The following is a 118,148-nucleotide window of genomic DNA, read 5'->3' on the forward strand; positions in this document are numbered from 1 at the left end:
GGGAAAGAAAAAGACACAAGTGGCAGTCCCTTTCACTCGTGTGTGACGTCACGGCAGCCCAGTCACAGGTCTCCCCTGGGCCCCTGGGCACAGCACGCAGTGTTGGGGCAAGAACAAGCCGAAGTGAGGGAAGGAGGACAGGAGCCTGGGGTGAGGGGAGGGGAGGTCAGCGGCCTCTTGGTCAATGGGGCTGAGAGATGTCTCCCTCTTCACCCTACTTGATGACCCCAAATCATGCCCCTTCTACCACCTTTGCTGGGTTAGGGGCGTGCTGCTCAGCAGGCCCTGAGCACTGTGTGGAGGTGAGGGTGACATCTGAATGGAAGCTCGTCTCTGGAGCAGGTGACACATCGCACACTGCAAAACCATGATGGTCCAAGCAGGGAACAGAGAACAGTAAAGCCCCCAGCCCCCTTCCTCTTGCTGCCAGCTCCCTACCCGCCAGAGATGCTGTACGCTCTTATATCAGACAAGGGTAGCAGCGTGTCATTCACACTACAGTAAACCTCACTCGTTTTTTCCCACCTCGTCCTCTCTCCCCCAGATTTAGGACCCGGAATGTAATAGGCAAGAAGAGGGGGACTGGTGGAGGGAGTGGCAGGTGGATGAGCCACGTCCACCCAGGTTCAGGCTCTGTGGACTGGTGACTCAGGTCTCCTCCCTGACCCTGGGGGTGCCCTCTGCCCCAGCATGGCAATGTAGGTGGCAAACCCTGCTCTTCCTGATCGTGGCACAGAGCCATTAATGGGGCACTAAATGAACCAGGCAGCTGAACGGCGTAATTGTCATTCCCCCGGCACCCGGTTACCAGGGAGACCCAGACGGTTGGGGCTGGGAGGGGCTACAGCCGCATGGAGGCAGCATTGGGATCTCAGACTGGGGGGCAGAGGGCCTCTTGCAAGTTCTTTAGGACTTTAATTCCATTTCAGCAGTAATCGCAAGCAATTAGACATTGTGGTTGTGGATCATCCAGGTGTCTGCCTGACAACCCGTGACTTCTGCGCCTTGCTGGTGTCTGGGGTTATGATGACAGTGGCATTGGGGTGATCAGTGACTTCCCAGCACCCTGAATCAACCAAGCTTTTACTCTCAGGCAAATGGAGCAGGTTTCTTAAATTTGCACCTGCTGAGCCCTAAGGTCCCTGGATGTGTTCTTAGGGCCAGTGAGAATCGGGTGAGGGTACCTCTACATTGCTGAAATATGAGCAACCCCAGTGAGGACACAAGGGCCTGAGGTGAGCATCAGGAGCCTGGGTTCAGTGCCTGTCTCGGCCTCTTCTCAGTGACATCACTTGGACTCGGCTGTCCTCGGCTTTAATTTCCCCATCAATAAAATAGGGATCAACATGCCTGCCTCACAGGATATTACGGGCACAAAATGAGATGGCAAATGTGAAAATTTTGTCTTTAAAAGTGAGCGCAGCGCTTCCACGGTCTAAAGGAGGGAAGGGAGGCTTGTGGAGGTCACACGGTGGTCACTGGCAGAGGCGGCCATGCCCCGCACCAGGCCCTGCGTGCCGCCGGCCGCATGCTGCTGTGGTTCTAATTCGGGAAAGTGTAATAATCCCGCCTCAGGTGGGGGCCTGTCACCACTTGGGAAAACATCCTATCTTTACTTTCGTTTGCGAGAATTAAGGAAAGCAAACAAACGAATACAGGCATTGCCTTTCCCACAGCTGCACCGCTCTGCTGGAAGCGCAAACAGACTCTTCCTGCAGCCAGAGGTCAGACAGGAGCCACGCGCGGGCACATGGCGCTCAGGTGCCTCTGTGCCAGGCAGCTGCCTTCACCGTTGTGCTGGGTCGGGGAGGCTGCTGAACCAGGTGTGCGGGCTTCATTCCAGCACCTGGCTGCTCAGGGAACACAGCTTCGGGGTGAGGGTCACCTAGGGAGGCTGGGAGCTCCAGAAAGCAGGGGACATGGTTGGGCACTGCTGTTTCTCCCAAGCTCAGCTCAGTGCCTTGCACAGATGGGTGTGCAATCAATATTTGTTTTTTTTTTTCTTATGGGATTTAAAATTTTTATTATTTTTATTTATTTGCAAGGTGGAGAAAGAGAGACTGAGGGAGAGCAATCTTCCATTCTTATCTGCTGGTTCACTTCCCAAATGCTTGCAACAGTGGGGAATGGGGCAAGCTGAAGCCAGGAGTTTGGGACTTCATCTGAATCTCCCACATGGGTGTCAAAGAGCCATGTCTGGCGCACTGTGGCTCAATAGGCTAATCCTCTGCCTTGCGGCACCGGTACACCATCCTGGTTGCCCCTCTTCCAGTCCAGCTCTCTGCTGTGGCCTGGGAGTGCAGTGGAGGATGGCCCAAGTCCTTGGGCCCTGCACCTGCATGGGAGACCAGGAGAAGCACCTGGCTCCTGGCTTCGGATCAGTGCGGTGCTCTGGCCGCGGTGGCCATTGAAGGGTGAACCAACGGTAAAGGAAGACCTTTCTCTCTGTCTCTCTCTCTCTCACTGTCCACTCTGCCTGTCAAAAAAAAAAAAAAAAAAAAAAAAAAAAGCCATGTCTGCCCCCTCCCAGGGAATGTATTATGAAGAAGGTAGAATTGGGCTGGCACCGCGGCTCAATAGGCTAATCCTCCCCCTGTGTCTCCAGCACACGGTGTTCTAGTCCCGGTAGGAGTGCCAGATTCTGTCCCAGCTGCCCCTCTTCCAGGCCAGCTCTCTGCTGTGGCCCGGGAGTGCAGTGGAGGATGGCCCAGGTCATTGGGCCCTGCACCCGCATGGGAGACCAGTAGAAGCACCTGGCTCCTGCCTTTTGATCAGTGCAGTGTGCCAGCCGCAGTGCGCCGGCCGCGGTGGCCATCGGAGGGTGAAGCAACGGCAAAAGGAAGACCTTTCTCTCTGTCTCTCTCTCACTGTCCACTCTGTCAAAAAAAAAAAAAAAAATGAAGAAGGTAGAATCACAAACAGAGCCAGGACTGGGACCCAATGACTCTGATGGTGGCTTAATCACTATGCTAAAGGCCTGCTCCTCTTACTGATCTTTTTTTAAATTTATTTACTTGAGAGGCATAGTTACAGAGAGACAGATAGAGACCTTCCTTCCGCTGGTTCACCCTCTACATGGCTGCAATGGTTGGAACTGAACCAACGCAAAGTCAGGAGCCAGAAGCTTCTTCCAGATCTCCCATGCAGCTGCGGGGACCCAAGCACTTGAGCCATCTTCTACTGCTTTCCCAGGCCATCACAGGGAGCTGGATTGGAAGTGGAGCAGCTAGGATTTAAACCAGCACCCATATGGGATTCTGGCGTCTCAGGTGGAGGCCATGGCACCAGCCCTATCATACTGGTCTTAATAAGTTTGGACATCTTTTCCTTTACGTATGGGTCTAGATCTGTTCAAAAGACCTAGGCTGGGGCGAGCGAGTAAAGTCACTGCTGTAGTGCCGGCATCCCAATGTGCGCCGGTTTGAGTCCTGGCTTCACTTCCGATCCAGCTCTCTGCTATGACCTGGGAAAGCAGTAGAAGATGGCCCAAGTCCTTGGGTCTCTGCACCCATGTGGGAGACCCGGTAGATGCTCCAGGCTCCCGGCTTCAGATCGGTGCAGCTCCGGCCATTTCAGCAGCTGGGGAGTAAACCAGCAGATGGAAGACCTCTCTCTCTCTCTCTGCCTCTCCTTCTCAATGTGTAACTCTGACTTTCAAATAAATAAATAAATCTTTTTTTTTTTTTTAAAGACCTGGGTCTGGGGGCCAGCACTATGGCACAGCAGGTTAAGTGGTGCCTGTGACACTGGCATCCCAAATGAGTGCCAATCCGAATCCCAAGTCCCAACTGCTCCACTTCTGATCCAGCTCCCTGCTGGTGTGCCTGGGAAACAGTGGAGGATGGCCCAAGCTCTTGTTCCCCTGCCACCCGTGTGGGAGTCTCAGGTGCCTGGCTTCAGCCTGGCTCAGCTCCGACCATTGCAGCCATCTGGGGAGTGAATCAGTGGATGGAAGACCTCTTTGTGTCTCTCCCCATCTCTAACTCTTTAAAATAAAAAGGAAATCTTCTTTTAATAAAAGAAGTTGGTGCTATATATATATATATATAAATCATGTGGCTTTTTGTATGTTACTTACACATCAATAATATTGCTTTTAAAAATTCACACACACACAAAACCCCAAAACAAATGCCTGACATTTTATCCTTATTCAATGGCTAGCATTTAGAAGGTGCTCAATAATATTGAATTGGATATGGGGGAAGGCAGGCCTGCTTCCTTCACATCACATTCTGATCCATGCCTTGGACAGTAGCCGAGTCGTGTGGTAAGAATCAGGGGTCTGGTTCTGGCCTCAGCACAGCCCCACCCTCACTCTGTGGCCTCAGGCAAGGCATTTACCTTTGCTGAGCCTCAGTGGGGAGAGCCCGAGTCTGCTCAGCTAAGGGGTCAAGGGAGCTCTTGGAAGTCAATGTGCTTCAGGGACTGAAAAGTCCTGTGCCAGGCAAGGGAGTTAGTGTCCCTTCTTTGCAGACAACTTCAGAAAGCTTTGGAGCCCAGAGAGCAGGTGCAGCCAGCCAGCCCACCGGATGCAGAGGCCTGCAGGTGCATCTCCTTCTCTGACCTGCCCCAGCCTCTAGGCACTTCTCTACCCCATCAGGGAGAAAAGGAGCAAACTCCGCCAACACCTGGCACAAACATGTCCTGAGCCAGGCAGAACTGAGACTCCAGCCCAGGTGCTTTAAGGTAACGGTGGTGGGTCCCCTGGCCATGATGCAGGGTGTGGCCAGGCATGTGCTCCACACCTGGGTCCCCAGCTCGTCCCTCCATCCTTCTGGCCTCATTCCTCATGTGTTCAACAGCAAGAGGGAGAGCATCTCTCTGAGCTTGTGCTGCTGGTGGTTAAATTGTGGTCTGCTGTGGTCAGAGTAAATAAGGCGTTCAACTCCCTATGCAGGTCACATATGCTGAGTGGGGTAGACACTGGCTCGGCATTTTACAAGCATTGTCAGTTGACATCTTACAACAACTTTATGAGGCAGGTACTATGGCTCCATTGTACAGGGGAGGAAACCAAGACTTTACAAGATTAATTGACTTACCCAAGGTCCCTCAACTGCTGAGTGACAGAGCCATGATTCAAACCCAGGCAGCTTGTTCCAGAGCTCCTGTTTTTGTTTTTAAAACATTTATTTATTTGAAAGCTAAAGCAACAGAGGAGGGGGGTGTCTTCCATCCACTGGTTCACTTTCCAAATGGCTGCAATGGCCAGAACTGGCTAGGACAAAGCCAGGAGCCCGGAGCTCCGTCCAGGTCTTCGACATGGATGGCAGGAATGCAAGCACTTGGGTCATCTGCTGCTGCCTTCCCAGGTGCATTAGCAGAGAGCTGGGGCAGAAGTGGAACAGCTGGGGCTCAAGTCAGCGCTCTGATATGGGATGCCAATGTCACAGGTGGTAGCTTACCCTGTTGTGCCACATGCTGGCCGTAGGAACTTCTGTTTCTTTTTTTTCTTTTTCTTTTTTGACAGGCAGAGTGGATAGTGAGAGAGAGAGACAGAGAGAAAGGTCTTCCTTTTTGCCGTTGGTTCACCCTCCAATGGCCACCGCGGCCGGCGCACCATGCCGATCCGAAGCCAGGAGCCAGGTGCTTCTCCTGCTCTCCCATGCGGGTGCAGGGCCCAAGGACTTGGGCCATCCTCCACTGCACTCCCGGGCCATAGCAGAGAGCTGGCCTGGAAGAGGGGCAACTGGGATAGAATCCGGCGCCCCAACCGGGACTAGAACCCGGTGTGCCGGCACCGCAAGGCAGAGGATTAGCCTGTTAAGCCATGGCGCTGGCCGAACTTCTGTTTCTAACCAGGCTAAATGAGCAGGATTAGGTGACAGATCAGACTGTGTGGGCCTGGGAAACAGAAGGAAGCATTTACATTTGCTCTCTTTTGAGTCTGCTCCGAGTCAGACAGTGTCCTGGAGCCAGGTGGAGGGATAAGAGTAGGGAAGAAAAAGGCCATGTCCTACCCTCCCAGGAAGAGCTTGGGGGTACACTGAGGTGGGGTTGGGGGGAGAGCAGGCTTCCTAGGGTGGTCTCTTCCAAGCTAGGACCGAAGGACATTGACCACACAGAGAGCTGGAGAAAGGGGGGCACCAGGCAGAGGAACAGCATGTGCAAAGGCCAGGGGCAGAGGGCGAGCCTGCAAAGTCACACACATAGTTAACCGAAGGTGCGGGGAGTAGGGCATGGGAGGAGGCCAGATGTCAGCAGGGACAGTCACCCACGACCTTGACTTTGAGGCTTCTAAATTGCAGCAAATGAGAGAAGAGTGGGGCTGTTGGCGGAAGCTGGGAACAAGGGAGGAGGAGCCAGTGAGGGGTGACAGGGGTGGTGACAATGAGGTTGTCTTTGACCTCCCGGGTTGTAAGCGGGTCTCCGCTGAGGTCTCCCCCAATGCTGACCCGCTCGGCTCCCTAGAAGGAAGAAACATCTTGCTGCAGTCCGCAAATGTTCCAGGCAGGAAGAAGCGGGATCTGTTTTGTCAACGCAGCTTGCAATAAAGAGTCTCATTCAGGGAAGCAAACAGCTGCTTGACTATTAATAGGCAGGGGCCTCGGCCGCAGCCTGCTGGGAGGGCCTCCGCATGCCGCTCGGCAAAGGGGAATCGCTTCCTTCTGCCTGTCTGGGCTTCGCACCCCGTGCCGGGGACAAGCAGCCAGGTGCTTAATCCCCTCAGGGTCAGTGGCCCCCAAGTGCTGGCCCCGAGGAGCTCGGGAGCCATGTGGTCCTGCTCTCCTGGCTCCCGACTCTCCCGCCTCGTGCTGCAGGCAGCCAAAGGGGGCTGGAGCACAGCCTGCTGGGGTGGGGGTACGGGGTGTCTGCTTGGGGTCTCACAGCTGCTTCTAGGGAACATCAGGCGTCTGCCAGGAGGGGGCAGCCGGCAGGGCAGTGGGGTCGGGCTATAAACAGGATACTGAGGACAGGACTGGGAGAACCATGGGGCGTCCCTGCCCACGAACCAGATCAGGGGTCGGGGCGGAACCTGAGAGTCCCAACCTGAGAGGGTGAGGCCGAGGGAAGGTTGCAGACTCCTGTTGCTGCTGCCATTGGACGCCTGACCTCACCGTGGCCAGCCAGATGGCCCCTGGGAATGAGCCTGGAAGAAGGCAGCTGGGAACAAGCTCTTGGAAACCCAACAGGCACCCTGGGCCCTGCCAAGGCCAAGTCCAGGGCTCTGCCCGAGCGGGTACCGGGAACACAACTTCGCGTTGTTACCGGCCCGGACCTCGCGTGGCGGCCACTTCAAAGCAGTCCCGTTAAAGCAGGGCCCCACCTCCAAGTTCCTAAGGGCCCTGTTCGGGCTAATGAGATCGTTAAGAGGCTCCTTGTTAAATGGGTTTAAATGGAGTTTGCCTGTGAGGCCTTTGGCTGAGCCCACACCCGGCCTGGGAGCTGTGTACTCACCTAGCAGCCTGCTAGAGAGCACCTCCCAGGCCGTCCTAAGGTGAGTTCCTTGACCGCTCCTCAGTGCCTCAGTTTCCCTACATGGGAAGGCGAGCCGTAACTAGACCGCTGACCTGGAAAGCCCCTTGGTGGCTCCCTGCTGTCCCCTGGACAGAGTCCAGTCCCTTTGAGCAGTTGCACTTGTGTTGGCCTGCCCTTGGCCTTTCTCACACTTGTCTCTGCAGCCAGCCGGCCCAGCCTCTTGAGCCAGCTGTGCGCGGGCTGCTTATTTACCTTGGATGCCCCCTCCCTTCATCTTGCCCTGCCCAACTTCCTTCTTCTGAAGGTCTCACCTGGGGTACCTCTTCCTGGGAACCCTGTGAGGGTCATAGCAGTTTTAGTCTGAACCCCGTGACTGTGTCCCCCACGCTTACCGTACTGCTCCGCCAGCTGGTTGGCCCTGGGTGCTAGATCATCGACTCCTTGAAGGCAGGGACTGTGCCCTAGTCCTTGTAAGATCGTCACAAAGCACACCAAACACCCGAGTAAGGGAAAGGGTTTATTGGGGAACACCCAGCAGGCCGGAGGGAAGGGGTGAGGAAGGAAAAGGGAGAAGGAGAGTGTAACAGAGAGAAGGGGAGAGGGGGAGGGGGAGGGGGAGGGGGAGAGGAAGAGGAGCTAGCAAGGAGAGAGGAGAGAGAGCAGAGAGGAGCCAAGAGAAGCACGTGTTCAGGAACAGGTCTTTTTAAAATTTTGCTGGAGGGCGGGCAGGGAAGCAGGAGCAGCAAATCCCATTAGGATGGGGGTGGAGCTTGACTCCGGTGGTTGGGCTGTGTGGCCACCTGGCTTCCAGCAATGGCGGCGGGGCCTAGAGCCTAGGATGGTGTCAGGGTGTAGATCGTGCCATAGATAGAGCTGTGCCATTTTCCTAACACTCCACACTGCAGCCCCAGTTCCTGGCACTGCTCGGGATTGTTCCGTACTACGTCTCGTGGCTGATTTCCAGTTATGTTGATGGGTAAGGCTGCCGCTGCGTCTCTTGCCTTCCATTTGCTGTTCCTTCTCACCTTCTCACCTTCTCACTGGCCTTGATTGAAAACCCTGCTGCAGCCAAGACTACCTGGAGAGGGGCATGGGAGACCCCAACCCAGTCGTCTGAGCCAGCCCGCCTGGAGTTTCCTTGTCATTCCCTCAGCAACACCATGATCCCCCACCCTGAGCCTGTCGCAGCTCAGCCAGGCCTTTGCCTGAGGACAAAACACAGCTTCGCGGAGTATTCCAAGGCTTAGCCATCTTTGCCAGGGCCTCATGGGTGCAGTGTCTGCCTATTGCCTTGACGGATCGATCTGTGCAGTGGGCGGGAGGATGGAGGGCGCCCAGGAGCTGGAACGTGGCTCCCCATGGGAGGCCTGCAGGCTGTCTGGCCCACAATCACTGAGTAGGGGACAGCACTTTTAAAGTCAAAGGGTGGGGAAAGGGTGGAAATGAGGGGCAGATAAGAAAACTAAAGCTGGGGGGCAGGGCAGCTAAGAGAACCAGGCCAGCTTGGAGAACTGAGTGGTTCAGTATTAAGAGTGTGAGCGGTGTGAACTCAGCATTGAACTGGTGCTATCGGGGAGAGGCTGGTGGCTTAGAGCAGCCACTTGGGCTCAGTATGAATCTCCCCACTCTAGCAGGAGCTCCTCGCGGGGAAGCACCCAGTAGCCTTCGCAGGGGCATCCCTTGTATTGCAGAATCAATCCCCCAGCCTTTCAGCAGCCAGCACTTAACAACAGAGTTCTCTCATCTGGGCACTTGAGATTGATGAGACCACAGGACTACTAATAAAAATAGGTATCATCTGTGGGGCTCTTACCGGGTCTCAGGCACTGTGCTAAATAGTTCACATCCATCACCTCAAGGGCCATCAGCTCCACGAGAGCAGGAACCAGGTCTGCTTTGTTTCACCATCGTATGCCCAGGGCTCAGCACAAGCCTGACACACAGTTGATGCCTAATACGTGTTTATGGCATAAACAACGGATCCTGCCTATTATCCGTGTTTTATAGATAAGGAGCTGAGCTTATTGAGCTAGTGCAAGGGGGAAGCCAGGCCTTTCTTGACTCTGAAGTTCACGGTTTAGCTGTGCTCTGCTGTTACTGCCGTCATCTCAGACCTTGCTATCAAAGTGTGGCCTGTGAACCGGCATCATCTGTGTCACTTGCAAGCCTGTTGGGAACACAGAATCTCAGCTGCGTCCCAGGTTGCTTGATTGAGAATCGCCATCAAAACAAGATAAACTTAATAGTGTGGGAAGCCTGGACACGCAGGTGTCCCACCCCACAGGGACTCGGGTGTCCTACCTACATGTTTGGGTGGCAAGCAGCCTCAGCCAAACTGCACCTGGCCACTGGGTCCTTCATCCGCATGATTGCTGAGTGTGAATTTCGTGCCGGAGCATTCGGCCAGGACCTTTAGAATAGTTATATCGCTTAAGGATCAAGCATATTTTACCTTTCACATCTTGCAGGTCCATCAGGTTGGTAGCACGGCCAGGAACATACTCAAGAGAGTGGAGGCAGGCTGGTGGCTGGAGGCCTTGCCTCTGAACAGGACCATGGCGGAGCGGGGGGTCTCCTCTCCACAGGGGCCCTCCTGAATCTCTGTTCTGCATCCTGGAGGGTGTGGGCTGTCAGCCCTGGCCTCTGCTTATTATGAACGGATGATTTAATCCAATAATATTCATGAACAATTCTCCAGTGATTTAAGAGGATCTGTTCGCTTCTGCTTTGAAACGTACGGGCTTGGTCTTTCAAGGCGGTGTGAGTTGTTTTGTCTAGCAGAAGCTAGGGAGCATGCTCAGGGTTTGTTTCACGCAAGCTTTCCCTGCCTCCTTCCCCTCTGATCAAGCCCTACCATCACCACCAGGTCCTTGGCCATTGGCCCAGTGATGCTGCTGTGGCCGCTGTGTCTTGAACCTCTCCTAAGAACTTAGGGTGCTCTCGTTCAACAACTCAAGTTAGGGGTTTGCTACACACTTGCTAGACTTCTGTTAAATCAACAGGTCTCAGCTGTGATCACTCAGAACTTGTACGTAGGGTTTGTGCATTGTGTGTGTGCAAGGGCCAGTAATTTTCCCAGACTCTTGATGGAATCTCTGACCCTTCAGGTCACTGGTCTCTCCGGCCTCTGAACTTTTGGGATCCACTTCTGTTTTTATCGTTGTATTCAAGGTGCTTGGATCACCCCTTCTCTGCTGGACTACGAGCTCTGTGCAAGTCGGCACAGTGGCCAGTGCTGTTCCCATGAGAGATCATGTCTCTGAAAGCGGGAGTCCCTTTTACAGGGTGCCCTGCCCAGCTTGCACAAAAGGTGTCAAAATTTTATGCAATATTTAGACAGTGCTGGCGTGTGGGCCATTTCCTGGACCTCTTAAAAGAACTCTGTCCTCCCAACCTCTGCTCTGGAAATCTGCAGCTCAGACTTGCAGATAACGAGCTATTAAGATCATAGGTGACAAGAAAGGAAACACCCATGGAGACAATCAAGTCCAAGCCCTGGGCCTGCAGCTACGGAACTGAGGCCCAGGGAGGTGACTTGTCCAGAGTCACACTGAGAGCTCCTTTTGGAGCTGGGGCCAGAAGCCAAGTGTCTGACCCCACCCCCCACCCCGAGAAAGTCCATGCCTTCCCCTACACCCGCTCTGCAGCCCCAGCGACACAGACATTCCCAAGAAGCATTTGCAGAGTCAGCGAATGTGTAGTGGGCAGGGTAAAGAGCTATCACCAAGCTCAAGGATGCCTGCAGATTTAAAGTTTTCTCTAGTGGTCAAAAATAAGTGAATAAACTCTTGTTCCCCCAGCCCCTGACACACACACACACACGACCTGGATTGGGTTGATGCTGCTGAGAGTGGCTCTCCTTGGGTTTAAGGCTGAGGAGCGCTGACTTGAATGCATCTGACTCCCAGCTCCTAGCAGGCAGGCGCTCCGGGCTGCTGCTGATGGAGCAAGTTTTCTGTGTCAAGCACTGTGCTGGGTTGAGGCTGTGGGTGAGGGAACAAGGCATGGCCGTTGCCCTCTGTTGCCTGCCGGCTAAGAGGTGAAGCCTTCGCCTCTGGCCCTGGAGCTGACAGAGAGTCCCCCTCTCTGCTGCCTGGGAGTCCCAAGGGGTCTTTATGCGCTAGGGGAGTCTCAGCAGCCAGGGTCACCTCTTTCTCACAGTGGGCATGACTGCACCTGCCATTCCCAAGGCCAGCACTGGAAGGAACTTGCAGGTTCAATCCCTTTTATTTTGTACAGGAGAGCTGAAGCCCAAGGACTGACCCAAAGTCAGGGGAGAATCAGGGGCCCGGGGTGGGGGCGTCACCTGGCTCTCTGAGGTGGGTGCTGAGGGCTGGCTCTCATGGGTGGGAGGTGGTGATGGGAGGGAGGGGAAGGGCAAGGGCAAAGGCCTAGTGGGGGATGGGTGAGGGAGGAAGGCGGCCACACTCTCCCTGTATCGCTCTGGAGTCAAAGAGAGGTAGCCCTGGGTGGGAGACTGAGGTCGCTGTCCTGGAGAAACACAGTGAGAACAGCCCCCGGGCACCGGGACCCTGCTGGAAGGAAACAGAAGCGTGTTGTGGGATCTGGGAGCGCTTCTGCCGATCAGGGCATGGCTATGTACAGCCCCTGTCAAGGAGCAGATTGCTGCCTATCTCGGCCTTCCTCTTGGGTGTGACAATCATCTCGCAGTCACCATTGTTCTGATGAAATGCAGCGGCCTTTTGTTGGAGTGCATACGCTCCAGCAGGCGACCAGACACTCCTCACAGAGCCAGGGCCAGAGTGCGCCTCTGATTGTACAGTGTGGACAGTGTACTGCAGAGAAGGACTGGCTCGGGGTCACCCGGGGGCCAGCCCTGGTGGGGTTAGAACTTGAGTCCTCCTGCCCACAGGCCAGGCCCTGTGATGCTGCCACCCCGAGTCTGCAGTCCACCCCAGAGAGAGAGAATATGGTCTTGAGCCCCCAGGAGTGTGCTAGGGGCAGACAAGCTCTTCCCACAGCACCCACCCTCTCTCTTTGCCCCTGAAAGGACCAGTACCTCGGGCAGCACCTGCTCCCTGTGTCTTACAGCAAAGGCTGGTGCCAGGCCCAGCTAACCTAAGCACCCAGGGCCAGCAATGCTGGCAGTCCATATGGGTGCCGGTTCGAGTCCAGGCTATTGCACTTCTGATCTAGCTCCCTGCTAATGTGCCTGGAAAAACAGCAGAAGATGGCCTAGGTTCTTGGGCTCTTGAGCCCATGGATGGAGTTCCTGACTCCTGGTTCTGGCCTGACCCAGCTCCTGCCATTATGGCTATTTGGGCAGTGAATCAGCAGATGGAAGATCTCCCTCTCCCTCTTGCTATACCTCTGCCTTTCAAATAAATAATATTAGGGAAAAGAAGAAAAAGCAAGTGCCTGTCTTCCTGCCTGCTTTTTTTGTTTGTTTGTTTGTTTTTAAATGTGAAAGGCAGAGAAATGGAGAGACAGAGATCGTTCTCCCACTGGCCACCTCCCCAGTGTCCACAACAGCCAAGACTGGGCCAGGCTGAAGCAAGAGGCTGGAACTCAATTTGGTCTCCCGTGTAGGTGGCAGGGATCTAACCATTTGGGCCACCTCCTTCTGCTTCCAGGGTGTGCATTAGCAGGAAAGTAGAATTGGAAGTGTGAGAACACTAACTCAGGCACCCCGATGTGGGATCTGGGCATCCCAAGTAGTATCTTAACTGCTGTACCAAATACCAGCCCCAGCAAGTGCACCGCCACCTGGCTGAATCCTGCCTGTGGCTCTGGGACTGCTGGTGTCTCCAACATCCCCCAGGTTCTGGGCTTTGAGGGTTCCCAGTGTCCTTGTCTCATGTAGACGAGGACAGCCTCTTTGTGAGGGATGGGCTTTGCAATAACACAAAGCTCAGGGGAGAAGAAACCCATTGGACTGGACAATGTGTGTGTGGCCTTGGGAAGCAGAGAGCTTTGCCCAGTGAAGGCATGCACCCTATGGGGACCGTGCGTGCCGTCCAGGTATAGCACTGATCAACGGTCACTTAATGAGAATGAAGTGGAATTTCAGTAATATTTCCAGTGCTTATTGTAGAGTTTTAATTTGATGCTAACTGGTCTTGAAAACCTCTTGATGCCTTGCTCGTGTGTGTGCACTAAAATCATTTTTCTTTAAACAGCAAGCCTTGGGCTTGGAGCTTTTGGCAAGCAACAGTATCTAGTTAGAATTTAATAGCATTGCTTTTATTGTATTTATTTTTACTTTTAGCTCCTATTTATGGCAGGTGAGACTAGTTTTCCATTTGCAATAATGATAGAAAGTTTCCATTTTAAAGACATTTATTTAAGTTAAAAAGAGCCTATTTAAAGAAAATCCTAATGAATAATAGTACAGGTGGTATACAGACATAGTCTACGTGGGAGAGGTGGCGCAGGAACAAATGAAACTTGGAAAACACTGACGCATGGGGTCGTGGGACAAAAAAGCCAGGTCCTCTGAGAACCAGCAACCATTGAATTCTAGAAGCCCAGGCCACAAAATCTTAGCACCACATATCCTAAAGTGAGCAATCTAATGTATGAGATGCTGTAAAAGAAAATACTCTCACAGAATATTATTAGCACATGGGACTGAAAACCTGGCAGCCCTCTGTCAGCTCAACCCTTCATTGTGTTGTGGGGAAACTGAGGCCTCAGGCTGAGAATAGGATGAACTGGCACACTGTGGTCTTCACACTCGGGGCCGCTTATAAAGAGCCCCCACTGTCCCGAGGCTTCCCCTGCAGAGACCCTGGCTGAGGTCCGCTCACTCCCATCTCTGCTGTGTCTGGCGCCTTTGCCCTTGTGGGTGCCCTGGCTGTGAGGAAGTGCTGGAGACTCTTCTGGGCTCTCTTTGGTCTGCTGGAAGCTGGGACAGACAGACAGGTCTGCCGAGGGCCAGCCCGCTGGGGCAGGGAAGGCCAGTCAAGGTTCTGGGCAGAGGGCGTGGTGTGATGGCTGGGAGGGGCCTGGGGCACATCTAGCTCCTGTTCATAACACCCATCTGCTACCTGATGGCCTGTAAGGAGCAATCCATGCATGATTAGAACTCGGGTTTTTTTTTTTTTTTTTTTTTTTTTTTTTCCTTCTGGAGCCTCAGTTTCTCCTTTTGCCCAAGAGGCACCTAAGCAACGCTTTTCCCGTGTCCCGGGACTATGAGCCAGTTCCTGGGGTCTAACCAGTAAAGAGAGCTGAATTCCATCCCATGGGCGCCAGAGGGGCTCCATGGGGATCAGGACATCAGGAGTTGCCTCCCTCCGCCGTAAGGAGCCTTCTCCCCTAGCCTGGGCTGCGTCTACCAGCTTTCTCCGTGTTCTCGCGATATCTGCGGGCCAACAGTCCAGCGAACCGGGGCTCCAGGTGGGCTATCAGGCTGCACCGTGAGGTTGGGTCGGAGAAGCTGTTCTGACTGGTGCTTCTGGGACCCCCTGACACACAGGCATGAAGTGTGGCCACATCCAGGGCGCACCGCGGGGAGGAAGGAGCCCCTGGCAGGGGCAGCTGGGGCAACCGGTTCCTCCAGCCCCACAGCCTGCAGGCTCCCAAGGAGCCCCCAGAGGGAACTCCTTCTGAGCAAGTCTCCAGGAGGCCCCTGGGGCCCTGGAGAGGCCCCCTTTTCCCAGGCGGCACCTCGTCTGCCAGGCCCAAATTTTCACACCCACTTTTGCCATGTGTTCTCTCTCGCTTGCCCCCGAAACCTGTTTCATGTGGTTCATGGGAGGGGAAATCCCAGAGGTACTGGCTTCTTTGTAGCTACCCGGCTGGGACCGCAACAGCCCTCCCCCCATCTCACCGAGGTCACCCGCAGCCCACCTCCCGGGTGCCAGGGGCCCTAGGTGGCCAGTGATGTGGATTCCTGTGAAGGTTCCAAGGGGCCCCACGGGCGCCCTGGCCAACACGGCTGACCCTTCCCTGCCCACCGTCCTCCAGACAGGCGCCTGGGGAGGAGGAAAGAAAGGACCACTTCTCCTCACCGCCGGGCCTCGCAAGCGTCTCAGCCATTCTCTCCACATTAATCATGGAAAAGACAGCGCGCCCCAGCCTGGGAGGGAGAAAGCGCCTTTTTCATCCGTCTGGCTACGGAGGTTCCACACGACAGCTCAACCCTGGCTAAGCTCCACTCTCGACAGCTACCCCGTCGCCTGGGGTCCACCCACACGGAGGGGGAGTAGGGTTGAGTGGATTTCGCTTCTCCTAGCAGAGGGTTGGTGGCCTGTCTCGTGCGCTGTGCCTGGCGGAGGCCAGCGCACAGCCCCTTGGCATGATCCGTGGGCTCCTCGCCCTCCCTGGCCGTTCCCTGGGGCTGGGTGTGTCCAGCATTCCCTCATTAAGGCACTGGCAGCTCCGCTCAGGTTCGCAAGCCAACGCCAATAGTCAGAGCCGCCTCAGAATGTTTGGACAGATTTCTGCAGTTAACGAGGCTGTGGAGTTGAAAGGTTTTATGGAGGGGGAACCATTTCTCCAGGGGCCTGAGTCTGCCGTCCTCACATCCGAGTGGCAGGAAGACCGGAGGCCAACCAAGGAGCAGGAGTAACAGAGCCAGGCCTGGCCAAAGGGCCTGCTGAGTCAGGGGCTGGAGTGCAGGGGCCGGCCACCTAGGGCTGTTTCTGGCTCCAAACGGGGAAATAGCGACGCTCCCAATAGCGTGCACCAAATCCTGATCATCTTGCACGATCAAGGCCCCAGCATTTCATCTTCATGCTTTCTATTTGTAAGCTGGCTCTTTAAAAAAATATTTATTTGAGAGAGAGAGAGAGAGAGAATGAGAGCTCCCATCCACTGGTTCATTCCCCAAAGGCTGTAACACTGGGCCAGGCTGAAGCTGGGAGTCTGGAACTCAGTCTGGCTCTTCCACATGGGTGGCAGGAACCCAAGTCCCTGAGCCATCACCGCTGCCTCCCAGGGTGCGTGTAACAGGAAGCTGGATTCAGGAGCTGGGCTGCAACTTGAACCCAGGTCCTCCCATATGGGATGTAGGTACCCCAAGCGGCAGCTTAACTGCTCTGGCAAAAGCCCATCCCTGATCTTCATTGTTTTGTGTTACCAAATCTGAAAATCTCAAATCAGGATCAGGCAGTGACTCTCTAAACCGAACTGGGTGTGGAGCGTTGTGTGTTTTCTTGGGCAGCAGATCCCTAAACTGCATTGTATATTAAAAGACATCTGTAACCAGAACTACCGAATTCTGCTTACCCTTACTCTGTATTGATAGGCAAATTGAAGCCCATTCTTTCAGTCATCTACTCCTTCATGAATTATCAATTGGATATTTAAGCCTGGAGGACACAGTGGGGAACCAGCAAGCAGGTGCTGGCTGGGGTGGAAGGGGCGGCCGCGCCCAGACAGTGTGTGAGCAAGTCACTGGGAAGTGCTGCAGACTCTGACATGATGCACAGAGCCAGGCTAACTGGGGAAACCTCTCCTTCGACTGAGACTCAAACTTCAAGGAGGCAGTTTTGTGGCAGTCTGGGAAAGAGCATTCTGGACATAGGAGTAGCTGGTGCAAAGGCCCTGAGGGGTGTGAGGTTGGAGGGCAGGCAGGGAGGCCGTGCGGCAGGTGCACATGAGCTGGACATAAGGATGGAAGCAGATGTGGCCAGCAGGTGGGTCTCATAGGGCTAGTGTAAGCAGGGGGAGGCTTGTTTTGGGGCAGCTGGGAGCCGTGGAGAGTCCAGAGCAGAAAGGACAGAGGCCCGAGAGGGGCCGATGGGGCGTGCGGGTGTATCTCTGACCTAGAATGCCTTTCCCTTCGTGCCACATGGCCTCTCTCCTCTCCCCTGCTCCTCTCACTCTGCTCTTTGTGGGAAAGGAGTCACCTCCTTGACTGATGCAGTGATGGAGCTGTAGGCCATGTTGTGTGAAAGGACCCTGCTACAACTCAGGCCCAGAGAGGGGAGGCACCGTGCCCAAGGCTGCACAGCACATTCACGGTGGAGCAGGGGCTGGATTGACTCAGTTTCCTTCCCTGGCCTTTGCTCTCTCCACCGGACCACGTGCTCTGGTGGATCACAACACACTGTGGTCCTGGCCGGGGTGGGCAGGGGACCAGAGTCCATAGGAGAACAGGCAAAGAGGCAGCAAGGGACTCTGGGATGGAAGATGGGAGAATGGCAGGAAACCCCGTAATTCTCCGAGCCCACAGGTAAAACTGCTAAAATACAATGAACACCCACTTCTTTCTTTTTAAAATTTTTCATTTCTTTACCTGAAAGGCAGAGATAGAGAGATCTATCTATCTGCTAGTTCACTCCCCAAAGGGCCCTAATAGCTGGGGTTGGGCTGGGCTGAAGCCAGGAGCCAGAGCTTCCTCCAGGTCTCCCACGTGGGTGCAGAGACCTAAGCACTTGGGCCATCCTCCACTGCCTTCCCGGGTGCATCAGCAGGACGCTGGGTTGGAAGTGAAGCTGCTGGGACTTGAACTGACATCCATATGGGATGCAGGCATCTCAGGCAATAGTTTAGCCCATTACACCACAGTGTCACCCTCACCTCCGCTCTATTGTAAGGTAATTCTTTTTTTTTTTTTTTTTTTTGTGACAGGCAGAGTTAGAGACAGAGAAAGATCTTCCTTTTCCGTTGGTTCACCCCCCAAATGGCCGCTACGGCTGGCGCGCTGCACCAATCCGAAGCCAGGAGCCAAGTGCTTCCTCCTGGTCTCCCATGCTGGTGCAGGGCCCAAGCACTTGGGCCTTCCTCTACTGCCTTCCCGGGCCACAGCAGAGAGCTGGTCTGGAAGAGGAGCAACTGGGACAGGACCAGCGCCCCAACCAGGACTAGAACCCCGGGGTTCCGGCGCCGCAGGCGGAGGATTAGCCAAGTGAGCCGCGGCGCAGGCCATCTTTTTTTTTTTTTTTTTTTAAAGATTTATTTACTTATTTGCAAGTCAGAGTTACACAGAGAGAGGACCAGGGGTGGGCAGGGGGTTGGGTCTTCCATCCGATGGTTCACTCTCCAATTGGCCACAATGGCCGGAACTACGCTGATCCGAAGCCAGGAGCCAGGAGCTTCTTCTGGGTCTCCCATGTGGGTGCAGGGGCCCAAGGACTTGGGCCATCTTCTACTGATTTCTCAGGCCATAGCAGAGAGCTGGATTGGAAGTGGAGCAGCCGGAACTAGAACCGGCGCTCATATGGGATGCCGGCGCTTCAGGTCAGGGCATTAACCCGCTGTGCTACAGTGCCGGCCCCTATAAGGAAATTTTTATTTATGCTTAAGTTATACAAAGAAGTAGGAAAAAGAAAGTCATCTATTGTCTCACCCCTAAACAGTCATTGGTGAAGACTATGGCATATGGTGCATTGCACCAGATTGAACAGGCGGATTATATATCCTGCTGAGTAGATAATCTTAGGTTTTGCTTCCTCTGTTTAACTTAATCTCACCATCTCAGGGGAAGCAGAGGGGTATGAAGGAAAGATCTGGATGCTCAGGCCCACCATGGGGCTAGCGTTATGGGCATGTGACCTGGGCAGCTGCCTGTGTGTGTCTGAATATGCTGCTGTCGCCACATTAAAGTTCTTAATGATCCATGAGCAGGGGCTTTGTGTTTGCATTTTGCACTGGGCTTGTAAATTCAGTGGCCGGGGGAACCCCAGCTGTGCTGCAGCACCCTTTAACTTTGCTGTGCCTCAGTGTCTGTGGGTGTCACATGGGCCTAACTGGAGGATGTTCCCTGTAGGGTTGTTGGGGGAGAAACTGAGAGGGGCTCCTGGGAGGAGGTGTCCTGTTAGGCCAGGTCTGCTGCTGCTTCCACAGCTTGCGCACTTCTTCCCTCTCCTGGAGATCCCCAGAAGCTCTGCCCTTCCTGGCCTGGGGCAATGTCTTCCTCCAAGAAGCCTCTCCCAGGATCCCATTCCTATCGGGAGCTAGCTCCCTGGAACCCTCCTCTGCCCCTTCTTTCTTTAAAAAAGAAAACGAAACTTTAAAATTTTTATTTTATTTTAAAGGCTGAGACACACACACACAAATACAGGTATGTTCCACCCCCTGGTTCACTCACCACGTGTCTACAACATCCCATGCTGGGGAAGTCAGGAACCCTACCCAGATCGCCCATGTGGGTGACAGAGACCCAAGTACCTCAGCCACCACCTGCTGCCTCCAAAGTGTGCATTAGCAGGAAGCTAGAATAGGAAGTGGAGCTGCGGCTCAAACCCAGGTTCTCGGATCTGGGGTGTGGGCATCCCAAGCAATGTCTTTTAACCATAGCCTTCGCCTTCACCTTCACCTTCACCTTCATTTTCACCGCTGTGCCAGATGCCTGCCGTCCTCCCCTGCGCTTTCTTGGTGTCTTCCCCAGGCCGCAGCTTCTACTTAAGGTTCTGGTAACTTCTCTCCATCTCTTCCTGCCTCCTCAGATCTGAGATGTCACAGATCTCACAAATTCCAAAAAATCAGAAAATGTAAGAACTGGGAGATGGGACTGGCAAGTATTTTCTTTTGCTAAGGACAGCTTTTATAGAATACCTGTTGCTTAATATAGTGATCATTTCCTTAAAGAGGAGACTTTGATAGCAAACAAAGCAGGAAGGGCGTAATCCCTGAGCAAAGACAGTGCCCTCCGCCGAGTGAGCGAGCGGTGCCTCCAGAGACCAGGCCTCCTTCCTCCGGGCTCTCTGGCAAACGCCCCCAGGGCCAGCTCTTGGGGCTGCCCCTCAGCACACCCTGGGTAGGAGATGCAGCCTCCCCTGGCCCTGTGGATCGCCCCCGCCGTGGGTGTCACAGTCCAGGGCTCTTTTTCTCCCTTTGAAAGGGCAGCAGGGTCCATGGGTTCCAAAGGCTGTTATTAATCCCTCAAAAACTTCCATGTTCCAACGAAAATGCGGGCATGCTTGTGAATGTTTGTAGTACCTCCCTGTCGCTCTCCACTTTCGCAAAGCAAGGACTTCAAAGGCCGTTCCCTTGCCGAGGTAAACACCGGGGGCTGGAGGTGGGGGAGAGACACATGGGCTTGGTGAATGGAAAACAAAATTGTGTTTTTCTTCCAAAAGGCATCCAGGCCCGTTGCTGCATAAATGGCCCCTGGTCCGCAGGACAAATATTCGAAAGGTTGAGGGCAGGGCTGGGGGTGTACGTGGCGTGTGCTGACCCGTCCCTCTGCCCTGTGTGGGGTGAGCCTGGCCCGCAGTGCCCCAGTCCTCAGTGACTTTCTGGGAAGTGCTTCATCGTTGCTGACACGCTTTGCTCTCATGCCTGCTGGCTTCCGTCGCGGCCCCGTCGCTCAGCAGCCATGATAGCCCGGCTTTCCCGGGCCTCAGGTTCCTCATCTGTAAAGTGGGGATAATATCTGTTGTGCGGATCAAGCCAGTGCATGCAAACATAATTGCTTAGACGCAGCCTGGCACACCGTGCATGTAGGGTAAGTGTTAGCTGTTGTGATTATTGTTTAAGGAACATTTAGGAGCCAGTATCCCCCTCCCTCCCAATTCCCTTCCCCTTGTCCACCATCAGCCCTGCCCCTCCCCACCCCCCACTGGTGAAAACAGCTGGATTCCTGTAGAAAGGGCAGGCCTTGGCTTGCTTGGTGGCCCCAGGCAGGCCCTGCCACAGGGCTGTAGGGCAGATGTTCCTCCCCAGGGGGTGTGGAGGGCTGGTGTCTGACCTTCCCCTGTGAAGTGGGCCTGACTCCCGACACAGTGCTGGTGAGGTCACACTGAGATGGCACATCCCCCACGGCTGGCGGGGTCCTGACCCAAGGAAGAGACTCAGAGCTGTGCCCGACCTTCAGAGAGGGAAAAGCTGAGGAAGAGGAGGACGGAGCGGATGGTATCAGAGAGGGCCCCCCTGGAGGTCAGAGAAAGGAGTACAGCTGGGGGTGGGGGTGGCATTTCCAGAGCCTGGCCCCCCACCCCCAGGGTCTCACAGTGGGGCGGGTCAGGCCGTGGAGTGCAGGGGGTGCAGAGAGGGCCTGGCTTCGCTGGGGAGGAGCCAAGGGGCAACTGGGGAGAAAGCGTTGTCATGGAAACAGGGAGAGACGGGCCAGGCTGGGAGAGCTGAGCCCTGTGCCTGGGCCGCCGCTGTCCACACGGGAGCCGCTGCCACCAGCAGCCACCCTGCCAGCCAAGCAGACTCTGGGGGTGTTTCTCTCCCTCTGAGGAGCCACCCACGCATCCCTACCCCACCTGTCCTCTGTCTCCAAGTCAACGTAGGACCCATTCTTCCTCCGCACCTGCTGACCACAACCCTGGTCTGTTCTGTGAGCTAAACCCCTGTCTTCCCCAGAAGGTGGGAGGTCAAGACGAGAGGACTGAGGCCCTGGGGTCACCTCCACACTCCCTGGGCTCAGTACCACACCTGGGCAGGGCTGGCTTAACGGATAAACACGGGCCAGAAAGACCTAGCGTAGCAACAGCGACGGGAGAGAGAAGAGGCTCTTTAGATCTCATATTCAACTCATGCATATAGGTGGAGTCGCCCTCCTCCCCTCTCTCGGCTTCTTTCCAAAATCTATCAGGTACCTACCTAGTAGGTGCCTGCTGCCACGTTCATCCCTAGGTGCCACAGTGAACAAGACAGAGGGCGCTTGCGCTCTAGTGGGGGAGTCTGGCAGAGATAAGCTCCCGAGAACTTTGAAGGATGCTGCTGGGCGATGAGGAATGTTTTGGGGAATGACAGAATCTCGTATGCACCTGTGCGTGTGGTGTATGCCGGTGGCAAGGGAAGGCTTGGCTGAGTGGTGAAGGGCAGAGCCGGGGGAGGAGACAGCTGTGTGCACCCAAGATCGGCGCTCCTGGCAGAGGCCAGGACAGGGGTCAAGGCTGAGTGGCGAGGGCAGTCTTGGCCTGACTCATGGGGGTTGTCGTTGAACTACAGAAAAGCAAACCAGTTGGGCTTTCAGCCAGGCTGGCCTCTTCTTAGTGGCACGGAACTGCCCTGTGTGTCATGGACAGAGCAGGAAACCAAACCAGGAGTCTGGACTTACCTGAGGTCCTGTGCTGTGCCCATGCCCAGGTCTTGAGCCAGGAAGTGTCCCCTGTATAAAATCAAGAAGGCTGGCCGGGCCTCTGGGGAATTTTTTTTTTTAAAGATTTATTTATTTGAGAGGAGAGCTACAGACAGGGAGAGACAGAGAGAGGTCCTTCACCTGCTGGTTCACTCCCCAGATGGCTGCAACAGCAGTAGCTGGGTCCAGCCGAAGCCAGGAGCCAGGAGTCTCCTGTGAGTTTCCCACATCGGTACAGCCCAGGCCATCCTCCACTGCCTTCCCAGACCACCAGCAGGGAGCCAGATCAGAAGTGCAGCACCCAGGACTTGAACTGGCACTCATATGGGATGCTGGCACCACAGGAAAAGCCCCAGGATTTCCTCTCCTCACCAGAAGTGCCTGAGGTCATTTTGGGAGCTGAAAGCAGAGCCAGGTGTCCTGGTTCCCAGGCCAGAGCTCTGAACTCACCCTCTCCTCCCAAGTGTTTGTGGCACCCCCTGGGGACATCAGAGGAGAAGGGTCCTGGTGTCCCCTCCCCCAAAGATACATTGCAGTCCTAACCAGAGGACATGTGAAGCTGAGACGGTTTGGATGTAGGGTCATGCAGAGTAAGATGAGATTGTATGGCGGAGGCTGGTCCAAGAAGACAGGGCTACCGGGCACCATGTGGAGACCCAGACCCACTCAGGGAAGGCCCTCTGACAGCAGGGCGGATGCTGGAGCAGTGTCTCTGGAGTGCAGGACAGATGCCGGACCCAGACCCTGGGGAGAGGCCGGGCAGAATTCCACCTGCAGGCTCAGGGGAGCAGGCCCTACTGATGTCTCCAGTTTGGACTTGTGGCCTCCAGAGTGGAGACCATATACTTTTGTTGTTTTAAACACCCGGTTTGGAGTGCTCTGGGATGGCAGCCCCAGGAAGTGGGTGCACCTGCTCTTTCCACCCTGTGCTCCAAGTGACCCTCTCAGGGTGCGGCAGAAACCCTGGGCCTTTGATGCGCCAGCTTGCTGACAGCTCACGGAGGCAGAGCCAACATCCCTGGCTTTCTCACCTCCTGCATGAACCTCACTGGTCTGAGTCAGTCCAAGGCAGCTTCTGTTTCTTGGTTCTACCTCGTGCAGGGTCACATGGCAGCAGTGTGGAAGGAGGCAGGGAGATCCAGCTGATGAGGTTGCAACTGTACCCAAGGAGCTTCCAGCCTATGGAGTGTGGAGGCACCGTGAGACCTGCCCTGAGGCCAGGCAGAGAGGGTTTCCCTGGCGGGACTGCGGGAAGGATGACCTGAGAGCCAGACCCCAAACGGATCCTAAGCAGGATCTCAGCAAGCACTGATCAGACTGATAGCTCAACACTTACAGATGAGGAATCAGAGACTCGGAATGGGTCAGTGTCCAGCCCAAGAGAACAGAGCTCAGCTCCAAACTTGGGCAGTCTGTCCCCGTTCTGTGGCTGGCTGGGGCCGGGATGGAGGTGTGCACCCTTCCAGGCAGAGAGGAATGCTCCAAGATGGGCACAGTCAAGGACATTTAGGGGAAATGGATCCTTTTCCAAGGTGGTGGGCTTGGTAAGGTAAGAGCATTCTAGAAGGAACATGAAGGGTTTGCTCCAGTGTTGGCTTGGCCGGGGTCTAGCATGGCATAGCAATTAAGGCTCTGCTCTGGAAATGGGGCCTGTGTCTTCAAGATGCTTCTGGCTGACGTGCCAGATTAGTCAGAGTGGCTTAGGTTATGCTGCAGTAAATAAGCAACCTGAAAGTCTTAATGGCTTCTAACACCCGCTTCTCTCTCGCTCAGTTACATAATCATCCAGGCTCAGCTGGGGCTCCCTCTCTCCAAGACCCAGGTTCCGGAAGAGCACAGTGCTGGACGGCCTTCCACCAGGAATGAGATGTTCTAGCCCAGAAGTCACCCAGGAGCAGGCAGGTGCCGGCTCTGCCCGTGCCGGGCAGGCACAAAGCCAGCGGTGTCTGCGGCACGGTGCTGGTGATGACCCCGCAGCTGAGCCGTGTTAAATAACAGTGCGGCACACAGGGAAAAACCCAGTCCCCTTTCAGTCTCATTTTAGCTTTCGGATGGCTTCAAGGAGAAAGCCTCAGTGAATCACCGGCACCTCCTGGCCCTTGTTAATCTCCCTTTCTACCCGCTGACGACGGCTCTCCCTCAGATCTTGGAGCAGCAACAGCGTGGAGCTGGGATATGCTGATGTTATTTGGCTTTCATTGCTTTTGTCATTACCTGGTCTAAGATGGGTTAGTGTTTTTTTTTTTTTTTTTTTTGCTAGTAATAAGTTTCTTTTGGGGGAAAATCTTAATGTAAGTAAATAAAACACAATACACAGGGAGCTTTTAGTTAGGGAGCTTGGGCTCCAGTCCCGATTTCTCTGCTTAGTTGTTGCCTGACCTTGAGCATGTCATTGAGCCTCTCGAAGCCTCAGTGTCCCCATCTGTGAAATGGCAGTAACAGCGGTAACCACGCCGTGGGGTTGTGAAGTCTCGGCAAGGCCAGAGCCATGGTGAGGTCTCAGCGCTAACAGTGATTATTGTCCCCACCTCTCCCCGGCCTCAGTTTTCCTGTCTCTGAAATGGGTTCTGGGGTGACCTATGGCAGGCAATTTTCCTGCTTAGGATGGTCGGGTAGATGCAGGCTCTGGGAGGCAGGGCGAGGCCCCCAGTGAGCCTGGCAGCCCCCTCCCCTCATGCTGCCTCACTGCAGGTGTGGTGCTGGGGCCTTTGGCTGACAGGTGTGTTTGCTCAGCCAAGGTCTTAATCACCAACAACAGAAGTAGAGTTGCCCCCAGCCCCAGAAAGCCTCACCCTAGGGCCTGGGGGAAAAAAGGCTCCCTGGAGCCGGCGCTGTGGCTCAACAGGCTAATCCTCCGCCTAGCGGCACCGGCACACAGGGTTCTAGTCCCAGTCGGGGTGCTGGATTCTGTCCCGGTTGCCCCTCTTCCAGTCCAGCTCTCTGCTATGGCCCAGGAGTGCAGTGGAGGATGGCCCAAGTGCTTGGCACCCCATGGGAGACCAGGAGAAGCACCTGGCTCCTGCCTTCGGATCAGCGCAGCATGCCGCGGCGGCCATTGGAGGGTGAACCAATGGCAAAGGAAGACCTTTCTCTCTTTCTCTCTCACTGTCCACTCTGTCAAAAAAAAAAAAAAGGCTCCCTGTGTCTGGGGTAGGGGTGGCCTCTGCATTCCTTGGGTCCAACCACTGGGGCAGGCTTGCTCCTGGAATGCAGCTGGAGGGCCCGGCCCCCTGCCAGGAAGGGCATGGTGGCAGCTCTGGGTGGCTTTGCTGTGGTCTTGGAGAGCCCTGCCGGGGCCGTGGGGGCCATGGGGCAGAGCGGCCTGGATGGGACACAGCGCACTCCCCTTGGAAAACCGGCCAAGCTCTCCCCAGCCTCGTACTGATTCAGGCGTGCAGGAGTCCTGCTCCGGAGCCCCAGTGTCCCTGCAGAGGCATGGACTTGCATTTAGAAAGAGGTGAACACATTTTAACTCAGACTGAAGGCCTTGCCACTGCCTGCCCAGGTCCCCACTTCTCGCTGCAGTGCCACCAGCTCCTCGGCCTCCCCTCCCCCCAACCCCTCACCCTGCCTGAAACCCTCCTGCCTCTTCACCAGATGGGCTTCTTGCCAGGGTGTCTCCCTTGTGTCCTTGTGTCTTGCCCTTGTGTCTCCGTGTAGACATCCCTGGCTCAGAGAGGCAGCTCCCGTCATCTCCCGTCATCTCCCAGGCTCTCCCCGGCTCTCCCCGTCACCCCCCAGCATCTCCCTCGTTTTCTTGTCTATCACCATCTGTCTGTTTCCTGCCTCCCTTCCCCCTGCTAGCATCTAACTCCCCGATGGCTAAGACCTGTGCTTTCTCCACACCTGTGTTCTCTCTGCTTGGTGATGGCCTGACCATGGTGACCCCTGGCCCCGGGAAAGCCTTGTTCTGAGCTCCGTCTCTGTGGGGCAGGCACCCAATGCCTGTTTGTTCAGTGAGCGCGTGGGTGAATGAATGAAGGGTAGGTGCGAGAAGATGCCCGGGACAGAATTTACTGTTACCTTGCTAAGAGTGCCCAGTCCCTGAGCGTGATCTCTGGGCTGTACACAGGCTCCATGCTCATGGTAGTAACCCTGGGAGGTAGGTATTCATTCTTCCACTTTCAGAGGCCAGAGACATTAGGTAACTTACCAGGGTCACACTGTGAGAAGGAGGAGGAACTGTGACTCAAAGCCAACCTGTTTGTCTCGTGGCAATGCCTGTGCTTTTAACGCCCCCTCCCCAACCCAGCACCCGGAAGTAGCAAGTGGTTTGCCCAGAGAAGGAGGGCGGGTGCTAGAGACCCTTTCACTGCCTCCTGCCACCCTCGCCCAGCCCAGCCCAGACACTGCCTTGCCCGCAGTGCTCCCCAGCAGAGAGTCGGTGAGGTCAGCCTCCAGCTTCCGGGCAGCCCAGAGGTAGCCCGGCCTCTGTGAATCATCCGAGGGCCCCCACAGGTCAGCTGCCAGGCGGTCAGGCCTTGACCCAGGGCCACTCATCCGGTGTCTGTCTTGCATCTAGCCTGGCTGGAGGATATGCCAGGCTCACCAAGGTACACAGGAAGGGCCCTGAGGCTGAGCCACGGTGCTCTCAGCCCCCAAGAATGCTACTGACTCATGGCAGGCAGCGCCTGGTGACTCAGGGGCCGCACAGGCACAGCCCCGGGGAGCGGAGAGGGAGCCTCCTGTGGAATGCTGGTCGGGTCCCAGCCTGTGGCCTGAAACGCCTCAAGGGCTGACCACGCCGGCCCTGTGTGTGTGCCGGGCGCAGGCGCAGAGATGATCCACCCCGGGCCGTCGTCTGTGATTAAGAAAATCAGAGTGGGGAGAACCGGGCGAGGCAGGGCCTTCGGCGCCGGCGTGGATAATCAAGAGCAGCCTTTGTGGAAGCCACAGCCTGGTCTGGGAGTTGGGATGCCGGGTTCCAGTGCTGCCCTCGACGCTAGCTCGTGGTCAGACCTTGTAAGGGCGCCTCACCCCTCCAAGGCCCCGCTGCTCCTGGCGCGCGGAGTGTCCTGCCGCCGCGCTGACCCTGGTCCCCGCTCGGCCCTCTGGCCGCCAACCCTGCCGCTGATGCTTTAAGGGCCAGTGCTAATTCCACGTCAGCCTTCCGCCTCTTCACTTCCCAGGGAGGCCCTCACAGGTATCAACACGTTGGCACGAGTCTACATTTGGTGATATACAAAATGTCCAAAATATATTAAGTGAAAAAAGCCGGAGACGGAATAAAATGCATAAAATGAGTTTTTATCCATATATGTGTGTCTATAAGTAGAAATGCATAAAAAAGAGACCTAGTAGGATATATATAAATGTTAACTATGACAATCTCTGAATCATGAAAATTATGTTGATCTTTACTTTTTCTTAATATTTTTGGAAATTTTTGAAAAGATTTATTTATTTGAAAAGCAGAGTGGCAGAGAGAAAGGCACACACACACAGACACACACACAGATATCTTCCATCCATCAGTTCATTCCCCAGATGGCTGTAATGGCCAGAACTGGGCCAGTCTGAAGCCAGGAGCCAGGAGTTTCATCTGGGTCTCCCATATGGGTACAGGGGCCCAGGCTCTTGGGCCATTCTCTGCTGCTTTTCCAGGTGCATTAGCAAGGAGCTGGATTGGAAGTGGGGTAACTGGGACTCAAGTTGATGCCCATATGAAATGCCAGCATTGCAGGCAGACACGTAACATGCTATGCCACAATGATGGCCCTTTGGAAAATTTTTAATGCATTAAATATATATGCTACTTTTATGAATAGGGACAAAGATCTTCTTTCCAACTAAAAAATTCATTTCCACTTCTCCTAAACCAAGGCCTGAGAGTTGGTTCTGGCTGTAGCCATAAGTTGTTACCTGTATTTATAGAAGTCCTTTCTTTTTGCTAGGCTACACTTTTTTTTGTTGTTGTTGTTGACAGGCAGAGTTAGACTGTGAGAGAGAGACAGAGAGAAAGGTCTTCCTTCCGTTGTTTCACCCCCCAAAATGGCTGCTACGGCTGACACGCTGCACCGATCTGAAGCCAGGAGCCAGGTGCTTCCTCCTGGTTTCCCATGGGGTGCAGGGCCCAAGCACTTGGGCCATCCTCCACTGCCTTCCCTGGCCACAGCAGAGAGCTGGACTGGAAGAGGAGCAACTGGGACAGAACCGGCACCCCAACCGGGACTAGAACCCAGAGTACCGGTGCTGGAGGTGGAGGATTAGGCTAGTGAGCCGTGGCGCCAGCCTAGGCTGCACTTTTGTCACCTATAAAATGAATGCAATGTTTACTGTTCTCCAATAGAACTTTCTACATTGGGGTTGGGTGTTGTGGCACAGTGGGTTAAGCTGCTGCTTGGAACACCTGCATCCCATATTGGAATGCCTGGGATTGACTCCCGCCTCTGCTTCCAATCCCGCTCCTTGCCAATGGACACCTTGGGAGACAGGCAGATAATGGCTCAAGCCTTTGGGTGCCTGATACCCACCTGGACTGGGTTCTAGGCTCCTGGCTTTGGCTTGGCCCAACCCTGGCTGTTGTGGGTATTTGGGGGTGAACCAGTGGATGGAAGATCGCTCTCTTTCATTCCCTCTCTGTTACTCTGTGTTTCAAATAAAAATAAACTTAAAAGAGAACTTTCTAATTGATGGAAAAGTGCTCTATCTTTACTGCTCAATATGGTACCACTAGCTCTTGAAAGGGGCTAGTGCTATTTAGAGGCTGAATGAATTTACATCTCAATAGCAGCCTGTAGCCACTGGCCAACCATATGATGGAGTAGTTCTGGCTTCTCTCCTAGCCCTGCAGTTTGATTGGGTCGCATCTTATTTATTAAACTGAAATTTTATTTTCCCCAGAAGAGAGCCCTTTTTCCCACCCTTCAGGACCATAACTTCCCTCAGTTGAAGCCATGTGACTCTTCTGGGAGTTGTCATTTCTTTTGTAGACCCCACTGTTAGACCCTGTTGATTGGCCAAGATGGACATCTAGCTCACACTTGGCCAATCAGAGCTCTTCTCTGGGACTTTAAATTCTGTTGTGGTAAAACCTAGAATTAATCTTTTTTTTTTTTTTAACTTTGTTTTTGTTTTTGTTTTTTATTTTTTTATTTTTGACAGGCAGAGTGGACAGTGAGAGAGAGACAGAAAGAAAGGTCTTCCTTTCGCTGTTGGTTCACCCTCCAATGGCTGCCGCGGTAGCGCGTTGCGGCCGGCGCACCGCGCTGTTCCGATGGCAGGAGCCAGGTGCTTCTCCTGGTCTCCCATGGGGTGCAGGGCCCAAACACTTGGGCCATCCTCCACTGCACTCCCTGGCCACAGCAGAGAGCTGGCCTGGAAGAGGGGCAACCGGGACAGGATCGGTGCCCCGACCGGGACTAGAACCCGGTGTGCCGGCGCCACAAGGCGGAGGATTAGCCTGTTGAGCCACGGCGCCGGCCAGAATTAATCATTTTAAAGCAAACACTTAATTGGCATTTAGTATGTTCATAAAATTGGGCAACTCCCAATTAGCTCCAAAACCCTTTTATCACCTCAAAGGGAAACCCTCTTCCTTCCTCCTTTCTCCTGGTTCCCAGCATTGTCCAATCCATTTTCTTCTCAAAGGACTTTCCTGTTCCAGATACTTTGGATCATTGGAATCACACAATATATGACCTTTTGTGTATGTCTTCTTTCACTTAGCCATGTTTTGATATTCATGACATATACTAGGACTTCCTTCCTTTTCATGGCTGAATAATATCCCACTGTGTGTATTTACTATAATTTGCCTATTCATCCAGTGAAAGCTCTTGGGGTCTGTTTCCACCTTTTGGCAACGGTGAATAGTCCTGCTGTGACATTCAGGTCAAATAGCTGAGTCCCTCTCTTGGATTTTTGGTTGGTAGCGAGGGATGGAGCTGCTGGGTCAGGTGAAAGTTCTTTGTTTAGCTTTTTGAGGAACTGCTGCTGACTACCACTTTTTAGGCTGCCACCAGTGATACATGGGTGCACATTTTAGCTCGACCTAGAGAGTGCTCCTTAGCCCCGTGCTGGTGGAGTTGAAGGCTACTTGCCTGGTAGCACGGATGTTCCCCCCAGAGAGGGGTAAGGCAAGAGTCTGCGTCGCCGCCTTCCTCATGGGACTCACGTCAGGGGGTTCGCCCTTCTTGCCTGAGCTGACCTTCTGTCAGTTCACGAGTCCTGATGGAGGCCCTCCTAGTGCTCACTTGTGAATCTTGAGGGCTCCAGTGGCATTTGAGGGGCTCTCGGTAGACCCTGCCATGACATCAGCCCCTGATTGCCGGCCTGGACCCTGCAGCTGAACTGCTTCTTAGTTCCCTCTGTTTTCCCCAGGTCCTGAGCCAAAAGTCCCAGAAAAAAGCCCTAAAAACACCTGGCTAGGCACCTGATGGGCGGATCAGCCAGGAAGGTTGGGCGGGCAGGGGGCTGTAGAGGAGGAAGCGGGCTGGGGTCTGCTGAGGACAGCACAGAGCAAAGAAAACAGAAGGGAGGCTAGAGGCCAGGCCGGGGGGTAGAGGAGGAAGGGTGGAAAGAAAAACCCTGCAGCCTGGCCAATGTTTAGATGGCCTTTCCCAGGGAGTGCAGACGGTTCCTCCACGGCCAAGTACGAATGCCATGGTCTCACAGGGGTGTTGGGGAGTGTGGGGTGGATAGCTTGGATTTCATGGTCTGAGTTGGGGAGAGGAAGGGAACATGCCTGGGAAGGGCGACTCTGGAGATGGGGTCTGGGCCACCCTGGCCCTTTCATTCTCTAGAACCCCAACTCTGAGATCTGGGCCCATGGGATCTCAGGAAGCACCAGGATGGTGCCGTCCCAGCTGCAAAGGATGGAGCAGGGCCCAGAGGGTAGGGCCCGTGGGGTACAGATGCCACCTTAGGGAAGCCCTGAGAATGAGAATGGTGTTATACTCGTTGTCTATGGAGAGAAGAATGGAAAGGTCACCCACTTGTCTCTCCTGCGTGGTTGATTTATCATCTCTTTATTTTATTTGAAAGGCAGAGGCACAGAGTTAAAGAGACAGAGACAGAGAGAGACAGAGATCTTCTACCCACTGATTCACTCCCCAAATGCCCACAATAGCCAGGCAGGGCTGGGGCAGTCTGAAGCCAGGAGCATGGAACTTAACCAGATCTCTACATGGGTGATAGGAACCCAAGCACTGGAACCATCACCTGCTGCCTCCCAGGTTGCACATTAGCAGGCAGCTGGAATTGGAAGTGGGGCCAGGACTTGAGCCCAGGCACTCGGCAACCAGGCCCTGGGCATAGTTAACTGAGTTTTTCCTTGCAGGTTTTGTTGGCTGGAATGTATAGAACCTGGAGCTTCACATGGGCGTCCTGGCTATTTTCGGGGCTGCTGGTCTGAGGCCCACAGATGCGGGTCTTCCAATGAATTCCGCTTCACCTGCTGATCAGCGTGGCAGGCTACTATCACAGAGTCCCACCAACTGGCGGCTTAACCGACAGAACTGCGTCGTCTCACAGCCTGGAGGTCCAAGTGCAAGGTCAAGGTGATGGCAGCTTTGGTTCCTTCCAAGGGCTGTGAGGGAGGACTTGGCCAGGACTCCTGGGGGCTTTCTAGCCAGCGTGGGTGCCCTTGGTTGTAATCAGCCTTCATCCTCCCAAGGCATTCTCCCCCGTGGGGCTCTGTTGCGTCCTCACTTCCCCTCTCTGGCTTAAGGACCTGTGCTAATGACCTCATTTTAGCTCGCTCCCTGGAAAGACCCTGTTACCTTAAGGTCACAATCTGGGACATTGAGGTTAGAGGTTTGGCGTGTCTTTTGGGGGTGGGTGGAGGGGGACGGAGGCCCGATTCATATCAGAACAACCTTTAAAACTGTATGTATGAGGTCACAGAATAACTTTTCCCGACAAGAAAGGATTTCCCTGTTGTCTAAGAATCCTGCGAACCCAGACCTCTTTCAAGTTTGCAGGTCTGCTCACTGGGAGAATTTTCTGGAGTCTCACTTCCAGCCGCATTAGATGTCAATGCCTTCAACACATGTGCTTGTATCGCCGGGGCCTGGAGGCCACGTGCATGTCACATCCAAACTCAGCCTGCACCTTTGTGTTCCATGCCGAGGAGCCGCTCAGGGGGCAGCAAGGGAGTCCTGGATTCCATTTCTACCCCAGGACAGCTGACTCAGCTGTACGTGGGACCTGCAGTTCCCCCCATGCAAACCACATGGATCCGCAGTGCAAGTACCCCCTGATCAGATGCCCCAAGTGCCATGGCTGTCCGAAAGCCAGTGGCCATGAGGAAAATGAGGGAGGAGGTCAGAGTGCACAGAGCAACTGGGCACAGCTGAGTGCCACACACAGGGCTTGGTTTGCTACATGACCGCAAAAGCACGTTGCTACGGCCCCTCTCAGGGCTTAAGCCTGAGCCATGCTGGTCTTGTGGTCAGGGTCCTCAGCACGGGTGCCTCTCCCCATCTTAAAAAAGTCCCCTATGTTCATGCAAGAAAAGCTTTTTTTATCTGTAATGTATGCCAGGTCCTGTACGAGGAATGGATGGAGCAGAGACAGACAAAGCAGGGTGAGGGCAAATGCAAGTTCAAGACATCATCGCCTCCATCGGGGCAGGAGGCTGGCCCCAGAGAGACTGGGTTCTGCCAGGCATGGGTCATGGCATGGGAGGAAGACCAGCCTTGGGTTAGGCCAGAGGAGGGGTGTCTTCCTCTGATAAGCGTATTGGAAGCTCCTGGGGGTACAAAGCAGCCTTCTAGAAGATTCAGTCTCTCCCTCCCCCCCCCCCCGCTTTTATTAAGATCTATTTATTTGAAAGGTAGGGTGGGGGGGTAAACTTCCATCTGCTGGTTTACTTGCCCAGATAGCTGCTTCAGTTGGGGTTGAACCAGGAACAGCAGCTCCTCCAGGTTCCCCGCATGGGTGGCAGGGACTCAAGTGCTTGAGCCATCACTTGCCTCCCAGGTGCACTAGCAGGGAGCTCAGTCTGAGCAGAGTAGCTGGGACTCGAACTGGCACTCTGATATGGGATGCAGGCACCACAAGCAGTGGCTTAAATCTCTGTACTGTGAGGCCCACCCCTTCCTCTAGAATAATCTTGATGCAGGGGCCGGCACTGTGGCGCAGCAGGTTAACGCCCTGGCCTGAAGAGCTGGCATCCCATATGGGCGCCAGTTCGAAACCCAGCTGCTCCCCTCCAATCCAGCTCTCTGCTATGGCCTGGGAAAGCAGTAGAAGATGGCCCAGGTCCTTGGGACCCTGCACCCACGTGGGAGATCCGGAAGAAGCTCCTGGCTTCTGATCGGCACAGCTCCGGCCGTTGTGGCCAATTGGGGAGTGAACCAGCAGATGGAAGACCTCTCTCTCTCTCTCTGTAACTCTAACTTTCAAATAAATAAATAAATCTTTAAAAAAAAATCTTTATGCAAGAGAGTCCTTTAATAGTCAGATGTCCAGAGCAAAGAAGAAGCCACACATTATACCAGGAGCATAAATCAGACCTCAGAGCCTTGCTGTTCCCAGGAGTTTATCCCTGCTCAGAGTCCTGGACTCACAGGACTCGACCCTCCCCCTCCAGGTCTAACCCCTGTTCTTGGCCCAGAGCTGACCTGCTGGGCAGAAACTCACTAAGCCGCCAGCGCCGTGGCTTACCAGGCTAATCCTCCACCTTGTGGCGCCGGCACACCGGGTTCTAGTCCCGGTTGGGGCACCGGATTCTATCCCAGTTGCCCCTCTTCCAGGCCAGCTCTCTGCTGTGGCCCAGGAGTGCAGTGGAGGATGGCCCAAGTGCTTGGGCCCTGCACCCGCATGGGAGACCAGGAGAAGCACCTGGCTCCTGGCTTCAGATCAGCACAATGCGCTGGCCGCAGCGGCCATTGGAGGGTGAACCAATGGCAAAAAGGAAGACCTTTCTCACTGTCTTTCTCTCTCACTATCCACTCTGCCTGTCAAAAAAAAAAAAAGAAAAGAAAAACTCACTAAGCCCTGATTCAGTCCTCCCTGCCACTGAGGGCCCAGATCCATCTGCCCAATTCAGCTCTTGCCCAGCCTCCTTCAGGCCCCCCCACCCCGGTCATTTGAAGGACACATACTCTGGGACAGGCTACTCTTTGGGCCTCAGTGTCTTCCTGGGTCAAACGCAATGACATAGAACTTGCAACTCCAAGAGGGCCAGGCAGTGCATCGTCCACTCCTGTGGTCTCAGCCCACACAGCTTGCTCCACAGGTGTTTGTGGAGTGAATGTGTGGAGTGACGAGCTCCTTGACCCCTGGGGAAGATGGTTTGCATCTGGTAGTTGGCACCTGTTCCGTTGCAAGGGACAGACACCAACACAAATAGAACAAGAGGGAAGGGATGATTGGTTCACGCGACTCAAGTCCAGGGACTTACTGGGCAGCATCCGTGTGCTCGGAGGGTATCATTAGGGATCTGTGCATCTCTACTCTGCGCTGTGCTGTCCTCGCTCTTAGCCCCAGGTGGGTCCACGCTTTGGTCTTCTTACTCCAAGTCCAGCAGACGAGGGATGGTCTGATTCTCAAACATCCAAACGAAAATTTCCAGACGGAGTTTTATCAGACAGACTCGAGTCACTTGCCTGTTTCCTGTAGCCAGGGCCATCTGATGCTCCGATTGCCCTCGCTTCCTCCTGGAGCTGACCCACCAGTGCGGAAGAGCAGTTTTCCCAGGAACATCGGGGTTGTGTCAGCAGGGAAGGGGAAGTGGCCGCAAGGCCGACCACAGGTACCCACGCTAGCGTTCAGCTGAAGTCTCTGTGGGTCTCAGCCTTCCACCGCCCACTGATGATGGTGACAGCACCCACAGAGGGTGGAAGAACTTCCGCAGAGACTCTGGAAGGTGCAGAGGAGACCATGACCCGTGAGAACAGCTAGCGTGTACTGAGGCACCCCTGGGCGCCTGGCCTGTGCTGAGTCAAACCTTTCCACCTTTATTTTAATCTTTAAATCAATCCGTCTTGCTGATGAGAAGCAGGCAGGGCGAGGCTAGAGGGCTGGTAGCTGTCACACAGCCAGGCAGGGTGGAGCTGGGGCTTCGGGCAGCGCCCTCAAGCACGCAGCTATATATAAACTGTAAATAATTTTACAAGCGTAAGGGATTATTAGGAACGGTCTGTACGGTTAATAATAGTAATTTTTAAAAACCCTGAAAGGGAAATTCAAATAAATTCAAACAAATGTTTGTTTAGCACCTACTATGGGCTGATCGCTCACCAGGGGCTCAGAAGGAGAGACATAAATAGCTGGGAAACAGGCAGACTGTGATCTAACAGTATCATAAACCTGCCCCAGGGGACCGGGGAGGGGAGAGGGAGGGGTCTGGAGAGGTCTCTTAGAAGAGCTGGGATTGGGGCAGGGCTTTCAAGATGAAAGGACTTCAACAAGGTGGGGGGTGGGGGGAACCAACTTTTAAGAGCTCTGGAAGGTTCTAAGGACCCAGAGCAGAGTTCTTGGATAAGGGGTAAGCAGTCCTATGCAAAATAACTTTCACACCAGCAGGAGCCTCAAAAGTGATTGAGAGGCGCATAGCAGTTGCCATGGGAACAGAGGCAAGCCTCATCCCTGTCATTAGTGAGCATCCCTGGCTTCCAGCTCTCTCTCGCCAAGGCCAGGAGGCGGCGGGGGCTGGTGAGGCTGTCCCCGAGCAGAAAAGCCCTGCAAGACTGCTGCCCTGGGAGACAGTGAGGCAGGGCCGACAGGTGACACCTGGGTCTGAGAAGGCATCCGGAAGCTAGAGTGGGCAGTAGGGGCCTCAGAGAGAGAACAGGCCCGAGAGCGGCTTCCAAGGTGGCCCATTCCTACTCTGTCCCAGGGGAGGGGGAGGGCTGGAGGCAGCTCCACCCAGGAGGTGGACATGGCGGGGGAGCCTCCCAGAGTGAATACCCAGGTTGTCGTTCCTGGATCTGCTCAGACCCCCACCCCCGACCAGGGCACCCAAGGGCATCTAAGCACTCAGGTGAAGAGGGGAGACTATAAGGGAGGCTGCACCCCACGACGGACTGGGTGACAAGAATGTGAACAGCAGGATGTGTAACGTGGTGGGCATTAGGGTCGAGAATCCCCTAGCTGTGTGACCTTGGATAAATTACTTACCCTGTCTGGTTTTTTTTTTTGTGTGTGTGTGGTTTCTCTGTGAGATGCAGATGGTGGGCATTTCACCTACTTTGCAGGGCTGAGACTTAGGTGAGATCATTGATACGGGAGCAGAGTATGGTACCTGGCACGTGGCAGACGTTCAGTCAGTGCAAGCTATTGCATCATTACTGCTTCCACACGCCAGTTTGATGTGGATTCAGGGTCTCCGCCCCCAGGCATGGCCTCCTTACCGTTTCTGCTATACGTCGGTTTCCCCAAGAACAGTAGGTGAGGATAACGACAGGGGGCGTTGGAGCAGTGGGACTCACTGCCCTTGCCTGCGTCCAGGGGCTGTCGCACGAAGGAGGGAGGCCGAGGCTGCATCCAAGGCCCGGCCACGGTGCTCAGCTTCTCACTGCAAGCCCTGGGAGGGGGCTGAGAATAACGGGATGAGAGGGATGCAGATCTTTCCTCCTGCGGCTGTACATTTGTCGGAATAGAATCTAAGGATAATGACAACAGAATCTAAACATAGTAACAACAATAACAATAGCCTTCCTTTCCAGAGAGCTTACTATGCACCACAGTTTCACAGGCCTTGTCTGTTGTAACCCTGACAACAACTTGCTGCGGCAGGTGCTATTATTATTCCCATCTTATAAATAAGAACATCAGGGCACAGAGAGGTTAACTTGGGTAGTTAGTCACACAGCTGGGGGAATGGCAGACAGGGCTGGAACGCAAGGCATTGGGTCCTCGGATTCTCAATGCACAGGGGGCACCTTTTCCTTACCTGAACACGCGAATGCTCTCCGGGAGGGGGCTGGGGTCTAGAGGGTCGGGACCCTCTTCATTTTCCCCCTGCACACCCCTGCTGGCTTCTTTGAAGGGTTGTGTGTGTGTGTGTGTGTGTGTAGGAGAGACACTTAGCTGACCAGTGAGGACAGAAGCCTCAGACATCAAAGTGGGCAAGTTCCCAGTGGGATGGGCCAGAGGCAGGCCTGGTCCTGTTAGGCGACTCCCCCCACCCAGGCTGGCCGAGGCTGTGGCGGGATCTTCTGAGCAGGCGGAGAACAAGTCCTTTCATACGGCCTCCCTTTGAGCCAGCCTCCGGGTGGGGCTGGGGTCGGACGGGTAGAGGGTGGGGAGTGTGCCGAGAGGTGAGGCCGCAGCCGGGCTGGGCAAACAGATTGGGCAGCGGCTGTGGACACAGAGCGCCCATTGTGGACCCAGAGCTCTGCTTTCAATAATCCACTTGGAAGAATGTTTCATTGAGCGCCAGAGAAAGGAGCCATTGAAATGCACAGGGCTGGGCCCCACGAAGGGTTAACGGCAGGGGCTAGGGGTGCCCGGGCTCTTGCCACTATTGGCCCAGATGCCTGATAGGGGGACCCTGATCACTAAGACAAGGGGCACTCAGACCACCCGGAGGGCCGGAAGCCAGGGTCAGAGCAGGGTATGTGTGCCTCCCCCAGAAACGGTGGAGGGGGGACCCAGTTTCAAGGAGGAAAACCCCTTTCCTCTCAGAGCCATTTTCCCCAAGTAATATCCAGTGAGAACCCAGGTGATATCCAGGGGCCTCGGGCGGCCCCCGGGGCTGCCTCCTGTGGGGAGAAACTCAGCTGGGCAGGTGTCACTCTGCCTGGAGGCGGCTGGGCCCCCTGCAGTGTGCTCTGCGGTGCAGCTCCTATGGCTTTCCAGTAGTCATTAATCAACTGTAATTAATGGTACAGCAGTCAAGAGTGTGGGAGTGACAGTAAGAACCGTGGGTCACTAACTGAGGTGACCAAGGGACCCCCGTGCAATTTTCTATGGCTCTTTTTCGTATAGTAGCAGCTCTCATTAGGAGGGTACAGCCTGGCTGTCAATGAGGGCACCAGCAGTGGGGTTCTGTGGGATTCTCCGCTTCCCCAGACAGAGCCACACACTGCCGCTAGTTGCACGCACCTGGGGAGCTTGCAGTGCGGGGAGCATCATGCCTGCCCCCGTGGGCTGGAGCAGCAGGCAGGTGGGCGGCAGGGGCTGCCGGGAGCGCCGCACACTCGCCACCGCACCACTCCAGCAGCACAGCGGGGCCGGCACAGCGCCTTCTTCACCACGGAACCCACTGCTGGACGCGACCGCCTCCCTCAGCCTGCGTCTGCCCGAGGCATGTCCTGCCCCGTGAGCTCCTCCTGGGAACCTGGACAGGGACCCGAAAACTCAGACGACGTCTTTCCCTGCCTCTTTGAAAAGAGGATCCTGACCAGGGTTTACACTCTGGAGGGCGATCTCTCTTGCCTTCTGTGCTGGGCTGTGACTGGGTGATGCCCTGGAAGGGGGGGGGTTGGGTTCTGGTGGCTGTGGACCAAATGTCCCAAACATGTACCAGATGTCCCCACACCTGCGGTTTTATTAGCTCATCAATCTGGTTTTTATATTTATTTGTTTGTTTCTCCCTAATGTGAAACTTTAAAGCAATTGCCCCCAGCTACCTTCTTATAGCTTCCCTCTGAGCAGCTTCTAATATCCTTGGGGTGGGTCGTGGAGCGGTCTTGCCAGATTGTATGTGCGGTGAGATCAGTGACAAAGGCTGGAGAGCTCTCGGGCTGTCAAGGGGTCGAGCTCTGTGCCCTGTGTGACTGTTCGGAGGTCTGATGTGACCCTTGGAGAATCTGATGTGGTCCAGCCCAGACTAACAACCTCTACAGAGGAGGACAGCATGCTTTGTCTCTGCACAAGCTCTTTGCCAGGGACGCTGAGACGGAAGACGAGAATATCTGTACCAAGATGACTTTATTTTATTTATTTGTATTTACTTGAAAGGCGGAGAGACTGAGACAGAAATCTCCCACTCACTGATTCATTCCCCCAAACCTCAAAATAGTTGGGGCTGGGCCAGATTGACACCCTGAGCCCCAAAGTCCATCCATTTCCCACATGGGTGGCAGCAACTCAAGTACTTGAGCCATTTGCCTGTTGCCTCCCAGGGTGCCCATCAGCAGGAAGCTGGGATGAGAAGCAGAGCCGGGGCTCAAAGCCAGGCACTGCAGTATTGGACATAGGCCTCCCGAGACAGTGTCTTAGCCCATGGGCCAAATGCCCACCCTGTACTGAGATGATTTTTGCTTCACAGCTAGCCAAACACGGGGGGTTGGTGTTGTGGTGCAGCAAGTTAGCTGTCACTTGGGATGTCCATATCCCATATGGAAACTCTGGTTCGAGTCCTGGCTATTCCACTTCCAATTTCAGCTTCCTGCTAATGCACACCCTGGGAGGCAGACCTGGCTCCTGGCTTCAGCCTGGCCCAGTCCTGGCTGTTGTGGGCATTTGGGGAGTGAAACTGCAACTGGAAGATCTCACTCCCTGTCTTTCACCTCTGCCTGCCTTTCTTTCTTTTCTTTCTTTCTTTCTTTCTTTCTTTCTTTCTTTCTTTCTTTCTTTCTTTCTTTCTTTCTTTCTTTCTTTCTTTCTTTTTTTGACAGGCAGAGTGGATAGTGAGAGAGAGAGAGAGACAGAGAGAAAGGTCTTCCTTTTTGCCATTGGTTCACCCTCCAATGGCTGCTGCGGCCGGCGCATCTCACTGATCTGAAGCCAGGAGCCAGGTGCTTCTCCTGGTCTCCCATGCGGGTGCAGGGCCCAAGGACTTAGGCCATCCTCCACTGCCTTCCCGGGCCATAGCAGAGAGCTGGCCTCGAAGAGGGGCAACCGGGATAGAATCTGGCGCCCCAACCGGGACTAGAACCCCATGTGCTGGCGCTGCAAGATGGAGGATTAGCCTGTTAAGCCACGGCGCTGGCCTCACCTCTGCCTTTCAAGTAAATAAGTCCTTTTAAAAAGAAAGATGACCAAACATACATTTACACCCCCCCCCCACATGTACGTGCATACACACACACACACACAGAGCAGTGAAAGACAACCACAAACCACACTCACTCATGTGGTCACCTTGCCATCTCCATATCCTGAAAAAACACAATAATTAGAATCCTAAGATTTTCAAGTTGGACAGTATTTTCAAAGTCCTTTGACGGTCTTGCTTCTAGAAGTTGTGTTCCCAGCTGAGTTCAGAAATCTCCAGTTACCACCTGGAGACTGGGCACTTCATGCCCTCTGTGCAGAGACCCTGCCTGGGCAGCTCAGCACTTTCTGAAGTCTGATTCCATCAATGGAAATCCCTGAAAGTTAGGAAGTAGCAAAACAACACCCTTGATCTGCCACTTCTGATCTGCATTTTGGGGGCAGGTATTAGGTTTCTGGTAGTTTCCTTTTTCTTAAATCTTTTTTTAAATTTAAATCTTTTAAAAATTTTATTTATTTAGGTGGAAGGCAGAGTTACAGAGGGAGGGAGCGACAGTGAAAGAGAGAGAGAGAGAGAGAGAGAGAGAGAGATTCTTCCATCTACTGGTTCACTCCCCTGAATAGCTGCAATGGCCAGGGCAGGGCCAGGCCAAAGCCAGGAGCCAGGAGTCCCATCTGGGTCTCCCACATGGGTGCAGGGGCCCAAGAACTGGGCCATAATCTTCTGCTTTCCCAGGCATATTAGCAGGGAGTTGGATCAGAAGTGGAACAGTCAGAACTCGAACCTGCACCCATATAGGATGCCAGTGTTGCAGGTGGTAGCTTAACCCACTGTGCTACAATGCTGGCTCATTCTGATAGTGTTTCAGTATGCCTGTCCTTTGAAGGTTACGTGCTAAGGACACACCTGTGTGAATGGGGGGACAGGACTTTCCCATATGGAGTAGACATTCCTGATGTCAGTCGTCTTGGAAATGGCAGGTCCTAAGAGAGAAATGGAAGATGCTAGCTTAGCCTGGTTGGAGAGAGAATGTTTTCTGGCACCTTCTTTTTTATTTTTTTGAAGATTTATTTTATTTATTTAAAAGTCAGAGTGACAGAGAGAAAGGGAGAGACAGAGAGAAGAGATCTTCCATCTTCTGTTTTTGTTTTTTTGTTTTTTTTTTTTTGGACAGGCAGAGTGGACAGTGAGAGAGAGAGACAGAGAGAAAGGTCTTCCTTTGCCGTTGGTTCACCCTCCAATGGCCGCTGTGGCCGGCACGCTGCGGCCGGCGCATCTCGCTGATCCGAAGGCAGGAGCCAGGTGCTTCTCCTGGTCTCCCATGGGGTGCAGGGCCGAAGCACTTGGGCCATCCTCCACTGCCCTCCTGGGCCACAGCAGAGAGCTGGCCTGGAAGAGGAGCAACCGGGACAGAATCCGGCGCCCTGACCGGGACTAGAACCCGGTGTGCCGGCGCCGCTAGGCGGAGGATTAGCCTGTTGAGCCATGGCGCCGGCCCCATCTTCTGGTTTACTCCCCAAATGCTCACAAAAGTTTGGGCTGGGACAGGCCAAAGCCAGGAGCCCAGAACTCTGTCCTTGTCTCCTGCATGGGTGGCAGGGGCCCAAGTACTTGAGCCATCATGTGCTGCCTCCCAAGTGCATTAACAGGGAGCTGGATTGGAAGTGGAGCAGCTGGGACTCAAATGGGTGTTCTGCTCTGGGATGCTGGCATTGCAGGCTGTGGCTTAACCCACTGCACCACAGGGCCAGCCATGGAGCTTACTTCTCCAGCTCGGAGTTTGGCGAGTCCTAGCTGGGTAGGGCTGATAGACCTGTTACCAGGGAGCAAGGCAGCAGCACAAGGGGCAGGGAATGAGCCCATGGACTGTGAAAGCTGTGCCCTGGACTCGCATTATGCTTTGCGCTCAGTTCCTTGCTGGCTTCCCTAGGCCTATGGACATTCCTGGTTAAGGGGCTGTAGCCTGGCCCAGCCACGTACCAGGTGGCAAAGCGAGGCCCCAGGGTCAGTGTTTATTTCCCTGGAACTTCTAAAGGGCAATGGTGAACTCTGAGGCCACCTTGGGTTTTGGCGATTACTGAGACTCTTAAATGATATGTGAGTACTGGGGAACTGGATGCTGCCCCCTGCCCTCCTCGTGGTGACTCACCCATCACTGCCATCCTTTTATTAAGTCACCCATGACACGGGCCTGGAATCTGTCTCCCAGTGCCTCTCACCCACAGGACTCAGTCCTTCCCCGCAGTAATGCAGAGAGCAGCCTCCCGGTGCTGCTGCCTTGGCCATTGGGCCTGCAGCACAAGAACTCTGGGGGACACTGTCACCCCACAGTAGCTGAGACCCTCAAGTTGCTCTACAAATAAGTGGGTTTAAAAAACAAAAAGCACCCCTGAGACCAAACAGCACAGAGAACAATCATCATGACCAAAATCCCCATCTGCTGAGTGCCTGCTGTGTCCTGGGCACTCGACGGAGCCTGGTATTGCCACTGATTTTACTAACCATTTTTATAGAAGAAGAAATTGAGGCCAGGGGAGGTCATGTAGCCTGGACAAGGCCAGACCCACAGAAGTGGCAGGACGTGAACTCAAGTGGCCTTGAACTCTGCAGTGCTGCCCGCCGTGTCCCCGTAGCTGGAGTTCTTGTCTCCCCGCACCGTTTTCCCTCCAGGCTGAGTGCCCGCCCATTCCCATTGCCCTAGTTCTCTGTACACACGGAGCAAGGCGACGGCAGCTCTGACCGGTCCCCTCCCGACCAAGATGGCCAACAAGGCCTTTGCAAAGCCCAAGTCCATCTGACCTCCTGGGACTTGTCCCATGTTGACCCCCCCCCCCCCCCCCCGGCCTGGGCCGAAGCCTCCGGAAGCACTGTTTTAGCATCCTTTCCCCCAGGAGGCTATATTTGCCCCGTCTGTCCTCAACGCTTCTTCTCCCAGAACAACAGGCTCAGTTTTCCCTTCTGATAAATCCGGTCACCCTAAATATGGGGCTTTGAGCAAACAGGAGTGGCTGGCCCCACGCAGCCCTCGTTTCGAAATGCAGATCACACGGGCTGCTATTTTGGAGGTCTGGTTTCTTTTCCCCACACACAGTGGTTTTCAGCAAAAGGCTAGGAATCACGACAGCGCCTTGGCAGGGGAAGGGTGCGAGAAGTACCTGGGCGGTGTTGGTTTCCCAGAGTTCGCAAAAACACTGACCCTTCAGGAAAAAGAGTGATTCGTTCGCAGCACACTGGGCAAGGCGGCATTCCACAGCTGCCTCCCGGCCGCCAGCAGCAGCAGCGTGCGCGTTAAACACCCTCAGCACCTTGCGTTAGCCCAGTTGCCCCGTTGAAAACTGTAGCCCAGGAAAAGTTTCAAAAAAAAAAAAAAAAAAAAAAAAAAAAAAAAAGCAACCAGTGATACAGCGCTGAGGCTGTAACCAGGCACCCAACAGCCTAATAGCCCTTGGATGGCTTTCATTTGGACTGATGGTGCTTACGTTTTGCTTTAAAGTGGCTCTAACACTTAGCAATCAGAGTACACCACGTCTTCAAAAAGTTCACAGGAAATGTTTATTACGGAAAAACAATGTGTAGATGTCAAGATCTTTGCACCAAAATAAACATGCTTTCGTTCCATTTCCCATGAACCTTTGGAAGCCCTTCATGTTTCTCCTGATAATCTAGATGTGTGCCTTCTCCAGAAAGATCGGGAAACGCTGGCCCTCATTCATGTGTGACACACGCGTGACAACGGGCCTCTGGACCGGAAGCTGAGTTCCTCTGAGCCTCCCTCTGGCAGCCTGGCTCTACTCATTCACAATACTGGGGGCCCCAGAGTCCCCCACGCTTGCCTTTTCTGGTGGCAGCTGGCATGTGTGAACTGGGGCCCACGCATCCTTCCTTCTGTCCACCCGTCCATCATCCACCCATCCAGTCTAGCAGGTACTGTGCTGGACTCTGTGGGGACCAGGTGGACAAATCAGCCAGAGCCCTCTGGATTCCAGGGTCGGCCTTCTAAGATTCTACTTGGGAGCTGCAGGATGAGGGGCTGAGAGGTTGCGGCAAGGAAAGCTGGCGAGCCCAGAACCCAGCTTCCTAACTTCCAGCTCCGCTAGGCTGTGCCAAAGTACTCCATTGCTGGCTCGCAGCGCGGGAGCTGCGGCGCCAGCCCTGCTCTCTCTGTGACTGCAATGAGCTGCCCCTCTTCTAGGGACCTCAGTGTCTTCATCTGTACAATGACCCGGCTGGACCAGACGGTGCGTCCGTCCGTCCTGGGGCTGGCCCTCAGAGATGTTGGGACTCCAGGATTGAGGAATGTCTGGCCGGCCGGCCCGGAACTGTTCCATCAGATTCCAGGCAGCTCCCCTCCCTCGGATCCCCAGTCTCGGCCCGGCCAGGGGCGGGCGCTGGGGCGGTGGCCGAGCCGGCCCGGCCCGGGATTCGCGCCCGGGGGCGGAGCCGTGGCTCGGCGCCCCGCCTTCCCACCTGGGGCTCGGCCGGGCAGATGTTACAACTTTCTCGCATTCCCTCCCGCGGTGTCCCCCTCGGGCCAGCCCCACCCGTGCCTCCCTCCCTCCGGCTCTGGGCTCGTGCCCACCTCCTCGCTGGGAGCCCGACGGCTCTGAGGACTGCGGGCGGGGCGGGAGGCCGGGCCGGGGGGCTGCAGGGTCGAGGTGGGAGGAGAGAGAGAAAAGCAGAGGCGAGAGAAATTGGGAGGCGGGAGGAACGCGGGGCAAAAAGGAAGAGGAGAGTCCGAGGATGGTGGAGAGCGCTTTTTGGGAGCCGCCGCGCCGCGTCTCAGGCTGGCCTGGCTAAGCCGGGGCAGAGGGAGCGAGGGCGGTGCAGGGTGGGCGCCCCGCTGCGGTCGCGCAGGTCCGGCCCCGGCGCCCCACCGCGGGCCCCGGAGCAGCCCCTGCGCCGCCCCCCGGGGCCGCGGATCGCGGTGGTCGCAGCCAGGCCTGCGTGCGGGCCGTGCGCCCTGGGCGCGCGAGGCGCTGAGGCCCCTGGAGCCGTGCGCGCCGGCACGCGCGGCAGCCTCGGCCATGCACGCCCTCACCGGTCTCTCCCTGGTCAGCCTGCTTAGCTTCGGCTACCTGTCCTGGGACTGGGCCGGGTCAAGTCTCATGGCCGATGCTCCCGCGGAGGCCGGCGCGCCGCCCTCTGCCGCTCCACCCCAGCCTCCACACATCATCTTCATCCTCACCGACGACCAGGGCTACCACGACGTGGGCTACCATGGCTCGGATATTGAGACCCCGACGCTGGACCGGCTGGCAGCCGAGGGTGTCAAGTTGGAGAATTACTATATCCAACCCATCTGCACACCTTCACGGAGCCAGCTCCTCACCGGCAGGTAGGCGTGGCCCCGGCCCCAAAGAAACCCAGTCCGCAGATGTCCCCTACCCACCCAAACACACCTTGGGACCTGGGAAATGAGGGGTTCCGCTGATCGTGGCCCTGATGGGCTGCCTGGGCATCCCGGAGTGCCTTGCCCTCTCTGGGCCTCTGTGCCCCCACCCCCACATTCAGTGGGCTCCATCATCTTGGAGGTCTAAGAACAGAGGAGACAGCCTGACACCCCCTTGTTAGAGAACGTGGCAGCCTCTGCCTTTTAACTGAATCTGCTGCTGCTGCAAGTGCTTTTCCCACCCTGCGACACTGAGCCAGTCACTTCGTTTCTGGAAGCCCCAGTTTTCATCTTGGAAAGGAGCTGGGAGGATGGCCCAGACCTGCCCAGCTGTTGGTAGTTGGCAGCTCTGTGTCACTGGGGAGTTTCAGGTCCCCACACTTTGCAGGCTGCACTGGGAGAAAAGCCGAGGACCCGAAAGGTGGACGAGGACACATGCAGGATGTCACGCCCCTTGGAGCCTTGGGCGGTTACTTCACTTCCCCAGTGGCAAAGCCCTCCCCCTTGGCTGGGAGCCCCAGGGGACATGAGGAGTTGTCTGCGGGCAAGGCGGCAGGATGAAAGGAGCCGGGAAGCAGGAGGTGGGGCCGCAGAAGGCAACCTCGGGCCACTTAGCAGCAAATCCTTTGGCAGGGCTGAGCTAATCCTCCTTGGATGGGGGCCAAGGCCCGCTTTCTCCCAAGTCCCACCCGATAGCCGCTTGGTGTGGTCTCAGGACCCACAGTCCCTCTGTGTTTCCTGGGTGGGCCCAGCTCAGTGTCTGTGCCCACTTTCAGGGTCTGTAGGAGAAGGGGCTGAGAGGCCAGACGTTTGGCAAGGGCCCTGGAGCTGGCAATGAAGTGGTGCCCTTTCCGCCTTCGATCTGGCACTGTGTTTATCTGGGCACCGACAGAGCGAGCAGGAGAATGAGGAAGGGGTGGCGTGGGTTCGTGTCCAGATGAAGGGTGGCAGTGATGGTGAAGACCCAGTCCTTGGACGGGGAGGGATCTACAGTTGCAGGAGTTGTGCGCAAGTCAGTATTTCTCTCCCAGGAGATGACTCTGGGCTTAGGTGGCGGCATGAGCAGCCAACGCAGTGCTCCAAGCCCTGATCTGTGCAGTTAGCTGAGTGTGGTCAGCCGCCATGTGCCCTCTGCCCCTTGCAGCGGGCTCTGCGCGCTGGTACTCAGGCCATTAACACCACTGCCAGCTGTGTTTGGGAAGCTGGAGAGAGTCTGCGTGTGTCCTGTTCCTCTCCTGAAGACGGGACCTTGAGCTGGCTGCTCACTTTATTTATTTATTTATTTTAAAGATTTATTTATCTATTTAAAAGTCAGAGTTGCATAGAGAGAGAAGTGAGAGAGAGGCAGTGAGAGAGAGAGAGAGAGAGAGAGAGAGAGAGAGGTTTTCCATCACTGGTTCACTCCGCAGATAGCCGCAACGACCGGAGCTGCACCAGTCTGAAGCCAGGAGCCAGGAGCTTCTTCTGGGTGTCCCACATGGGTGCAGGGGCCCAAGGACTTGGGCCATCATCTACTGCTTTCCCAAGCCACAGCAGAGAGCTGGATTGGAAGTGGAGCAGCCGGGACTCAAACTGGCGCCCACATGGGATGCTGGCGCTGCAGGCAGCGGCCCTACCCACTATGCCACAGTGCCAGCCGTGGCCGCTCACTTTATAAGCCAGTGCACCCAGCACCCCTCACCACCACCACCACCATGAAGAGAGGCTTAGCAGGCCCTGGGGTGCTAGTGCAATCATGAGCTTGGCTGAGGCCACTGGGAGATTATGAGCACGGGGCGAGCAGACCTGGGCTCAGAACTCACCCCCGCGGCTTGCTAGCTGTGTGCTCTTTGCTGCACTTCTGGGAGCCTCAGTTTCATGGTCTGTAGGATGGGAGTAGTAACCGTCTTCCCTGTAGTTCTTTTTAAAGAGAGGATTAAATGAGATAGCGAATGTATGTGGCACATAGTATTAAAAATAGCAGTAGTTGCTAGTTAGAGCTGACAACAACAACAGCTTTAAGATAAGCAAGGGTTCGCTGGCGCCGCGGCTCAATAGGCTAATCCTCCGCCTGTGGCGCCGGCACCCCAGATTCTAGTTCTGGTCGGGGCACCGGATTCTGTCCTGGTTGCTCCTCTTCCATTCCAGCTCTCTGCTGTGGCCTGCGGGGTGCAGTGGAGGATGGCCCAAGTGCTTGGGCCCCTGCACCTGCATGGGAGACCAGGAGGAAGTACCTGGCTCCTGGCTTCGGATCGGCACAGTGCGCCGGCCGCAGCGGCCATTGGGGGTTGAACCAACGGAAAAGGAAGACCTTTCTCCTCTCTCTCTCTTACTAACTCTGCCTGTTTAAAAAAAAAAAAAAAAAAAAAAAAAAAGCTAAGCAGCAGCTAAGCAAGGGAAACCAGAGAAACCGAGGCCAGTGACAGGGTTGAGGTATCCAGTATTCAGGTCTTGGCTTAAGCTGGGTGCAGGGTGGCAGAGGGGGCTGAGAAGAGGGTGGTGTGGGATTCTGACTTGCTTGTGAAATCCCAGGGCTCGTATCTACTCTCAGACTTTTGGGAGTTGAATAAAGGCCCCCAGAAGCAGATTACGGGAGGCCTTGGCCATAGAAGGGGAGGACGGGATACCAGTGACTGGATGGGGACTTCAGCATCCTGCTCAGCAGTGCTGCTCAGGGCGTCGCCTGGGCAAGGGACCATGCGCTCACAGTGGGCACACATGAGCCAGTCGCACAAACCCTGGGAAGTGGGCAAGTCTTAGAGATACCCATTCCCCCCAGCTCGTTCCACATGTGAGCGGACTGACGCCCTGCGAGGGGAGAGGCAGGGCAGCTGAGCTGGCTGAACAGAGGCCCTGCTTGGACTCTGCCTGGATTGCGCTCCAAGTCCCGGCTGTGTCCCTAACCACTGAGTGACCTTGGGCAAGGTCCTTGCCCTCCCCTGGACCTTAGCTTCTTGAGACACGGTAAATAAACTTCAAGGTGAGTTGGGCTCTTCTGGATCTAAAACCTGGAGTGTCCTCATTCATTCATTCATTCATTCCAGAAGTAAACAAGTGTCCTTTAAACATCATTTGGGTGCTAGGACCCCAGGCTGAGTACAGGAACAGTCCCGTCCCATTTCACTGGGCCCTGAGCATGTGCGGCTGATTCTAAGATCGTGGCCATGTGGGACAAGGTCAGCCCATACTAAATGCTGAAGGAATCCCGGGGCAGAAGTGACTTTCTTTGGGGATAACTTTGGGGTTGTGCTTTGAAGAGTGAGTAGGAGTTTGCTTGGGAGAACAGGACTTACCGCAGGGCCCAGAGAAAGTTTGGGTCTTAGAGCTTAGGGACGCGGAAGCCTGGAGCCAGACCTCCTGGGACACAGGCACTTGTTGTGGCAATCAGCGGGTGAGAGGTCTAACCTGCTGAGCCTCCGTGTCCTTGCTTGGGAAGTGGGAGTAATGATATACACCTGCTAGTTTGTGGTGAGCATTTAGCGAGATGGTTGATACTCAGGCTCAGCCAGCACTGAGCACACGGCAAGTGCGTGGTGTTAGCTATCACCACGTTGTAATCAGCTAGGGTTCAGCCTCCTAGCCCTGTGGCCCTGGGTGAGCAGCTTAACCATTCGGAGCTTCAGATGCCAATAATCTCTACTTGCATTGACTCGGAGGAGTCAGAGAGGTCGTGTTGCTGTTTACGCTGCTGGTGCTGGCACTGGAGCCCTGCTCTGGGCCGTGGTGGGGGTTGGCTGGCAGGGGCAGTGGCCTGTAGTTCACCTGTGCCTTCCCCTCCCCCCACACGCCAGGTACCAGATCCACACAGGACTGCAGCATTCCATCATCCGCCCACGGCAGCCCAACTGCCTGCCCCTGGACCAGGTGACCCTGCCCCAGAAGCTGCAGGAGGCCGGTTATTCCACCCACATGGTGGGCAAGTGGCACCTGGGCTTCTACCGGAAGGAGTGCTTGCCCACGCGCCGGGGCTTCGACACCTTTCTGGGCTCGCTGACGGGCAATGTAGACTACTACACCTATGACAACTGTGACGGCCCGGGGGTGTGCGGCTTCGACCTGCACGAGGGCGAGAGTGTGGCCTGGGGGCTCAGCGGCCAGTATTCCACCATGCTCTATGCCCAGCGCGCCAGCCACATCCTGGCCAGCCACAGCCCCCGGCGCCCCCTCTTCCTCTACGTGGCCTTCCAGGCGGTCCACACCCCCTTGCAGTCTCCTCGTGAGTACCTGTACCGTTACCGCACCATGGGCAACGTGGCCCGGCGGAAGTACGCGGCCATGGTGACCTGCATGGACGAGGCGGTGCGCAACATCACCTGGGCCCTCAAGCGCTACGGCTTCTACAACAACAGCGTCATCATCTTCTCCAGTGATAACGGTGGCCAGACCTTTTCGGGGGGCAGCAACTGGCCGCTCCGGGGACGGAAGGGCACGTACTGGGAAGGTGGTGTGCGGGGCCTGGGTTTCGTCCACAGCCCCCTGCTCAAGCGGAAGCGGCGGACGAGCCGGGCCCTGGTGCACATCACCGACTGGTACCCCACCCTGGTGGGTCTGGCGGGAGGCAGCGCCTCAGCAGCTGACGGGCTGGATGGCTACGACGTGTGGCCGGCCATCAGCGAGGGCCGGGCCTCGCCCCGCACGGAGATCCTGCACAACATTGACCCTCTCTACAACCACGCCCAACACGGCTCCCTGGAGGGCGGCTTTGGCATCTGGAACACAGCCGTGCAGGCTGCCATCCGCGTGGGTGAGTGGAAGCTGCTGACCGGAGACCCGGGCTACGGCGACTGGATCCCCCCGCAGACGCTAGCCTCCTTCCCCGGCAGCTGGTGGAACCTGGAGCGGATGGCCAACGTCCGCCAGGCTGTGTGGCTCTTTAACATCAGCGCCGACCCTTACGAGCGAGAGGACCTGGCTGGCCAGCGGCCAGATGTGGTGCGCACGCTGCTGGCCCGCCTGGCTGACTATAACCGCACAGCCATCCCCGTGCGCTACCCGGCTGAGAATCCCCGGGCCCATCCTGATTTTAACGGGGGTGCTTGGGGGCCCTGGGCCAGTGATGAGGACGAGGAAGAGGAGGAGGAAGGAGGCAGGGCTCGAAGCTTCTCCCGGGGCCGCCGTAAGAAAAAATGCAAGATTTGCAAGCTGCGATCCTTCTTCCGTAAACTCAACACCAGGCTGATGTCCCACCGGATCTGATGGGGCCAGCGGGATCTCGGTGTGTGTGTCGGGGGGCAACTGTGCTTCCCCACCGCAGCCTGGCCCTGCTGCTTCTCAGGGAGAGGCCTGGGGTCAGTCTCCCCCTGCAGGGAATGGAGGGCTAGAGCCCCTCGGTGACACGGGGTGGGGCACCTCGTGGGGGTGGGGTGGGAATAAAGCAGCCTGGGCAGCCTGGGTCCCCGTCCTGCCTCTGCCTGGCTGGCACTGTGATCTCAGGTGACCGGCGTGAGCTTTCCGCCTTGGTGTCTTCGTCTGGGAAATGAGCTCTTGTGACTGCGTGACTGGGAGACGCACCCGGGGCCGCAGAGGCATTCCTAGCCAGCGTCTCCACCTTGCAGCTCCCTTAAGGCCCTCCTCGGAGCCCCGGATCTCCCTGGCCTGCGTGGGGGCGGAGCCACGTGGAGGCAACTCCAGGCCTGGACGGCAGCCCCAGAGAAGGCAATCTGGCTGCTCGACAGCGGTATTCTGAGTGCTGAGAGTGGAGGTGCAGGATCAGCGGCGGGGGTCAACCTTCTGGGATCTTCACGTGGTCCCGGACCAGTCCTGGGGTCACCTGATCTCGTGGGGGCTGTGCTGGAAACTCCTCTTCCTGTCCCCAGAACCCTGAGAAACAGCTGTGTCCTTGGCTGCTGCAGTATCCAGGGCGGGGGCAGAGCTGGGTCAGAGCCCCTGAGCCCGCAGTCAGGACACCTGGGCTCTCCTGTGATCTCAGGCACAGCCCTTTGCTATTGGGCTTTGATTTCCCCACTTGCAAATGAGCGTGCTGGCTGTGGCTCTGCCTACCTCACAGGGCTGTGGAGGCCTGGCCAAGGTAAGGGTCCGGAGGAGCCTTGATTAAAGTGACATAACACAGACGCAAGGGACCAGTGCTGTCGGTGAACACGTGTGTGTGCACGCTTGCGTCCTGGGCACAAGGGTGAGTGTATGGGAGGGGGAAGGCGGAGGCAGAGTGTAGGAGTGTGCAGTGTGACCTCTCTGGGCCTCAGTGCCCCCTTGTGTTACAGGGATGATCTCGGAGCCCTTCCTCCACTGGCCGCTCTGGGCATCCCGTGTGCGTGCGTGTGTGTGTGTGTGTGTGTGTGGAGGGGGGAGGGTGGGCAGGAGGGCGTGGGGGCTGCACAGGCTGCTGGCTGTGTAGCGAGCCTCCATCCGCACACTGCGTTCTGCATATCCCCCTTCAGGTTCCAGTCGGCGCAGTGTGTGTAGGCGAAAGCCCTGCTGTGAATTTTGAAAATAGTTATTTTTGTCACTGGCAAAGGAGGCCTGCTAGGACTCGTCAGCTTGTGGATGAGCGGGCTGGGTGGGGTGGGCACGGTGCAGCGGGGGTCTGGGCTCTAGTTACAGAGTGCCTGTTTCTGGGTGAGGGTCTGACCTGGCTGCAGCTGGGAAGTGACCGGCCATGACCTTGGCCCTTTCTCCTAGTCCTGTCCTTTGTACTCTTACAACCCCGAAACTGGAAGCTTCTCCATGCTATGGATGCCAGCTGGTAGGGCAGGGGCCTGCGTTGGCATTTGCCCATTCCCAGGACACTCCTGCTGGTATTGTCCCAGCCATGTGGGTTGGGCCTTCCAGAAAGCATGGTGCCCCAGGTTCATGTGCTGGTCTCTCCCGTGCTGAGTTGGCTCCGCCCCAGGTGGCCCAACCTCCAAGCTCCTGACTCCACTCCTGTTCCCGGGTCCCCTGCCTTTTGGGGCTATGAGGGCGGGGCTGCAGATGGCCCTTCCTGCTCTCCCCTGGGCACTGTGGCCTACTCCCTGTGGTCAACATGGCCCCAAACTAAAAGAGACCCTTTGGGGCTGGGCGTTAGCACCTGCTTCTGGTGTCCCGAGGAGGTTTGGCTCAGGTCTCCGTCCAGAGCTCACCTAGCTCAGAGTCCTATCCACCCCAAGCCTAGCAAATGGCCTGGGAGCTGTGCCTGAGCTTCAGCCTGCAGTCTGGCCCAGGAGGTCCTGGGAGCCGGAAGGCTGGAGGCAGGTGGAGGGTCTCCTGCACTGCCATAAAGGCCTTAGCCTCCTCTGGCTTCTGCCCCCTCCTGCAGCTCCTCAGCAAGGGTGCCTGGGTCTGAAGTTGGTGCCAGACCCCAGACTGGCACTGCCAGGCAGGCACTTGGACCCCCTGGGCCTGTGTAGTGGGGGAGAGGTGGGAGGGAGGCAGAGCAGAGGCAGCCCTGGCTCTTTGGGTCATCGATGGGGGAAATGGATGCCTGTTGAGCCCCCTGTTTCTGTCTTGGCTGGCCCAGATGGCAGCAGATCTGGTAGCTGGAGTGAAGGAGCCGGGCAGGGGTCAGCCTGGGCAAGCTGGGCGCTGCCTCTGGAGTCTTGGGCTCTGCTGACCAGTGCCCCAGCAGCCTGGAGAGAGCCCCACACTGGCTGGAGGGGTGAGCTCGGGGACCCACCCTGCTCCCTGGCACCTTGTCCTCTTCCCATTCCGAGCTTGCTGCCTACCAAGGGACACAGGCAAGCACCCCCAGCAGCACCAGGAAGAGGGAGGGCAGAGCAGGGCCAGGGAAGGAGCACTGTTCTGGGAGTCAGGAATTCTCGACTGCCTGTGACCTGGGCAACTGTGAGAGGGTGTGGGCTCCCCAGCGGGGCCCTGAGACCCCAGGGCTGGGGCGCTGCAGTCTCGCAGAGCTGGACTTGAACCCCGCTGCAAGCCCCTGGGTGGGCCTTCACATCCTGTCTGCAGCATGGGCTCGACAGTGCTGATCTCAGCCGCCGTGGCTGTGAGGTGGAAAGAGTGCAAGGTGCCAAGTGCTTCGCGCAGGGCCTGGCACTAAGGTGGGAATAACTTCTGTTTGTGTCCTTGGCATCAGTGAGCGAACATTTTGCCCTATCTTTCTCCGGAGGAAGTGGGGGCCGCGTGAGGGAAGAGATTTGCAAGCTTGCCCAACCTGGAACCCGGATGCCCTAACTGCAGGCTGTGCTGTGCAACCCTCAGCCCAGCAGCTATTGTGCCCTGTCCTGTGGCTTCCTGCACCACTGCCGCCTGCAAGAGGTACCTCTGTGAGGCTTGCCAAAGGTACTGTGCCGCTCCCTGGCCCTCACTTGCCCCTCTGCTGCACGCAGGCCTGGCACTCCTGGCTGTAGTGAATAACCCAGTCGCCCTCCCCCCAGACCCTCGGCAGGAGCCCCTGCCTCCTGGCCTACTTTGCATGGATTCTGTGCCCCATGCTTGCTACCCGTAGTGGGACAGGCCCCGCGGGGACCCTCTGCAAAGCACGCTTTCTGTGGTGCCTGCCCAGGTCCTGCAAGACCCCGCAGCTAGAGCGTATGCCTGTGAGTACGTGGGAGGGCGGCGGATGGTGGCATTTGCGTTGCTGTCACAATGCCACCGGAGCTCCCATCACCCAAGAACTCAGCTCTGGTTTCCTTTGTGCCTACCACAGCCATGGGTCCCTGCTCGAGCTCCCATGCCCATCTTCATTCTGGCACGTTGGAGCCATGCTCCTACCCCTGGCACCAGCCTGTGGCCCACAGGCCATGTGCTTTGGGGCCACATGCGTGTTGCAGATGGGAGCACACGTGCTGCTCTCAGGCCTGCCATGGCCCTGGGGAGCGGGGAGTCTGGCAGGAAGAATCCCCTGATGCAATCATCGCTCATTCTCTCAGTGCCATAGAGACATGGCTGGCTCCTCGCTGCCTGCCACCACCGGGCACAGCTGGCAGCCTCACAGGCACAGGAGAGACAGTGAATTACCGCTTAGTCCTCCTTGGCAGAGTGGCAGTTACTCAGCACACCCCCAAGCTAGGCTCTCGAAGGTTAAGAATTCATGTGAATGAGTGAGTGTGTGTGTGTGTGTGTGCAAGAAACTTGCTAAGGGGGGTCTCTTCCTCTTCTCCCTCCCCTTCCTCCCTTTCCTCTCCCACCCTCCTTTCCAGCCATCTCTCCACCATTGGGACCCTGTAGCCTGGGACCCAGTCTCCCAGTGACACCTGCATGGTCCAGACCAGCAGGGGAGGAAGAAGAGACAGAGACTGAAGTACAGAAACAAAAGTGGAGAGGAATAGGGAAGACAGGGAGAACTGAGAAAGAGGGCTGCAAGGGAGAGAAGAAATGGGTGCAAACACAGAGAAGAGCTGAGCCATGCAAGCAGGGTGACCGGAGTAGACGAGGGCTGGGCGCCTACCCCTGCTGCCACACGAGCCACCCTCTGTCCCGGCCATCCACGTGGTCTCCAGCCCTCACATCTTCCTCCGTGCCCAGGCTGGCTCTCCCAGGGGCCTGAGTCTGCCCCTTCTCCCTGCCGCTGGCTCCTGCTGGTGCTGCACTCCTTGTGAGTGAGCAGGGAGAGGTGGTTGGGCCAGCACCAAACCGAACAGGACCATCACCTCCTTTGTTCGGAATGTTAGAGCTGCATAAACCCGGCCTCACAGCACGTTTGCTCTGTGTTTAACTTGCTGACCTAGAAAGCCGTATTATCATCCTGTGGGCACCTGATGAGCTGGAGGTCCCCATGACCTCCTGTCCCTGTGGCCCCAGCCCTTTGTTCTATAGGAACAGCTGTAGATGTGTCCTAACCCTGAGCCAAGCTCCAGCAGGGACCCAGCGCAACAGCACCCTGAAGCGCTGGGACGTGAAGAAGGTGTGTGTGCTCCCATGAGCCGGAGAGGGGACCGTGAGGGTCCCTCAGTAATCCCAAGTCCCTAGTTACTGAGTGTTTGTATTGCGTCAGTGGCTGTGCTCCTCTCTCTCACCAATGCAACAGCCCTGGGGCCAGGTGTTAGGCAAAGTGGCTAAGTCACAGCTCAAGACACCTGCATCTCAAATCACAGTGCCTGGGTTCGAGTCCTGGCTCTGCTTCTGATGCAGCTTCCTGCTAATGCACATGCTGGGAGGCAGTGGGGAGTACTTGGCTCACTGCCACCCATACGGGAGACCCAGATGGAGTTCCAGGTTCCTGGGTTTGGCCTGGCCCAGCTCTCTGTATTTTGTCCACTCAGGGAGTAAACCAATTGATGAAAGATCTTTCTCTCTCTCTCTGTGTCTTTATCTTGCACGTGGAATGAAAGTTAATAAAGATGAAAACAACAGCACCCGAGGTAGGGAGTATTAAGTACTCAGTTTTATAGATGAAGAGACTGAGGTCCAGAGCCTGGGAGCTGTGGAGTCCTCTCCCTGGGCCATGGCCGGCTGCCCCCAGTGGTCGCTCAGGCTGCTCCAGCGCTTTCATGCGGGCAGCCATCCCCTCCCCAGGGCAGGCCAGGGAGGGTCTGGGGCAGGAGGGTGGAGCTGCAGCCCTCTAGCTCAGCCCTGCCCGCTGCCCACCGGCTACATGGCCCGGGAGGAGGCCTCTCCTCGCTGCCTCTGAATTGCAACGTTGGCGGCAGAAGCGGGAAGCATATTGTGTGCAGAAACAAAACGGAATGGTTTTTCCTTTTTCTGAAGGTGGTAATGGTGCAATTAGTGGCTGAGCCATTACCCCCTCCTCCCCAGCGTGCCTCCCCTCCTTCTCTCTGCCTGCCTCCCTCCCTCCCTCCTCTCGCCTTGGAAAAGTGGCTGAATGGGAGCACTCACCCCACATTCTCCAACCTTCGTCTCCCAGGAAGAGAGTGGGGGGGGTACCTGGATGTCTCCAGGGACCCAAGATTTTGAGTAGTGAGCTGGGCACTGGCTGGGGCTGGGGAATACCCACGTCCAGCATGTGAGGTGACCTGTAAGGTGTCTTGGGGGCTCAGAAGGGGCAAGGTAGAAACCCAGTGGATTTGGATGCTGGCGGGCAGCTCAGCCTGGTAAGCCATGCACCGGGCTAAGGCACCCTTTTCCCCGAGTGGAGGAGGTGGCAGCATAGAGCCTGAGATTGTAAGCCCAACCTAGAGTGATGGGGCTGGAAGTGGCTCCATCCCAAACCCCGCTTTTCCTCTTCTGAAAACCGAGAAGAAGCCAAGTGTTCAGATGCTTTCCAGAGTCCTTCCCAACCCTTAGTCCACTCCATTTTCTCAGCCTCCATCTGCAGGGGCAGCTTTGTCCCCCTCTTTTATAGACAAGGAGCTGGAGGCTCAGAGAAGCTCAGTGACTCCCCCAGGGCCACACAGCCACTAAATGCTGGAGTTGGAATTTGGGCTCACATCCCAAATCTTACACTCCAGTCTCCATTCCTTGCTCCCCAGGCCTTAGAGTGAGGTCTTGAGGCTGTCGGTTTGGCTGATGCCCCAGAGGATTGTACTTGGCCAGGAAGGTGCCCACTTTCCTTGGGAAGGGAGATTTGCAGGCAGGCCCATGGTCATTGGCCCTGCTCTGGGTAAGCCAGGTCACACTCGCCTCCCCACAGCTGCTTCTGGCTTCTTTTACCTTGACTTGAAGCACAGGCAGAAACTGGGACATGAGCCCCAGGAGACCAAATTGCTGTGGTCCCTCTGGGGGCATGGGGTGGAGGGGAGGTTGTGGAAGAGGCCTCAGGAGGGGACCAACCGTCACAGCTGGTGGGGGCGGGGTGGTGAGCAGGCAGCCAGAGCTGTTCCTCCTGAATCCTGGGGTCTCCCCTGCGCATCTCCCCCACACCAGAGTGCTGGTGTATTGGACAAGGAGGTAGACGAGCAGAGAGAGACAGAGCAAAGAAAGAAGGACAGAGGCAAAAGCAAAACAAGGCGCAGGAGGGAACAGAGAGGCAGTTACTGGGACCAGAGCGATCCGCAGAGAGACATCCCAGTGAATAAGCGGTCGTTTCCCTGTGAACCTTAGAACCCAGCTGTTGCCAGGGCAACGGGGCAATACCTGTCTCTCCTGAGGAGGTAAGTTGCTAGGGTAACTACATCCTGTCTTTCCTGAGGACCATCCTGGGATGTGGCACCCGCTGGCCATCACCATGGAAACTGCCTCTTTGCCCCACTTCATCCCATCCTGTCTGCTCGAAGGCCCCCGCAGTTGGAGGTGGGGGAGGCAAGAAGGAAGAGGATCACTTGCGGATGAAGTTTGTTCTCTTCCCCCTCCTGCGGCCCCTCCCTCGGTTCCTCACCCTGGGGGGTGCTGGGTTCATCCGCCCCCGGGGCACTCACAGGCCTGCAGTATTATGTGTGGTAGGGAGGGCCACAGCGTCCAGGAGCAGGTTTCGCAGTGGAAGGCAGGCAGGTGTTGGGGAGGCAGTTACCGGGGCAACGGGAACAGGGCGTTTCGGAGGTGGTTGCCATGGGGACCTGGATGCTGACGAAGGCTCGCGAGGCTGTGAGCAGCCACAGTGCCCTGCTCAGAAGCCCGGGGCTCGTCAGTCAAGCCGCTTCTCTGTTTGCACTCAGCAGCACGGGCAGGCGAGCGGCCCCCAGTTCCGGGAGCAGAGCAGGTGCACCCCAGTCCTGGTCCTACAGCCCCAAGCCTCGCCTGCCCGCCCGGTACCAGGATGGCAACCATCACCTGCACCCGCTTCACGGAAGAGTACCAGCTCTTCGAGGAACTGGGAAAGTGAGTTGTGCCCCAGGGAGTCCTGGAGGGCACTCAGGGAAGGGGGTGTCAAGGTCTCAGGCTGGTGGGGGAGGGGGTGTACCGGCAGTGCTCAGGGCATTCCTGTGCACACAGATGAAGCCAAGCTACATGGGCTGGGGGGCACCTGCATGTGCACAGGGTGCCCAGAGTTAGGCGTGGGCATGTTTGCGGGTACACAGATGTGCCAGGCCAGCTGGCTGAGTGTGTGTGTGTTTTGGGGGTGATGGATGGACAGTGTATGTCAGGATAAACACACAAACACATGCACATAAGTAGACACGACTTCGGCATGCACAGATTGTTAGAAACTCAGGGTTAAAATAAAGAGGTCGGGGGGGGTGTTCTGAGTCAGCTGCATCTAAAACTGGAATCTCCTCTAGTTTTGCTTGAGGTGGCTATTTGGCTTTCACTTGGATACCTCCAGTGACAGAGAGCTCACCACCTCCCAGGTAGTGCTTCCAGATTTCAGACACCTGCAGCGACAGTGCCGAGTGGCCAACTTCTCCCTGTAAGCGCATCCCTTCCCCATGTCCTCTTTCCCAGCTCCTGCCAGGAGCGAGGGCACCGGCACAGTAGGAGTTAATGCCTGAGCTGCTGAGGAGGCTTCCTGGGTGTTGGGATGAAGGGAGGGGCACCCGGGCAAGCTGGGGGGGGGGGGGGATACTGCAGTCCCAGGGGCTGGCGGAGCGAAGCGGGCAGCAGCTCTGGTCTGGGGCAAACTTGCGCAGCCCAGAGCTCATTTTTTGCCTCTGATGACTGATGTAGAGAATACAGAGTGAGGCTGAGGGGAGAAGGGAGCCTCTCGGGGTAGCCCAGTGGGCTGTGGAGTGCCAGGGAAAATTCCTAGATGCCCCCAGCTAGGTTTGTGGAGGATCCCGGGCTGGATCAGGGAATTGGGGTGCAGTTTGGAGGCAGGATCTGCCCGTGGGCAAAGAAGCGCCAAGGCCCAGGTTGGCTCCTGCTGTCGCTGCAGGAGCATGGGCATCGGGGTCCTGTAAGCAGGTGTGTGGTGCCGTGAGATCTGGGGGCGCCGATAAGTGGTGTTTATGAGGACTTTGGAAGGGAGTTGATTGTGTTGTATAAGGACTGACTCTGGCATGCACTTGTACACACTGAAGCACACACAGTGCTTGCACAGCATTCATACATATGCACGAGGAAGAGGTATTGGTGGTATTGGTGTGTGCTTCATGTGCAAGGCCTGAAAACTCAAGTGTGCCCTGGAAGGGTGCGTGCCTGTGTGTGAGTGGCACAAGGAGTGCCAATGACCAGGGAGTGGGAGTGTGGATGTGGTCACTGTGCGTGCACACATGTGACAGGTCCGAGCTGTGTGCACCTCAGGCACATTGTGAGGTCTGGGAGTGTGTAATGAGGCACATATGAGATACAGGCTCAGTGTTGTTGCTATGAGGTCTGGACACAGGTCTGTGTGAGGCCTGGGACCATGCACATGGGAAGGTATGCATGCATGTGTGAGACCTGGGCTCACAGGCTCGTGTGGGAGTGTGTGTGTGTATGTGTGAGTGTGTGTGAGCTCATCCTGGTGTCTGCATACGTGTGGGAGGTGGGCCTATGGCTGCCTGCACACACGCACTCGCACGCCCCAGCAGACGCGCATCCATGCGCAGACGTGTGCTCACTCCTGTCTGCGGACACCCTGCCTGCCCGGGGATGTTTGTCTGTGGGCAGCGGGGACAGGGCTGCAACACTCGGGGCTGTGCTGAAGGATGGAGTTGTCACTGAACTTGTGCAAGGGCTCCTCGCCAGCTTGTTCCAGTGCCCACCTGGAACCTGAGAATCCCCCCCGCCAGGAGCTGCCGGGCTCTGGCAGGACTGCGTCACAGGGTCCGGGGAAACAGAGCCGAGATGTGACTCAAGTGCTCAAAGTGAAAAGAAAAGTGAGGTTCTGCCCCCAGAGCAAACGGGGCTCACTAGGACTGGGTTTTGTGAGAGTGACTGAGCAGAGAAATCCTTCACGAACCTTCTCGGCTCTGTTGCCTGCCTCGGCTCTGGGAGGTCCAGGGCGGGGGTAGAATCTAAGGGAACAGGGAGCCCTGGTGTGGCCGTGGCAGCAAAACCCGAGGGTGGCAGGCATGGCTAGGCCCTGTCTAATCAATTTCAGATTCTTCCTTCCAGAACTGTCCATGCTCTTAACCTTTTTTAGGTCACATTTTCCTCCAGGAATCTGATGGAAGTCCAAATCCACATTCCCCAGAAAAGCGCACAAGCCTACACATGTCGCGTGTAATGTCAGGAGCCTCCGGCACCTGGGGCAGGCTGGGCACTGGCCTTAGGTTAAGGATGCTTATCTTGGAGGAAAGGAGGGGGTGGTCTGGCTTCAGACTCCGGGATCTGTGTTCTAAAGGCTGGGGCACATCACCGAGGAGGCCGGGGGCTCCTGCTCTACCCACCAGCTCAGGGAGCAGGCAGGGAGGGGCAGTGCCCAGGGTGGCCATTAGGGGCACAGGCTTTGAACTTGCCACCCATTGCTCTGTGGCACTGAAGGGGCTCCCACACCTCTCTCCGCCCACCTGTGAGCTGGTGCGTGCCAAGACGCAGCCTCGCGCCTGGCCCTCAGTGGGCCTCCAGGGAGGGAGGAGGGGTGACCGTGGCTGCTGCCACGGGCTGGGCATGCAGAGAACGCTCCACAGTGACCTTTTGCTGCAGCTGGCACAGCTGGAGGCAGGAGGCAGAGAGACTGACCAAAGCTCCCCACGGCTGGCTGCAGGGTGGCGGCTCCTCTTGTGTTGGGCAGTGCGGGCCCTATGCTTCAGCTGATGGCCCTTGGCTGCCACCAGCCTGGATGCCACAGTCACTGGGAGTCCCCTCCCAGTGCCCACTTCAGACCACTTGCGGGTGGCCAGGAGGGGCCCTGAGCCTCCTGCTGCAGGGCACTGCCCCGCTCTGCCGGAGAGGAGGGCAAGTGCCTCTCCAGGGCTTCCTGGCACCCTGCCCGGTGACTGCCGCCACCTGGCAGTCCGGCGTGCGCCTGGCTGCTGGTGAGAAAGGAGCTGCCTCTCCCCTGCCCTGGTGGGCAACTGGCTGGAGTTCAGGCACTGAGCAGGGGTTTCTGGGAGCTCTTGATGTTACAGCACCAAAGACCCATGGGAGCAAGTGAAGTCAGGAGAGCTGAGGCTCAATGGCACGTCCCCTAGGGGGTTGGGGTGGGGCTGTCCCTTGGGACCCAGAGATGAGCTCATCCCTCCCCCCTTGACCTGAATTTATTCTCCCCTGGCCCCCACTAGGGCTGAGAGAAGAGTGGCAGCCTAGACGGAGGGGCGCAGAGGCCTCCTTGGGTGCTGCTTATACCTGTTCCAGGTGTCAGGAGGGCCTGGCCCACAATCTCTGGAAAGGCGGGAGTGCTGATGGGGGCAGGGCAGGGGAAGCACCAGAGGGCCCTGGGAAGGGGTCCAGTTGGAGGAAGTGGAGGAGGAAGAGGAGGAAGAGGAGCAGGAGGAGGAGGAGGCGGAGGTGGAGGAGGAGGAGGAGGTGGAGGCGGCCTCCTCCGGCCTCGGACATTTTCGGCTTTGGTTCCCACCCCCGGCAGAGGCTGGCGGGGAAGAGCCTACCCTGTGTCCGCCTGAGTAGTCAGCCGGCTGAACCAACAGCCTTGGGAAGAGATTTACTTGAGAGCAGGAGAGGGAGGGCGGGCAGCTGGAGAGCGCTCAGCCCACTCTTTTCTCTCTAGAAACAGGGAATGGGCTCCAGTGGTGTTGGCACCAGGGGAGGATTGTGGGGCCTGCCGTTGGCCAGCAAGGGTGATGGAGAGAGTAGGAAGGGTGGCCCCTGCACCTGTGCCCCCTCTCGCCTCCATGGCTTTGTGTTATGGGCCAGGCTTGGCTGCAGATTGGAAGGTGGCCATGTGGCCAGAGGCAGCTCGGTGCCCTGGGGGGCCAGGACCCCAAGTATCCAAGACCTGTCCTGGGACCTGAGCTGTGATGTGCATAGAAGATGCCTAGCAGTGCTGCCTGTCCCTGGCAGAGTGGTTAGAGGGGTGGGCAATGGCACCCTGGAGAGCCAGCACCCCAGGGTCCTATGCCCCACCCAGAGGGGAGGTGGTGGGCTTTTATTCCTCGGTGCACACAGCCCCATCCGTGGGCTCACTTCGGAGGGAGAGGGTCCTGGCTCACTCATGCATTTTATAGATGGCCTGGGGAGCTGGGCCAAGGTCGGGGAGCTGGCTCCGGGGCTCGCGTCCAGGTCTCCAGCACCAGGGCTAGGGAGGAAGGTTGCGGGGGCTGTATCTGGAAGCCATCCTCCCTCTTTCCCGCTGACCAGGGAAGAAGGGCAAGGCCTGTGTGTGGACGCCAAGCTCTGAGCTGTCACTCGTTTTCCAACCATGATTCTGCTTCCAGTTTACTGGGCCATCCCAGGTGCGGCGCTTGTCCTTTGTGTGCCTCAGTGTTGCCATCTGACAAATGGGATTCCTAATACCTCGGTAGGTGGAAATGCCCACTGGGTTGCGACCCTCTGTAGAGGGCACATGTAGGAAATGATCTCTGGCATCAGAAATGGAAGGGCCGTAGATGCAGGCACGGTGGAGCCAGCGTCCAGAGAGCAGTGCTTGTCCAGGGTCATGGGCCAGAGCGCCAGGGGCCCCAGGATGGCAGTTAGAGGGCAGGACCTCCAGGAGGAGGTGGCAGGGACAGGCGAGGGGCAGCCGTCCCCTCCCCCGCCCCCAGCCAGCAGTGCGGCAGGCACGCACATGTTCTGGTGCATGCCGCAGCCCTCCGCCCCCACGCAGCCGCCCCCACACAGGCTGAGCCACACTGACACTCGGCTGAGCCGTCCTCCCTCCTCCCTGCTCCCTCCGCCAGCCCGGTGACACTGCTGCCAGCATCCCCTGCTGTCTGGAGCCACAGCCCTCTCTGTGGGCTGAGGCCACAGTCCATGGCTAGTGCACGCGCACGTACACACACACACACACACACAGCTGCACACCAGCTCCCCGGAGCACACGGTGTGCACATAGAAACACATGCACACACATGCTGGTTCCAGCAGGCCTACTGCTCAAGTCCCCCTCTCAGGGCAGGCATAGCAAGATGGCAGGACTGCGGGGCTCCCTCTGATCTCCCTGTCTCTCCCTTCCCCCACTTTGTGCAGCTGCTCTGCCACTGCCCGCTGTCCCCTGCATGACTGTTGCTCGTGGCACATCCTCTTCTGGGCCGCTCTGCGGCCCTGTAGAAGGCCTCTCATTCCAGATGAGACAGGTGCAGCCCAGCCCACTGAGACCCAGCCCGGGCACTCTCGGGCCTTGTGGGGTGTGGGGCATGGCCGTCTGCCCCCGGCATCAGGAGAGGCCATGGGGCCAGTAGGACTTTCTGTGCCGGAGAAGGAGGCACACATCCGTGAGCCTTACATCCAAACCGAGCAGCTATTTCCTGAGCGGTGCCTTCTCTGTCGGCAGCCCTGGGAGGAACCCGGCATGTACCCCACGCAAGACTCAGGCAGGCTCTGCCCGCGTGGGGCTCACGTTCTGGCACCAGGCCAGCCGTAACTAAAACACTGCAGAAGCCATCGTTTAAATGTGACTGGATGAGAGCTGAGACCACAGACACTGAAGTGTAACCTGCAAAGAGACCTCAACTGGTTGGGGTGGAGGAGCTATCAGGGCAGGCTTCCCTGAGGAGGTGGTTTCAGGAATCTGGAGGCTGAACAGGAGTTCCCATAGGGAAGACGTCGGAGAGGGTCAAGGTCCTGGGGCATGGGTCTCAGGGGGGTACCTCGGCCTTCGGGGGTCTGGGGTTCTCTTCCCTGGCCTGTTCAGCCTGCCCCCAACTTCCAGATGCCCTGTAGGAGAAGCACTGTTGACGACCTGTAGATTGTGTGGAAGGGGGCCCAGCAGCTGGCGACGGTCCGGAAGCCCTGTCAGGTGAGAGTGTGGAGGATTTGGGGCCTCCGGCAGGGAAAAGAGGCTGCGTCCCATCTCCTGTATCTGCAGGGGCGTCCTGGGGCGCTAGGGTCCCCGGAAGGCAGAGCAGGCAGACCGTGTCAGGAGAGCAGGCAGGTATCAGGTGAACACAAGGAAGACCTGCCTAGCGCCAGCGCTGCTCCTCTACGCGGCGCTGGCCGCAGCTCCAGGAGACAGACACACAAACCTGCCGCTGCGTCCCTCCCGCCGGTACCCCAGCCCTCGCCTGGTGAGCCCCTTTGCTGCAAGAATGGAGCGGGACACTGCACAGGGCTGGGGTTCCTCGTCCCATTCAGGATACAGGGGCGAGGGGTCTCTGCTGCATTACAGAGGGAGCCACTAAGGTCCCAAGCGTTGCACGAGTCGCTGACACCCACAAGTGGCCACTCTGGCCTCTCTCGGATCCTGTGCTTAGCCGTCTTCCTTCTCAGAGCCTCTCTCACTGATGCGCAGGCATCTGACGGCCTTGGGGTATGTCCCAGGGATGGGCCAGGATCATCATCAGAAAGGAGACCCCCTCCCAAGTCGCCCCTGCCTTGTTGCCCCCTGGCCCTGCCTCCAAGCGCTGTGAATATTTTTCTGTTTTTCTTTTTGTAACCCATTCAAGAAAACCCATGCACAGCCAAAACAAGGAATATGTTGGAACTTCTGTTGGTTCAGTGTTCCCTGCAGCAAACAGAAGCTTCCGGTTCCCAGGCCTTCTGTGGCTCCCTTGGGCTTCTGCTGGGTTGGCGTTGGGGGGAGGGGGGTGCAGCTTGAAGACACTGCGTCCCTGCAGCATCTTCTGGAGCCTGGGAGTGGGTGGCTGCAGCCGGGCGGCCAGCGGCGAGGAGGAGGGGAGAGGTGTGGCTGCAGACAGGGGCCCTGGGATTTTCCTGCTAAGTGATGCTCTGGCTGGTGGATCTGCTCACAGAGCTGCCGCGGTGCGCAGGGGAGGAGAGGGGGAGAACAAGCCAAGGGGATCCTGAGGGCCAGGCCCATCTCCTCCCAGCCCGCTTGCCACTGGGCACCTGCAGAGCAGCATCGCTTTTGTTTATGACTAAGAAAGGATACTGTTGCCCAACAAGGAAATACAGAGAGACAGGGAGCGAGCGAGCTTGAAAGTTACTTATCCATTCTTGATATCACAGGCAAAGGACTTGCTTAAGGTACATGGAGGTGGGTCTTGCCAAAACACTTTATGCAGGAGTTTTCTTCTGTTTCTGAATGAACCTGACCCCAGCTCTGGGGAATCTAGGAGTCCTCAGAGAATCTCGTGTGAGTCAAAGCCGCACTCCCTGTAAAGATGCCACTCACGCTCACGCCGACGCACAGAAAGCTGAGTGTTGTTTTCTGAGCTCTCCTTTCTCAAAAACCCAACTGTGGCCCCCAAGTTAGGGTTCCCCTGATCCAAGAGCGTGGGATATTGGAAGAAGCAACGGACTAGGAGTCGGGAGTCCTGAATTGAAGGTCCTGGCCTCAGTTTCCTCATCTGTACAAAGGGAGAGATGGAAGCTGCGACCTTTTCCCAGAACAATGCCTGGATCAAGTCGTGTTAATAACATTCTGAGTGGGGACCAGCATTTGGCACAGTGGTTGAGATGCTGCTTGGTCTGTCTGCAGGGTTTCTGTCCCAGTTCCACTTCCGATTCCAGCCTCCTGCCAGTGCACGTCCTGGGTGGCAACAGATGGTGACCCGCGTGATTGGGTCCATGCCACCCATGTGGAAGCCCTGGACTGAGTTCCAGGTTCCTGGCTTCAGCCTGGCCTAGCTCTGGGCTGTTGCAGGCGCTAGGGAGTGAATCCGCAGGTGGAAGCTTGCGCTCTCTCTCTCTCTCTCTCTCTCTCTCTCTCTCTCTCTCTCTCTCTCTGCCTGTCTCTGTCTCTGACCTTTCAAATAAAGAAAAAAAATTTTTTTAAAGTTTTTAAGAGCCTCCCCAGAGGGAGATCCAGTTAATCCCAGCGGGGAGAAGGGAGTGGTAAGAGGATGGCGGGGAGAGAACACGCCGCAGCAGAGTTGGGGAAGAGGGGCAGGGAAGGTGGCCAGGGAGGAGACTGCTGGAAGCCGTGTGGTCAGTGGGGGCCAAAGGCAACCTGGTGTGGGGCAGGCAAAGGAGACTGGGTACAAGGGGCGGGGGTGGCGGCAGGCACTGGGTGGGTGAAACTGGCATGAGCGTTTCTTCCCTGGCACCCCGGGGGTGGCGCCAGATTGTGGTGGGTTCATGGAGCGTGGGAGGTGGGAAGAGGAGGCGGCGGATGTCGGACATTTGTTCTGCAAGTTTGGCAGCAAAGGAAAGCAGGAGGGAAGGGGCCCAGAGAAAGGCGCCTGGTTTTCTTGCTCCTTGGGAGGGCGGGAGGCTGTGTGAACTTTTCTGGAATGAGGGAGCCCCTGGGTGTGTTGGAGGAGGCAGGGAAGACCCTAACGACTGTGGGGAGCACCGGCCACGAGACCCCCAGGGCTCCAGAGTGGAGGAAATGGGGGCAACCATGCTGTCTGCAGTGGGTCCGGCCAGTCTTCCAAATGGGGAAACTGAGGCCTGGAGAGAGAGGGAGCAAGCTGGTCACAGAGCCTGGTGAGGACTCAGATCTTCTGCTGCCCCTCCTTGTGCTCCTGGTGCTACGCCTGGCTGCTGGCTGACGTTCCAGCCAGAAGGGGTGGTGGGTCCCCTGCCCCACCAGGCCAGCAGCCAGCAACGCCACGCCTGCCAGGCGGCCAGAAAGCAATTTTCCAGTGCTACGCTTGCTCTTCACAGCCCATTAGCACATTCCCACATCCCGGAACCTCCGTGGCTGCACCTCTGTGGCCGTCTGCCGGCAAGTGGACCGGCCCCTGCCTGTTCCCACAAAGCTGCGCGCAGGGCACGGTGCTCAGCCCTGGGGGCCGCCCCTGCTGTCCCTGCTGGGGCCCCCACTTGCCTCTTCCCCTGCTGGTTTTCCCTGAGCTCGGCGAGCAGGGTCTGTTTGGTCTCTGATCACGCCAGCCGCTCTCTTCCCTGTACAGAAAAAGATGCCTGTGTGCTCGCTGCTTCTTGAGCATTTACTGCGCTCGGGGGACTCTGCTGAACTCGCTGCCCACCTGACTGTCTCGCCGAGTAATTGCAGCTACTGCGCAGGGGTTTCTCTTTCCCTCATCCACATTTTACAGGGGAGAGACTTGGCAGGAAGTGGCTGGACCAGGGCTTGAACTCTGCGCGCCTGAGTCAAGAGTGCCTGCACTCACCCTCGGGGATTAGAGCAGCTGCTTGTGCCAGCTGAGCTGTGGGTCCTCAGCCCTCCCCTCCGCAAGCCCAGTGCTTGGGGGGAGTCGTACGTGGCTGGGGACGCCCCCACTGGACCACGCAGTGTGTTTCCACCACCAGAAAAACCCTGCTGGGCAGAACTGGAAAGGCCTCTATGCTGTTCAGCCTCATGCCCAGCCCAGCTTCTGTGTTGCAAATGGGGAAACTGAGATCCACCTGTGCTGAGGCCCATCCTTGCCCTCCACGGTCTGCCTGTCTCTCACACACCCCTCCGCACCTGGGCCCATCCGTGGTACTCGGGGTGATGCACCTGCAGCCTCCTGCCGCACACACTCAGGGGCTGGACAGGGCTGCTGACACCCCCGAGACACCCAGGAACACTCCTCCTCCTCCTTTTAGAAATGATTTGTTTTATTTATGAAAGGCAGGAAGACAGAGGCAGAGAAACAAAGAGAAAGCTTGCATCGGTGGTTCACTGCCCAAATGGAAACTCTGTCCACATGGGTGGCAGGGACCCGAGCCCTCGAGCCAGCGCCTGCTGCCTCCCAGGTGTGCATGAACACGAAGCTAGGATCGGAAGCAGAGCAAGGACCCGAAGCCAGGCTCCAATATGGGACACAGGCATCATAAATGCTGCACCAAATGCCTGTTCTTCCCCCTCTCCCTCCCGCTTTGTGCACAGAGATGCTTTCTCAGGGCCCCAGAACCACTGTGGGCTCCCCCACTCACACCCAAGCCTCATCCTTTTCTCTTCGGAGCCTTGGCCACTCCCTCACCTCTCACACTTCCACCCTGGCCTCCTTGACTGCCCTGTTTCCAAGCCCTTGCCTGCTGGCCCACCTGCCGGCCCCTTGCTCAGCTCAGGGCCACTGAGGAGTGGGCTGGCTTTTCTGTTCACCACGGCTGCTGGGCTGTGGCCACTCACGCATGCAGGACAAGAAAACAGAGATACAGAAGAGAGAAGGCGAGGCTGCAGACTCGCTGCCCACCCTCCCTGTTTTGTCACTGGACTCTTCTCTGTCCTGCTGTGCTGGAGCCCCACGTGGGCCTGGGGACCTGAACTGCACAAGCAGAGAAGGGCTGCATGGTCCAGGCCCTGCGTCACCTCTTCCTAGCCTCCCTGTGCTGCCCCCCACCGCCCTGCTGTGTGCTCTTGTGCTTGAGTGCTTGGCCCCGTGCCCAGCGTTTTGCACCCATCGTCTCGCCTCTTCTCCCGCCTGCATCCCAGGAGGTAGATGCTATGATTGCCCTCTAATGGGAGGAAACCAAGAGCTGAAGTGGCAAGTTCAGTGTCACAGTTAGGGGTGAGCTAGGATCGGGCCAGGCCTTTGCAGCCCCGAGCCCCTGCTCTCCCACCTTTGGTGGAGGCAGAAGTGCAGGTGCCCTGGGTGTTCTTCCCAGCCTCACTAGGAATTGCCTGCTCCCTGGAGGCTTGAGCTTCTGAGTCTGGGACGTGGGGGGGTCCTTATTCCAACGTGGCAGACGAGAGCTTGCTGGAGAGGAGGAAGCTCCCAGGCTGGTGCAGCCCAGTGAGTGCCCTTGGCACGGGCAGCTCTGAGCTGATTTTGAGAAGTGCCTCCCTCGGAGCACCTGATAAAAGCTCTGCAACCTTGCCCCAGAAAAAATGTGCACACGCGCACTCAGACGCACGGGGCGTCCTTCAGGGGTGCAGGGCCCACTGCGAGGAGCCCCAGTAGGGGCCTCCGGTCGACACACAAGTCAGCGCTGTTCCGAGGCGGGAGCTCAGTGAGTGGCTTCTCTTGGTTTGGAGATGCAGTGCTGTGCCCCCGCTCCTTGGGGCAGAGCCCAGGTTCGTGGGATCCGCCAAGGGCCCCGCACAGAGCTCCTGAGACAGCCCCCATCAGTGCTGAGCCCAGGGGAAGGCAGGATCTGTAGCAGGACTTCCCCAGAAGACAGCTAGGACAGTGCCGAGCTGGCTGCAAGAGGCTCTCTGAGAGAGGATGTGGGAGCAGAAATGCAGATTCCCTGGGTGGGACCTTGGAATTGGTTTTTTTTTTTTTTTTTTGGACAGGCAGGGTTAGACAGTGAGAGAGACAGAGAGAAAGGTCTTCCTTCCATTGGTTCACCCCCAAATGGCCGCTACGGCCAGCACTGTGCTGATCCGAATCCAGGAGCCAGGAGCTTCCTCCTGGTCTCCCATGCGGTTGCAGGGCCCAAGGACCTGGGCCATCCTCCACTGCCTTCCCGGGCCACAGCAGAGAGCTGGATTGGAAGAGGGGCAACCAGGACAGAATCCGGTGCCCCGACCAGGACTAGAACCCTGGGTGCCAACGCCGCAGGTGGAGGATTAGCCTAGTGAGCCGCGGCGCCAGCCGGAATTGGTATTTTTAAAGACATCCTCCCTGCCACCACCCAACCAGGGCTTCTGAAGCAGTCAGTTTGATGACTGTAGATCTAAGGGTGGAGTTTTGTTTTGCTAAAGAAGTGGTAGCAGTTCCTCCCGCCTTCCCTCCACCCATCCAACCACCCAGCACACACTAACTGGGCTCGGCCCAGAGCTGAGCCGGGCTCGATGCTGGAGAACAAGAGGAGGCTCGGCTCCGGCACTCGGGAGCTCGCGCCTTCCCCCTGCCAGCCCTCCTCTCCCCGCAGAGAATTCTCAGAACTTTCCAGATGTGGCCGCTTGAAGTGTTTTCTCCCCCAGGACTTTAAGAATCATGACCTCTAGCTTGGTGGGAACCTACAGTCTTGGGGTCGCCCTACCTGGGTAGCAGAGGCACCTTTGAGAGACCCCTCCCTGCCAGAGGCCTGTTCCTACTCCCGATGCCCCTCACTGCAAACCCCCTGTCCTGTCTCGTTTGGGTTCCCCTCACTGCTGCTTGCCTCCACTTCCTGTTCCTGCAAGTAGCGTCCGCGGAGGCCCTATGGGCACCAGACATGGGGCCCCCGGGCCCCCGGGCCCCCGGGGCAGAGAAGAAGGTCAAGGTCCAGGCCTCGGGAACTTGTGGTCAGGGTGGCAGAGGCAGCCAGGTGCGCCGGCAGTCTCCACCTGGGCCAGCCGGGGAGCTCTTGGCGGTGAGGCTGTGACCCCTTAGAAAGACACCTTCGATCTTCATCCTGGCTCTTGCATGCAGCTCCCAGAATCCTCCTCGTTCCCTTAGTGGTAGAGTGCTGTGGCTACTTTTGTTCTGAAAGTCAGTCTTCCAAGTCAGCTCCTAACCCTCTTGGCGTTTCCCCCGGGGGTGGAACACCTTTTGTTGTAACAAGGTGACTTTTGGTGGGTTCCCGGGTGAGAGCTGGTCACCAGTAAGACCAAGCCATGCTAAGGAGCTTAGAACCTGCAGCGCCACCTCCCATCCTGCAGGGGGCTGAGTTGATGCCTATGGGAGGGAGGGAGTCTCCATAAGCCCCCTAAAGCACGGAGCGCGGAGAGCCTTCGGGCTGGTGAACACATGCACGCGACCACAGGGAGTCCCCCGGCTCCACGGGGACGGAGGAGCCTGTGCTCAGGCCCCTGGCAGCTCCCTGTCGGGCTGTTTGGGTGTAGCCTATTTACCTCTTCACTGTAAAATAAACCAGGCCACAGTGTTTTCTGTGGGCCCTCAGACAAAAGTATGCCTGACGAGGGGGTTGTGGGAACCCCGATTGCCAGCTCAGCTAGGCTGAAGGATGAGAAACCAGGGCACCCCATCTTGTGATTTGCACCTGTAATTACGGGGTGGTCTTGTGGCGCTGAGCCCTTAGCCTGTGTGGCGTGCACTAACTCCGGGTAGCCAGGGTCATGATGGAACTGCAGGACATCCAACAGGTGTCTGGGGTGGGAGCACTGGTTGGTGTGAGAGAAGTGTTGTGGGGGTGATTACAGACAAGGGAGTTTCTCCTGTACATGAGAGGGGGCTCTGGAGGCCAGGAGAGGGGCAGACACCTTGGGGCAGGGGACTGGGGTCTTGCAGCCTTCTTCCTGGTGAGGGGCAGGCGGGGCTGCACACCCAGGGAGGCTCTGTTGCTGTGCCCGTGGGTCCTGGCCGTTCACCAGCTTGCGTGCAGGGTCCTGTTTCTTAGGGTCTGGTCGCCACGAACGCTCTTCCTTTCTTATCCTGCACGGTTTCCCGGGTGCTCACACCCTGCTGCTCAGGGGGTGTGCGGAGCAGGTGCCAGTGCCGGCTGCAGGCTTCCTCACTGCCTGCCTGCATTGGCCTCTTCTCCGGTCGGCGCCTCTCTGTGGCTTTGTGTTGCCCGTAAGCCTTGCTTGGGGGCCACAGTTTGCAGGCTATGAAGGGCTGTGGCTTGGTCAGGGGCCTGGGAGGGGCTAGCATGCCTGGAAGTGAGAGGCTCCCTCCCTGGGCACGGAAATCAAAAGCCCAGGAGTGCGAGCATCTGAGTCTCATTTGCTGCTCTGCCCATAACTTGCTGTGTGACCCAAGCGACCAACACAGGATCTGACCCACTCAAGACTCAAGGAATCAGAATCTGCACTGTAGCAAGGTGCCGGGGTGACTCGTGTGGGGAGTCTGCCTGGGAGGCCCTGTTCTTGTCGTTAGCGTGTGGCGGGTGCCCCTCGAGTGCCCTCTGGGTTGGAGCAGTGGGCCTTGTGGGGCACAGTGCACAGGGACGCCTGGGCTCCAGAACCAGTCCTCCCATCGACTTTTGTTTTTAACTGTTTTTAAAAAATATTTTATCCATTCATTTTCATTTTATTTGAAAGGCTGAGAGAGAGAGGGAGAGAGGTTCACTTTTGTTCACTCCCAAAATGCCTGTGACAGGCCTGGGCCAGGCCAAAATCAGGAACCTGGATCTCCATCCTGGTCTCCCATGTGAGTGGCAGGGACCCAAGTGCTTAAGCCCTCACCTGCTGCCTCCCAGGTGTGTTAGCAGGAAGCTGGCTGGGAAGTGGAGGTGCTGGGATTTGAACCAGCCAGGCACTCCTGTATGGAATGGGGGTGTCCTGAGTAGTGATTTAACTGTCAGGGACACCCCCTCCCTCACACTGGGGTGTCTGTGTGTTTTAAAGATTAATTTATTTATCTGAAAGGCAGAGTTAGAGAGAGAGACACACAGAGACAGGGAGAGAGATCTTCCATTTGCTGGTTCATTCCCCAAATGGCCACAACAGCCGTGGTTGGGCCAGACCAAAGCCAGGAGCCTGGATCTTCATCTGGGTCTTGCACATGGGCCAGGGCCCAAGTACTTGGAACATCTACTGTCGCTTTCTCAGGAGCATTCGTGGGAAGCTGAATTGGAAGTGGAGCAGCCAGGACTCAAACTGGCACCCATATGGGACACTGACATCACAGGTGGTGGCTTAACCCGCTGTGTTTTCGATGATTTATTTATTTATTTGAGTGACAGAGAGAGGGCAGGATAGGCAGGGAGAGAGAGAGAGAAGGGAGGGAGATCGATCAATACTGTGGTATAGTGGGTTAAACCATGGCCTGTAGTGCTGGGATCCAATATGGGCACCAGTTCAAGTCCCAGCTGCTCCACTTCTGATCTAGCCCCCTGCTAGTATGCCCAGGAAAGCAGCAAAAATGGGCCAAGTCCTTGGGTCCCTGTATCCATGTGGGAGACCTGGATGAAACTCCTGGCTCCTGGCTTCAGCCTGGCCCAGTCCTGGTCATTGAGGCCATTTGGGGAGTGAACCAGTGGATGGAAGATCTTTCTGTCTCTCCTTTTCTCTGTCTGTAACTCTGCCTTTGAAATAAATAAATCAACCTTTAAAGGAGAGAGAGGGAGAGGGAGAGAGAGAGGGAGAGAGAGAAAGAAAAAGGAAGAAGAGAAGAGAGGAGAGAGAAGAGAAGAGAAGAGCAAAGGAGAGGAGAAGAGAGGAGGGGAGGAGAGGAGGAGAGGAGGAGAGGAGAAATCATCCATCCACTGGCCCACTCCCCAAGTGGCCACAATGGCCAGGGCTGGGCCGGGCAGAAGATAGGACCAGGAACTCCATCCGGGTCTCCCATGAGGGGAGGTAGTTGGGCCATCTTCCACCGCTTTAACACATATACCAACAGGGAGCTGGATAGGAACTAGAGCAACTGGGACTCAAAGTGGCCCTCTGCTGCAGGATGTTGGCATCACGGCCGGTGGCTTACCCACCGTGCCACAGTGCCAGCCTCCCCTCACACTGAATTTCATTGGCCCCATACAATGCTAGATTCTTGGGAGATAAGGTGTCAGTATTCAAAAATTAGGAAGTCTCTCATCAATAGCTAGACCAGCAGCTTGTCTTGAGAAATGAAATGCTGTGGGAAATACGCCACATTCCACGTGGCAACAGTTTCCTCTCTACGGGCTATGGAAGTCACAGCCTGGCCCAAGTTCTCTTTCAGTCACTAGCACTTTAAGGATAAAATCGCTGGGGTCTGTTAAAATGTGCAAAGATGCTCCACTTCCCTCTTAATATGAACAAAGGCAGTCTATGGTGAGGTGCCGCTTCCCACCGTCTCGCTAGCCAAGATAAAGAGGCTTGCCAACAGGCCGTGTCTGCCAGGCCACAGGACTCTGCTCCCTGCGTGTGCATGTGGGAACACGGGCCACTTCCCGCTGTCTCGCTAGCCAAGATAGAGGTTTGCCAACACGCATGTCTGCCAGGCCACAGGAGTCTGCTCCCTGCACGTGCACGTGGGAACACGGGTGGCGGTGTGCAATGGACAGTCTCTCGCTGTCCACCAGAGTTGCCAAACAACACGTACGCTTGACCAAATAACACCCGTTCTCGAACTTTGTCCCACAGAATGTGCGCACATGGGAAATGCAATTCTTTTTTTTTATTTGCTTTTAAACATCTTTTTCTGAAATGTATATAAAGAGAACAAACCTCAGGCCTTTCATACATACAATTCTAGGCCCACGGTGACACTTGCCACCCTTCCACCTTCCCTCCCTGCCTTGTGCCTCCTGCCTTTCTTTTCTCCCTCCTTTCCATTTTTGTGATAACATATTTTCAATTTACTTTATAGTCATAGGCTTAATCCTCCAGTGAGTAAAGAATGCAATAAATAGAGAGGAGAAAGACCACAGTTTCTGCAGGAGCATAGACAAGGACCCTAAACAATCACATCTCAAGGTGTCAGTTTCAGTCATATACATTCCTTTCTTTGTACTCCGTACGCTGGCCACAAGTCAGGGAAAACACAGCATCTGTCTTCCTGGGTTGGTGGGAAATCTAACCACACCCCGACGAGGGCTTTTTGAAATGCTCAGAGAAAATGCATATTATGAAAGCAATCATCCATGAATCTCCGAATTGTTTTACACATAAACTTATCTTCTCGCCCCATCTTTCCATGAGCCTTTTGAAGTACCCCTGCATCAGGTTAGTGGTGCACCTGCTATTTACCACACCTGTGAGCTGAACTAGCCCAGGTGTCCATCAGCAGCGACTGGCAGGGTGAAGCAGAAAGGCCCCAGAGTTACATGCTGTGCCCTGAGGGCCGTCTGTGTTCTGATCTAGAAAGAGGATCTCCAAGATTTGTTATTTACAGAAAGCGGGGGGTAAAGGAGCAGGCAGAGTGCCGCACCACTGGGCCCGGGAGAGACTCTGGGCCCTGGGTGAGCCCGACTTTTGATGCCCCTGGAAGGCGGCTGTCACGTGAGGCCAAGCTTCTGGTAACGCACGTCTGGGTCCCTCTCTCGATCCCTCTGGCCCGGCCCTTTCCCTGACTTGGGCCAGGTAGCCCCCGGGAGCTTGGGCTGCTGTGATGGCGGTCCCCTCCCTGGCACGGTGTGGCTGTGTGCACGCCTGCATCCCCTGGGCGCACAGCCCTGGGTCTCCCTCACCGCCTCTGTCGTCTCTGCTGTCCCAGGGGAGCCTTCTCCGTCGTGCGCCGCTGTGTGAAGGTGCTGGCCGGCCAGGAGTATGCCGCGAAGATCATCAACACCAAGAAGCTCTCAGCCAGAGGTAGGGGCTGCTCCACACCCCACCCGCCCTGTGGGGGTCTCCCGGCGTCCCCCCTCCCTCTGCCTCTGGCCTCAGGCTCAGGACCTGCGTCTGTCCTCTTGGGTGATGCCGGTGGCTGGGGTAGGAGCTCTTCTTTCCAAGGGCACTATGAGAATATGCCCCTCCCTTGTGCCTTCCTGGGGAGTCTGGGGCTGGGGGCCAGGCCAGGTGAGGGCCGCAGCGCCAGGCAGGACTTCCTTTCCAAATGCCTCCTTTCATCTTCCTCACTTCCCATCTCCATACCTCTGCCCTTGACATTGCCTTAGCCTGAGTGCCCCAGCCCGGCCTGCGGGATCAGCTCACGGTCACATCTTGTAGAGGTACTCCTGAATCCCTCATGGGGGGTCTCTCCCTTTTCTCTCTCTCATTACTGTCCATGTCCCTCCTGGCTTGCCCTGGCCTGGACCTATTTGCCTATTGGCTCCTTGTTTAGGAGGGCGGGGTTCTCCCTCACTGCTCTGTGCCCAGCCCCTGGGAGAGCCCTGATGCTGGGAGTGTGCTCCACTTCCACAACACCCTACTCTCTGGCCCCTGAATACTGGGTCAGGTCTGTGACCTGGGTTTTGGGGAAAAAACAGCCAGGTCATTCTAATTTGCGGACAAGTTGGGAACCACTGCTCTATGGCCTGGACCAGCAGCACCCGCAGCCCTGGGGGTTATTAGAAACGCAGTTTTGAGGTCCCCAGCTCCCCAGATTTAAACATCTCGAATCTGCATTCTAGCAAGACGCCCTGGTGATTCACACGGGAAAGCCTGGGGAAGCCTTCCCGGGAGACTCTCACCGTCAGCGTGTGGCTAGGGCAGCGATGGTGGTGACCACGGTCAGAGTGGTGCAGGGAGTTACTTTCAAAGATGCCAGTCCTCACCCCAAAGGAAATGGTGTAGCAGCCGCCCTGGGGAGTGCCTGGTGGTGGAGGGATCTTTCGGGTGAGGTGGGTGCCCGTGCGGGCTGTGCAGCCCCTGGAATGGACAGGATGGTAGGCACCGCGCACGGAGCTGGCGGAGTGTCCAGTGGCAGCTGCGTCTGGACCAGGGCCCAGCAGGTGCGGGGTTCACGGAGGTCCTGCGCGGTTGGTACAGGATGTTCACGCGGCGCCTGCAGGCCTCCCGGCATGCCCTGTGTTGGACTGCACAGTGTTGCCTTTCATCTCTCCGGCTCAGCAACGCTTGCAGCTCAGCACTTTCTCCTCAACACCTCCCTGCCACCCCCTCCCCCCAGCCCTGCAGAGACAGGACAGGGAGGGATGGAGCTGGGGGTCTGCGAAGGCCACGTGGCACCCTGTGGCTGTGGAAGGGCTGCAGTCAGAGCCAGTGGCAAGCGCCAGGGTGGGCAGGAAGGCTGGCAGAAGCCCGGCCTCGCGGCCAGAGCCTGGGTGGGGGTGGCCCTGCCATTGCTGCCTCCCGTGCTGCTGTCTGTTGGCCTCTGTGAGCTCGCATCTGCAGTGACCCAGGCGGTGACCCAGTCCCTGAGCTACAGCGGGAACAGGGACGGAGTCGGGACGTGGGGATGACGGCCCAGCTTGTCCTAGGGGACGGAGGTGCTAGGGACCCCAGTTCACCACACTCATGCACACACACACGTCCATACACACTCTCACACATGTGCACACGCACTCTCACACTCATACACACACTGTCATGCACACACATCCAAAACACTCTCACACATGTGTACACACACTCATGCACACGCATGTCCATACACACTAACACAGACACACACACTGGCATGCACACGCACACTCAGGGACAGAGGTGTGGAAGAGAGAGGTGGACTCAGTAGTACCAGGCACTGATCACCCAGCCCCGTGTCTCTGGCAATTGTCTGTCTTTGACTTCCTGGGAGGAAGATGGCCCAGGCCTAGGTGAGTGGGAGGGTGCCATGGAACATTCCAGAAGTCTGTCGGCTGCCAGCGCTCTCCTCTGGCAGCCTCCTTTGTTTGCCACTCCGGAGCCTCCGGGGGGTGCACGCTGGATATTCGGCAGCACGCTCTGCACCTCTGCTGCCAGGGCTCCCAGTGACTTCTGGAAGCTCCCAGCAGGGGCTGTGCCCACCCGGGGTATCTCTCCACCCCTCCAAGGGAGCAGGGGCTCCCCATTACCCCGCCTGCCTGGCCCCTTCTAGCAAAGTGCTTCCCAAACCCGGAGACATTTTCAAACCCAGCTTTTAAAAAAATGCTCATAGTATAAACAACTCAAAGAAACCATAGAAAAGCGAAATGAAAAGTAAAAATTTTGCTTGTCCTGATGCCTGCCAAATCCCCCGGGAGCCTTTTTGGGGAAAAAGAAAAACAAAAAAGCAGCTGCCTGAGCTCCTCCACCCCTGCCCCCACCCCCCCACCCCCGTGCTGGGGATTGGATTAAGTCCAGGAGGTCCAAGCTCCTGCCACTAGGAGGAGTGGGAGCCAGGACAGGGTGCCAGCTGGTCCCGCCGGCCTCCTCATGCGTGCACAGGAAGAGTTGACAGGACTGGGTCTGCAGGACCCAGAGACACGGCTGGTGCTGTCCAGTTGCCGGCCCCACATTGCTTCCGGCGTGTGGAGGGGCTGCTCCCAGCTCAGGCAGGGCCCTGGGGGGCATCTCCAAGGACAGCAGGATGCCAGGTCCTGTTCCTCCCCTCACCCCTTGCCTACCTGCTAGAGCCTCTGCCCTCGTGACTGCACTTCCTCCTGGGCCCTGCTGGGACTTCCTGGCCCCGGGGAGCTCCCCTCGAAATGTCCTCCTGAGCTCTGGGCAAGGCAATGCCCTTAACCCCGATGCCCTGGAGGTGGCCCAACCACCCAGAGAAAGCGGAGCTCCCCAAGATGTCGTTTGGGCATTAGGAGCAAGCGTCCCAGGGAGCTGGCAGGCGACTGGAGACTCCTAGCTGTCCTCAGGTTTCTCAGCACTGGGGGACTCTGCTGAGCGGGTGCAATGGTTCATGCAGTAATTAGTTGCTAGAGTGGCAAGTGATGTAGTATCTAATTATGCACACGGACTGAAATCCGGTGCTGCGCTTGTTCACACCGGGACCATGGACAGGCTGCCTAGAGCTCCGTGCCGGGCTCTGGGAACGCAGGGGTGACCAGCAGACGGGGTCTGGCTCTCACTGTGCCTGCTTTCTAGGTAATGGGGCTGAGCAGAGCGCTGAACACCTAAATAAGCTGGGTGGTTGCAGCTCGTGCTGAGTGCTCTAAAAAATTAAGGGTAATGGGGAGGAGTTGGGGTGGGAGAGACACCCTTTGGCAGCCTCTAAGGAGGTGGCATTGTGCTAGGACACAATGAGGAGGGAGTGACGGCAGCTGTCAGAAGACCCAGGGGAGAAGCATTCCAGCAGAGGGCACAGTGGGTGCAAAGGCCCTGTGGTTGGAAGGGAGCTTGGTGTGCCTAGGGCCAGAAAGGAGGCCTGTGTGGGCATGAGGCAGGGTCCACCGGGGTCTGGTGGGCAGTGGTGAAGTCAGGTCTATGCACTGGGAACAGTGGGAGGCTGCTTGGGGCAGGTGGGGAGGTTGATGCTGGGGAGCAGCAGGACCTTGGGGCCAGGGACGGTTGGCTGGGCGGGGTGGGGGGAGCTGGGGTGTAGGTCCTGGGAGCTCTCCCCACCCTGACAGGGACTGTCCTGTTTCACTGGGCTCAGTGCCCCATCTGCACCACAGAGCAAAGCCTCAGAGGTGGGGAATGTTTTCTATATATTGGAGAATGAAGACATTGCAAAGAGTGACAAAATTATTGCATAACGTATACAGCTACCTTCAACAGATTACTGCTTTTAGCAGTGAATATTACAACACGGGGTACTTGTACCATGCGCAGGAGGAGGATAAAATTTATGGAAATGCTGGGTTCCTAGCATTTCCAGCAGTGGGATTTCCAGACAAGCTCAAAGTTGCAGGACCAACATTTTCTTCTTCCAGTTTTTTTTAGTGTCACTTTGCTGCTGAGAAGGCATCAAGATTCCAAATGTAGGCCCCTGGCTCACTGCTTGGGTAGCCTAGGCCGGAAGGCTTCTGCCCATCCAGCAGGCCTGACCTTGACCCACCCGATTTCTGGTTGTGTTGGGGGTGGGGCCCAGGATATAGAGTAGGGTCCAGGCTTCTTGAGCCCCACAGAGGGCTCTCGGCCAGCCCAGTGTGGCATCAGCATGCCCTGCCCCAGAGGAGATGGAGGAAGCCAGGGCGGGAGGGGGACCGAGGGGATGCCCCAACCTGGCCCTGCCTCCTCCCTGCTTCAGCTGGGGAGCTGAGCCGCTGCAAACAGAACTGGACGTGATGGCGCTGCTGGTGGCAAAGCCTCATTCTATATTGATCTTGCCTTCCACCATCCCTGAAGGACAGCCAGAGATGGCCCTGGGAAGGGCGCAGGAGAAAGGGAGCTGGGGGGCCAGCACCAGGGGCTGCGACCTCCTTCATGCTGGTCACCACCCGTGGTGCCTGCTGCTCAGGAGAAGCCATCCTGGCTGTCCCTGAAGTCCGGTCAGTGGGCCGGGGGCAGGAGCGGTGCTGGTGATGAGGTGCACAGAACAGCACAGCAGCGGGTCTGAAGCCCGGCCCTGGAGGCTGATGCCCGGACCCCAGGCGGCCTCCACTGCTCCCTGCGGACGTGACTGGGGGCCTGCACTTCACCTCTCAGAGCCCCCGTTTTCATCTCTGCGAAGGCAGAATTTGCCTAGGCCCTCCCCGATGAGGGCCTGGGAGGTGTGGAAAGAGCACCCCACGGCGCCTGGCACGCGGCCAGTATTCTGTCCCTATGAGCACTTCCACTTCTGCCTCTTAGTTGTTAAAATGAAGGCATTAACTACCAAGCTGTAAGAAGAGCACCAAAAAGGGAGTTGGGAAAGGTATTTCTGGCCCAGCTCAGCCACCACAGAGGCCTCAGCTGGCTCAGGCTGGAGATCCCTCTGATGCCCACGGCCCCTCTGTGGGGGCTTCCGTGGGGCTGTGACCTGAGATACAGGGACCACAGGCGGCGGCTCCTGAGCCAGGCCTCCCTGCCCCATGGGTGGGAGACCCAGGAGACTTGGACAGAGCTCCTGGGAGCCTGGGGGCAGGTGTGGGAGCCCTGGCCCAGCTCCGAGGCTACCACGTGCGGGTTCTGCCCAGCAAGGCAAAGCCCCCAGGTGGAGAAACAGACACCAACTGTCTGGAGGATCTCTGGATGTTAGAAAATGACAGCATTGCAAAGAGCGGCACAGTTATGTGCTTCCTTCAACCAATCAGTGCCTTTAACAGTGAGCGTTGGCAAAGCAGGTTCTCTGGGGGCCTGGTCCCCGGTCCCAGGCTGCTCTGAGAGGGAAGAGGCTTCTGAGGTTGAACACAGCTCTTCCAGGGACAGTAACTCTCAGAGAGGCTCACCCCTTCGGTCATCGGTCCTTCTATTCAGACTGCATGCCAGGCGCTCAGGGGGAGGCCAGGGGCACCACAGAGGCCCTGTCCTCAGGGATGTAGATGCCCAGGGAACAGGGTGGCACCTGCTGTTCCGGGGCCCAGAAAGCGCAGAGGGGCCCCTGCCAGCCCTGCAGTCAGGGCAGGCTGCCCGGCGCCGGGAGTGGGTGATGATGGCCAGTGAGTGGCAGGTGGGAGGCTGGGAGGAAATGTTCCCCGCTAAGAGCTGCAGGGGCCGGCATCTCCCAGAGTGACGGAGTGGAGCAGGCAGTTCTGGAGAGGTGACCTGCAGCGCTGGGTCTGGCTGGAGGGCTGAGTGCTCGGGGCAGCCTGGGGGAGGCAGGAGCAGGGTCCTGACCTGGGGTCTTCCAGGGTGCATGGAGCTTGGACGGGGCTTGGGGATACCTCATTGCTGAGGCCCAGAAAAGGGGAGGCACTTCCCTGAGTATCTGAAACCCAGGCCTGAACCCTGAAACCCTCTTTCCCGCTGCAAGACACCTCCCACCCTCCAGGCCCTGCCCCCCCACCCCCCTCCGTGGGGGTGATGGGAGGCTATAAGGGGCGGGCCGGAGGGTGGAGCCTCCTGCCTCACCTGGGCTCACCCTGGCATCTGTGTTGCAGACCATCAGAAGTTGGAGCGCGAGGCCCGCATCTGCCGCCTGCTCAAGCACCCCAACATCGGTGAGCCCCGCCCCGCCCACACTGGCTTATCTGGGGGCTTGGGGGGGCGTTGTCTGTGGATTCCACAAGGCTCCCAGACCAGCTTGCTCGGGGGCAGGTGAAGAGAGGGCCTTTCCTCCCAGCCCACACTGCCGCAGCCTCCCTCGGAAAAGCTGTCTTGGGAAAACTCCCAGAGATGAAAATAGGCCCGGGGTGGGGAGCAGGAAGCAGGGCCTTGACCAGAGGCATGGCTCACTCCTCCAACCCACTCCCAGGCTACAGGGGCCTGGTACCATGGCCCTGTCCAACGGCGTCTCAGAGGCAATCCCTGGACTGGGCCCTGTCCCGGGGTTGGACTGAGCCCGGCCACCCCCCCGAGGATGGGCGCTGCCTCAGCATCTCACTGTCCAGCTGCTCCATCCCCCTGCCGTTGGGTGGCAGCTGCCTGCCAGTGGGGGATCTGAGTCACGACGACAGGAAGTGCAGCTTTGAGATCTAGCCCAGCCAGGGACCGGCTGTGTGACCTTGGTGGGAGCTGCGCCCTCTCTGAGCCACCTGCTTCTGAGGGGCTGGGCCAGGCCTGAGGTCCCACAGTCTGCCAGGGCTGCTGGCTCACAGACCACCACACACCTGGGAGCAGGGCCCAGGGGCTGTCTGAGGACAGCTCCCCCCACAGCCACTACCCCTTCTCCGCCTGCTCCCTCGGGAGGGCAGCAGTTCCGTCCCAGGGCCCCAGGGGTTAACTCTGCGCTGGAGCCGAGCTTCTGCTCTTGCTATTTATACCCACAGGGCGCCCCCCTTCCCCGCACAGGCAGCAGCCACAGTCCACAGAGCATGCAGAAGAGATGAGGCAGCCCAGCCTGGCAGGGAGGGACCCCGGGAGGACCCCACTTCCCGCCCTGCTCACACTCTCCCTGTGGGGCTGTGGACATTGCTGTCCATTCCCTGCGGGCTTCCCACTCCCCACCTGCTTGATGGAGGGGTTAGTGAGAGATTATAAATCCCACGGAGGAAGGAGGTGGACAGTGTATGTGTGCACGCATGATCACAGCAGGCTCAGGTCATTGCTGTGTGGGCCTCCCTCCCTCTCTCTCCCAGTTATAATGGGGAGCAGTGAGTTATGGAGGCCTTATGGAGCAGACAGACTGCAGCTCAAGTCCTAGATTTGCTGCTTAATTGCTGTGTGACATAGGACATGCTGCTCCACCACCCTGAAGCCATACCCCCCTCCCAGGACGGGGATGAGGAACTAGAGCATAGCAGAATGAGAGTCCTGAGGCCACTGCTTTGTCAGCGTCAGCTGCCTCCCTTCCCACACTCTCTACCTTTCTGCAGAACAGCTGTGTGTTTGGGTCATTGGGGCAGGCACCAGTGCAGGGTGACGGAAAGAATGGCTTTGCAATCAGACACACCAGGCTTCCCGGCTCTGCCATCTGCCAGCTGTTTGAGCTGGCACAGGCCATGAACCCCCTTCCCCCTCACCTGTGGGCTCTTACCTTCTAGGACCGTTGGGAGGGTTAAATGAGATGGCGCAGGTAGAGCACTTAGCATGTGGCAAAAGCTCGGATGTGGCAACCGTCATCTCCAGCATCGTTGCCATTGGGTCAATTTCTCCTTCACTCGCTCACCCACCCGATGTCAAGTGCATCTGATGACCCAGCCCATGCCAAAGCCTCTCCTAGGCACTGAGATGATCGGGCTAGATGAGGGTGGTTGCCAGAGCAGCAGAGCTGAGCACGCAACACAAGAGCCCTGAGCTGTTGCCAGGGCTGGGAGGGTCCACAGAGGACCTTCCTGGGCCTCCACGCATCTCACTCCCAAGTAGGTTATAATTTTCCCAGAGAAATGCAAGGAGGTACAGACGCAGGTGCAGATCCTGGGAGGTGAGTCAGTGCCTGGAGGAATCAGACCAGGTCCTCTCGAGCCCTCCTGGCTGCTGCCCGTGTGTGGCCATCATGCAGCCCCAAGGAGAGCTGGCTGGGAGGTCCCTGGCTCAGCACAGGTTGGTGCCATGCCCAAAGCTTTTGCATTCAGGAGCCTGCCTGAGGTTGTCCATGCTGTGACCTCCTGCCAATGGGCCACAACCACAACCCCAGGGACTTGAACCATGTTAGGGAAGATGGGGGAGTTCAGTGGATGACCTGGGGCAGGGAAAGAGAGTCAATCGGTTGATGATGACGATGACAGTGTCTTCATTTAGTGTGCCCTTCCTAGCACCAGGCACTGCGCTCAATGCTTTCCAAGGGGCATCGTGTTAACTCCCCTGTAGCTGTCCAGTGAGAGTAGCGACACTGTGAGGATGGAGGTGCAGACAGCTGAAGTCGCTTGCCCAGAGCTCCACAGTGTGCAGGAGGTGGATCTGGGAGTAAGCCCACGTTTTTGGTGTTTTTCTTCACTTTCCCAAGTGGCCATCCCAAGGGCGGTGTCGGGGGAACCGCCCAGCTTCCGGGGCAGGCACGACAGCTGTTAGAGATATCATAGGAAGGTCAGAAATCCGCGAATCAAGCCACACGGCGAACACCAGCCTGTGGTTTTGCTTGTTCTGGGACCATACTTGAGAAAGTCAGAAGTGACAGCTGCCTCAGTGGGCAGACTCAGTGGCCTCACTTCCCAGGAGGTGGGACAGTTCTGTGGCCCTTGAGTGCTGCCTGTGCCCTCGGATTCTGGCCGAGCTGCTTCCCTGGCGGGCCGGGAGACTTCGTGTGTGAAAGTGGCCTGGGAGAGGCAGTCTTGGGCTCCAAGGTCAGATTCTGACCCCTCTCAGGCACGGAGGCACGGTCGTGCTGGTGGGACGCTGCTGAAACCCAGCTGAGCAGCCCTCACCTGGCCTCACCTGGCTGCTCAGAGGGGCAGCTTTGCACAGGCAGCACAAGACACACCCAAGGGTGTGTCCACTCCCAGGTCTGCCCATTTCCCAGAGCCTCAGGGCCCCTGGCCAGAGACAGTAGATCTGGGACTTTTGGGGGCTCCTCCCAAAGGGCTGCTGACTCAGTTCTAGAGGCCCTTAAAAATTTGTTTTATTTATTTGAAATGTAGAGTGACAGAGAGAGGGAGAAACAGAGAGAGAAAAAATATCTCCCATCTGCTGATTCATTTTCCAAAAGGCTGCAAGAGCCAGGGCTGGGCCAGGTTAAAACCAGGAGCCAGGAGCTCCATCTGGATCTCCCATATGGGTGGCAGGGGTCCAAATACTTGGGCCATCTTCTGCTGGTTTCCCCCGGTGCGTTAGCAGCGAGCTGGATAGAAAGCAGAGCAACTAGGATTCAGACTGACGCTCCCATATGGGTTGTCAGTGCCCCAGTAGGGGCTTAACTGGCTGCACCTCAACATCAGCTCTAGAAATCCTATCAGAGAAGATTCCGGCTACAGCCTGGGTCCTCAGGGTGTCTCACGCTCAGGAAGTGGAAGTTAAGACCGCCGACCCCAAAGTGTGCTGAAAAAGGGCCGGCGCCGTGGCTCAACAGGCTAATCCTCCGCCGATTCTGTCCCGGTTGCCCCTCTTCCAGGCCAGCTCTCTGCTGTGGCCAGGGAGTGCAGTGGAGGATGGCCCAAGTGTTTGAGCCCTGCACCCCATGGGAGACCAGGATAAGCACCTGGCTCCTGCCATCGGAACAGCGCGGTGCGCCGGCCGCAGCGCGCTACCGCGGTGGCCATTGGAGGGTGAACCAACGGCAAAAGGAAGACCTTTCTCTCTGTCTCTCTCTCACTGTCCACTCTGCCTGTCCAAAAAAAAAAAAAAAAAGTGTGCTGAAAAAGGCCAACTGCCTGGAGTCAACCTGAAGGGGGAATTGTGCAAGTTTCCTGTAGGGAGATGGGGAGACAGCACCCCCTGAAGTCTCTGCTGCAGCCCCGCCCTCCAGAGCTTGCGTTCCTATGGGGCGCGACCCGCACACCTGTTTCACCTGTGCTGGTCACGTCGGGCCAGGTGGCCAAGAAGCAGAGTCTGGGACAGGCAGGCAGGGGCTGTTAGCCGCCAGCAAACACCCCCACAGCCGGGGCATGGCTCACCACCTTACTGGGGAGGAGCGGAGAGGGTGCCAATGCTGGACTCCACACACACAAAGCACAGTTAGATTCACGGGTCCACTTACAACATGCAGCCCGCACTTAACTTTGAAATGCACTAAAAAGTGAAAATAGATTAGTGGACACAGGAATCGATAGAAATGCAATAAAGCAGCTGGAGGAGACCATTAATGACAGAACCCTGGGGTATAGGGGAATTCACTTAACTGGATGTTGGAAATTCTTAATAATAGAATGTTGACAAGACACGGAAGCAGGATTATATTATATGTGCTCTTCAGGTTCTGCTTGCACACAGCCGTCTGTGAGTTATTAGTGAAAATAGGCGTCGTCGGTCAAACATTTCTGTTTCAAGTTGTATCCCCCTCATGCCCCCTCTCCGGTCCCCGACTTCCCTCCCCCGTGCACAACCACGAGAGTACTTGATGCCTGCCTCTCAGGCCACCTTCTGAGCTTTGTATGCCCACGTGAGAGCCACAAACAATCCAGGGGGCTCAATGTGGAGTCAGAAACACATCAGACAGCAAATGTCAAATGGCACTGGGGTTTACCACAGAAAGGGAGTGTGGGGGTGAGCATTTAGCCTGGTGGCGAGGACCTTGGCTAGGACACCCACGTCCTGTATTCGAGTGCCTGGGTTCAATTCCCAGCTCCGGCTCCTGCTGACACAGACCCTGGGCGGCAGCAGTGACGGATGACACAAGAAGTTGGGTCCCTGCCACCCTCAGAGGAGACCTGGACTGTGTTTCCAGCTCCTGCCTTGGGCCCAGCCCAGCCCTGGTCCCTGACTGTTGCAGGCAATTGAGGAGTGAACCAGTGGAGGGGACCCGTGTGTGTGTGTGTGTGTATGTGTCTGCCCCTCAAATAAATAAAAACATTTCTAAAAATTTCATAATGTGAGTCCCCCAGAACCCCCCATCCCCCTCCCCAAAGGCCCCCCTCAAGGCCCCCTGCTGTGCATTCTTCCAGAGAGACTTGGGCCACCTGTCAGCATAGTCGCATCCTTCTTAAAAAGAACTGTGCATCCCGTTTGTGTTTTGCTCTTTTATGGAACTGCATCCCTTGGAGATGGCTGCGAAGCAGTGGCGTTAGCTGCTGTGTGGTTTTCCGCTGTGCCGGGGATCACCAGCCACAGAGCCAGCACCCCAGCGGTGGACGGTTTTCTGTTGTGGCACAGGGAAGGATTGCGAGAACTTGCCCTTGGCTGACAGGCGGCCCCCAGGGCCAGCCGCCACTCAGCCCTTCCTTTCAAAAGCCTGGGGATGATTTTGGGAGCTCTGGATTCCTGGGGGCTTTGCTTCTGTTCTCAGGGACCACCAGCTCCCGCCTCTGCCTCTGCCTCTATTGTGTCCCAGACCCCCGGGCAAAGCAGGAGTGTCAGTTCAGGGCCAGTACGGAACCCTCTGGGCATCTACAAATCCAGGAGTTTCAGTCTTACCATCCAGGCTGTGAAAGGCTAGGGCTCAGAGAGGCCTAGCAGCTTGCCCAAGGTCACACAGCTAAGAGGTGCCCATGGTTGGAGCTGCAGCCTCTTTCCAAGACTCCTGCCTGCCCAGCGACGAAACAGGGTGGGAGAAGGGACCCAGCTTTGACCAAACAGAGCCTTCGGTCTTTAAGGCCAAGCCTCTCTGGGTAACTCCTGAAGGCCCTGGCACACAGGCTGTGGCCAGCGGCTGGCTCTCGGAGAGGTGAGCGGGAGGGCTGGGGCGGGAACGTGTGTCTGGGTGTAACCAGATGCCTTGGCCCTGCAGTCCGCCTGCATGACAGCATCTCCGAGGAGGGACACCACTACCTGATCTTCGACCTGTGAGTTGGGCCCCGCCCTGGGATGCCCCTTGGCCTGAGGGGTCCCCGAGTTCCCCAGCTGCGCCAGGCCTCCAACCAAGCAATGCACACCAGCTTTCCCAAGACGCCAACGACCCCTTGCAACATGCATCACATGTTTACTTGTGTTTCTCTTCGATTTGTGGACAGCGCCACTGTCCTTCGCAAACTGCGTGAGAAGTTACCTTTTGAACCATGCTTGCTTTTACAAAGCCAGTCGAGGAAAGAAAAGCCGTAATGACATGACAGGCCTTAGTGGTTCCTGGGCTGCCAGCAAAGTCAGCAGTGGCACTGGTGTTGTCAGCAAAGCTCAGCCCATGAGACTGCATGGGTGTGGGGCAGGGCATGCGTGGGAAATCTCTGTGCCTCCCCTTCGGTGTTGCTAGGAACCCAAAGACATTCCCACAAAGTAAGACTCCAAAGCAAAGAGCAAAGCAAGCAACCAAACTAAACAGGCCTTGGAAACCAGGAACCCAATGATCCCAGTGATGTGTTCACCCCAGGGTGCCTGCCCCTCCACCCTGTCTGGGCCCAGTCGGGGAGGAAGCCAGGGGGAGTGGGGAGAGGAGAGGGTGTTGGCAGAAGGGTGCGCTGGGAGACAGGAGGGGGCTGCAGCAGGGACACTTATGAGGTCCCTGGGCCCCGCCCTTAGCCTCCTGCAGACGCCTCCGGGGTCTCTGGGAGAAGCTGATTCTCGCCCTGTCTCCCCAGGGTCACTGGCGGGGAGCTGTTTGAAGACATCGTGGCCCGAGAGTATTACAGTGAGGCAGATGCCAGGTGAGGGCCACATGCGGTTGGCCATGGCGCCGGGGGCGGGGGGCGAGGAAGGCCTACCCTTGGCCCTGACCCCTTCCTCTCTCTGCCCAGTCACTGTATCCAGCAGATCCTGGAGGCTGTGCTGCACTGCCACCAGATGGGGGTGGTGCACCGGGACCTGAAGGTGAGCCTGCTGGGGGGGGGGGTGTGCGTGGCCCTCGGGGTTCCCACCCCACTCACCCACCCTGCACTTCCCTCCAGCTCAGCTGTGGACAACCACGCTCTCTTTGCTTTCCCTATGCTAGGCCGGATGAAGAAAGTGAGCTAAGGAAGGTGGAGCCCCTGGGTTTGGGCCCCAGGTGTCCTAATCCCCAGCCCAGGTGCTTAGTGCCAGGCCAGATGAGAGGCAGTCAGACCCCCGTGACTGGCTGTGGTGAGGCTGGGGAGGAGGCAGGCTGGGCCCTCGTCCCAACCCGGGGACCTCCTGGGCCTTGGCTTGTCTGTGCTGGGGGTTGCCGTGGCAACCTCGGGGTGGGGGGATTTGGTGAGCACTGCGGATGAGATGTTGCCCTGCAGGTACACACTGCGGCAGAAGGCAGGATGATGGCCCTCCTCCTGGTCTCTGGCAGGCCAGGAGAGAAGAACAGCAGGACTCGGGGTCCCCCCTCTCCCCACTTAAGGGAGGAGATTGACAGATTTGGTGGGTGTGGCATCTGAGATCGGCCTTGCCGTGTCAGTACTAACTTCCTCCATCTCCCCGTGCTGGGCGGGGAGGCCTCAGCGGCTGGCAGCTCACATTGCCCCCAGTTTGCAGAATAGGAAACTGAGGCCTACAGGGCCGAGGGATCTCCCCCAGGACACGCCGTTCAGCTGTGGCTGAGTCAGCATGAGGGAGCCCCGGGCCCTCCAGCCCAGTCCTGTGGCCACTCGACCTCGCACCTGCTTCTGCACAGCCCCTCCTGGGGCGGCCCTGCCAGGTGTGCACGGACCTCTCTCTGACCCGCAGCACAGAGGCCTTCTCCTCCCCCGGGGCAGCCCCTGTGCCCCTGGGAAACGTGCTTCGGGGCTCTCCTCCTGTGGGGGCTTCGCCCCGAGTGCAGTCCTGCCCTGGCGAAGCCCACGGAGATGAGGTCTGCAGCCCAGGGCAGGGCTTGGGTGGCTTGGTTGTTGCTCCTGGGTATTCTGCAGGCTGCAGTCTAACCCCAGCTCCCCGGGGCTCCCTCCCTGGGCACGCCCTGGTCGGTGCCGTTCCTCTGAGCAGAACCCCCATTGTCCTGTGTCCCAGACAATCCGCGGTGTCTCACCCATGCCCCAGGTGAGCTCCCTGGGGCTTGGGTTAGACCCCGGGCAGGTTAGACTCACTGGCCGGATGGCAGGGCAGCACTCCCCAAGGGCCTGTCCCCGTTACAGCCACAGCCCCTGCACGGGAGGAAGGCAGGAGGCAAGGTGGCCCAAATTTAGGCCATTCTGGATACACTAATTAGTGGCATATTCATCAAATCAGGGCAGGACAGCCACAGCCGAGACCCAGGACATGCCAGGGACACGGTCCCCAGAGCACAGGGGAGGCCTTGGCGAGCCAGGCGGAGGGAGCTATTTTTGTTTGGGTCCAGCCTAGCTTTGGACAGTGAAAGGTCAGAGGTGGGACCCTCTGAAGTCCCCCCTGGGGAAGGCCTGGAACCAGCTCTTTCCCGGGCCTCCGAACCCACCTCTGAGCAGAAAACACGAGCGCTAACGCTCACCGAGCACACAGTGCAGGCTGCCCCGGGCGCCGTGCAGGCCAATCACTCAGCGGCCACCCCAGCACGCTGCCAGCAGCCCCATTGTCCTGAGTGGGAGCTAAGACACAGAGAAGTAGCCAACGTGCTCAAGTCCCACGGCACGGACGGGGCAGTGCTGGGATCGGAAGCCCATACTCCCTCTGTCCTGAGTCCCGGGGTGGAGGGGGACCGGCAGGAGGTTGAGGAACTTCAGGGGCTGATTCGGGGTCCAGGCTTCATGGAGGCAGCCTCGGCGGTCCGGAGGCCTGAGCACCAGGCCACAGCGCCCTACAATGCAGAGGGGGTGATGTGCAGGCAGAGTCGGCCTTCATTCGCAATCTCTGGCTTCCCTGCTGTGTGACGTGATCCAGGTGCTTAGCGGACAAACACCTATTAAATGCCTGCTGTATGCCCACACCCTGCCTCTATAAGGTCTGCCACACGGGTGGGTGGGGCCCAAGCACTTGGGCCATCTTCTGCTACTTTTCACAGCAGAGTAGCTGGGAGCTGGATAGGAAGTACAGCAGCCAGGACTCGAACCGGTGCTCATAGGGGATGATGGCCTTGCAGGCAGTGGCTTTACCCTAACGCCACAACACCCACCCCAACCTAAGAACCATCTCAACTGCGGTACCAAACAGCCACCCTCCTCCTTTGGGTGGGGTAGTCACGGAGGGCCTCTTTGAAGGGGTGACAGGAGATTGAGAGCTGGACAAAGAGAAGGGAGCCAGCTGTGTAAGGCTTGGAGGAGGGGTGGGGATCAAATCAGGCAAGGGGAACAGAGAGTGCAAAGGGCCTGAGGTGGAACTTAAGCAAGACTGTTCTAGAGAAGGACGAAAGTCTCTGTGGGAAACGAAACAGAGATAATAATCCCAACCCCCAAGAGTTGTCGGGATGACAAATGAAGTGATGCTCACAGAGCACCTAGCCTGGTGGCTGGCACACAGTAGGTGCTGGCACACAGCAGGGGCCCAAGAAATGTCGTTGCCTCTTCCTTATTATACGTCCTTATATTATGGTGGTGGCTGTAACACCGCCCCACCTCCCCGCTCCCACCTCCCCCCTCCAAACCACCCCAGCTCCTGAGCAGAGGCCCAGGAGGCCTGGCCAGAGGAGGAAGGAAGGGTCTCTGTGTTGTAGAAGCCAGAGGTCCCAGGGCTGCAGGAAAGGCCCCTCTCTGGGACCCGAGCTTGGGATCCTGTGGTGGGGGCAGGGTGCGCAGGCCAGCCAGAGAGAGGCTCTGCACCTGCTCACCTTTCCTCCCCTCTCTCCCTCTCCTCCCGGGAAGCCGGAGAATCTGCTGCTGGCCTCCAAGCTCAAGGGTGCTGCTGTGAAGCTGGCGGACTTTGGCCTGGCCATAGAGGTGGAGGGGGAGCAACAGGCATGGTTTGGTGAGTGGGGGTGGCCTGGTGGGGGCATTGGGGGCCAGCCTGGGCCCTGCTGGAGCGGAGGACACTGGAGATGGCTGCTGGGCCAGCCCAGGCTTGGGGAGCAGAGGCCTCTGGGCCCAGGGGCAGTGCCTATCTAGCCAGAGACATGGCTAGGGCTCCAACAGAGCATGGCTTCTTCCCCATGCTGGCTTGGGGCTTCCACAGGGCCCCTGACAACCCAAGTGCTACAGAAAAGTAGTCTAATTTCCAACTCTGTGTCCCTAACTCCCTTGGGCAGGTCTCTTACCTTTCTAGGCCTCCTGAGAGCCCATGGCCAGCCCCTGCTGGGGCCCAGGGAGTGGATGAGGGCTTAGCTCTCAGCCTGGAGCTGACTTGGCAATGCTCTTCCTCTTGAAGGTGACCAGCGATTGATTGGCAGTGGCTGCTAGGAAGGTGTGTTAGGAAGTCTGTGACTCCTGGTGGAAAAGCAGCTCTGATTGATTAAAGCTGTCTGCCATGGGCCCTGGAGTGGGGAGCAGGGGCAGGTGTGCCACATAGTTGGCCTTGCTGTAGAGGCTCTAGAGGCTTTGCTGGCTTTCTGGGCCCCACTTGCAACTGAAGCTCGTGGAGGCAAGGCTGTTTCCCCCAGCTCCAGGGCAACCTCGTCCCCTGTTTGCAGGATCTCGCTCCGGGTCACTCATGTGCAACCTCTGTGTGTGTGTCTGCCTGTCTGTGTGTCGGGGGAGCAGGGTTTGCAGGGACCCCCGGATACCTGTCCCCAGAAGTGCTGCGCAAGGACCCATACGGGAAGCCTGTGGACCTGTGGGCCTGTGGTGAGTCCAGCCAAGGATTTGTTCATCCCTCTGGCCGCTCGAGCCTTGGGCTTGCTCTCTGGCTTCCCATCCCTTCCATGTGTCCGTCTCTCCTCTCCCCAGGGGTCATCCTATACATCCTGCTGGTTGGGTACCCCCCATTCTGGGATGAAGACCAGCACCGCCTGTACCAGCAGATCAAGGCCGGCGCCTATGATGTGAGTGTTGCCCCTCTCTCCAGACCCTGCCATCCTTTTCCAGGGAAAGCCACAGTGCAGGAAGTCAGAGGCCTGAGGACACCTCCCTCCTGCCCCCCACTAAGCCCGCTTTGGCAGGGCACAGACCCCAGGGGAGGCTGCCAGGGCCAGGGGAGGGCCACGTGGGGCCCCAGAGGGCCGAAGCAGCACCACAGTGGTGAGAGGAGCTGGGGACGGTGCAGTCCAGGAACCAGCTCTTTCTCTCCTAGACCAGGGGTCTTCTAAAAGTTCATGGCAATGCCTTTTACGAAAAAAGTATGTGTGCATTGCAAAAGTTTTTGCACTAAAATAAACGGATCTCTTAATTTCGTGTTCCCCTTGCATATCAGTACTGATGGCTAACATTCCTGTAGCCCTCTCCTGAATGCTTTATTCTGATCTCTGCCCTGTGTTCTGCTGTTATCCCCTCTCCCAGGAGGCAGAGAGAGGTTAAGTAACTGCTGAGATCCGATAGCTAAGACACGATAGAGCTGGGATTTGAACCCAGTCAGTGTAGCTCTAGCATCCGTGCTTCTCACTGCCAAGCTATTCTGCTCTCCTGCAAAGCTGACATCCGTGAGGCTATGGGCCATGCACATTTAAGCCTCACCACATCCTTAAAGATGGCTTGAGGTGGCCTGAGATTTGTGGGGATCACATAGCTCAGGGGGCAGAGCCAGGACTTGAACCCGGGGCCTTCTGATTCCAGTCTGGGCTAAAACCATTGGCCTGTGGCTCTCCAGATGAGAAAGCAGAGGGAGGTCTCCTTTCCTGCTGGCCGTCTTCTGCTTTGTCCTGGGATCAGGGGACTGTGGTCCCGAGAGGGGTCACTGCCGTGAGGAGCCCCAACTCCTCCTGGTTGTGGACACCCGTGTGGATGGGCAGTAGGACCCCTGCCTGCTCCCCTGCCAGTCAGGGGCTGGGGGATCGCAGGGGTGGCCTGGGGCAGGCTGGGCAAACCTGGCCCCTCTGCCCCTTCCAGTTCCCCTCACCAGAATGGGACACTGTCACCCCAGAAGCCAAGGACCTCATCAACAAGATGCTGACCATCAACCCGTCCAAACGCATCACGGCCGCCGAGGCCCTCAAGCACCCCTGGATCTCGGTGAGCTCGGCTCAGCAGGGCCCCTCCTGGGGGCTCCACCGTCCCCAGGGGCCAGGTCCTGCCCGGCTCTGCCCCTGGCTCTCCAGCCCCAGCATGGCCCCAAGAGGACCTAATCCAAGGGCCTCCGACCCCGCTGTGCTTGTCAGGGGTGACAAGGAATTGAGGACCGTCATGGGTTGGCATCATGCCTGGCGGTGCTCCGGGTCCCAAGCATCTTGCCACATCCCCATGAAGACGCCCTGCTGGGGATGGGGGGCACCCTGGCCAGGCCCGTCTGCAGCCCGCCTTGCACTGACCCCCACCTGCTCTTCCTCCCCCAGCACCGGTCCACCGTGGCCTCCTGCATGCACAGACAGGAGACCGTGGACTGCCTGAAGAAGTTCAATGCCAGGAGGAAACTGAAGGTAACAGGTCCTCACCCTGCACACGGCCCAAAAGTGGGCCTGAGTTTCATCTGAGGCCAAGAGACTTGTTCACTAGTTCTGTCCCTTACTGATTTGATGAGCATTTATTGAATAGTTGCCGTATGCTGGGCAGTGGGCTGGGCTCTGGAGACTAGCAGTACACCAGGTGGCGTCCCCACCCTGGCTGAGCTCTTGGTCCAGTGGGGAGGACAGACAAGTAACTGGGCATTAGAGGACAGTGGTGGGTGCACACTCAGGCAAGCCCAAGGCGTGGGGAAGACCTGGCAGGAAAGTTGCATTCCCAGGTCTGGAAGGTTCAGGGATGGATTCCAGGAAGACTTCCTGGAGCCAGTGGCATTTAAGCTGAGACCCCCGAGGGACAAGCAGGTCTCAGCTGAATGCAAAGCGAAGAGTGGGCAGATGTCCCACACAGAGGGAAAAACCACCTGTGTGAGTCTGAGGTTGAACCTGAGCCCTCGGGTAGCTGCACGTGGTTCAGAGCAGCTGAGGAGGGCCCTTGTGGGTGAGGCGTGGCTGGACACGAGTCTGAGCCACCCAGACTGTGATCACGGCCCCACAGAAGGTTTGGTGGGGCCCAGGTGGGCTTCTGGGCCCCTGGGCAGGTCATGAGTGCTCACAAGGCCAGCTCAGCTCCAGGTCTAGCCCTCGCCCAGCTCGGAGAGGCCGGTCCGGACAGAGGAGCCGTCAGCACATCGGGGGTGATGTGGAGAGGTGCAGAGGCCCTGGCTACTTGGGAACCTCCTCACCTACTGCTCCCAGCCTGGAGTGGTGGCTCAGGGTGGGCACATGGGCCTGGGGTGGGCATGGGGGTGCCAGAAAAACTGTGCTCCCCCCACCCCAGTGGGAGCTGTGTCTCGCTCAGGATGTGCGAACCAGGGGGCCTGCTCATGGGAGTCTGGCCAATTCCGCATTCCAGCGAGGTCGGAGTCAGGTCTGAGTCACACAGCGGGAGGCCCGAAGGGCCGTTAGTCCGACCCCTGGCTGACAGAGGAGGGATTCTCGACACTGGGAACCCTCCGGAGTTCTGAACCCAGGGCCGTGGGGTGACGACCTGGTCCTGTGGTGAGACATCCCCAGCCGCAGGTGTGGGGACATGTCTGCTGGCCTGATGCTAAGGACAGGACACTTCCGTGGCCTTTAAGAGCCCCTGCTGTTGGCGTCCCCGGGCCGTCAGCGGGACCTATTAATATCTACCTGCAATGGCCCTGTCCCAAAGCCGTGCTGGCCCAAGTCAGCTTGCCTGGCTGCTCCAGGGAGGGGGATGGGCCCTGGATGGCAGGGGCTGGGGAGGGACAAATGGATGGGGGTGGGGGCCAAGGCTTAGGCCTCTCCTTCCCTCACCCCTGGTCCCCTGTCCCCTGCCCCTTCTTTTCTGTTGCAGGGAGCCATTCTCACCACCATGCTGGCCACCAGGAACTTCTCTGGTAGGTGGTGGGACCTCAGAGGTCCCAAGTCACCTGCTTTGGTCTGTTAGGGGAGTTGGCTTATTGGATATTTGGGTGCCCCCAGGGGCCTACAGAGGACACCATGACTGGGGCCTTGGTCCAACTGCCACAAACCTATACCCGGAAGTGGAGAGAGATCCCAAGGCAGCAAGTCAAGGTCCCAGGTAGAGGTATAGTCTGGTTCTCTTGCTTTGCAGCAACATGGGGGTCTCAGGCATGGCCAGCCAGAGGGCAAGGCACCCCTGGCGCTGGGGGTTCAGGGCCAAGTAGGCTGGAGCAGCCACAGTGGCCGGCCCGTGCGGGAGTTCCCTGGGGGTTTTCACGACAGCAGGGCAGATGAGAAAACAGACCCCTAGAGAGGTGAGCTCTGACTTGCCTAGGTTAAACAGGAGAGGGGCCACACCCACGTCCAACCCAGGTCTGACCAACTAGAGCAAGTGTCCCTCCCCAGGCCAGGCTGCGAGGAGTCCAGGGCGGGGGCCTTGGGGCGCTGGGCCAGAGCCGGGCTGGTGCCGCGGGGAATGCCCAGTTCCCGAAGAGAGAAGGGGAAGGGATTATGGTAAGGACTTAGCAAGAGGCTCCTCTTGGCATGCTGCAGGGCTCCAGGGCCAGCGCCCGCCCTCCCGCCAGACGCTTTTCTCTGGGGAGCCTTGGGCCGGGAGGGACATGGAGCTGATACTACAAAGTCACCCAGTGGTCTTCCGATGGCGGTGCTGGGCTGCTGCCAGAGTGTGGCCAGCGCCATGGCAGAGGTCAGCCCTGGGGCGGGGCAGGTGCACACATCCGGTGAGCAGACAAGGCCCCTCAGCTCCATCCACTGGAAGCTGAGCTACCGGACTGTCACAGTCTTTTTTTAACCACTGAAGCACCCGGAGGAGCCCAGCGCAGAGCTCACAACACAGCAGCCCTGGGTGGGATCCACTGTCTATCTACGTGTGATCGGGCTGGGGCAGGGTGTGGGGGGAGTGGGTAGGTTCTAGCACTTAAAAATCAGGACATTTCACAGAAAAACCCAGATGTCTGTTGTCTCTTCAAAGTCAGAATCTGAAGCCTCATGGGCCCACAATCCTGCAACAGTGGGCTGGCGTGGACGGGACCACCCTCGTGAGGCCTGACGGGCAGGCACCCTGCCCTCTGTGCCTCTGGTCCAGTGCACTGAGCTGGTGGACAGTGATGCAGACGCACTCTACTCCCCTTGGTTTGCCATCAGAAGAGTTCTTTTTAAAAGAGATTTATTTGTTTGAAAGGCAGAGAGAGAGAGAGAGAGAGAGAGGTCCTCCATCTGCTGGTTCACTCCCCAAATGGCTGCAATGGCCGAAGTCAGGAGCCCAGAGCTCCATCCAGGTCTCCTATATGGGTGACAAGGACCCAAGCCCTTGGGCCGTCTTCCGTTGCCTTCCCAGGCGTGGCAGCAGGTGGCTGGATCACAAGCAGAGGAACCAGGCCTTGAGCCGGAGCTCTGGAAATCAGGAGACTTTGGATGAGAGCCTGGAGGAGCTGTAGGTGGCAATGTGGAGGACCAGGAAGCTGGACCAGCCGCGAGCCTCACTCCCCAGAGTGTCTGAGGCATCAAGATCCTTTGTCATTGCCCCTCCCAGCTGACCCTCTGGAGCTCCCAGGAAGACTTTCATGGCTGCCATCTATGAAACATTTTAGAGATCCCTGCAGCTTCAGGCATCCGCCTAAGGTCTGAAGCAGCCGGATGCCAGGGACGGCAGAGCAAGGCAGGAGAGGGGGGGTGGGGAGGCAAAGGGAGGAGGCGGAGCTGGAGGCTCCCCGGGGGGCCGGGGACAGGGCTCTGCTTTTTCTGGCCTCCAGGGACACAGCCAGCCCTCGTGTGGGGTTCCAGAAGCTGTGTGACCCAAGAAGGAAGGCAGGGATGGTGCTCTGGCTGGGGTGGGCCCCTGTGGGGGGCATCTGCTTCTTGTCACCAGCAAAACTCGGCTTGCAGCTGTCCCAAGTGAGTAGGCAGGGCTGACACCTGACCTCTACAGCAGCGTGGGGCTAAAATTAGAACCAGGCGGGAGGTGGCGGGGGGAGCGTCCAGCCCCAGGCCAGGCAGCCAGGCCTCTGGGTTGGCTGCCACCAGCGCAGTGGTGACCGGGATCCAGAGGGAATCCCCAGGCTGAGGAAGCAAACCCATGGCCTGGGGACGCACCCGTCACCTCCCCAACACATGAAGCCGGAGGTTACGCCTGAGACCCGCAAGATCGCTGAGAGCTGGAGAGCCCAGGCCCACCCAGCAGGCCCCGGGCAGTCCTCCAGCCGCTGAACACAGAGGAAGAGGAGGAAGAAGAGGAGGAGGAAGCCTCCCGCAGGGCTGTGGAGCCAGCTCTGTCCCGCACCGGCTGCCCCGGATGCTGCTGTTCCTCGCCCTGTGGGCCCTGGTGCCCTGCCTGGTGTTGCTAACCCTCTACTTTCTCTCCTCCACAGGAGGGAAGAGCGCGGGGAACAAGAAGAGCGATGGCGTGAAGGTAAAGCCCCCCGAGAGCCTGCCAGGGCCTCTGCCTGGCTGAATGTCTGCTCTAGGGCGAGACCCGGGCCTTCAGGGCGGTCTCATGGGCGGGCTCTGGCTGAATCTGCGGCCAGGCCGGCCCCTGACCCACAGGCCTGGGCTCTGGTGGCCACCGTGTTAACCACGATGGCGGGGGGGGGTGGGGTGGGGTGTGTGAAGCAGGGCAGAAGAGGCAGGTGGCCCAGGGCTGGGGTGAGCCCAAGGAAAGGGCACGTCAGGAGACGGCTGGGGACTCTGGGGCTGGAGAACTGGGGACCAAGAGGGTACAAGAAAGGGACAGAATGGTCAGGAGAGGGACTGTCTCCCGCCCGAGTGTGGGTGGGCTGGAACAGGCCCCTGACCCACTCTCCACCCTAGTGCAACCCAGAAAGCCCTGCAGGAGAGAAGCCATTCCTATAGGCTTTGCGGTCCAGAGGTCCCCCTCCCCACCAAGGCCCACTGGTCACGTGCCAGGAACCCCCTGCTGCCTTAGGGCCTGCCCCCCACCCCTACCCCGATGCCCGAGCTCCTTCCTTCCACGCCTGCTGGCCTCTCCTTCCGTCTTTTCTCTCTTCTCACTCTGCTCTCTGGGTCCTGGGCCCCTGCCCCCTGCGGCTCCCTCCTTCCCTGACACTGACCGCCTCGTGGGGTCTTCGCCCCTGAGACCCTGCCTCGCTCTGGGCTCAGAGCCCTACCTGGGGCCCAGGATATTGGAAGGTGTGCAGGTGGCTTCAGGGCCTCGTTTACATCAGCACTTTTGCTCTTTTGCTGCTGGCTTTGGTCTGTGGGAGGGAGTCTGAGCTGGATGCCCGAGGCCAGGATTGGGTGTCCCTGTGCCCTTCGCCTTGTCCTGGCCGGAGTTTCCCCATGGGTGCAGCGGGCGAGGAGCGGACTGGGGGTTATATACGAGACTTTAGCTTTGCTAGCAGAGCCCCCAGCGACAGGGACAGGGACAGGGTCACTGTCCCTTCTCGGCTTGGGTGCTCCGGGCACGTAGTCACACTCCCTGTAGGATGATTCGGTCAATGGCGGATCGTGCACCTGACGGAGGTCCCATAAGATTGGGGCTTTTTAAAGATGACTTTATTTACTTAATTAATGTATTTGAAAGAGAGAGAGAGAGAGAGAGAGAGATCTTCCAACTGCTGGTTAACTACCCAAATGGCCACAAACAGCTGCTGAGGCTGGGCCAGGCCAAAGTCAGGAGCCTGGAGCACTATCCTGGCTTTCCACGTGGGTGCAGGGCCCCAAGCACTTGGCCATCTTCTGTTGCCTTCCTAGGCACATTAGCAGCAGGGAGCTGGATTGGAAGTGGAGCAGCTGGGACTCGACTGGTGCTCTAATATGGGACACCAGCATCACAAGTGGCGGTTTAATCCACTGCACTCCAATGCCAGCTCCTAAGATTATAACGGAGCTGAACACTTCCTGTCATCTCATATCTTTACTGCACCTGTCCTAGGTTTAGTTGTGTAAATCCTTAGGATTGTGCGACAGTTCCTTGCAGCACTCAGCATGGTAAGAGGCACAGAGGCGCGTGACCCAGAGAGCAGTCGGCTACTCCGCAGAGCCAACGAGTGGTGGTAACCGTGCCATCCAGGTGCCATACGTCTGCTGTGTCCTCAGACAACAGAGCAATTGCCAAACGGCCCGTGTCTCAGGACGAACCCTCGGGAACACAGGACGGCTCTGTTATGTGATCATCAGTCAAAACCAGTGGTTTTCAAACCGAGCTCCCTGGCATGGGATTGGAAATGGGGGAGGGCAGATTTACAGGGTTCTGGGCTTCTCATGCCCGTGGCAGCCAGAACAGGTGTGTGTGACCCCCATCACGGTGGCGGAGGGAGCCAGCTGGGTCTTGCTTGGCTGGTGATCTCAGTTCCCCAAGCCTGGGCTCCCTCATTTGTGCAGTGAGACTGAAGTGGTTTCCCACCCTGGAGGGCTCTTGGTGCGCCCTGAGCATGGCCATGTGTATGGAGAGCTTAGCCCGGGCTCGTGGCACGGTCTGTGCTCCTGACATGGCCAGTATTGTCTTTTTTCTGCTTGAGACCTGAGACTTTTGGGTGTGATTTCTCATGAAAATGCAGCTAGATCAGAGAGTGTTTGGAAGATACTGATCTAAAACCAAGCCAATTTAGGAAGTTAATCCTATGATGGGTCCTGCTTCTGAGACCGGCCTTGCCTGCTTGTGGCTTACCCTTGAGCTGCTCCCTCCCAATTTGAAAGGGTAAGGAGGATGGGGCATGCACTGTGGGAGTTTCCAGGTTTGAGCAGCAGCCCCCGCCCCCATCCCTAGCATGTAGATGCTGAGCTGGGGAAAGCCATCTCCCTGGCCCCAGTGTGGGGATATGGGGGCAGAGGCTATGGCCACAGGGGTCTGTGGCCCAGGTCAGTGGAGGAGGAGGGGCAGAGAGGTTGCCCAGCCGCCCCCGGCTGCTTGGCCCTGGCAGAGGGCTGGAGGAGAGCCATGGGGTGTGGGCTCACGAGGGGCCTCCCTCAGGCTGGGTCTTAGCGGGGAGCTCCTGTCTGGCTCCTCTCAGGCCAGGCCAATTGCAGAAGCTGTCAGGAGACAGGGACAGCTCATGGCCTTGAGGACACAGCTGCACCAAGTGCCACTGCTTCTTCTGCTTAGGATGGACTCAGAGCGACTTCTCAGGATGGCCTGAGTGTGGTGGAGAGACTCTCAGAGGCCACGCCTGCCCGGCCACGTCTCTAGCTCAGCCTGCTTCCCTCCCTCTGGGAGGTGGAGGGAGAAAGATGGGAGACCTGGAGGAGTAGGGGGAGCAGCGAGGGCGGGGCCAGCTGTGTTCTCAGCGCCGCAGGACGGGACTTCCACAAGTCCTGGGGCTGAGCCCTCCCTTGGGTCCTAGGCTCTGCTGCCTGGACACAGGGACCCAGCAGCTGTTCGCACGGGGCTGGAGAGGCGATCGCAGCAGAGTGGCCGGGTGGCTCCACACTGTGACTGACTCATGTCAGGGGCTGGGGGACCCACGTGCTTCCTGCCACGTGGTCGCGGGAGGCAAAAACCGCGTTTTCACCTGGAGCTGAACCGAGGAGGCCGAGATGGGCAGAGAGGGCGCTCGCCTGGCTCTGGTGACAGAGCTAGGACGCAGTCCCATGCGTGTCTGGCACCGACGGACTTGTCAAGGCTAATGTTGACCCTGCTCTGCTCCCCTGGCCTTGCCAACCTCAGAACCGTGCTGTGCCACGTGGTCCCGAGAGTGCGAGTCTCGGTACCCGGCCATTTGTCATCAGATTCTCCAGTGCTGCTGAGGGCGGGAGAATTAGCATCACCACCGTTTGTGAGTTAGGAACATTGAGCCTTCCCGTTGCCACGAAGCAACCCCCATCCTGGCCACCCCTGCTCTGGGCGGCCATCTGCTCCCACCCCTCAACCCCACTCACTGCCCCTGTTGGTGTCCCGTCCGTGCCGTCGTGCCGTCCCTCCCCCATGTCCCACCCTGTCACTGTGCGTCCGGATCTGATGCAGTCTCTGCTCTGTGTTCCCTCTTCGTGTCCCGCCTGGAACCTCCGGGCCCCTGCGCGGCTCCTCGGGTTTCGGCTGATGGCTGAGCTGGATGGGGCTGTCCCCTTCCCCACACACACCGTGCCTGGCCTGGCGGCAGCCAGGACATAAGGCCAACACTAGGAGGAGAGGAGAATAGGTGAGGGAGTGGTGCTGGCTGCTGGCTGTGCAGGTCCCACTGCCCAGCCAGGTGGGGCGTTTCTACCCTAAGAGCAGTGCAGGGGCCCACTGGTGCCTCTGTCACACCTACGTCACACCCTGGATGGGGTCTTAGGTTCCTGGCACACAGACGTTTGCTGGATCTTGGAGATAGAAGGCCCAGAGTTAGAGTTGAGACCCTCAAGGAGAATGCCCAGGGCCAAGGCCTCCCCTGAGGGCATGTCCCCACAGGGCGCGGAGCAGCAGGGAGGGGGCCTCCTGGGCCCTCGGATTGCAGGGCGGCCCGGGCAGGATCCACCTGCGCCATGCGGAGTCGGGGCCTGTGTCTACCTTGGCTCTGCCTGGGAACCGCTGAGCGACCTCGGGCAGGCTGCTGCCCTTGAATGGGCCCCAGTTTGTCACCTATGCCACACAGGCGTGGGTCCTGCCCTCCTGCCACCTCCTGCGAACGTGAGTCTCTCAGACTCATGGCTGTGTTTCCCCGCAACCCCCGCCCCAGCCTCGTCTCCTCAGCCAACATCAGGGATTCCACAAAACCCGCGGATGCTAGAGCAGACCGAGTGGCAGGGCTGATGGCCCCACGCCCTGAGCTAGGCTTCATGTCTGGCTGTGCCTGTTTCTCTGTCTGCATGGAGAAGCTGAACAGACCAGTGCCTGGGGAGTTGTGGAGGCAGGGCCACAGGGTGGTCTCCCATGGGGGGCCCTGCTTTGGAACCCCCAGGAAGACTGTCAAAAATGCAGAAGCCCAGGCCCCACCGCCGACTCCCCGGAGGAGGCCTGGTGCTGCGTGCTCTGGGCCCGAGCTTCCTGAACAACTGACACTCAGCTGGGAGAGTGTGCTCTTAGCAGAGATCATGGGGAGCCCAGGAGGAGGCCCTGGCCTCGTCCCCGCCCCGAGCACCCACTTTTCCCTCCAGAGCCCCGGATTCTGGAGGCCTCAGGCACGCCAGAGCCGGCTCTGGCTTCCCACAGAGCTAGGTGTAGCGAAGGCCCTGGTCCAAGGCAGGCTTGGCCTGGAGCTCGCGGCTTGGATCCGTAGCCCTGGGGCGGCTGCATGTGAAGGCCCAGCGCTTCAGGCCGAGCGGCTGCTGCCAGTGCCCCTGACTTCTGGTCCCAGGCCACCGGGGCAAAGGTCCACCGAGGATGGCCCGCGGCCCATCCTCCTCCCAGCCTCCCCTGTCGTCCATTCCTCTGCTCCTGCTGTTTTCACTCTGTGTCTTTTCCTGTCCCATCTCTTCTCCTTGTTTTTCCAGAAAAGAAAGTCCAGTTCCAGCGTTCAGTTAATGGTGAGTGTCTGCCGTCTCCCAGACGGGCCTCGACCCCTCGCTCCCTGGCTCCTGCCTCCCTCCTGCAGGCTGCACTGGGAACCCGGGCGGGGAGAGAGTGCTCAAGGCGTGCTTGGTACGTGTGCCTTGTGCGACCACATGTGTGTGTTGTGTGTGTGTGTGTATGTTGTTTGCGTGTTTCTGTTGACACATCCAACTCCACGGCCCAGACCAGCAGGCCAACGGCAGAGCTGAGACCTCCCTCGGGCACGGAGGCGGATGTGAGCCCAGTGCCACGTCCCGCCCTCGGCTTCTCGCTTCCCCTCCCCCGCCCACCCCTCTGCTCCGGAAGTCATCTCAGGGCTTGGTCTGTGCTAGGGTGGGGCGAGGTCTGGCCAAAGTCGCAGGCACCATGGAGGCACCTTGGGCTGGGTGCGGGCTGCAGGCGGAGGGGCTGCCAGCCCTGCCTCTGCCGAGGGCGCCGGGGGTGGCACGGTGGCCCATGTCCCTCTTCTTCTGGTTCCGTTGCTGTCTCACTCACTCCTGTGATTTTTCTCCCCTCTGAAAAGCCTGCCTCTCTCACACTGGGCCTGCCCGTCTCTCTCTTCCTTCCCTGCCAGTGTGTGCATTCCTTCCCCACTCTGTGACGGCTGCCACGGTGTCTCCCTGCTCTTCCATCCCCCCACCCCATCTTTGCTCCCATGCGCAGAAAGGAGCCAGGAGCCCTCGCCCAGGAAAGCCAGGGCCCTCCCCGCAGCCAGCTCCTGCCCCTCCCCAGCCACCTGCTCAGCCGGGCCCTGCCCCTGCATAGGCTGGGAAGTCGGACAGGGCTTTCAGTGCGACGTGGGACGGCTCGGCCTGCGAGGCTCACAGGGACCGGGCAGCTGGGGCGGCCCCAGGCCGGCCATGCCTCGTCTTGCTGCCAGCCAGGCCTCACCGCCACCCGTGTTCTCTTTGCCAGGAATCTTCGGAGAGCACCAACACCACCATTGAGGATGAAGACACCAAAGGTAGGGAGGGGCCCCGCCTGCCGCGCCTGGGGCCCTGGACGCCCCTTCACTGACAGCCCCCAGTGCTCGCCTCACTGCCTGCTCCACCAAGAGCCTCGCTTTGGCTCTTCACGAACGGGCTACCCTGTAGGGCGTGGTTTCCCCGCGTGTGTCCTAGAATGCCCGGCTGTACGTTGGTGGGGTTTGCGTCTCTGCTAATGGAGAGGTTCCGTGTTGATCTTAAGGTGTGTGAGAGAAAGTGTGAACGTAACGTGGTCAAGTCCCACACCTATCCTAGCGGTGTAAATTTCTCTCTTAAGCATTTGTGAGTTTTTAAAGGGGAGTCGGTTTTAAAAAGCATGAAGTCACGACAGCAAAGGCAGGCGGGAGAGTCGAGGGCTCACGCAACACGAGGGTGGGAAAGTGCCGGGAACGCCGGGGCTCTGCAGCTGCCGGCGGTCAGTGCACCCACAGACACCGGGCGTGGGGCTGTGAGGGAGCAGGCAACAGGAACAGCGAGAGGAGGGCCTCCCGTGGAACTCGTGTGCCGAGCTGCACCTGTTCCCAGTATTGTGCCTCCACCTGAGTGCCGCCACAACCTGCGAGGTGGGGGCAGCCACAAGCCCAGCTCCACAGCACAGACGGCCTGAGCCCAGGGCTCCCACAGTGTGTAAGGCTGGGCTGGGGATTTGAACTCAGGCAGCCTGGCTCCAGAGCCTGGCTGGGCACCACCGCGCTGGACGCCTCCACGTGTCTGGGAACGTGGGCTGGAGCTCAGAGGGAGGAGCAGGAAGGGCTGACCTCAGAGGCATCAGCCATATCACGCTGCCCTGCTGGTACCCGGGTGCCAGCCCTGTGCTCCCGCACAAGCTCGGGTGTCTGCACCCTTGGGCGTCTGAGATGCCTGGGGAGGGACTCCGCCATGCCAGCTTAGATATTGTTTCAGAGGTTGAGATGGCCTGCCTTAGAAATGCAATGATATGGAAAAGAGCATTTAAAAAATATATATTTTTATTTGAAAGGTAGAGTGACAGAGAGAGAAAGAGAGAGAGAGAGAGAGAGAGAGAGAGAGAGCAATCGCCCAACTGTTTGTTCATTCTCCCAAATGGCTACAATAGCCAGGGCTAGCCCAGGCCAAAGCCAAGAGCCCAGAGCTCTATCCAGGTCTCCTACGTGGGTGGCCTTCACCTGCTGCCTCCCAGGGAGCACATGAGCAGGAGCTGAGATCAGAAGTGGAGGGGGAGGGGTGGGCGGCCCTGTGATGTGGTAGATGAAGCTGTCACCTGCAGTGCCAGCATCCCATATGGGCTCCGGTTCGAGTCCCAGCTGCTCCCTTTCTAATCCAGCTCTGTGTTATGGCCTGGGAAAGCAGTGGAGGATGGTCCAAGTCTTTGGGCCCCTGCACTCACGTGGGAGACCCGGAAGAAGCTCCTGGCTCCTGGCTTTGGATCGGTGCAGCTCCAGCCATTGCGGCCATTTGGGGAGTGAACCAGGGGATAGAAGACCTCTCTCTCTCTCTCTCTCTCTCTGCCTCTGTCTCTCTCTAACTCTGCTTTTCAAATAAATAAATAAATCATGAACAGAAACAATAACAAACAAGAATGTGGCCTGGCTCTGCACAGGTGGCCCGGGGCTGCCCCCGGGGCTACCACAGGAGGCTGATTTGCTGTAGTACCAGGCCATGATGACAGTGCCCCCACCATGGAGAGTGACCGGAGAGGGGCACCTGCAGGGCGGGGCCTGTTCTTCCAGGACCGGTCATGTTGTGTAGCGTGGCAAATGGGCTGAAAGCCTGAACTGCAGACGTGAGAAGTATCTGTGACTGAATGAATGAACTGCTCTTTTCCCTGGGGTGGGTGTTGGGCACAGCTGTCCAGATGCAGCTTGGGATGCATAGTAGAGGGCCTGGCTTTGAGTCCCCTCTCCATTTTTTTTTCCCAAAGATTTATTTATTTGAAAAGCAGAGTTACACAGAGTGGGAGGGGGAGATCTTCCATCCGCTGGTTCATTCCTCAAATGGCTGCAATGGCTGCTACTGGGCTGATCCGAAGCCAGGGCCAGGAGCTTCTTCCGGGTCTCCCATGTGGGCACAGGGGCCCAAGCACTTGGGCCATCCTCCACTGCTTTCCCAGGCCATAGCAGGGAGCTGGATCGGAAGTGGAGCAGTTGGGACTCGAACCGGCACCCATATGGGATGGCAGTGCTGTAGGTGGCAGCTTAATTCACTACATCACAGCGCCGCCCACCCCTCCCCTGTGGGCAGCGGCTTCCCTCGCTACACCACAGCACCGCAGGCCACATTCTGATCCCTACTAGTCTGGTTATCACAGTGCATGCTGGCCCGGCCCTGGGGACCCCTGCTCCACCAGGACGCTGTGCTCCCGAGAGGTTTCCGGGGCGTGAGGCTCCAGGATTTGCCTCGGAGCTGAGCGGCACCGTGCTGGTGAACCGGCTGTGTATTTCTTCACCGAGGTCTGTTTGCTGGGTGACCCTGGACAACTTACCCAGCCTCTCTGAGCCTCAGTCTCCATAATCCAAGGGCCCAACTTCAGAGGCCTGTGCTGGGCCCATGGAACAGGAGAAGGCACGAGGCGCATGCAGCGTCTGGCATGCGGTAGCTGCTGGCTACGTTTCTTTTTCTAAGCGACCGTTCATGGTCGAATGACAGGGAGCCCGTGGCATGTTCTTGGAGCATCTATTTTACGTAAGGATGCTTTTAACACCAATATCGATATATGAAGCACCCCGAGAACTATTTGATCAGCATGCAAACTGTGCGTGCGCTGTTAACACAAGACAGGAACCATGAGAGACACCTTCCGCCTCCAGGGATGGCCGCGGGCCCCAGGTTCGAACCCCGCCTTTGGGAAGGTCCTCAGCATCCCAGGGCTGTCACGCGGGCAATCTCTGAAGGGCTGGATTTGAGTTCCTTGTGCCCTGGCCCCAGAGAGGAATGTGAGGCGTGAAGAAGAGGAGGTGTGGAAAGTTAGTGACTGCAGGTGTGGGGCCCTGTTCCCGCTCTCATTTTCTCCATCTTCAAAAATTTGTATTACTTATTTGAAGAACTGAGTTAGAGAGGGAGAGATAGGGAGAGAGAGAGAGAGAGAGAGAGAGAGAGATCTTCCATCCCCTGGTTCATCCCCAAAATGGCAGCAACAGCCAGGGCTGGGCTACCCTGAAGCCTGGAACTCCAGCCAGGTCTCCCATGTGGGACCCAAGCAGCTGGGCCATCTTCTGCTGCCTTCCCAGGCCATCAGCAGGGAGCTGGATGGGAAGTGGAGCAGCCAGGACTTACACCAGCACCCATATGGGATGCTGGCATTGCAGGTGGCGGCTTTACTCTCTGCGCCGGAGGCCATGTGTTGTGGCAGAACTGCTGGCCCAGCCGGGGACTTCCTGTGTGGTGGGAGGGAGGAGCCCTCAGCCTCCCCGAGCCTCTCCAGGCCCCAGGGAAGGCATGCTGTTTCCTGGTGTTAATGTGTTAAGTCTTCTTACCCAGTGAGACTGGCAGCTGCCGCGGCGGACTCAGGCCTAGCATTAAAGTTAATGAGAAATGTCATCTTCCGGGGATGAGAAAGGCAAGGGATATGAATATTTCAGAGTGCCTCTGGCTGCACACACAGGCCCCTGGCCCTCTGAGCGGCACATGGCTCTGCTTGACCCCTCTGAGCAGCTCCATGAAAAATTCATTTCCTCTCTGACCAAAACAGCTGGCTCCAAATCTGGGCAGAGCCATTCTGGACAAGATCGGTCAGGAATGAGGTTCCCATCTCAGCCTCATCATGCTGTGTGATCCTGAGGGACTGTCTTAGCCTCTCTGGGCCTCAGTCCTCTCATCTTTCCTGGCAAAGACACGCCAGAGGTTGCTACTGAGTAGCTGCTGGACAAACTCCTTGCACAACAAGGGGGCGCTGCTGAGAGAGCCCAGCCTGGAATTTAGCTTTCTCCAGGTCTAAGCAGCGTGAGGTCCCCAGGCCCTAACAAGGTGAGGGAGATTCCTGCCCATTAAGGCTTTCAGGGTTGGCAAATGTGGTGTCCTGTGTGGCTGGAGGCACAGGCTGCATTTAAAGGGTGCAGTGTCCAGTCCAGACATGGGGAGGGGATGGAGAGTGCCACCCCAGAACTGGTCTTCTGCATGATTCCGGCTGCCCTGAGCCCACCAGGGCCCACTCAGAGATGGATCCAGGCAGCTCAAGGACCCCTGTCGCAGGACCTGGAACCCACATGCAGGAGGAGCCCTGGCTAGGGTGAGCAGCCAGGGCTTAGAGGAGCAGGCTTTCACTCAGGGCCCCGGAAGGCAGCGGTGGAGACGGGGAGGGCTGGCCCGCCATGCAGGGGCTGTGCGGAAGCCACGCAAAGACAGCTGGGAAGCGGCCCCTGCTAGCTGCAGTCTCACGGCTTCCTCGGGGCCAGATGATAACAATCACTCTCCCTTTCATGCGCTGCCAGGCGCTGCCCTAAATGCTTTGCACGCGGCCTGGATGTTTACGTAACGGAGCTGATAGAAAGGGCTTGCAACAGCAGCTGGCTCCAGCAAGGACCACCTCTGCGTCAGCTATTTCTATTGACATAGCCTTGACTCGCTCGGCCCCCAGCGCAGCTCTGCGAGGCGAGGATTATTAGTCTCTCCATTATGCATGTGGGGAAACGCAGCCACGGAAGTCCTTTGCCTCCCAAGGACACACAGCTCTGGAGTGGCAGAGCTGGAATCCACGCCCACGACTGCTTTGCCAGTCTCCCTGGAAGCCGGGTCCTGCGCTCCTAGGGACGCGGGGGACCAGGTATCATGGGCAGTGAGCAGCAGCCTGCAGGGGGACAGGCTGGGGGGCACAGGCTTGTGGACTGGCAGGTGGGAGGAGGCCCCGAGTTTTGGCACAAAGGGCATGGGAGGTGGCACAAGTCCCCACCGCCCGCCAGGACCACGTGAGTTTACTCCAGTTGTCCCTGGATTCCACGTGGGAGCTGCTGGAACGCGCTGGCCTCTTCCTTCCCCTCCTGCATCTCAGCTTCTGGGTAGCAGGGTAGGGTTGACCAGGAGGCCAGGTCCTGAACACCTAGGGCCCCAGAGGTCCAGACGTCCCGGGCGATTCCTGGGGTGGGGTGCGGTGGGGGCAGGGCACAGAGCCCCTGCCTGATTTGGGATGCGTTTATTCATTTGTTCATGCTGTGTGCACGTACCAAGGGCTGCCTCTGCTCCAGCCCCAGGCAAGGCCTCAGCGAGCAAGGGGAACTGGGTAGCACTCAGGGTCTAAAGGTGGGTTTATTCCCAGCCCTGGTGACTCTGATTGGGCCAGGAGAGCGAGGATGGGTGGGTTACCACGTGACCGACACTGAAAGATGCTCCATATGCTGAGCACTCAGGACGTGCCAAGGGCTGCACTGGGCACAGGTGTGGCCAGTGGGGTGGGCTTTGGGGCTGCAGATGCTGGTTGGGGTCCCAGCTTCGCCAGGGCCACTATGTTCTCGTTGCTTCCATTGCTCACCTGTGACATGGAGGCAGCGCTGTGCTGCTAGGCTTTGCCCCTGCAGGTTAAGCACACAGCACAAGGCCCAGCGCACTCGCTTGTGCGTCTGCTCTGTAATGGAGGCCTGTGGGGGCTGGGCCTGTGCCGCGCACGGCCGAGGTGGGGCGAGGCGCAGCCTCCAGGAGCTCATACCTGAGCCGGGAAAGAGGCGAGCAGGCAGCCACTTGGGGTGCGTGTGGGCAGCTGGGGGGTTAGGTCCTGAGGTCCCACGGGAAATGCAGGCCCTGCGTGTCAACTCTGCACCTACTAGGTTCTGTGTCATGCAGCAAGGCTCAGCCCCTCACTGAGGTCACTCGGTTTCCCCAGCAGTTGGACAACGGGGGCTGAGTCCCGGGCCTCCAAGGGGTCTTCCAGCCCCAAGGTTCTGTGATTCTGTCTTCCTCGGGGCCAGAGGCGAACTCCAGGCCTGGGCAGGGGGCAGGCTGGTAAGGAAGATGCAGGTGAGGGCCTCTGCCAGGCTGGGGCTCCCAGACCGAGGGCCGCGCAGACCTGGCCTGATGCTGTTCCTCTGCCTTGCCTTGGGCCGCCCTGTATCGGAATCTCTGAGCCTGTGGGGCAGGGAGAGAGGGCCTGCACCCAGGAGAACCCTGTTAGGCTGCGCCGGGAGCCTGGACACCTGGCCTCCAACTCCTTCCTGGCTGAGGCTCGGTCACTCAGGTGCAACACAGGGCAAGCTGGCCCGAGCCCGCCTCCCAGGTGTGTGGGAGGGGAGGATGACACAGCCCCTGGCACGGGGCCACAGGCAATGGGTACCTACCCGTGTGCCAGGCTTTGTCCCATCCGATAGCAACTCTGTCATACCTTTGTATGTTATACCTACTAATACCTGTGTAGGCCACAGTTAGGCTGTGTGTAAGGACCTGGGCTGGAAGGGCGAGAAAGAGCTGTCTGGGATGGCTTTGTAGGAATCAGAGAGGCTGGTGTCCCCATTTCACAGATGTGAAAACTGAGGCTCAGAACGTCTCACACCTTGTGAGAAATCTGAGAGGAAGACCACCCGCTGCTGGTGTGTCAGTGGCAGACAGGGGAGACCCAGGAAAGGTCCTGGACTCATTCAGCCTAGAATGTTCTGGCCAGCTCGGTGTCTGATGGCTGTTGGCACCCAGTGGAGCCCCAAGTGCAGTGGACGGGGAGCACTGATGTTCCTGGGCTCTTTGTGACGGCGCCAGGGTGGCTCCTGTCTTGATGCACAGGGTAGAGCGACGTGGTAGGGTCACAGATGCTGGAACCAAGGGCCCTGGGGTGGCATGCAGGTGAAGGCTCTGCCCCTCGCCACCGAGGGCGCCCCAACACCTGGGCCTGGGAGCCGAGCCTGTGTTTCCTCTGCGAGTTGAGGGTGGCGATGCCCTGTCGCCCAGGACCACGCCTGCAGGCCTGAGCCAAGCCGTACGGGGCTCGTGGACCCCGGATGAGCCCGCAGGAAGCGGTGGGGGGTGCTTCGTGACTGTCACTCTGTTATTTCTGTGTCCCCTCCTGCCTTGCAGTGCGGAAACAGGAAATTATAAAAGTGACAGAGCAGCTGATTGAAGCCATAAGCAATGGAGATTTTGAGTCCTACACGTGAGTCAGCTGGGCTCGTCCTGCATGGCCTGCCTGGGTCGCGGCTCCGGGGTGCTGCTGGCTGGCGCTAGGGTCCTCGGCGGCGGCCCTCCGTCACTCACTGTGCATGTGCTGGGGGTCGCACCGGCCTCGTCCTTCTGTCTGGCATTCAGATGTGTGCTGCGCCCAAGCTTGCTGTTCTGCCTCCCCCTCACCTCCTGTTCCCCGGGAGGAGCTCCAACAGAACTCCTGTGCTTCCCCACGAGGGGGTGGGCCCCGTTACAACATAGCCTCCTCGGGAGATGAGCTGGGAAGGAGAGGAGGGAGGCAGACCTCACCCTGGACCTGCTCAGAGGGGCTGCCAGGGGTGAGCACTCCCAGGGTGTGGAACTTTAGTGAACTGGGATGAACAGAAGTATCTCCCAGTGCACCCTTAGATCCTCTAGGGATTAGAGCAGCCTCCTCTCCTCCCCCCCGCCCCGAGCAAACAGCATAAAAGGGAACAGGTGTTATCAGATGGGCATCCCATCCACACCTGCACGGGCCTTTGGAGCAACAGCTGTGTGCAAGGGCTGAGCAGGAGCGCCACCTGGTGGTCACTCATAGCCTCCCCGGTCTGGCCCAGAATCAGGCAGGCCCTCAGGAGAACAAATATTCTGGGCTTCTGCCTTGAGTCCTGGGTCTGGGGACCCCATGTAGGCTCTTTGGTGGCAAGCTAAGGCAGATGATCTTTGCTTTTTGGGTTAAGGTGAGCTGGGAAAGCCCGGCTGGGGTCCACTCTGGGGCAGCCTGATCCTGGTTTCTCTGCAGGAGCCGGCCAGGCGCATACTAACTGTGGGAGGGCTTCTAGCAGCAGTGGGGGCAGAGCCCCTAGGCAGTCATTGGTTCTCTCTGGAGGAATGGGCGCTTGGAGGGTGCATGTGAGAAGCTGAGGCCAGCATGAGCGTGCGTGTGCATGTAGTTGTGCAGATAGGCGCAGACCTGAGACTTGCACAAGGCGCGTGCACAGGTGTGTGTGCACGTGGGAACCAGGCTGCTCGCCTGGTCTTGCAACCACCCCTGGAAAGAGTTAAGTTGGGGTGTGTCATGCCACTGGCTCTGGAAGGATACAGCCAGGGAGCGAGGGAGAGGGAGGTGGCCCTCTGTGCTTTTTCTAGGGGCCCTCCGGAGAAGCCTCCTCTCTGTATGATGTCACTTCCGGGTGCATCCACAACTCACTCCGGGTTCTGATCCCTTGCCATGACCTCCAAGCCCGTGGTGCCCATGTGTCTGGCCTGGTGTAACCCGAGTGAGCCCCTTCTTCTCTCTGGGCCTTCATTTCCCCACACGGACGATGGTGGTCCAGCAGAGGGTCTCTCGGTCCCTTCGGTCCAGGAAAAGCAGCCACATGCCTTCCAGAGAGGGACTCCCTGTCTTCCATATGCTCAGCCTGGGAGGACAGTGGAGCTGGAAAGGACTTGAGCATCCCGCTTGGTCTGAGTGTAGCCCCCCCCCACCCCCCGCCCCCTGGCTTAATCAATCTGGAGAACTTGAGGTGGTGAGATCTCCTGCCCTTGGCCCTGGGAGAAGTCTGGGGAGAGGTCCCCCAGATAGCACAGAGTGAGGACAGTGCACCTGCCAGGGCTCTGGCTCGGCCAATGCTGCACCTGCTGCCTATTCCAGGGGTCTCGGCTTCCATCCTGGGTGGGGAGCTTTGCTTGTCCCGGGGCGTGTTCTGTCCCTGCTTCACTGCTGTTGAAACAGGGGCCCATGTTGTGCCGCAGGTGACCCCACACACCTGAGGATGGACAGTCCAGTGGCTGCTTGTCGCAGCTGGCTGTCTGGGTCTCCCGGAAGACACAGCCCTGCACGAGGTGGGGGCGGGGGTGGTGAGCTGAAAAGGCGCAGCCAGGCCCAGGATCTGTCCTCCCTTTCCTCATCTCATGGAAGAGAAAGCCGAGGCTCAGCCAGGGCTGCAGCTGACCGCAGGGAACCCTGGCAGGTGCACACCTGGGAAGGAAAAAGCCCGCCCAGCCACCCACTGGGAAGGCAAATTAGGAAAAGCCCCCTCTGCGTCCACTGCGCTGGGCCGGGGTGCGAGGCACAGGGCAGACAGCAGGCAGAACTCCCTCCCCGCCAGCACCCTCCTGCGTGCCACGCCTCTGCACACCCTTCACCACGCCTTGCTTTACCAGGTTAAGCTGCTTGCTTGGGAGCTCGTAAGCACTCAAGGGGCAGCGCGAGGACCTGAGCCCAGGCTTCCTGGGTGTGGACGGGCACCATGCAGTCAGCAGTGCCCCACTCTTCCGAGTTGGCCAGCCTCTCCCCCTGCGCCAGCCCCTGACCCAGCGAGGGGCGTGCCTGGCGAGTACCACCCCACCCCCTCTCTCTGGCTTCCTCTCCCCAGGAAGATGTGCGACCCCGGGATGACGGCCTTCGAACCCGAGGCCCTGGGAAACCTGGTCGAGGGCCTGGACTTCCATCGATTCTATTTTGAAAACCGTGAGCAATCCCTTCTCTCTGGGGTGCCTGTTGTCTGCTCTCATTCCGTGTTCCACCGGCTGGCACAGCAGGGTGGCAGGCAGGGCCCCAGGGGCGGCTCAGGAGCCAGCGAAGAGGAAGCTTCTGTGTGTACAGCGGTTGGTACCCTCTTGATTCCCTCTCCTAACCCTGGCCTGTACACTGCTAGCTGTCCCTCCTCTGGCTGTGGGTGGGGCTACCGGGGGCGGGACATCCTGGAGGCCAGGGGACACAAGTGACAAGTCCTCCTACACTCGGCCCTGGGAGGGGGCGGCCTGGGGAGGGGTCTCTTGGTGGAGAAGGGAGCTTTCCCATTGGCTCTCATGCCTGTCATGGGCCCCGCCCTGCCTGGGGCCCCCCAGGTGCCCAGCGGTGCCTGTGCACGGGCCCACTGTGGGTGCACACTTGGGGAGGGAGGACAGGAAGCTCACACTGCTGTGCCCCTGCCTGTGTGTCCGGGTCTCCGTCCTGCGTGTGTGTCCTCCCCGGGCCTCTCCTCCTCAGGGAGACCCCGGCGGCTTCTCAGTCAGGGGCTGGCAGGCCTGTGTCTGTGTCTCACCTAGGCCCTGGCCCAGGGCGCGCAGGTGCAGAAGCCCAGCGTAGGACTGGGGGCAGAACAGAGAGGCGGGAGGTCCGGGGTTCCCCCAGGGTGAGGGGCTTGTGCCCCTGAAGCGGCATGGTGTGCACCCGAGGAGGGGAGCAGCTCAGCAGGGTGCCTACCTGCCCGCAGCTTCCTCATCCCCCTCCCCACCAGCTCGCTCCCAGTTGAGAGCAGAGAGCAAGGGCTGTGGGGTTGCCTGGGGATGGCCGTGTTGTTCCGTGGTCCCCCTTGCTCATCCGCGATGGGGCGGGAAGTTTTCTCCTAAAGTAAATTCACATACATTAGCACAGCAAATAGATTCAGGGCAGGATGTGAATGAAGTAGTATGGAGGGGACCCGTGTACGGTAAAGGTGACAGAGCTGGCCCTCAAGTGGCCGCTGTCACATCAAGTCCCATGCTTCCTCACACAGAAGGGGCAAATGCAGCCCCGGGAGGGAAGCGACTTGTCCAGAGGCACCTGCCTGCCTCTGGCGTCCCCTCCCCAGGCCACCTTCGCCGTCCACGTGGTGGCAGCCCCCAGCTGGGAGCCGACACTCTCACCCACATCCCCCCAGGCTGAGCTTCGAGAGTGTGGAGCCGAGAGGCCACCCCCTCCCCTCGGCAGCAGTGAGGAAGGAAGCTGTGTCTTTATTTCATAGCCTGAACTCGGAGCCCCCAGGGCTAGTGGTGGCAATGGGATTCTCATGAGAAGACAGCTGGCTGCACCCCGCAGGGCCCTGTCGCCCTGAGCCCCCTCCACCCCACAGCCGGCCCCTGGGGGGTGGGCGCTGGCTGCCTCGTGGACTCTGCAGTCCCCACGAAGCGGAATGGAGACCAGGCGGAGGCCAGGCTCCGAAGGCCTAGCGAGTGCAGAAGGAACACAGCCCCCATCATCCACCCTCCCCACAGGGGCTGCCGGAAGCCTGCCACGTGGTCAGTGGGCCCGGCAGTGGCGTGCTGCTTTCCCGACAAACGCCCAGCCCGTCCCGAGCCACAGGCCCTTCGGGTGGTGTTCTAGACGGCCCTAATTCAGTCCCTCTGCGACACTGACATCATGGGGTTGCACTGCATTCCTTTGAGGCATTGGCCTGATGTGGGGCAGCTTGCGACAAGTCACGTCGCCTCTCTGGACTTCAGCTTCCGTGTCTGTGAAATGGGTGTGTTGCAGTTTGGTAGCCTTGGGTCTCTGGCCCTGGAGGCTGTCGGGAACACTTATGGAGGCCTCCTCCTGCATTTTGTAGTGGGGCCGGGGCTGACCTCTGACCCCTGAGACGGCGGCGCTTCTTCTCTCTGCCCAAAAGCCCCGAATACCGAGTTTCTGATTTTACATGCCCGAGACCCGGTGGTTTTACTCGTGTACCCGCAGCCTAGGTGTGAGGGGATTGTGCTGTCGGGGGGGGGGGGTCACCAGATGCTCTCTGCCATCCAGGGAAAGAACAAGGCGTCTTACAGTCTCGGGGGAGGGGATGGCCAGGGGAGCTTTTTAAGATGACAGACGCCTGAACTAGGGAGTCCGAGGGAGGTGCATTTTAAGTCTGCTCTGCCCAGGGTCTGCATCGGCACCCGGCCACACTCAGGGAAGATGGGGTCCTGAAGCCCCCTGCCCAGCCCTCCTGGGTCACTCTCTTCCTGAGCCTTTTTTTCCCACCTTGATGAGAAAATTGAGAGTCTCTAGAGCCAACGTCACGGTGACAATGACAGTGGTGGCGGCTCACGCTTCCCACGGGAGGAGCCGATTTCTGGGACCGTTGTCAATTCTGCCGTGGGTTATACATTTTCCCCAAATTCTGGAAAGGCTGTGAGCTCCCTGCATCACCACTAAGGCAACCCTTACATGCTCAGGGCTCTGAGACCCCACGATTCTAATACTCCCCCTGGTTTCCGTAATTCTACGGGAGAGGGAGGTGCACACAGGGAACGCATGAGCCACATGTGGGCTGCAGGTACATTCCCCGTGGCCTGCGTGATGTTGGAGTTAGATGCCAGGTAACGAGAAGAGTTTCCACCTAAAAACCCAGATTTTCAGATTGTCTGGGGAGAGGCAGAAAGGGTCCTGCTTACCTGGCAGCCCTCAGGATGCTGTGGACGGGGCTCCCTCTCCCGATGGGATGGGACGTGGCGTTCTGCTCACCACAGTCCCCTACTCGCTGTCGCCTCCCCCACCAGAGCCCAGGGCCTGTTGTCACTGCCGTTTTCCCTCACTTACCTGGCTGCACGGTCCCTGCAGGACCTGGGCCTGGGCCTCTGTCCCACCTCCTGTGGTTCTGTAACCGTCTTGGCTCTGTTCGCCGGTGTCTAAGAGTGATCTCAGATCCCATTACCCGCGTTTGAGAAATTCGGCAGGTCTGAAAGCAGGTCTGGCCATCAGCAGCTGCCCTTGGCTCCCAGGTGGCCAAGCCCAGCCCCAGAGGTGGCAGGGCCTCCACTGAGAGGGCCATGGGAGCTGAGGAAGGGGAGGCAGGGAGGCAGGCGGCCCCTGTTGCATTTCCTCTGCCCCTCCCATTCCCACTCCAGTGTGGTCCCGAAACAGCAAGCCCGTGCACACCACCATACTGAACCCCCACATCCACCTGATGGGCGACGAGTCGGCCTGCATCGCCTACATCCGCATCACGCAATACCTGGATGCGGGCGGCATCCCCCGCACCGCGCAGTCGGAGGAGACCCGCGTGTGGCACCGCCGGGACGGCAAGTGGCAGATCGTCCACTTCCACAGATCGGGGGCGCCCTCGGCCCTGCCGCAGTAAGGGCCCCTCCCTGCACCCACAGACAGCCAGGGTCGCCGCTGGCAGCTGCTCAGAGGCTGCGGGGTGGGGTGGGGTGGGGCAGGGTGGGGGTGACTGGGCCCACAGGTGCTGCCTAGGGCCAGAGCTGGGCAGGCCCTGGGGGGAGGCAGCAGGTGGATGGGTTGCATGGTACCCACTGTGTACACCGTGTCTCACAGCTGAAGGACCGGGCAGGGGTCACCGTGTGGCTGCGTGGCAGAGACCCACTCTTTGTTCGTGGAATGTGGCTGCTGGTTCTCCCACTTGGATTTTGCTGGAATTCACCCCATCTCACCCCACCACCGCCGCCGCCGCCACCACCATTGGCACCCCCGTACCTGCATCAAGAAAACCTGCTTGTCCACACGGCCATCCCGACTTCAGGTCCCCCGCGCCCACCTCTCACTCTCGCTCCCTCCGCTGTGGGGGCAGGGCTGCCTCAGGCCTGGGTGTCCGGGCTGCTGGCCCCAAGGGCTCCCCAGCCCCACCCCCACCCCTGCTGTTGGCTGCTGGCCTTGCCTTGGCTGTTGGCTGGGACACCCCTCAGCTGTGTGTCCACAAGGGCTGGGGGGAGGGAGGCGCGCAGTGGCAAGGAAGGGGCAGCGGCCCACCCATCTCGCAGCTCTCTCCTCTTCCAGGGGCTCCGGGGTAGGGCAATGAACCCCACCCCAGTCCCTGGAAGCAGCTCCCTGCAGAAGAGAGTGGGCAGCTGCCAAGAGCCCCTGCCTCAAACCGCCTCCCTACCTCTCCCCCGCCGGCCGACCTCGCGGTGGCCGCCCACCCACGCCCCCGGTGGGAGCAGTGCCACCCTCTCAGGTGCCCCACTCGCCGCCTCCTCCTCCGCCTTCCAGAGCTCGCCTGCCCCCTCCTGGCCCCGCCCCCGGTCACCCTGTCCCCGGCAGCCTCGTCTTGCTTGGGGGGCACAGAACACAGCGTCTCTGTAACGTGTCACTCCCACTCGGACCGCATGCCTTTTTCTAGCCAAATTCTGTGTATTTCGTAAAGGGATCTCGCGTTAATGGCTATCTGTGCTAATTACACCTCTGAAACCTTGTGAGGAGGACTGGGCTGGGCTGGGACGGGGGAGGGGGGTGGGAGGAGGGGGGAGGGGAGACTTTTTCTGTTCTGGTTTGTTTTTGTTTTGTTTTGTTTTTTGGTCCTCTCTGAGGTGGCCCCTGTCTCTGGGGCCCAGGATGGCTCAGCTCCAGCGAGAACCTCGCTGCCATTGTGGCTGCAAGGTGAGCTGACGTCACGGTTCGTCTGGGGACCCCGGGACCCCCAGACACCAGTGTTGAGGAGGGGCAGGCTAGCTGGGGGCGAGCGTCTGGGCTCTGCTTCCTTCCCAGACGGGGGTCCGCCCTCGTGCACGTCCCAGGATGCTGGGTGGCCGCCCCAGGCATGGCGCTCCTGCGCCTCAACCCTCAGCCTCGGGTTCAAGTTTGTGTCCTTGCTCTCCCCTGTCCCCCCGCCCCGGGACTGACTCTGGGGAGGCGTGGCTTGGCACCTCCATGGGACCTCCTGTCTGCACTGTTTCTTTGCATGACTTTATATGCAGTAAGTATGTTGCAAAAAAAAAAAAAAAAACGAAAACAAGAAAAAAACTCAACAAAACCACACGTTCTGGACAACAGAGACCACTGGAGGCTGAGCGCTCAGTGCCGGCTCAGGGTCCTGTTGCTGCCTCTCTGTGCTCTGGCCTCTGTGCGGCCGTGTTCTGCCCGCACGAGGTGCAGTCCCCTCTGAATGGTTGGAGAGGAGGAGGGGTCACCCCCTCCCCGGGCTATGGAGGCGGCGCCTTCCCTGGACC

At 57.9% G+C, this 118,148-nt stretch overlaps 2 protein-coding genes across 2 annotated transcripts; both read left to right on the top strand.

The window, feature by feature from the left end:
- The first annotated feature begins 45,219 nt into the window (after positions 1 to 45,219).
- On the top strand, positions 45,220 to 51,847 carry ARSI (arylsulfatase family member I). The gene is made up of 2 exons (XM_062189713.1): positions 45,220 to 45,531; positions 49,356 to 51,847. Exons 1-2 carry the CDS (start codon positions 45,221 to 45,223, stop codon positions 50,758 to 50,760), a joined length of 1,716 nt encoding a protein of 571 aa, XP_062045697.1. The 5' UTR covers position 45,220; the 3' UTR covers positions 50,761 to 51,847.
- A 6,264-nt stretch (positions 51,848 to 58,111) lies between these two features.
- Positions 58,112 to 117,413, top strand: CAMK2A (calcium/calmodulin dependent protein kinase II alpha). The gene is made up of 19 exons (XM_062188852.1): positions 58,112 to 58,173; positions 75,087 to 75,181; positions 81,202 to 81,261; positions 87,018 to 87,072; positions 87,802 to 87,867; positions 87,958 to 88,030; positions 90,895 to 90,997; positions 91,726 to 91,809; positions 91,912 to 92,006; positions 93,007 to 93,129; positions 93,450 to 93,533; positions 94,936 to 94,978; positions 97,433 to 97,473; positions 102,432 to 102,464; positions 103,405 to 103,453; positions 110,442 to 110,517; positions 112,883 to 112,977; positions 116,091 to 116,319; positions 116,521 to 117,413. The coding sequence occupies exons 1-19, from the start codon at positions 58,112 to 58,114 to the stop codon at positions 116,522 to 116,524; spliced, it is 1,470 nt and encodes a 489-aa protein (XP_062044836.1). The 3' UTR covers positions 116,525 to 117,413.
- The last annotated feature ends 735 nt before the right edge of the window (positions 117,414 to 118,148 follow it).

Source organism: Lepus europaeus, chromosome 4 (genome assembly GCF_033115175.1).
Source record: "Lepus europaeus isolate LE1 chromosome 4, mLepTim1.pri, whole genome shotgun sequence".
In the NCBI taxonomy this organism is placed as follows: Eukaryota; Metazoa; Chordata; class Mammalia; order Lagomorpha; family Leporidae; genus Lepus; species Lepus europaeus.

What these genes read in the sequence shown, in the direction of transcription:
- ARSI (XM_062189713.1), top strand. Translation starts at nt 45,221, where the DNA reads ATGCACGCCCTCACCGGTCTCTCCCTGGTCAGCCTGCTTAGCTTCGGC. An exon ending in AGCCAGCTCCTCACCGGCAG is followed by an intron (nt 45,532 to 49,355) that starts GTAGGCGTGGCC and finishes CCCACACGCCAG; the next exon opens with GTACCAGATCCACACAGGAC.
- CAMK2A (XM_062188852.1), top strand. Translation starts at nt 58,112, where the DNA reads ATGGCAACCATCACCTGCACCCGCTTCACGGAAGAGTACCAGCTCTTC. An exon ending in AGAAGAGCGATGGCGTGAAG is followed by an intron (nt 97,474 to 102,431) that starts GTAAAGCCCCCC and finishes TTGTTTTTCCAG; the next exon opens with AAAAGAAAGTCCAGTTCCAG. An exon ending in TCGATTCTATTTTGAAAACC is followed by an intron (nt 112,978 to 116,090) that starts GTGAGCAATCCC and finishes TTCCCACTCCAG; the next exon opens with TGTGGTCCCGAAACAGCAAG.